The 121,896-nt window shown below is 50.2% G+C and overlaps 1 protein-coding gene and 3 long non-coding RNA genes across 5 annotated transcripts in view; 2 read left to right on the forward strand and 2 right to left on the reverse strand.

Annotated features, from left to right (window-relative positions):
- Positions 1-4,514, forward strand: part of LOC145504837 (uncharacterized) — a 6,303-nt gene extending 1,789 nt beyond the window's left edge. The window contains exon 2 of the long non-coding RNA XR_014052550.1: positions 1-4,514. This exon is cut by the window's left edge and continues 1,048 nt beyond it. This is a non-coding gene — a long non-coding RNA (uncharacterized LOC145504837).
- Positions 4,515-22,845: 18,331 nt separating this feature from the next.
- On the forward strand, positions 22,846-86,256 carry LRRN2 (leucine rich repeat neuronal 2). 2 transcript variants are annotated; one of them, XR_014052554.1, is made up of 2 exons: positions 22,846-23,180; positions 29,793-30,816. XR_014052554.1 is itself a non-coding variant. In XM_081486184.1 (2 exons), exon 2 carries the CDS (start codon positions 83,432-83,434, stop codon positions 85,568-85,570), a length of 2,139 nt encoding a protein of 712 aa, XP_081342310.1. In that variant the 5' UTR covers positions 22,846-23,180; positions 83,196-83,431; the 3' UTR covers positions 85,571-86,256. The 2 variants fall into 2 exon arrangements, 1 of the variants encoding a protein (XP_081342310.1); XM_081486184.1 differs by lacking the exon at positions 29,793-30,816 and adding an exon at positions 83,196-86,256.
- LOC145504862 (uncharacterized) lies at positions 50,144-53,263 on the reverse strand. The gene is made up of 4 exons (XR_014052556.1): positions 52,812-53,263; positions 52,330-52,529; positions 50,789-52,233; positions 50,144-50,385 (listed from the first exon to the last, which is right to left on the reverse strand). It is a non-coding gene; the product is annotated as an uncharacterized LOC145504862 (long non-coding RNA).
- On the reverse strand, positions 82,798-106,885 carry LOC145504860 (uncharacterized). The gene is made up of 3 exons (XR_014052555.1): positions 106,811-106,885; positions 86,009-86,192; positions 82,798-83,238 (listed from the first exon to the last, which is right to left on the reverse strand). It is a non-coding gene; the product is annotated as an uncharacterized LOC145504860 (long non-coding RNA).
- Between the last annotated feature and the right edge of the window lie 15,011 nt (positions 106,886-121,896).

The raw sequence follows: 121,896 nt of genomic DNA on the forward strand, positions 1-121,896 counted from the left end.
GCGAAGCTGACAGAAAGCCCTGTGCAGAGTCGTGTGTGATGAACACGGGAGGAGGACTGGGGCTCTGCTGTAGGTGCTCCCAGACTTGCAGGAACCCCCGGCTAGTCCTCTGTGCTGGAAAACCCCACAGCTGAGGCAGAGAGAGAGGGCGGGTCGGCCTGAATGTCTGATGTGGACGGGTTGGTGGGGAAGACTTTCTCCAGAATTGAAACTAAAGTTCATTAATGAGAAAGGCCCTTTGATTCCCGTTCTGCTAAAACAGTAATACTTCTTAAGTTTAAACCCACTGGTGAGACTACGGCTATTCCTAATGGCCTGTAAACACATTTCCTGAATCTTACAGATCCTTATTTTTAGGGGAGGCAACTACCCACCACAAAGCCCACCCCCAACTCTGGAAGGCTACACTAGATATTGAAGAGCCAAAGGGTGTCTCAGGATGTCAGCCTGCCCCCCACAGAAACTGTTCACCCAAGAGCCGCCCCCTCCCCCTAGATGAATCCAGACTTATAGCACAGTCACCTTTAAGTCTCCAGGGTCCTATAGTATGGCTAAGGGTGGTGAGGAGCAAGGCTGTCATGCAACACGCCTTCACCCCTGATCCACAGCACCACCCTGTGCAGACATTTGGGATCCTGGGTATTGGGGGCAGCACAATTGGTCAAGCATCGATCAACAGCATCTGGGGCGTGTGTGCCTATGTAAAATGACTAGATCACATGCACCACATGGGAAAGAAAAAGATCAGGTTAGCAAGCACAGGAGGTAAGAACGTAGGCTCGGTAAGGTCTCATGGAGCACTCAGCTTCTTTATGGTATGCACCACAGTCTAGACCTACTGATCATAACAGTTGTGACTGCTCTAGAATCTAGACATTCTAGAGCACTCTGACTTTACAGAGCTCTTTCTCATCCGTTATCTAATTTGATTCTCAAAGCAGTTTCATGGGGATCACTTTCCCAAATTCCAAGACAAAAGTTGAATTCAGAGAGGTTTACTGAATTGCCTAAGGTCACACAGCTTATCGGATTTGATAACCTCCCAAATGTTTCCACTGGATTAGAAATGTGTTATTTCTCAAAAAGATAGGGCATGTTATTTGGTAGCTCACTGGTCTAAAACGTGTCAAATCTAACATTGGTCTAATACAGCCCAGGAATTTGCCCCTCAGACCTCCTGGGCTTGGACCAGAGTGAAATTTTTGGGCAACTGCCCTAAAGGACCAGGAATAAGTAAAATCCTAAAATGCCTGGGAAAAAGCAGCCCCTGTAAGACTTGTGAACTGCCCCTCAGTGCTAGTTTCTTTGCTTGTGTGAACGCACACACACACACACATACACACACGTCACCTGGGTGCCCTCTCCCTGGGTCTCCTGCGTGTCCTTTCCTTGCTATTGTCGTCCCGTGGCCAGGCCTGTTTGAGAGCAGAATCCTCCATCTAGGAAAGGGAGCAGCCTTGTTCCTGCGCCTGAGGCTCTCCTCACGTGGGCTGCCTGTACACACAGTGATGCGACACTGGCAAAGAAAACAGAAACAAATGCAGAGGAACAGCCCAGCTGCAGCAGCTCTGCATAGCCTTGCTGGGGGCACATGGCAGGGGCAGAGTGCAGACCCGGGGGTGCTGAGTCCAGGCGGCCGTGTCTGCGGTTCAGGAACTAATTTTAAGGATGAGCTCTAATCAGTACAGAAGTCCGGGGGCCCCTCCACAGACAGTCTGCATTGAGTACGTCTGGGTGGAAGCTTAGACAGCCCCTTGGGCTCTGACCCAGGCCTGAGGCTCCTGTTGGGTCTGGGGCAGGAAGATAAAGCTGCTCTGCCAAGGGGTAGAGAGAAGGCACTTCCCTAGAGGGCTGGGCTCATGACTTCCTGCTGCCAGAGAAACAGTCTGCTGTCTGAGTACAGAAAGCCTGTCCTCAGTCCCATCAAGGGGCAGGAGAGGGTCCCTCCCACTCCAGTAACTGGGCTCGAGAACAGGCTGGGAGAGGGACAAGCTCGTGAAGGAGGACATGTCAGGGGCGCATCAGGGCCCTCTGAACTCCTGGATGCCAGGCCTCCTGCCTTCTTCTTGCAGCTCTTCTTCCCCATGGGCCTCATCTGAGATCTGCTGGAGGCTGATTTAAACCAAGCTTGACCAAAAACTTCCTACTTTGTATCCCTAGGCTCCAGTTTCCTGCTTGTAATTTGGACCTCAAGGAAAAGACATAAACATCTTTATGTCTGAAGGGCCTCTGAGGAGCCACAGCAGCTGGCGGGCCCCTCAGTGATCAGGGGTTGATGGCCCCAGCCCTCCTCCAGAGCCTAGCCTGGGGCTGGGGTGCTGGGAGATGCGGGGTCCTGCCCTGCTTGGGAAGCCAGGAGACAGGGAAGAGAGCTCCTCACATCACGACTGTTCTGCAGTTTACAGCTGGGCACCTAATTTATAAGCTGTTTTTACTGCTGTTGTCAAACAGCCACAAACCAAAGAAATAAGCAGCCAGAGGAACAATGTCTCCCCTGGGCCTGGGCCCTCCCAGCCTGTCTGTTGTCTCAGGGCATCTGTCTGAAGGGCCGGGGAGTTGAGGTGCTCTGTGACAGCCCCTCCAAAGTGACTCCCCCAGGCGTCTGTGAGGAGGGAGAGACATTCAATGGGGCTGGTGGGAAACACTGAAGGCTGGACCCTGTGCTGGATGCCCAAGGAGAAAGCTCCCAGCCCTCCAGACAAATGAGGACATGCCCAAACCTTCCCGCCTCCTGGCTGAGCATCCCTGGTCTGCCCTGCGGCCCTTTCTCCCTGGAGCCGCCAGGAAGGACATGAAGCAGAAGGAAGAGGTTGATTATATCGCCATCTGGGGCGCATCCTGCCTGGGATGGGCCGGCCATGGCTCCACTCACCTGCAGACCGCAGGGCCATGAGCTGTGGTGCTTGATGATGGGCACTGTGCCCTGGGGAACGGTGTCTTCTACAAAATGACACCTCACACTGCTTTGGGGCCCCTTTCTCGTCGCACATGGGCCCACAGAGGGCAGGTGACCAGCACCTACAGGGATTAAATGTGATTCTGAGAGAGCAGGGGTGAGAGTGTGTGAAGGAGGCAGCAGGCAGACAGGAGGGTGCCAAGTGTGAGGGCCCGTCTAGGGGGGGACACGCGCCATCTGGGCATGCCTGCTGGACCTAGGGGGGAGAGCCAGGGTGCCAGCCACGTCTCACAGCCACTCTTCTGTGGGGTCAAACACAGGACATGTTTGGTCAGACATTGAGGCCCTGACCAGTCTTCCCTGCGGAGAGAAGTGTCAAGGCCTGGCTCCTCTCCTTAATCATGCTGGAAGAGCAGAGGGAAAGGGCGGTGTCTCCCGGGGCCTCCAGGAGGGTGTCACCCAGATAGGTATTGAAAACCGAGGTTCCTGGCTAGGGCAGGGGAGACAGCTATTCAAGCCACGGAAAGCTGGGTAGGTGGTGGCTACTCTGTTGCTGACGCCTGTTTGCCGTGGCTCAGCACAGACAGCCAGGCCCAACTGCAGCTCTGAGCTCTGCAACCACCCAGACAGCAAGCTCACCTCCACCATTCAGAAATCCCTGCCTGTCCTTAGAACTGCAAGCCTAAGGAACTCCTCTGCTGCATCCTTTAATCCGGACCCTAGCTAACATCCAATGGGAGCCCCTCCCTCCTGCCCAGGCAGGCTCTCTCTGCTGACTGGGGCCGCCCTTTCCAATCTTTCACTCGACCAGCACCACTCACCTTCCTTCCCACCCACCCACCACAGCGCCAGTTATTCTCATTTCCATTCAGGAGCCTGTGTGGGCCTCCCCTCAAAGAGGAGAATGAAAGATGCTGGGGAAGGAACCCTGAGGGATACCTCGTCCTCGCCCTTGAGGGGCCCACCGCTGCTGCTGCTGCTGCTAAGTCGCTTCAGTCGTGTCCGACTCTGTGCGACCCCATAGACGGCAGCCCACCAGGCTCCCCCGTCCCTGGGATTCTCCAGGCAAGAACACTGGAGTGGGTTGCCATTTCCTTCTCCAAGGCAGGAAAGTGAAAAGTGAAAGTGAAGTCGCCCAGTCGTGTCCGACTCCTAGTGACCCCATGGACTGCAGCCTACCAGGCTCCTCCATCCATGGGATTTTCCAGGCAAGAGTACTGGAGTGGGTTGCCATTGCCTTCTCTGTGAGGGGCCCAGAGTGGAGCAGAAAACTCTGGCATGATGGCAGGATAACTGACAGTCCAAGTCACTTCCAAATAATTCCCATGTGCTTGCTCTCTACCCCAGGAAGGATCATAATGGGTGCTCCTCCCAATAATCATGGATGGCTTCACAGAGGAGGCGGGGACTCCAGAGGGAAGGAAATCTTCAAGAAAAATGGAAAGGTAGGAACAGACATTTCAGAAGGTGGAAATGGAAGGAGCAAAGGCCCAGAGGCAGATTTGTCTCAGTATGGAGAAGGGATATTGAGTCCTGAGTTTACATATTATCTTTTCATTCATTCATTCATCCCTTTACACATTCATTTGTTCAATAAATATTTTTTATTGAAGTATAATTTATTTCCAAAGTTGTGTTAATTTCTTCTCTACAGCAAAGTGATTCAGTACATATATATACATTCTTTTTTATATTCTTTTCATTATGACTTATCACAGGATGTTGAATATAGTTTCCTGTGCTATACAGTGCATGTGAGCTCACTCAGTTGTGTCCAACTCTTTGTGACCCCTCGGACTGTAGCCTGCTAGTCTCACCTGTGCGTGGGATTTTCCAGGCAAGAATAATGGAGTGGGATCAAACCCACATCTCCTGCGTCTCCAGCATTGGCAGGTGGCTTCTTTACCACTGAGCCACCTGGGAAGCCTGTGCTATATACAGTAGGACCTTGTTTATCCATTCTATATATACTAGTTTGCATCTGTTAATCCCAAACTCCCAATCCTTCCCTCCCTCCCTTCTGCCTTCTCCATCGTTAACTACAAGCATGTTTTCTATGTCTGTGAGTCTTTTTCTGTTTCATAGATAAGTTCATTTGTGCCATGTGTTCATGTGTGAGATTTTGCATATAAGTGATACATGTGGTATTTGTCTTTCTCTTTCTGACTTACTATCTCTAGTTCCATCCATGTTGCTGCAAATGGCATTATTTAATTCTTTTATTTTTTTTGGTTGCACTGTGGGGCAAGCAGGATCTTGATTCCCTGACCAGGGATCAAACCAGTGAACAAGCTCCCCCTGCAGTGGCAGCACAGACTCTACCTCTGGACTGCTGGGGCAGTCTCTATTTCATTGTTTTAATGGCTGAGTGATATTCTGTTGAAACTCAACATTAAAAAAACTAAGATCATGGCATCCAGTCCCTTCACTTCATGGCAAAGAGAAGGGGAAAAGTGGAAGTAGTGGCAAATTTTCTTTCCTTGGGCTCCAAAATCACAGTGGACGGTGACTGCAGCCATGAAATTAAAAAGATGTTTGGTCTTTGGAAGCAAAGTTATGACAAACCTAGACAGCATATTAAAAGCAGAAACATCATGTTGCAGACACAGGGCTGTATAGCCAAAACTATAGTTTTTCCAGTAGACATGTCTGGATGTGAGAGTTGGACCATAAAGAAAATTGAGCACCAAAGAATTCATGCTTTCAAATTGTGCTGCTGGAGAAGACTATTGAGAGTCCCTTGAACTGCAAGGAGATCAAACCAGTCAAAGTCCTAAAGGAAATCAACCCTGAATATTCACTGGAAGGACTGATACTTTGCCCAGCTGATGCAAAGAGCCAACTCATTGGAATAGACCCTGATACGGGGAAAGATTGAACGCAAAAGGAGAAAGGAGCTGCAAAGGATGAGATGGTTAGATAGTATCACCAACTCAACGGACATGAATTTGAGCAAATTCTGGGAGATAGTGGAGCCTGGAGTGCTGCAGTTCATGAGGTTGAAAGAGTCAAACATGACTTAGTGACTGAACAACAACAATATACAAACCACATTTTTATCCATTCATCTGTTGATGCACATTTCGGTGGTTTCCATGTCTTGGCTATTGTAAATAGTGCTGTCATGAACATGTATGTTTTGAATTACTGTTTTGTCCAGATATATGCCCAGGGGTGCGATTGCTGGATCATATAGCAACTCTATTTCTAGTTTTTTGAGGAACTTCCATACTGTTTTGCATAGTGACTGCACCACCTTCCATTCCCACTAACAGCACAGAAGTGTTCCTTTTCCTCCACACCATCTCCACCACAACAAATATTTCTTGAGCACCTGCTCTTTGTCAGGCATTGTGCTAAACCTTGGGGATAGAGAAATGAACTATGGATGCTGCTCTCAAATAACTCCGTCTAGTTGGCAAGACCAACAATATATGTGAAGATAGGAAGGTACACACGTTTGCATGCTAGGGGACCCAGAGGAGGGGCCCTCCATCCCTGCTTGTAGACTCAGGCAAGATTTCTTGAGAAAGTAGTTTCTAAGCTGAAACATGGGGACACAAATATAGAATGATTTTAAAAACATTCATAGTCACTATCATCATAATCAGCATTGTCAAAATAACTGACATTTATTGAGCCTTCACTGAGTGCCAGAGACTAGTCTGAGCACTTTACATATCTTCTCTTCCAATACTCATGATATCCCTGTAAGACAGATGCTATTCATTACCCCTACTTAGGGATGGAGAAACACAGGCTAAGAGTGTTCACAAGACTTGTGCAAAGTGACAAGACCAGGAAGGGACAGAGTCAAGATTCAAACTAGGTCAGATGGAGCTTAACCTTTATGTCCCTAACTATGTACCATACTAGAAGTCAGGAAGAAGTATGCTTAAGCCCATGACATGCATGTTTGCATACATGTGCATGTGTGTGCAGGTGTTGGTTCGGGAGAACATTTGTTTAGCCCACTGGAGGATGTTTTCCAGTCTGCCCACAGTATTCCCCAGCATCACTACAACTGCCTACACTCTCAAGCTCAGCACTCCTGGCCCTGGACTGGGCTGATCCTTCAGTGTAAACCTGGTGCTCCAAAGGGCCAGAGCACCAAAAGGCAAAGGAACCTCCAGGAGGACCAGAGGCATCGTCTCCCTTTTCCTAAGCTTTCCCCATCCCTCCAGCTCCTTCTGAAAAACCTGCCCCAGGAAAAGTAGGGGGTGGGGCATAGAACCACACAGCTGACTCTGAGTTATTTGCCAGGGTAGTTCAGGTGAAGTCCCACATCTGTCATCACCAAGTCTCCCAATTAACAAACCAAAACAGTTAGCCAGAAATAAATGTATGAAACTCATTCTCCGAAAGAGGCAGCATGGAGTCCCATGGTGGGCTGTAGACCAGCTCTGCCATTAACTGCTGCAAGGTCTCAGGGTCTTCATCCACAAAATGAGGGGTCTTGTCCATGTGAGCCTAGACACAAGACAAGAAAAGGGGGACATGCACTCCTGGATGATTGCCTACCTTCCTGGGATCCCCATGAGATCAGGATGGAAAAGATGAGGGTGGGCCTAGATGAGCAGTAAGGAGATGGACGTGGTCGAAGCAGGACAGGCCTGGGTCTTTCCCTCCCAGAGACTTAGGGAAGGGAGAGAGAGCAGAGGTCCTGGAGCTGTTCACAATTGGAAGGCGTGAGCGTGGTTAAAGCAAGTCTTAGGATGACTCTTTCAGGCCCCTATCCTGGACTCCCCGAGGGCAAGTTGCTCTCTGTAACCCATGCCAAGAGCAGGGTGGGGCCTCGGATCTCCAGGTACACACCACGGGTTCAGAGAATGCAGACATGGCCCCAAAATAAAGCAGCAACAGAAGCAAGTCTTCTGGTAATTGAATTCAGGATCTTCCTTAAACTTGAAGGTGAAGCTGATTAGACTTAGAATAATCAAATAAACAAAATATGTTTATACTCGTACTTCACAGGGTAGATAATCCACTTAGAAACAATACCCCAAGAGGAGGCACAGGATAGAAATATGCAGAGCTCCCTAATCAGATTATAATGATTCTGGGGGAAATGGATTCATTGTAGGTTAGAAGGAGAACTAAAGTATTTCAGCTACTGTCCTAATATTTAAGAATGCCAGCAGAATCTGGTCCTTCCAAACCTATCCTGAACATCAAGCCAGAGATCAAAGACAACTCAGCGACTGACAAACAGTAGTAACAAAGGGTAGAGAAGTTCTTTAAAAACAAAATAGGTATTGAGTATTGGTACAATATACAGACCTTATTGAGATTTCACCAATTTTACACGTACTCATGTGTGTGGTGTGTATACTTCTACGCAGTTTTATCACACATGTGCCTACATGCTAAGTTGCTTCAGTCGTGTCTGACTCTTTGAGACCCTATGGACTGTAGCCCACCAGGCTCCTCAGTCCATGGGATTCTCCAGGCAAGAATACTGGAGTAGGTTGCCATGTTCTCCTCCAGGGGATCTTCCCAACCCAGGGATCGAACCCGCGTCTCTTATGCCTCCTGAATTGGCAGGAGGGTTCTTTATCACTAGCGCCATCTGGGAAGCCCAGTATCATATGTGTAGATTCATATATATTGTGCCACAGGCAAGATGAAGAATTGCTCCCATCACACCTCATACTACCATTTTATGATCACATCACACCCCTCTTCTCCTCTTAAATCACCCCTCCTCCTCATACCCTAGTAACCTCTAACCAGTTCTCTGTACAATCTGTACAATTTTGTCATTTTGAGGATGTCGTATAAACAAAATCATGCAGAAGTGACTTTTGAAATTGGCTTTTTTCACTCAACACAATGCTCTGAGAGCCATCCAAATTGTTGCAAGTATCACTAGTTCATTCCTTTTTGTTGTTGAATTGTATTCTGTGGTGTGGAGGGACCAGATTGTCTAACCATCTACCCACTAAATGACATTTTGGTTGTTTCCACTCTGGGGCTATTACAAGTAAAATTGGTCATTCATGTAACAGGATTTCATGTGAACATAAGTTCTCATTTCTTCGGGAACATGTCTAGAAAGATGACTGCAGGATCATATGGTAAGTATACGTTTATTTTTTAAGAAACAGCAACTGGGACAAATAAACAGGCACATCTGGGAAGTGCAGGCACCTCTAGCACATGATCAGAGGCGGCCACCAAGTCCAGGCCGGGGCCAACTGGGAAAGCAACTGATACTTATCACGTGACAGAGACTGAGATATCAGCTGACACAGCGGGAAATGGGCCCAAACAACTGGACGGAAGAGTTATCTGAACTGCAGAGCTATTTCAAGTGATCTAGAGAGAACTTCAAAACAAATTTTAAACAGCAAAGTAATACTGGCCTCCAATAAACCCCTAAACATGCTAGAAAGATGGGTTGCCTAGATGATTTTCAAGACTTAACCACATTCTGGTAAATCAGAGCCCTGCTCATAAAGAATGCAATCAGAAGAACTCACTTGTTGACTAAGGAGCTGCCTTATGATCCAGCCCCAACCTGCCCTGGCTCTGCCTCCCTGGACCAGAGGGGCAGCCAAGTGGAAGGCACCAGACTGCTCAGTCACTCCATCAGCAGACATCAGTGGAGGCTCACGTGCACAGCAATGTGCTAGGCGTCTGTTTCAACCAAAAGGAACCAGTAGATGGTCAACATGCAGAGGGAAAACAAGAGAATGTTGAGGGCTGTCCAAGATACCTTAAGAAAGTTAGCATCTTCACCAGACAGAATTTCTTAAGAGAAGGCAGACAACAGGACGTGTGGAGAAGGCAAGGTGGTAGGGGCCTTAGGGACAATGGCTACCTCTTACTGAGTACTTTGTCCCCACCACACACCAGCAGTATGCCAAGCACCTGACAAGACAAATGGCCCCTGACTTAATGATGGTTTAACAATGATTTTTTGACTTTATGATGGTACAAAAGAAACCCTTCAGTAGAAACCCTTCTTCAGATTTAGATTTTGATCTTTTCCCTGGCTGGTGACATGCAGTCTGATACCCTCTCACTTCTTACCATGCAAACATTTTATATTTCACTTTCAGTACAGTTACAATCAACTACATGAGATATTCAACACTTTATTATAAAATAGGCTCTGTGTTATATTTTTTTCCAACAAAGGCAAATGTTAAGTGTTCTGAGCACATTTAAGATAGGCTAGGCTAAGCGATACTATTCAGTAGGTTATGTTAAATGCATTTTTGACTTCAGATATTTTCAACTTATGATGGGTTTATTGGGATGTGATCCCATTGTAAATTGAGGAAGACTTGAAATTTAATAACGTAAGTTTCGTGCATTATATACTTAATGAGTCTCCTCCTATGTGCCTGGATGACTGAAGAAGACACTGATTTCTCAAGATGAGGGGAGCGACTTGGACAAGAGACTGAAGTGTCCTTGGATAGTCCCAACCTGGCATGGCTGGTGCTTTTCTGCTTATCCTGTGCTTGATATTATGGCAGTGATCCAGTGATTCTCCATGGAGAGGGGTGGGGAAATTTGATCTCCAATGTGGGACTTACATAGGGACTGAAAGAGCATATTCAAATGATACTATAATTCTATGTTTGGAAAATTAAAATTATTTTATTTTTATAATAAAAATTACATTAAGTTGGGCTTGATGAAATGTTCTCAGCTAGCGCAGATACACAGAACAACAATCATTCTTAAAGAGGGCAAAGTTCTGGGTGAGATGTTGCAGAGTCTCTGAAGGGGTGTGTACTATTTTTACAGTCATCACAAAGAAAATCTCAATGAGAAGAAAAAAAAACCAAACCATTGTATTATCGGGTTACTATATTCACCCTGATCCTGCCCACTTTCTCAAATAGACTCTTCCAACCAAAGTTAGAAAGCACAAGCTCTGGCCCACCAGTCAGGGGCCCTTCGAGGCCACCTAGTCCATCTTTCTTTCTGACACTGTCCCCTCCTCCAATAAGCCCTTTGTGGATGTCCACTTGTTTCCCTTTTCTCTGAAGGTTCTGCAAAAAAAATGCACCGAGTATTTGGGAAACTAACTGGAGCTGGCCCGGCTGAAAAATTCCTCTTTTGGTGAACTTGTCAGAAGGTCTGTCTGGTACTGAGGGTCCTGCCACATCAAGCAGTCCCTTTGGCAAATCTGGTAGTAGTAGGACAGGAAGGCTGGGCAGTGGGAGACTGTAGGGCCTCCATCCTGTCGCACCCACTAAACGCATCTGGCAGCTCCTAGAATGTTCTAAACCTCAATCAGAGGAAAAGGAGCAAGATCAGCTTCTCTTTGTCCTTAGGAAAAAAAAGATACATTCCAGATAATTTCACTGTGATGAAAGAGGAAGAACCGCTGAAGTAGCAAAGGAAATAAATTAACGCCATCTCAGCTAAAATCACACACAATTAAAACCTGGATCTGAGTGTACTTTGCTTTGTGGAGAGAGCATCTTGAAAATGACATGCATTAGTCATCCCCTCCAGCCACCCTCCTCAGCATGCGGGGAGGTCATCTCTGACACTGTGTGTGTGTGGTGGTGGTGGTGGGGGTTGGTGCAGGGAAGGAGAAGGGCTGGGTGCCGGACCTGAGGCCTCAGCTTCCTGTTCTCCCATCTGGAGTCTGAAAGTCCCACTCCTCTGTGATGAGAGTGTCCTAGTGAGCAAGGGGCAACTTGTTCCAGAGGCTGTTTCACCCATCTTCCTTTCCAGGGTGGGACCCATCTAGCAGAAACAGGGGCCTGGGGTCTGTGAATGGACGTGTACCATTAGCCATTCATGCAGAAGCAGACAGAAGTGACCCAAGATGCCAGGCTCTGTGCCAGGGTCCTGGTCTGCAAGGAGCACAGCACTCGTAGGGGGATCACCCTCTCAGGTCATGCCTTCAGGCAGACCAGCCTCCCTCAGCTTGGGAAGAGATGGACTAATTTACAGCTGCAGCTCTTTTCTTTCTCCTACTTTTCTCCTCCCTCCTCTCAAAATTGTTCTTCTCGCAGGAAAGAAAGGGAAGCCCCCCAACCCTGACCCCCAGCAAAGGAGATGAGTTTACAGTGCCTGAAGAAAAGACAGAAAAGACTTCACAAAGCCAAAGGCTAAGGGGTTCCCACATACAGAAGCTGGTGACCGGTGACAGGCTGTTCTTCATCCCCCCCAAGGTTAAAACAGGAAGAAATGTGGTCTGTGGCAGGAGGAGCAATAAGGATAAAGCATAAGGATGAGTATTCAGACAGTGAAGATTTTAATCCCTTTGACAAGTGGCTCTCAGGGATAGTGGGATGGGGAGGCAGAGGAACTGCAGAGGGGGAGGAAAACAAAGAACGACAAAAAAGACACAGTGGACTTTGACCAGAGGACACGGGGCTGAGTTGGTGGAACCCATAAGGACCAAGGGAGACCACACGCTGACCACTCCCTGCACAGAACCAGGAGCTTAGAGTCAATTTTATCCAAGTTGCTTATCATGCAAGACAATGCCTTGGGACAGGAGAATGGACCAAGCTGACCTCTGCCTGAAGAAGCATTTAATCCAGGAATAGGACAGTGTCCATGCCTTCCTCTGCTGTCTGTCCATTTTAAGCCTTAAGTGTCAAAACTTCGGGCCCAGGATGTTTGCTTTAGGCTCCTCAGCAGCACTGGGAGTAGGGTGAGGAAAGCTGCCCAGAGCCGAAAGTTAAGGAGGTGCCCACTCTCAAGGACCTACAAGTGCAAGGTCAGCATCTAAGAGTGATGGTGGTGGTGGTTTAGTCACTAAGTCGTGTCCAACTCATGCAACCCCCTGGACTGTAGCCCATAGGATTTTCCAGGCAAGAATACTGCAGTGAGTTGCCATTTCCTTCTCCAAAGGATCTTCCCGACCCAGGGATCAAACCCAGGCTTCCTGCACTGAAGGCAGATTCTTTACCGACTGAGCTACCAAGGAAGGCATCTAAGAGTGGGTACTGCCTTAAATTTTGCTCCCGAGGCAGCTAGCTCGCCTCATTCTAGTACTAGCCTTGCTGCTCAGTCCCCTGCCTTTGCTCTTCAACATGTTTGTGGATGGGGAGCACATAATAGCCTTTGATGAAGCTACAGTCCCAGCAGGGTCATCTGGATTCATCAGTTTTTACCGATTCACTTCTCCCTAATGCTATGGAGGTGAGATGGAAAGGACAAAGTCAGATGGAGCTGAAATCACCCAATCAATAATGCGTTTGATCCAGGGAACAACTCAAACATTTACCCCTGCCCTGAGCACTCAGGGAGGAGACTACCACCTAAGTGGATCGGGGGTGCGAGGGGCAGGGAGATATATGGGAGGATTCTGTATTATGAACAGAGAGCATATAAGAAGTCTGCCGTGAGCAAGGTCCTCTGCTGGGCACTCTGGGGAAACAGTAATGAATGATACACTCTCTTGAGGGAGCTAATAATTTAAGTAGGAAGGCAGGATACCCAGGTAAAATAACTTTTCAAATTGCAAATGATTGCAAATAAACATAAAGTGGCAAAAATAAGACTATTCCTGCAGAAGAGAAACAGACAAGTGATCAGAATCAGTGGGACGTTCTGGGAGAATAGCATTTAAACATGTATATTATCATATGTGAAACAGAACACCATTCCATGTTCCATGCATGAGACAAATGCTCAGGGCTGGGGCAATGGGATGACCCAGAGGGATGGGATGGGGAGGGAGGTGGGAGGGGGGTCCAGGAAGGGGAACACATGTAAACCCATGGCTGATTTATGTCAATGTATGGCAAAAACTACTACAATATTGTAAAGTAATTAGCTCCCAACTAAAATAAATAAATTTATATAAAAAAAAAAGAAAAAAAGAAGTGAATCAGAAAGCTTCCTGGAAGGAGGTGAATTTTCTCCATGGTTTATAAATACACAGTGTTTCTCAAAGTGTGGTCCTCAGAATCATTTAAAGAATTGGTAAGAATTGCAGTTCAGGATCCCCACTTCAGATGATGTGGGATCCAGGAAAGTGCATTTTAATCAGTTGCCCAGGTGGTTCTTTTGTATGCACAGTTTCAGAAGCATGAGTTTAGAAAACAAAATTAGACCCAGGTACTGGCTGCTGGGACAGACCTTCGGAGTGATCTCTGGAGAGCTCCATGAGCTCTAAGATCTATGTTGGAATTAATTCAAATATTGGAAGTAAGACCATAATGACCTCCTTCTCTGAGAGAAAATAAGAGAGAAAATATAGGTGTTATGAATAGCCAAAGCAGTCTTGAGAAAGAAGACTGGAGCTGGAGGAATCAACCTTCCTTACTTCAGGTTATACTACAAAGCTACAGTCATCAATACAGTATGGTACTGGCACAAAAACAGAAATATAGACCAATGGGACAAGATAGAAAGCCCAGAAATAAACCCACACACCTATGGGCACCTTATTTTTGACAAAGGAGGCAAGAATATACAATGGGGCAAAGACAGCCTTTTCAATAAATGGTGCGGGGAAAACTGGACAGCTACATGTAAAAGAATGAAATTAGAACACTTCCTAACAACAGACACAAAGATAAACTCAAATTGGATTAAAGACTTAAATGTAAGACCAGAAACTATAAAACTCTTAGAGGAAAACATAGGCAGAATACTCTCTGACATAAATTACGGCAAGATCCTCTATGACCCACCACCCAGAGTAATGGAAATAAAAACAAAAGTAAACATGTGGGACCTGATTCAACTTAAAAGCTTTTGCACAGCAAAGGAAACTAAAAGCAAGGTGAAAAGACAACCCTCAGAAAGGGAGAAAATAATAGCAAATGAAACAACTGACAAAGGATTAATTTCCAAAATATACAAGCAGTTCATACAACTCAATACCAGAAAAACAAACAACCCAATCAAAAAGTGGGAAAAAGACCTAAACAGACATTTCTCCAAAGAAGACAAACTGATGGCTAACAAACACATGAAAAGATGCTAAACATCGCTCATTATTAGAGAAATGCAAATTAAAAATACAATGAGATATCACCTTACACCAGTCAGAATGGCCATCATCAAAAAGTCTACAAACAGTAAATGCTGGAGAGGGTGTGGAGAACAAGGGAACACTCTCGCACTGTTGGTGGGAATGTAAATTGATATAGCCACTATGGAAGATTCCTTAAAAAACTAGGAATAAAACCACCATATGACCCAGCAATCTCACTTCTAAGCATATACCCTGAGGAAACCAAAATTGAAAAAGACACATGTATCCCATTATTCACTGCAGCTCTATTTACAATAGCTAGAACATGGAAGCAATCTAGATGTCCATGAATGGATAAAGAATGAAAGGAGTAGATGAATGGATAAAGAAGTTGTGGTGCATATACACAATGAAATATTACTCAGCCATAAAAAGGAACACATATGAGTCAGTTCTGATGAGGTGGATGAACCTAGAACCTATTATACAGAGTGGAGTAAGTCAGAAAGAGAAAGATAAATATTGTATACTAATGCATATATATGGAATCTAGAAAAATGGTACTGATGAATTTATTTACAGGGCAGCAATGGAGAAACAGACATAGCAAATAGACTTATAGACATGGGGAGAGGGGAGGAGAGGGTGAGAGGTATGGAGAGAGTAACATGGAAACTTCTACTGCCATATGTAAAATAGATAGCCAACGGGAATTTGCTGTATGGCTCGGGAAATTCAAACAGAGCTCTGTATCAACCTAGAGGGGTGGATTTGGGAGGGAGATGGGAGCGAGGTTCAAAGGGAGGGGATATATGTATACTTATGGCTGATTCATGTTGAGGTTTGACAGAAAACAATAAAATTCTGTAAAGCAATTATCCTTCAGTAAAAAAAAAAAAAAAATTAATTAAAAAAAAAAAAAGAAAATATAGGGGTTAGAGACAGTGCCAAGAGAAAAGGACAGGATTAGGATACAGGGAGTCCCGGTTTCTTTGCCCTGCCAACCACTTCTGAAATAAAATGTTCAGAAATGAACAGAGTCTGATTGGAAAAGAAAAAAATCAGAGAAATCATGCCATGGAAAAAAACTGGATTTGAGTAAACACTTTATTTTTAACATGTGAGATTGAATCAACTCCTAGGCAGGTAGATAAGAAGTCCAGGGTCCCCAAGTAAGAGAAAGGGGTCTGGGGCTCTCAAGAAGAAGATAGGGGTCTGGAATTCTCGAGGAGGAGGAACGGACAAACGTCTTATTTCTCCTCTACATTCCTTAGTCTCAGTTACATAAAACTAATTAATTTTTCTTAAGAATTTTTTTATTCATACTTTTATTCCAGTTTCATGAAATCTTATGTGTGTACTATGTCATGGTGTTCAATGTGTATATTACTATGAAAGAAAGTGAAAGTGCAGTCACTTAGTTGTGTCTGACTCTTTGTGACCCCGTGGACTGTAGCCTACCAGGCTCCTCCGTCCATGGGATTCTCCAGGCAAGAATACTGGAGTGGGTTGCCATTTCCTTCTCCAGGGGATCTTCCCAACCCAGGGATGGAACCCAGGTCTCCTGCATTGCAGGCAGACGCTTTAACCTCTGAGCCCCCAGGGAAGCTGGCTATTATTCCAAAGAGTCTGCAAATAAGATACTTAGGAGGATCTTGATAGCTTAAGGTGAAAGGTGTTAAGCCCAGAACTGAAGATTACACAGCAAACAACTCAGTTTAAACTCTGTACTAAGGATTATATAACAACAATATATCCTGCTTGAGGACAGTTTTTCCTTCCTGAAAACCTTCTGACTAATCCTGATATCTTAGAATGTATATTATGGGAATGGGTCTGGTAAAATCTTTCTATTGTTAAGTTCTAATCTTGTTAGAACTTATTTAACTTATATGCTTTTTTAACTTATATGCAGAGTACACCATGAGAAACGCTGGGCTGGATGAAGCACAAGCTGGAATCAAGATTGCCAGGAGAAATATCAATAACATCAGATATGCAGATGACACCACCCTTATGACAGAAAGTGAAGAAGAACTAAAGAGCCTCTTGATGAAGGTGAAAGAGGAGAGTGAAAAGGCTGGCTTAAAACTCAACATTCAAAAAATGAAGATCATGGCATCTGGTCCCATCACTTCATGGCAAATAGATGGGGAAACAGTGGAAACAGTGACAGACTTTATTTTTTAGGGCTCCAAAATCACTGCACATGGTGATTGCAGCCATGAAATTAAAAGACACTTGCTCCTTGGAAGAAAAGTTATGACCAACCTAGACAGCATACTAAAAAGCAGAGACATTACTTTGCCAACAAAGGTCCATCTAGTCAAAGCTATGGTTTTTCCAGTAGTCATGTATGGATGTGAGAGTTGGACCATAAAGAAAGCTGAACACCCGAAGAATTGATGCTTTTGAACTGTGGTGTTGGAGAAGACTCTTGAGAGGCCCTTGGATTGCAAGGAGATCAAATCAGTCAATCTTAAAGGAAATCAGTCCTGAATATTCATTGGAAGGACTGATGATGAAGCTCCAATACTTTGGGCACCTGATGTGAAGAGCTGACTCATTGGAAAAGACCGTGATGCTGGAAAGATTGAAGGCGGGAGGAGAAGGGGACGACAGAGGATGAGATGGTTGGATGGCATCACTGACTCAACAGACATGAGTTCGAGCAAACTCTGGGAGATGGTGAAGGACAGGAAAGCCCGGTAGGCTGCAGTCCATAGGGTCACAAATGGTTGGACACGAGTGAGCGACTGAACAACAATGGAGGGAAGGGGGAGACTCTGCAGCCCCCTCTGTGGCTCCCTCCTTTCTCCCAAAAGAGCATTTCTCCCAGGAATCTTCTGAATACATTAAATTAAACTGAATGGGATTTGGTTATCATATTGCCCAGTTTAGCTGTTTTATATTATGTTATATACTCAAAGTCAATTTAACAAATACCGAGTACAGGTGTATCATTTAGAGTTCATTAAATATGATGTTCATGATGTTTATACTTATTTCTATAAAAAGCTGGGCACCAGGACCTTGGTGAGGATTGTAATTTCCATCATCACATTGTTTCTGGGCAAAAACAGATTGAACCTCCATCATTTTACCTGCAGTACCTTTTCCAGGAATATAACCCAAGATAAATTTGAGGACTCCCTGCAGTTCCACTCAGTGCTGCCATCTGCAGTGTCCTCTTGCCTTTCTGGTTCTCTGTGCTCCAAGGGTATCTGTGGATCCTGGAGCTCCCTGAAGGCAGGGGCTAGGGGAAGATCCAGTTTTTGTGGGGCCCTCTTAAGGAAAAGAACAAACACAAAATTAGGCCCAATGGTTTTATCTCTTTAGAACTAGAAAGATCACAACAATTTATGTGAACCTGGGAAATGAAGATCCCTTTCTTCTGATACCTCTTCATTCAGTTCACCAGAAATGCTTGCATAAAAATGCTTGCTGTTTGTAAACTGACCTCCCCTCCCCTCATCCCCTCAAGTGAACAATCACAAAGCTTAAACGTCATCAGCTTCATCGTGAACATGCCTCTGGCAGGGACCCTGTGTTCTCCTTTCACTGTTCTTCCCCAATAGCCAGAATATAGGGCTCTGTACTTGCCCAGGCAGAGAGAGATCAGAGAGTGATGGACACCCCAGGCTAGTGTCTCAAAGCAGAGTTCACCCAGCCACTTGAATCAGAATCACCTAGAGAGTTTGCCAAACTGTACATTCCAAGAACTAGAGGCTCTAACTCTGGGGTAGGATCCGTGAGTTTGCATTTGTATACATGCTCTAGCTGATGCTTAAGCCTGAGGACCACTGCTCTGGGGCCACACTCTCTACCGAGCTGAGTCACTGGTGGGACAACAGTCCTCAACGACTCCAAAGGCCTCATTCAGGGCTTCCTGAGGTGGGGGCTGAGCAGATGCTGCAGCCAACAGTGGGGGGTCCATGGAAAGAGGTGGCACCCCACCTCCAGCCTCCCTTCTCTAACGTGGCTCACCGACAGGCTCCAGGAGGACCCCTCCTCTCCTCACTGCCCTCCACCACACAAACAGCGTGCAGCTCAGTGTCTGATCCCTACATTAAAGAGCCAAGTGGAGCTGAGCTGAGGGTCATTTGCAGTGGTGTGTAATCCTGGCATCCTTCTTCCAAGACACTCTGGGGTCACAAAGTCCCAGGCTTCTTGGCAGTAGTGATGCATAGCGAAGCCTAGAGAGTAAATTTGGAGGTCAAAAGGTCACTACCCGGGCCATTAAATCTCCTAAGAGCTTCCAAAGGACTGAACTGAGTGCCCATCTTTCCCCAGTTAAGTGTCTGGTTCAGAATGGAAGCCATGGAAGGTGAGTTGAGAGAGAGACGACCATTTACTGAGACGTGCTGTATGCCAGGGAACATGCTCACTGCCCGACACAAGTAGCCCATTACACCTCACAGCAATCCTGAGTCCAAGTGAATGCCCTTATCGCTGCCCTCATCTTAAAGAGGTGGTGCAGGCTAGTGGTTCAGTGTTGGGACTCTATCATCAGATCCCTGAGTTCAGATCTCAGCTCTATTATGTACTAGTTACATAACTTTAAACCTCTTTTGTCTTCCTATCTCCAGAGTCCTAGGGTTGCTGGAATTTTCAATGAGCTGAGGCATAAATATGCCTTACATGTAGTAGGTGTTCAAGAAGTATTAACTGCTATTACTTGAATTCTTTTTATATAGAAAAGAACTGGAACTCAGAGAAGTTATGCCCTTTTCCCAAAGAAAGAGTAAACGATGAGGAGAGTTTCAAACCTCAGGCTCTGAAACCAATGCTCAGTTCCATTGGATTGTAAGAAATCTGGAGTCAGCTCAAGAGGTTTCCCCTATTCTCTGCCCAGAGACAATACAATTCCCTTATCCCTTACCCAGCACACGTCTTACAGGGTCTGCAACTTAGAAACAGCCAATTCGCAGATGTTACTTGCTTTCACTCCACTTATTCTTTAATTATCAGTTATTGAGCATCTACTATAAGGCATTGCTTCCCTGGTAACTCAGAGCTAAAGAATCTGCCTGCTAATGCAGGCAACTCAGGTTCGATCTCTGCGACGAGAAGAGCCCTTAGAGAATGAAATGGCAACCCACTCCAATATTCTTGCCTAGGAAATCCCATGGACAGAGGAGCCTGGTGGGCTATAGTCCATGGGGTCGCAAAAGAGTCGGACTTGACTTAGCGACTAAACAACTACAAGGCGGTAGTCTTGACTCGATGCTGTGTGGGAAGCCTTAGCCCTCCAGAAGCTGCCTATCTGGACTGGGAGCTAAGACACACTATGCAGCATGGATAGGTGCTGGGGGACTGGGTCACAGTAGTGTGGCTGAGCTGATGAAGGGCTGGTGACACTTCCTCCTTTTTAAGATTAGCCTGAAGAAGAGGTGGCAAGAATACACAGAAGAATTGTACAAAAAAGATCTTCATGACCCAGATAACCACGATGGTGTGATCACTCACCTAGAGCCAGACATCCTGGAATGTGAAGTCAAGTGGGTCTCAGGAAGCATCACTACGAACAAAGCTAGTGGAGGTGATGGAATTCCAGTTGAGCTATTTCAAATCCTGAAAGATGATGCTGTGAAAGTGTTGCACTCAATATGCCAGCAAATATGGAAAACTCAGCAGTGGCCACAGGACTGGAAAAGGTCAGTTTTCATTCCAATCCCAAAGAAAGGCAATGCCAAAGAATGCTCAAACTACTGCACAATTGCACTCATCTCACATGCTAGTGAAGTAATGCTTAAAATTCTCCAAGCCAGGCTTCAGCAATACATGAACCGTGAACTTCCAGATGTTCAGGCTGGTTTTAGAAAAGGCAGAGGAACCAGAGATCAAATTGCCAACATCTGCTGGATCATCAAAAAAGCAAGAGAGTACCAGAAAAACATCTATTTCTGCTTTATTGACTATGCCAAAGCCTTTGACTGTGTGGATCACAATAAACTGTGGAAAATTCTGAAAGAGATGGGAATACCAAACCACCTGACCTTCCTCTTGAGAAAGCTGTATGCAAGTCAGGAAGCAACAGTTAGAACTGGATATGGAACAACAGACTGGTTCCAAACAGGAAAAGGAGTACATCAAGGCTGTATATTGTCACACTGCTTATTTAACTTCTATGCAGAGTACATCATGAGAAATGCTGGGCTGGAGGAAGCACAAGCTGGAATCAAGATTGCCGGGAGAAATATCAATAACCAAGTCTTCTTACAGAGGCCTATTGCATTCATTCTCCAGTCTCACCACTCCCCTCCCTTTTGTTCCAGTAACAGCCTTTTCTCTAGCCTCCCATCTTCCAGCTTCTTTTATCCCAAATCACTTGTGTACTGGGCCAAGGCTAACGGTTCAACCTGGAAATTCATGCTCTTTCCTCTGCAGACCCAGTATGGTGTTACAGCAAGGGCACTGTGGTTCCAAGAAGAGGTTCAAATTCTGCCTATAGAACTTAAACTGAGTCTCTATTCTACTGTCTGTTAAAGCAGGGTATAAGAGTCAACTCAGAGGATAAAATGAGAGCAACGTGTGAAAACACCTCACATCCAATAGTAGCTCTATAAACTCCCTCCCTTGCCCCCTACCCTCCAAGCAACCCACTCTGCTCTGCTGGTCTCCACTTGCCTGCATTTGCTGGTCCCTGTTTTCTGACCGTTCGTCCATCTGGGCTCAGCCTGAAGCTCACCTCCTCCATAAAAGTGTTCCTGAATAATCTTAACCTATAACAGCCTTTTATTTCTGTATTTCTATGGCACTTCTTTTGCCTTGAAATGTTTAAAATTGTTTCTTGTAGTTCCAACTTGTCCCTCTAAGCTCCTAGAGGCCATCACGTCCCTCAGCAAGGGTGGAGAGCAAGGCATGGGAGTGGTTTAGGAGGTACAATGGGAACTTAATCTGTGCTCACTGAATAGGAGAAGGTGAGAACCCCCTCTGTGCACACAGGACACACAGACCTTCAAGCTGATTTGATAAAAGCCTCTGCGCATGGAGTCAGCACTGGCTGTGCCCTTGGAGAAGACAGAGCCATCAAGCTCTCTGAAGCTTACAGGAGGCACTGAGCTCCAGCACTGGATAGAGGAAGGAAAACAGGACACCTCTCCTGGCAGGACACCCCATTGCTTGGGCTCCAGCCCACTTGTTCTCTATGGTTGCTTCTGCAGGCTCTGGTCAGAACCCATCAGTTAAGAGTGTGGCCTGTCATGGACCTGAGCTTGTTTGAGTGGTCCAGGCTGAAGGCCCCACTGAGGCATGGGACTCAAGCAGTTGGCCCCAGCAGGAGACACACGCTCCTAAGCTCTGACCAGGGGTGGTGACCCAGCCTTTGTAAGCCACCATGCAGCAGCCGAGCACGACCTTCAGCGCCCTGCTCTCCTTTCCTAGTGTTCACAACGCTCGGCCCGCAGGGGGTAGGGTGGGGGTGGCATCCGCCCAAGTCAAGCCCCTGAGTAGGTTTGCCAGTTCCTAACACCAATGGAGATGGACACCTTTGCTAAACGCCAGGATGGAACCTTCCAGAATGTCAGAGCTACAGCGCTCAGGGGGCCATGCTAGAAGGGTATGAGAACTGGCGGGGATGGGGTGTATATTCCACACCATTTTTTAGGATAAGAGACGCCTGTGCCCGTGGACAAATTCTAACCCACTCTTTACATTCCTTAGTCCGCTGTTAACTTGGGAAAGGGAGGAACAGCACCGTGCAAGGCAAAAAAGCTGTGCCTGTGAGTTGCACCTGTCCTCTAAAAGCTGCTGAATTTCCCCTCTGTCTTCCTTTGCAAGGGAGTAAGAGGCAATATGAGAACGGCCCCTTTTCCCTTTCGGATCTCCCTTCTTCTTTCGGACCAGCCCTGCGTCTGAAGGCGCAAGGGCGCCGCGGCCCCAGAGGCCCCGCCATAGCATCCGGCCCCGCCCCCGCCTCCCGCGGGCTGTGCAGGGAGCGGGCCGCTGGCCACTCAGGAGTTAAAACGGCAGCGGGCCTGGAGGGAGGGGGCGGCGCGGCAGGCAGACGGCTAGGAGGCGCCCGGCGCGGGCTGGGGAGGCCGGGGCGTGGCGCAGCGGCGAGGAGAGGCCGGGCGGAGGGCGCGCGGAGGGGCGCGGGCGAGGCGGGGGCCTACCGGCTGCACCCGCGAACGCGCGGCGGGCGGAGGAAGCGCCGCTTTCGGCCGCCGCCCTCCAGCCGGGCGCGCGGGCCCGGCGCGGGCGGGGAGCGGGTGTTTCTGCCGGCGCCGTTACCCCGCTCTGCCCCGGGACCACTCCCAGGAAAACTCCGCGGCGGGGAGGCGCCCGCGACCCCGCCCCGGCCTGTGCGCGCGGCCTGAGCCCGGCCCGGGCGGGAGCCGAGCGGTACGCGGGCAGCAGACGGCGCCCGGGGTGAGTGTGCGGCTCGCGGGCGGACCCCGGGGGCCCGCTGGTGAGCGGGGGGCTTGGGTGGGGGGCGGCCGCGCGGGGGTAGGGAAGGAGGGCCGAAGACCGGAAAGGTTACCGGCCGCACGGGCTGGACCCGAAAAAGGGGCGTCCGAGCCTCAGTGCAACCAGAGAGGTCCGAGCCGTCCCAAACTGTGGCTGGGCAGAGCGGGGGCCCCGAGACGTCGGGGTCCCGAGATGTCGGGAGGCCGCGAGGTTAGGGGGGGCGTGACTGGGGCGGACTCGCCAGGGAGGGCTCCGGAGCCTGCGGACTTGCCCTGCCCTGGAGCTTGGGCGTCCAAGGTGGCCTTCGTGTCGGTCCGAAATCTCTGGAGCCCGGAGCCCGGCTCCTCCCGGGCGGCGGGAGTCTGTGCGCGGCCTCTGCGCGGGGACCTGCGGCGTGGAGGAGGGGCCGCCTCGGGCTCGCCTGCGGCCCCCGGAGCGCAGGGCCGGCTCGGGCCGCCGCGGGCGCCGGCCGACCGAGGGTGGGCCAGCTACAGGTGGTGCGTACGTCCTGCGGGCGGAGGGCGGCGCGGGCTCCGGCTGCCCCGCCAGCGGGGAGCTGCCGGGTGGGCAAACTGAGCTCCGAGAAGCCCTGGAGGTGCGGAAGACTGGGACCTGGAGGGGGGGCCGGGGGGTGTTGCTGTGCTCTCCTTCTGGCCCTGTCCTTCCTCCCTCACCAAAGGAGCGGGAAGGAAAATGTCAGCTGGGCTTTGTGCTCTGTTCTTCAGCCTGCCGCAGCTCCCATCTGTTGGAGCCAACGCAGCTTCTAATTGGGCAACCGGCAGGGTCGGGAGGGGGTGGGGTGGGCACAGCGCTCGGTTGCTAGAGATGGACCGATTGGGCCCTCTTCTTGAAGACCTCAGAAGGTGGGTGGTAGAGAAAACAGACCCCCCTCCCCCCAGGTCAAGGGGGTAGAGGTGGCTCCCTGCCAGCTTGGGCATCATCGTGGGGAGATCTGGGTCTTTCCATGCGCCCTGGTAGCCGCAGGCTCCCCCTACCCTGACAGCTCCCTGACATAGGCTCTGACCCATGTCGTCTTCCTGAATGAGAAGGCACGGATCTTCTCCCACTGCCCACTGCTCCTTAAAGTTCCCTCCACCAGGAGCACTGGGCATAGGGTGGGCAGGGCCTTGTACAGGGCACTGGGGCCCCCTTGCCTGTTGTTTTTAGAAGAAAGTCACATGTGAGCGGCCTGACCCACTTTCCTGGCTGGCCAGGTGCCCTTGTGGGGGGAAGATGGAAAGAGAGACCAGCGAGGGTTCTGAGCCTTCTGGATACCTTTCCTTCGCCTGGGCTGGCTCACACAGAGTCTCCTTCCCATGGTAGCTGGGGAGGGGCCACCCCCTAGACCTAGGATGAAACCTCATTGTTTGGAAAGGATGGAGCGAAACGGCTCAGGCTTCAGGATTGGGACCTGCCCAGGGTCTGGCAGACACCTGGCATCTAGGGGCACCCCCATATCTATAGCCTCCCCCTGCACAGCCCAACCCAGAGGAGAAGCTGAGTGGCAGGGGGAACTCAGAAGTCTCTCTAAGACGAATTCCACCCAGGCTGAGACAGCAGATTTCCTCTGGAACTCTCCACAGTTCCTACCCACTCCCCATTCTTATTTCCGGTGCCTCTTTCCCTCCGTGCTCCTCCTCTCTGTCTTCTCTTCACTCCCCTCAGGAGTCTCTTCCTCTCCCTCCCCCCTCACAGTGTTCCCCCTCCTCTCTCACCCTCTTCCTCTTCCCAGACTTCTCCCTCCCTCCCTTCGAGGCCTGTCTGTACCTTTTCCCCTTCTCTTCTGTAACCTGCAGCTTCAGCCACAAGCAAGCGGTGGTGGTGCGTGGGCTCCTGGCTCCTGAGCATCCTAATGGTGGGAACACCTGTGCTGGTAGCTTTGTTGCATCCCCTTTGCAGGGCGGAGCCTGGATGGCTGGCCTGGCAGCTGCATTCCCCTGGCATCACTCCTGTACCAGGCAATTTGCCCCTCTTACCTTCTCTCTCTCTCTGTTTTTTTAAATTTGAAATGGGAAAGAAAATCCATTGTTTAAAAAAAAATGCATTCATTCAACAATTTATTGAGCACCTATTGTGCTCAGCACTATCTTAGGAGCTGAGGATACAGCCATTAAACCTTTATATCTCAGGGCCGAATTTGTTTCTGGACCTCCCAGCTGATCAGGTCTCTGCCCACCAGGCTCTTTACCCATTACTTGTGGTGTTGGTGGGGGAGGGGTGTGAACAGTCCTAGTAAATTGTCATCTTTATCATACTGAGTAACCTTTAACATGACAGGCCCATCTCCTTACAATAAACCAGGTACTGCAAAGTCTGCAGACCCGAGGTCATCCTGTCCTTAAGACATTTCTGACCTCCAAGGATGGACCAGTTCATATCTCATCATTTATCTGGGAGGGCTGAGTAGAAGGCCAGTGCCTTAGATGAAGAAGGGAGAAAGAAGCATTTATTATTGAGTACCTACTAAGCATCAATCTGTCAGGAACTTTACAAAAATTATCTGATTCGATCCTCCTAATAACCTTCTAAATTTTGGGTTATCATCTGCTGTATAACTGAGGAAACGGAGGACCGTAAAGGATAAGCCACTTGTCCCAGGTCACAAAGATCTCCATTTTGAAATCACTGCTTCTTTGCAGTTCATTTGACACCTGTGTCTGTGACATCTGGTGACTGATGCAGTTCTCTGAAGGTTACATTCTAACCGAACTTTGCAGAAGCATGCCTTGTCTTCTCAGAATATTAAGATATATAAAGATTTGCTGAATGGTTGCATAAGCTTTCTCAAGGGATCAGAGAAGGCTTCCTGGAGGAGCTGGGACCCTGGGAGAAGAGACAGGGAGGGCAGTGGATCCTCCTGATCCAACACAGGTTTGTGACAAGCTGCAGGCAGATACACACAGACACACACAGCACGTATGCAGAGATCGCTGTTTTCATTCAGGGTCTGTGTGTAGGAGCTTGGTCCATGGCCAGTCTAATGAATCAGTGTCACTGGTGTTCTCAGCTTCCTTGGGGAAGTCTGGATTCTAGAAAAGCTCTAAGGCAGAGAATGAGGGTGGAAGGCTTTCAAGCCTGCAAGTCGCATATGGAAGGACAGGGATGATGGATGGAGGCTGAACAGGATAGCAAAGGGGGAGAGTGACCAAGGAACAAAGGCAGGAGATAAACAGAAACCAGAAGGCAGGAGACATGCAGGAAAAGACTCAGCGGGCAGGACAAACTGCAATATGTGGTGCACTTGCTAAGAGAGAGCGAATACGAAGGATGCCTTTATCTGATTCTTTCCAGAGGGCCTTGAGCTTTCTGTCCTACAGCTCAGAGGCTGGCACATTCGCCACGTTAGCCGTATGCAGGCACATGCTTAGCCCACCTTCTCTAAGCACCTGCTGTGCATTCAGCCCTGTGCTAGTGCGAGGGGTAGAAACGCATCAGGTGTTGCCCCTGCCTTCCAGGAGTTCTAAAGCCACATCGCTGGGGCTTGAATCCAGGCCCCATTACTTCTAGCTGAGTGACATTGGGCAGGTTATGTAACATCTCTGTGCCTCAGTTTCCTCGTGTATGAATGGGATAATAACAGTACCTACTTCATAGGATTGTGATGATTGAATGAGTTAATACACGTCCTGAGTTTAGAACAGTGCCTGGCATAGTAAGTGCCAGATAACTATTATTCTTTGTATTATTAAGTGGAGTAGTTAGTCTTACAGTAATGAAACAAGTGCTATGACACAGGACTTAACTGGTGGTCCAGATGGTAAAAGCGAAAGTCGCTCAAGCAGTGTCCGACTCTTTGTGACTGCATAGACTATACAGTCCATGGAATTCTCCAGGCCAGAATACTGGAGTGGGTAGCCGTTCCCTTTTCCAGGGGATCTTCCCAGCCCAGGGTAAACAACCCACCTAAAATGTAGGAGATCTGGGTTCGAGCCGTGGGTGGGGAAGCCTCAAACAATTGGCCTTTGGGCAGAGGACCTGGTGCACCCCTAGGATTGCTAGGATTGGTCTCATGACCGTGGCATCTTAACTGTTCTAAGCCTTCGTCAAGCAGTCTCTGCTTCAAACCCAGAGCAGCCATGGTCCTTGTTCTCTGGCTTCTTGCTCTTCCTGGGGACCCAGGAGACGCCTTGGCCTGAGGTGCCTGTCTTAGAAGGTGAGTTGAACCAGGCTTGGTTTAGAATTCAGTTTCTCTCTGTACATTTCTTCCACCCACACCTTCCCTGCTGCTCAGCGTTTGATGGACTTGAAGTTCCCAGATGAAGAGCAGGCAGAGGGTTCGTGGGGCAGTAACTGTTATTCAGCCTCCACCTCACACGTTGTAACGGCATTAATTATAGCAGCTGGCATTTATTGAGCACTAACTATATGCCAGGTACTGTGCTGTGTGCTTTACCTACATTTTTCTATTAAGTCCTCAAAAAGTACCCCATTAGGTAGATCCTCTTATTATCCCTAATTTAAACACCAGGAAACTGAGACTCAGGTTCAGTAACTTGCTCAAGACATGTCGCTAGAAAAAAACTGAGGGAGGACTCACCATTCTCTCTGACTGCAGGGCTCCTGCCCCGTACGCCCCCAGAACCCAGTGTTCCTGGGCTTAGAGGTGCTCTGGTGGCATCCTGCCTGTTCTCCCCCCTCCTTCCTACAGTAAGCTGCTTCCCAAGAGAGGGAGATGGGAGGGAGGGCATCTGGGTGTACCTATGGCTGATTCTTATTGATGCATGACAGAAAACCACAGAATTATGCAAAGCAATTATCCTTCAATTAAAAAAATTATTAAAAAAGATGCCCCCAAGTCCTGTCCAAGCCAGGCCCCCCTTTGGGGACCTTCAAAGAGGGTCTCCCTTTTTTTTCCTCCCTCAGGTGACAGCTCCTGGAGAAGCAGCTAAGTGCCTCAGGGGCCACATGGAGCCAGTGACCTCAGAGAAGCTGTACCCTAAGAGTCAGTCCCTGGGGACTGACACTGTAGTGGGGCCAACGCAGAGGCGACTTCTGGGAGAGGTCTGCTCCCAGTGACTGAGGCCCCAGTGACTCCTGGGAACCAGAGTGCAGAGTCCAGACACGGCGGTTGGAGGGGGAAAGCTTGTGATTCGGGTTGCCCATGGGGTGTCTCTATAAGGGAGACTGCTGTGTGTTGGGAAGAACAAGTACAGGCGTTCCTTTTTGCAGACATCTTGCAAGGCAGAGCCTCCAGGAGCAAACATGTGGAAGAAGGGGCAGCAATTGTGAGGCAGCCAGCGTGAGTCCCCCAGGAAAAGCAGGTCCGTCTTCCCTCATCCCTACCAGAGTGGGAAGAAAAGGGGTGAGGAGAAAGGAAAGGTAGGGAAGGCCGTGTTCCTTTACAGAGTGTTCTCAGAATGAGCATCAGAGGCAGGTGACGAAAGTGTTTGGCCTGGGAGGACAGGGTTGGTGATGCCCAGGAGATGGAGCGACCACAGGGGCAGCTGATGGGCAGGCTGGAAGGGTAAAAGCTGTGCGTGCGGAGGGGAGGAACTTGACACTTGACGCTGCCTGGTCCTCACCCTCACCCTTCGCCTTCTCCTTGGACAGCCCTCCCAATGAGATGAAGGTCACTGGGGCTCACACAGCGCCAGGCCTCCAAACAGAAGGTGCTTGCCCAGAGTTGGCCTGGGGTTGTAATTGTGGAACCTTGGGCTTCCCTCATAGCTCACTTGGTAAAGAATCCACCTGCAATGCAGGAGACCCCCGTTCGATTCCTGGGTTGGGAAGATCCGCTGGAGAAGGGATAGGCTACCCACTCCAGTATTCTTGGCCTTCCCTTGTGGCTCAGCTGGTAAAGAATCCCCCTGCAATGTGGGAGACCTGAGTTCGATCCCTGGGTTGGGAAGATCCCCTGGAGAAGGGAAAGGCTACCCACTCCAGTATTCTGGACTGGAGAATCCCATGGACTATATACAGTCCATGGGGTCTGCAAAGAGTTGGACACAACTGGGCGACTTTCAGTTTCATCTAGGGAGAACCTACAGAATTTCCTGTCCATTTTCCTGCTCTAAGCACAGCTCTGCCTTGGCCATCTCAGACCAGGGTGGCGCTGGGGTGTCTTCATTCAGCAAGTATTTATGAAGCACCTATATCAGACACTGGATACAAATAACTGTGAGCAACCAGAGATCATCACCCTTACAGAGTTTATACTTTATTGTCTGAGGATACAGTAAATAAATAGTATAGTTGACCCTGAACCATACAAGTTTTAACTGCATTTTTTTTTTTCAATAGTAAATACTGCAGCACTACATTACCCCTAACATGCATGGCTGAATCTGTGGATACAGAAGAACTGCAAAATAGAGGGTTGACTATAAATTAAATTCAGATTTTCAACTGTGCAGAGAGAGGGTCGGTGCCCCAAACCCCACATCGTTCAGTAGTCAGCTGTGTAGTATTAGGTTGGTGCAAAAGTAATTGCAGTTTTGCATTGTCGAACTTTGCGTATTGATATTAGAATATATTCTTAAATAAATGTGGTTATACATCATTTTAACATGCATTTCTCGCTTTATGTTTTTTTGCTAATGACATTATTTACTGTTTGTTTTATATTTACTTTAGACTAGGGAAATGATGTTAGACAAAAAGCAAATTTGAGCAAATTTCTTGAGTTCAAAATGGGTCATAAAGCAGCGGAGACAACTCACGGTATTAATAGTGCGTTTGGCCCAGGAACTGTGAATGGACCTACAGTGCAGTGGTGGTTCAGAAAGACTTGCAGAGGAGATGGGGGCCGTGAAGAGGGAGGAGCACAGTGGCCGGCCATCGGAAGTCGACAAGAACCAACTGAGAGGGTCATCCAAGCTGATCCTCTTAAAACTGCACGAGACGTTGCCGAAGAATTCAGTGTCGACCACTCTATGGTCATTCGACATCTGAATCAAATTGGAAAGGTGAAAAAACTCGATAAGTGGGTACCTCATGAGCTGACCTCGAATCAAAAAAATCGTCATTTTGAAGTATATGCTCTTATTCTACACAATAACAACAATTTCTCAGTTGGATTGTGACATATGATGAAAAGTGGATTTTATATGACAACCGGCAACAGCCAGCTCAGTGGTTGGAACAAGAAGGAGCTCCAAAGCACTTCCCAAAGCCAGACTCACCCCAGGAGGTCATGGTCATTGGTGGTCAGCTGCCGGTCCAGTGCAGCTTTCTGAATCCTGGTGAGCCATTACATCTGAGAAGTGTGCACCGCTAATCCATGAGATGCACCATATACTGCAATGCCTGCAGTGGGCACTGGTCAACAAAAAGGGCTCAGTTCTTCTCCACAACAACTCCCGACCCCACGTTGCACAATCAGTGCTTCAAAAGTTGAACGAACTGGGCTACAAAGTTTTGCCTCATCTTCCATATTCACTTGACCTTTCCCCAACTCACTTCTTCAAGCACCTCGACAACTTTTTGCAGGGAAAACACTTCCACAACCAGCAGGAGGCAGAAAAAGCTTTCTGAGAGTTGGTTGAATCCCAAAGCATGAATTTTTATGCTATAGGAATAAGCATACTTATTCCTCATTGGCAAAACTGTTGACTGTAATGGTTCCTATTTTGATTAATAAAGATGTGTTTGACCCTGTTGTTGTTGTTCAGTCACTAAGTTGTGTCTGACTCTTTGCAGCCCCATGAACTGCAGCGCACCAGGCTACCCTGTCCTTCACTATCTCCCGGAGTTTGCTCAAACTCACATCCATTGAGTCAGTGGTGCCATCCAGCCATCTCATCCTCTGTCATCCCCTTCTCCTCCTGCCCTCAGTCTTTCCCAGCATCAGTGTCTTTTTCCAGTGAGTTGGCTCTTCCCATCAAGTGTCCAGTGTTGGAGCTTCAGCTTTAGCATCAGTCCTTCCAATGAATATTCAGGTTTAATTTTCTTTAAAATTGACTGGTTTGATCTCCTTGCTGTCCAAGGGACTCTCAAGAGTCTTCTCCAACACCACAATTTGAAAGCATCGATTCTTTGGTGTTCAGCCTTCTTTATGGTCCACCTCTCACATCTGTACATGACTACTGGAAAAACCATAACTTTGACTAGATGGACTTTTGTCAGCAAAGTGATGTTTTGCTTTTTAATACACTATCTAAGTTTGTCATAGCTTTTCTTCCAAGGAGCAAGCATCTTTTAATTCCATGACTGCAGTCACTGGTCACAGTGATTTTGGAGCCCAAGAAAATAAAGTCTGTCACTGTTTCCACTTATTCCTCATCTATTTGTCATGAAGTAATGGGACCGGATGCCATGATTGTAGTTTTTTGAATGTTGAGTTTTAAACCAGCCTTTTTACTCTCTTCTCTCAACCTTCATCAAGAGGCTCTTTAGTTCCTCTACACTTACTGCCATTAGAATGGTATCTGCGTATCTGAGGTGGTTGATATTTCTCCCGACAATCTTTATTGTAGCTTGTGATTCATCTAGCCGAGCATTTCGCATTATGTACTCTGCATATAAGTTAAATAAGCAGAGTAACAATATACAGCCTTGACGTACTCCTTTCCTAATTTGGAACCAGTCTGTTGTTCCATGTCCAGTTCTAACTGTTGCTGCTTAACCTACATACAGGTTTCTCAGGAGGTAGGTAAGGTGGTCTGGTATTCCCATCTCTCAGAATTTTCCACAGTTTGTTGTGATCTACACAGTCCAAGACTTTAGCATAGTCAATGAAGCAGAAGTAGATGTTTTTCTGGAATTCCCTTGCTTTTTCTTTGATCCAGCAACAAGACCTGGAGCTGATTATGGCCAGACCATGAACTCCTTATTGCAAAATTCAGACTTAAATTGAAGAAAGTAGAGAAAACCACTAGACCATTCAGGGATGACCTAAATCATATCCCTTTATGATTATGCAGTGGAGGTGAGGAATATATTCAAGGGATTAGATCTAGTAGGCAGAGTGCATGAAGAACTATGGACAGAGGTTCATAACATTGTACAAGAGGCAGTGGCCGAAACCATCCCCAAGAAAAAGAAATGCAAGGAGGCAAAGTGGTTGTCTGAGAAGGTCTTACAAACAGCTGAGAAAAGAAGAGAAGTGAAAGGCAAATGAGAAAGGGAAAGATACCCAACTGAATCCACAGTACCTGAGAATAGCAAGGAGAGATAAGAAAGCCTGAAGTGAACAATGCAAAGAAATAGAGGAAAACAGTAGAATGGGAAAGACTAGAGATCTCTTCAAGAAGATTGGAGATACCAAGGGAACATTTCATGCAAAGATGGGCATAATAAAGGACAGAAACAGCAAGGACCTAACAGAAGCAGAAGAGATTAAGAAGAGGTGGCAAGAATACACAGCAGAACTATACAAAAAAGGTCTTAATGACCCGGATAACCATGATGGTGTGATCACCACCCAGAGCCAGACATACTGGAATGCGAAGTCAAGTGGGCCTTAGGAAGCATCACTACGAACAAAGCTAGTGGAGGTGATGAAATGCCAGCTGAGCTATTTAAAATCCTAAACAATGACGATTGACTTCCCTGTAGCTCAAATGGTAAAGAATCTGCCTGCAATGCAGGAGACCAGGGTTCAATCCCTGGATCAGGAAGATCCTCTGGGGAAGGAAATGGCAATCCACTGCAATATTCTTGCCTGGAAAATTCCATGGACAGAGAAGCCTGGCAGGCTACATTTTGTGGGGTTGCAAAGACTCGGACGTGACTGAGTGACTAACAAACAGTGATGCTGTTAAAGTGATGTATGCACTCAATATGCCTGCAAATTTGGAAAACTCAGCAGTGGCCACAGGAGTAGAAAAAGTCAGTTTCATTCCAATCCCAAAGAAACTGTTTGAGCCTAGTTATAATGATTTAAAAGTCACAGTCCAAAACTGCAGTTATGTTTGTACCAACCTAATACAAAGTTGGCAAGTGCTAAAAAGAAAATTAAAGCCAGGAGGGGGGATAGGAGAGTCTTAGCAGAGGAGACTGTAGCTTTGTACAGGCTGACCTCGCTGAGAAAGTGACATGAGGAAAGAGGACAGCGCAGGTGCAAGGACTTGGAGTCATGGCTGTGCCTAGCGGGATTGAGGAGGCCAGATCTTGGCAAGCCGTGGAGCTTGGTTGAGGAGTTTGTTTTTTTTCTCAGAGCGGGGGGAGCTTTTGCAGCATTTAGGGCAGGGGGTGATATGGTCTGAGCCTTTGAAACCCCAAGGTTTGGCCCATCCATTTCCGTGTTCTACTAGGTAGGAGGGAAGTTCTCCAGGCCTTGAAGCTGGTTTAGTCAATCTGCACTGTCCCAACAAGTCCTCTCATGAAGGGCACAGCCTCCCAGGCATTAGCGGGTGGAGAGGAGAGAAGATAAAGAAACAGAAGACACGGTCTTTACTGGTAAGGAAACCGCCCAGTCATTGGAAAGGCACAACTTACAGACACAGAAATAAAGAGGGAATAATACCAGACAGTATTTAAAACCAAGTGCTAAACTGTGTGATTTAGACTATAAATGTTATCAGAACTGTGAGCTCTGTGTGGGAGTATATACTTCCCTGAGGAGGTACAGCTGATTTGGGCCTGGAAAACAGGGTGGGGTTTGGATCTGCAGAGAGGAGGATTCTCTGGAGGGGAGCTTGTGGGGTGGGAGGGGGGACGAGTGGCCAGGCCAGGGGCGGGTGTGTGGCTGGGAATAAGGCGGCAGGTATAGAAGCTGCAAGGGCAGGTGTTTGTCTCTGGAGTGGCCCTTCCCCATCACCTGGGTTTCTGGGTCCCCTTTATTCTCTTGGGGAACAGGAGGGCAGCCCTTCAGTGTTCTCAGCCTCTCTCTTGCAGAGCCAGCTGCCCTCTGTCCCTTGAAACCCTCTTGCTCTTCTCAGCCCCAGTCCCAGCTCTCTGGTTGTTTTCTTAGACCTGCTGTCTTGCAGTCTGACGCCATACATGAGCTCCCAGCCTCCTCATGTTCGGGGCTCGGGTCTCTGCAATTCCCTTGAGCTCCATTTTTCTGCCCCGTCTGCAGCCAATTTCTCTTCTTCATTTCTCACTGCCTAGGCTCCTCTTTGGTGGGTTACTCCTAGAACATTACAGTAGTTTCATGTGTAGTGAAATGGGATCTTCCTTGTGGCTTAGACAGTAAAGAATCCACCTGCAGTGCAGGGAACCCGGGTTCAATCCTTGGGTCGGGAAGATCCCCTGGCGAAGAGAGTGGCTACCCACTCCAGTATTCTTGCCTTGAGGATCCCATGGACAGAGGATCGTGGTGGGCTACAGTCCATGGGGTCGCAAAGAATGGGACATGACTGAGTGACTAGAGAGAGTGTGAAATGGAAATGAAATTCTGCCCCAAAGTGCCCCCATCCTTCTCTTTGTCCTGGAGAGAGGCTGCCTGGGTTCTGGGGGTCGGACTTCCTTCTGGATTATGAAGAGAGACAGCCTTGGAGTGGGGTGGGATCATTGGTGCCCAAGACGCCGGCTGACCCAGAGCCAAGTGTCACTTGGGTGAAGCCTTCTGCCCAGTGGTCCACTCTCCATCCTCGGGGCCCCCGGCAGCCTGAGGAAGAAGGGCCTAGCACTGTCACCCCCAGGATGCAGGCCTGAGCCTGGGCTCGTCTGCCGTCCAGAGGAGCTGTAACCAGAGCTGCTTAGCGTCCTTTCCCTGACCGCATGCCCTTGGGCGTTTTACTTCTCTGAGCCTCAGTCTCCTCATCTCTACATCTGGATTAATAGCACCCACTTCATAGGCTTGTTAATGATCAATAATCGCAGCTAAGTTGTTGAGTGCTTGTGATGTGCCAAAAGCTTTGCTGCATTCATCTCACTTAATCCACATAATGCTGTGGAGTAGATGTTATTTTTTCCCATTTTGCTGTTGAGGAAACGAAAGCTGGGAAACATTAAGTAACTTGCCTGAGGCCACACACAGCCAGCAAATGGCAGCCCCGGAATTCAGCTCCTAGTCTTTCTGACTCCAGAGCCCTGGTTCCCAACCAAATGAGCTAATGAGCTAATCTGTGTAGAGTGCCTGCTCCAGAGTTGAAGCTCAATAAATGCTAGTTCCTCTTCTCAATCTCTCCAGGGCCACACCTCCAAAGAACAACTTTCCCCTCCTGTATCACATTTCTTCTCCAGGGTTCCCTAGGGCACATGATAAAAGTAGGAACGGGAATGAGCCATCGGTTTATACCAAGGGGGAAGAAAGGCTGAGAGAGGGTGAATAATTTGCATAAAATCAAAAAACACCAGGGCTGTGATTAATCCCCAGGGTACCTCTCTCATAAGAATTTGATTACTCAGCTCCACTGGGTCCCAGGCAGTTTGGCAGAGACCATCTTGCAGAGGTGAGAACAGAGATTGTGCTGTATGGGAGGGCCACCGTCTCCCCCACCGACAAGCGTTGGTCACTGGGGGCCTAGAGATGTGCTAGCTGGGGGATTCTAAGACCTTTGCTTTCTGAACTTGGGTACTGTTTCTAGGGAATTACAAATCATCTGGGGGCTCCTCTGGATGGATTTAGGAGGGGACAGTGAGGGAAGACAGGGCCCTATCTCTTCTTTTGACTATCAGATCAGGACACCTTCTGCACCAGATGCAGTGTCGAGGGCTGGGAATGGGTAACGGGGCGCAAAGGAAAGCAAGGCCATGGCCTCTGGGACCACCCGATTTGATGGGGGAGGTCATTCACTCGCATGCCTGGATACACTGCACACACAACTCCATCCGACCTGACCTGAAGTAAAAACAATAACAGATGACTGCAGGGTAATGTAAATATGTGGATACAGAGGGATGGGAGAGGAAAGAGTTGAGACTGATGGGTTCCCCCAAACACCCCTCTCCTGGTGGACATGGAGACCAATCTCTCTGCATACCCTGCCCAGACAGCCTAAGCTGCCAGCATTCAATCTCAATGGGCAGTCCCTAGGGTTCCTCTGAATTTCCTTGTAAGGGTCCCCTAGCGAGAAAAGGAGGTGTCCAGGTCGTAGCATTTAAAACTGATGGCAGCTGAGAGTCTTCTGGTCATGTGGCTTTCAAACATTGCTAGAAATTGATGCGTTTCTCAAAACAAAGCTATATGTGTGGTAGGCAGAATAATGGCCTCCCAAAAATGCTCCCTTCCTGATCCCCAGAACTTGTAAATTTGTTATGTTATGGGGCAAAGGGGATGAAGGCTGTGAGTCAGCTGACCTTAAAATGCAAAGATTATCCTGGATTATCCAGGTGGACCCGTGTTATTATCACAAGTCCTTTGAATGTGGAGGAGGGGGCAGAAGTCAGTGTCAGAGTGACGAGACGTGAGGAAGACTGGCCATTGCTGGCTTGGAAGGTGGAAGGGGCCATCAGCCACCGAATTCTGCAGCGTCAAGAAGCTGGAAAAGGTGTGGAAACAGGCTCTCCCCGAGACTCCAGGAAGGAACACATACTTTCTGACATCTTGATTTTCGCCCAGTGAGACCCATTTTGGACTTCCCAGGTGGCACTAGTGGTAAAGAGTTTGCCTGCCAATGCAGGAGAAGTTAGAGACTCAGGTTCGATCCCTGGATTGGGAAGATCCCCTGGAGGAGGGCAGGACAACCCCCTCCAGGATTCTTGCCTGGAGAATCCCATGGAGGCAGGAGCCTGGCGGGCTACAGTCCATGGGGTTGCAGAGTCAGACATGACTGAAGCGACTTAGCACACACGCACGAGACCCATTTTGGACTTCTGGCGTTTCAAATTGTAGACAATTATGTTACTTTAAACCACTAAATGTGTGGTAGTATGTTACCGCAACAACAGGAAATTAACACCGGCTGTTGTAGCTGGAGCAATGCTGAACCACAGCCCCACTGTTCAGCCTTCTCCTGATCCATGATTGGAGGAATCTCTCCAGAACTCAGAGGCTCAGCAGAGCCCTTTAGAGGTACACTGTGTCTGGAACACAGTCTGGTTATTTTCCCAAGGATGAACTCTAGCCCCAGAGAGAAGTGGCTTTGTCGGAGATCCCCCTAGACTGATGTTCTGGTCCAGGGGTGTGTGCGCTAAGCCCTGGGCCAAAGCACACGTGAGTTCCTTGTTCAGGAAGGTGGGAGAGGGTGGCTGAGTGTAGTCCTGCCCTCACCCCTCAGGGGCTTCTTCCTCCAGACTTGGGCCAGCTGCTCAGGTTACTTGGGCATCAGCCTTCCTCCTGGGGGCTGGTCCCCGAATGTGCTTTGCTTCATCACCTCCCCCGGGAGAGGGTGGCTGAGTGTAGTCCTGCCCTCACCCCTCAGGGGCTTCTTCCTCCAGACTTGGGCCAGCTGCTCAGGTTACTTGGGCATCAGCCTTCCTCCTGGGGGCTGGTCCCCGAATGTGCTTCGTCACCTCCCCTGGGCAGAGAGGCAGCTGTCTGAAGTGAGGGGCTGCCTGCTGGGCCGGCTGCTCCTGCCCTCTGGCAGCGTGCAGGGCCTTGGGAGGCCGGGGGGCTTGGCCTGCTGCCCCCCGCAGCCCGCGCCCACTGGTGCCGCCTCTCCCCTCTGCCAGGCGTTGCGGCCTTCCCAGCCCTGCGCACAGCACACCAGGGCCACGGGCCGGTCCCCGGGGCTGCCAACTCTGGGTACCGGTCTCCATGGCAACCCCACATTTGCTGTTCTGGTTCCTAATGACTTATTGGCATGTGTGGTAATTTGCAGAGCTTGGCAGGCAGAACTAGGGGAGTTTGTGGGGGAGTGGAAGGGGGCTTGGCAGTGGGGAGGGGGTTCAGGTTTGGGATGGTAATCGAGGCACACTTTGCTTCCCAGCCCACCCTTCCTGTTCTCTGCTGATTAACACCTGCAGCAAAGGAGGTCCTTCAGGTCCAGGGCTTCCCCTCTCCGAGGAGCATCAGCTCTCTGCAGGCCCCTGAGATGCAGGTGGACAGACAGATGTGCAGCACAGCTGCTCACCTGTCAGGCAGTGGCGGGCAGGTGCGGGGTGACAGCCATGTTCATCCGAGCAGGTCAGACCATGTGTGTTTCCTGACACCTCCGGCATGCTCCCTGGGCCCTGAGAACAAGGGTCCCTCTTGGACAGATAGTCTCTCCACCTTGTGGGGAGGGGACAGGACTGGTTTATCCACAGGACAGGGCTTTGCTGCGTCTTGGCCTCTCACATACTCAGAGAACCAAGCCAGGCAGTGCTAAGTGGGATGCCAGCTCGCATAGGCAGTGGGCGATCCAGCCAAGCAATCAAAGAGGGAGGAACGATCAAGAGCCTGACCCTCTGCACTTCTCTTTAGCAAAGCTTACCCAACCTCAAAACCACTTCCCCAGGCAAGGCAGCGGGGAGCCTCGCCTGTGTGCCGCACAGTCTTCTCCCTTCTCTGCCACCGTCTTTGCTTCTGTCTCTTTAGGTGAGACATAGCTTGGTGTGTTGAAAAGAACACCATCTTTAAAGTTGGATGCATCTGGGTTAGTGTCCCAGAGCCACTCTCTACCACTTCTGTGACTTTGGACATATCTCATAACCTCTCTTTGAGCCTCAGTTTGCTTATCTGTAAAATGGGATTAACAGACCCATTTCACAGGGTTCTAGAAATGAAGTCAGCTCACACTTCAACAATTGGCATATAGTACTGCGCTGTGCTTAGTCGCTCAGTCATTTTCGACTCTTTGCGACCCCATAGACTAGCCCGCCAGGCTTCTCTGTCCATGGGGATTCTCCAGGCAAGAATGCTGGAGTGGGTTGCCATGCCCTCCCTCAGGGGATCTTCCCAACCCAGGGATCAAATCCAGGTCTCCCACATTGCAGGCAGATTCTTTACTGTCTGAGCCACCAGGGAAGCCCAACAATACTGGAGTGGGTAGCCTCTCCCTTCTCTAGGGGGATCTTCCCAACCCAGGAATCGAACCAGGGTCTCCTGCATTGCAGGCAGATTCTTTACCAGCTGAGCTACCAGGGAAGCCCCTGGCACCAAAATATCAAAGAATTTAAGAAGTAATCTTTTATCTATGTCAATGAATAGGAGCAATGTGATCAATAATTTAAACAATTCTGGTGGGCTTGGTAAAGTTTTCTTTTTTAAGTATTCGAAAATAGTCTTCATTTATTCAGTCAATCTTTACTGAGTACCTACTGTGTGCAAAGTCCTGGGCCAGATGCTGGTCTTTGCTAATATTATGATTAGGGTGTAGCTAAGTTGCCTGCGCAGTCCCTAAGCATTAGCATCGGACAGGAGGTGGAGGGGAGGCTGAGGAGGGCTGGTGGCAGAGAGAGGGAAGCCCAAGGTCAGCCACGTTGTGCTCTTCTGTGGTGCTCTTCTGTGGATCTCAGAGAAGTGGCTGGTCCCAGGAGAACGGTCTGCACTGGGAAGGCTGTTTCTGGGTCATGTGCCCTGAGATATTCTGCCTGACTCCTCGGAAATGGGAAGCCTGTTTTTAGAACTGGGAAGTCTATGAAGGAGCCAGGAGGAGGTTGCTCCTCCACTTTCATAAGCTGCTGCGGAGGCTTGAGGGGGCCACCCGCGACCCTTCTGTGGGGGCCACCCGCGACCCTCCAGGCACAGGACGGAAGAGGAGCAGACGCACCTGCTGCTCACCTGGGCAGCTGAGTTCAGCCCATTCAGCTGTAGCTGGGAGGGAGGCGAGGGAAGCAGGAGGGAGCTGGGACTTGGCTTCCGGCTCTGCCAGCAGATGGGCTTCTGCCTGCAGCCGCAGTCTGTCTGTTCTTCCCTCAGCCTCCCCACAGCCCCTTCTGAGACAGAGCTGCTGAGAAGGCTGGACCTGGAGAGTCCGGCCCATGCTTCCCCACCCTCTTGTTCACGGGATAGCTAGCACACAGACGTGATGACGGCGGCTCAGGAACTCTGACTCGGGGTCTGAGGGGATCCGTGTCTGAGCACACCTGTAACCCATCTGGGGCTCCCTAACGTGGATTGGGGAGTGCTAGCTTAGCCAATTCCCCAACCTATTTTCATTGATGTGAAATCTGAGGCTTGGGGAGGGGGAAGGACCTGCCCAAGGTCACATAGCATGTAAGTGTCATCAGGACTAGGTGTCCATTTCTTGACTTCTGACCCTGTGCTGTATCTGTTACCTCTTCTCAAGACTTTCCGCTTTCTTTTCTGACCTTCCACTCTGGAGAATGTACTTAAGGTGCAAGGGAATGTAATTCCCCTAAGAGACTATTCTTCCCCAAATCTCATAAAATTAGGCTTCATCTCCACCTCCCCCTTGTCACCAACCACCCTCTTGTTTATAGAAGCCTTTGGCATCCTCCCTGGAGCAAGTCTGTCCATCATTCTGAGCTCAGCGACTCCATGGGCAGCGAGTTCCACCCCCAGGCGCATCAGCCCCTTTCCGGGCCTCCCCCTCAGCCATCCACTCCCAAGGTCACACAGTGGCTCTTGCCCTTGCCTGGAGGTCACCTGTTGGAGCCCCCCACTCTCTGGCCACCACCTCCTAGCCCCCCAGCTTGTTATCTCAGACTCCCACACAGCCAATTTTAACCTCGTTGAGACCTTTGGTTCATATGGACGTAGGTCTTTTGGGACCTGTGTTCTAGTGTTCGGTCCACTGGCACCTCTACTTTCTTGCCATCCGTGACTTTCCTCTGCCTACTCTTCTTCAAATCCAGAGAGATTCCATGTTCCTTCACTTTAAGAACTCTCCTGCCAGTATCCTAAATTCTCCTGACTTGCTGTCTTTTTATTGTCCCAGTCTGGCAAAGTCTCAGTTCTGGATTAACTACTCTGTCTGCTTTCTGCCTTCATCCAGTCAACAAACCTGCTAGAAAAAGACTCAAAATGAGGCAGATTGGGACCTGTAAAAATTCACCATCACCAACTCAACTTATTCTTCAGAAGTGCCTGGTGTTCCTGCCACATTCCTATGGTTATCTCCCTCTCAACTCTCCAAGATGACTAGTTCACACCTTCCTTCCCAAAACTCTACCTACGCCCCCACTCTCAGCTCAAGACCTCACTTCCTACTTCACAGAGAAACAGAAGCCATCAGGAGAACACCCTCAACTCTTTTATCTAGCCTGTAAGCCCACCTGCCTCTGCCCTAGTCCTGCTCCTCTGGCCTGTCTGAACCAAGGGCGGAGGCGGTGTTGCCACTGTGGCCCAGCTCTTCCTCCTCCTGTGCTGGACAGCCTGCCCTCTGGTCTCCTCAGGAACGTCCTTCCAGCCATGCTCATGCTTCTCCCATCTCCAACCACAACAGAAAGCTTCCTCAAGCCCAGCGTTGTAGGGGCCACGCTGCTTGAGAGGACTGGCTTCACTGGCTCTCCATTTCTGCCCCTCCCACCCCTCCCTCAGCCCCGCTCAGCCTGGCCGCCTCCTCCTCTGTGAAACAGCTTTCCATGGCACTAAGCGCAGGCAACATTTTTTAGTTCTCAGAACCATTTTTCACTCCTTTCTGACACTTCTTTTCCCTTGGCTTCTCTGACCCCCTATTCCTGGCTTTTCCGGTTATTCAAGGTCTTCTTTGCTGACTCATCCTTCCCTTCTCTGTCTGGCTCAAGGTATTCTTTTCTGACTGAGAAGCTGTCCCTAGGCAATTTTATGACAGGCTTCTACTATCAGCCCTGTGCAGGTGGGTGTAGCCTGCATGTTTTCCTCTGAGTTCCATATCCCTGTGTCCACCTGCCTAGTTGACTAAATTGGATGTCTCTAGAAACCTCAGACGTGGCATATCTAAAGACAGAGTCATGGTCCTCCTAAATCTCCACTGCCTTTCAGCTCCCCTGCCTGGTCCCCCTCCAGCGTTGCCTGGTTTTTGAATGGCACCACCTCAAGCCAGTTCTGTCCTGGGAGTTGTCAACTCTTCCCTTTACCCCTTTATGGATGGACATTATTAAGTCCATCCACAGGTCCTGTCCACTCTCTGGAACAGCGCCCATGTCCCCCCACTCCCCATCTTCACACTCCCCTTCTTACTGCCTTCACCTCTCACCTAGGACACTGTAATTCGCTTCTAATTCAAGTGTCTACATCTGCCCTTGCCAACCCAGCCTCCAAATAGCTGCTAGAATGGTCTTTTAAGGACGCAGATCTGATCTGGCCCCAGTCTTTCCATACTCTCAGAACTCCTCAGTGATTCCCAGTGCCCCTACCACCCTCATGCTCTACCCTCTGCACACTGCCTTCTTTCCATTCTTTGCTAAAGTCTTTGCCTCATGGTTTTCACACATGCTGTACCCTGGCCTTTACTCACTCTTCCCTTTCCATACTTCTCCCTCAATTCTAGTTAGCTTTCAGATCTCAACTCAAGTAACCCTTCTTTAAAAAAGCTTCCCCAGGGTCCCTCCAGAATTTTTTCAGGTCCCTGCTGAACTCATAATGCCCTGTATGCTTGGGTGCTGGCTGGACAAATGTCTGTCTCTGCCACTGGACTGGGACCCCATGAGGGCAGAGACACTGGCTGTTAAGCTCACTTTTGTAACACAGATTAGGTATACAAAAATTATTTGGGGAGTGAATTAGTTAGTGAAAGATCTTTAAATACAAAAAGGATCTCATGAGAAAAGGTGGAGGGAAAAGCCAACATCAAGCACAGTTTTGGTAGACCAGATGACCACTGCCTTTCCTGTGTTCTATTGTAAAAGGAAGCAGGGTTGATGTTCCTGTCTCCTTTCCCTTCACTGTCCTACCCCAGCTAAAGACCTTGCCTAGCTTCAAAGAAGATTTACTCTGATTTTCCAGCCAGAGGTGTAGACTCCTCTTCACGAATAGTTCTTTCAGGAACAATAGCAATAATCTGCATCTGAAGAGTTGTTTGCAACCTACAAGGCTCTTTCACATATATCATCATGGTGGTTTTTTTTTTTTTTTCCATCATGGTGTTTTTTAGAGTCCTTTGAGCCACCCCTATGAGGAAGCTGGGATATGTATTATGATCACTTGTTTCACAGCAGAGGAAACTACTGCCCAGAAAGGTTTAGTGGCTTACTTGTAGCCATGGGGCTGGTCAACGAAGAGTTAAGCACAAACCTAGTGCTGTGGCCCCACTTCTGTGCTCTCTGCACTGCTCCACTCCTGCTTGTATTATAAAAAGAGACTGCTGCAAGTTCTGGGTTATCAATAGTAGCGGAAGGAGTGGTACCAAAGAAAAACAAACAGACCTACATGGGTTGGGAAGGAGGAGGTAGGCTGGAATGTGATGTGCAATCTGGTTTGTGTAGCTTTACCTCCTGCCCGGTTCAGGGCAATCCCAGTGGGATCTGCGGAGCCTGCACGGGCCTCTCACCTTTCCCAGGCGCTTAGGGTCCCTCCTTCAGCACAGGACAGCAGGACCGACTGGGCTCTGGGGACCCTAGGAGCAGAGTGCCCGGGGAATCCAGAGGAAAGGACAAGGTGGCTGGGGCGGGGCGCGGGACAGCAGCACCTACACCCCGCTCCGGAGGGAGGGTTCCGGGCTCCCGGGGCATCCGTGGCTTCCTGCTTGGCCCCTGCCTGCTTTGCAGCCTCTCTGCCTACCACTCTCTGCCTCCTAAATGCCTGAGTAAGACCAACCGCCTCTCAGACTTCTCTGCCTCTCCACACCTTAAGCTTTGCTCTGTTTTTCCCCCTGCCTGGGTGCCTTTCGTGCACACTCACCTGGTCGACTCTCGCTGTGCTTCAGCACTCAGCTCTGGTGACATCTTTCCCAGGAAAGCTTCCCCGAGGCCTGGAGACCTCTTCCCTTGTACTGAGCGCACTCAGCATGCCATATTGAAAAATCTCTTTTCCGTGTCTTCCTATCTCATTGGATTGGAAGCTCCTTGATAACAGAGGTCTCTGTGACTTATTGATGGTGCTCCGAGCAGCTGGCAGGAAGTAGTAACAACAGGGAATGAAGACTTGCCATGTTCTAGATGCTATGTGAAGTCCTCTGTATTAATTCATTGAACCTTAAAAATAACCTTATCCTGTAGGTACTATATACCCTATTTTTAGAAAAACATTTTGTCTTGAAATAAGTAGATTCACTGGAAGTGCAAAGAAGTGTACCAGGAATTCCTGAGTATGCTTCATCCAGCCTCCCCCAACATTAACATCTTATGTAGCTATACTTCAATATCAAAACCAGGAGACCAACACTGATGAAATTCACAGAGTTTATCCAGATTTCATTTGTGTATGTAGCTTTGTGTAACCACCACCACAATCAAGATACTTAACTGGACAGTCACAGGGCTCCCTGCTGCTACCTTCATAGCTACACACCCCCATCCCTAACGTCTGGCAACCTCTAATATGTCCCCCATCTCTAAGGTAGTGTTATTTCACAGATATTATATAAATGGGATCATACAGTCTATATCTTTTGCCATTGGCTTCTTTCCCAGCAGCACAGTTCCCTTGAGGTTCAGTCAGGTTGTTCCCTGTATCAGTGGTTGGCTCCTCTTTGTTGCTGAGTGGTGTTCCCTGATAGGGACGTGCTACAGTTTAACTACTCACCCACTGACGTATATTTGCGTTACTCCATTTTCAGGTGAGAAAACTCACTTGCCTAGGGTCACATAACTAGTAGCTGGCATTTAATAAGGGTTTAGTAATAGGCACCTAGTAGCTGTCTCTTGTACTAAGCTCAGCTGAGGGCACTTTGTGCTCTTCTGTTAGTTCCCAGCCTGGTGTCTTACACACAGTAGGTGTACAGTAATGTTTGCTGTGAGGATGTGGATGCAATTGCATCTGTGTTTACATAGGTAGCAATAACGTCTAACTTATCCCCGTGCCTACACATTTGCGAGAGAGACATTTGATAGCTTACATAACTGCACTTTCAGTTTTACTTGGAATATCAGAAAAGGAAAATTGGGGCAGTAAATATGATCACATACAGGGCTGGCATTTTATTGCCTAAAATGCCCAAAGCTGTTGGTTCCAAATTAATATATGCCATATTTGCATGGTATTTTGCATCTAATTTGCAGGTGGCTCATTTTAGCACAATGGAGAGAGGCCTGTCCAGCTCCTGCTTGTCACCCCCGCCCTCTCAGCTGCTCTAGGCAGGCTGTGCTGGTGAAGGCTGCACAGACCATGGTTGGGTCCTGAAAGTACCCACCCTAAGCCAAGAAGGCCACCATAGAAGGGGACCGGAGTTATTGTCCCTCAGCAGGGGCATCTGGAGGTTTAATTAAGGAGGATTTGTGGAGCGGTTGGAATCCTCAACCTCAGGTGTGGCACCAAAGTCCATTAAGTGACTATCAGGGCCCCATAGGTGGACCTGTCTCCATCTGGGTACCGTACCCAAGGGATGGACTCGCTCAAGCCCCTGTGCCATCCCTCTGTTGGGAGAGGAGAGGTGGCAAAAGAGCCAGTCCCAGTCTCCAGGATCAGTCAAGGCCTTACCAAGGGCACGTGTCAGAGAGTTAGATGACAAAGGCCAGCCCTACCCTCAAGGAACTGCTGATGGTGTTGAGCCAGCCTCACAGCAATGACTTAAACACCAAACTAAATGGTACAGGCCCCACACCAGTGACAGCTGGTGGAAAAGAGAGGCTGTTAACTGGAGAAAGTGTCCTAGAAGAGGTGCGGCCCGGTGGGTGCTGCCTCTCGGTGGTAGCTCTTCCTTGACTCAGAGGCTCAGGGAGGAAACACTAGAGAAGAGCAAGTGTGGGTCCGCTGTGAAGTTCACAGAGTCAGACCAAGACTGCAGAGTCATTGGGGACTTTCTGCAGGCCACTTGGGACTATGTCCTCAGACCCCCGGGAAAGCGTGACCACTCTCTTTGGTCAGGGCTTCTTCAAAGGAGCAGTTGGCTTGTCTCCCTCAAGAGCGTGGAGTGATGGGTAGAGAGGCAGAGTGGATGTTGGGAGGATGGCTCGTTAGGAGGCTCGGCTGACACTGGAGTAGAGGGTGTGGTGTGTCTAATTTGGGGCTAGTGTTCTAAGGACTTGGGTTGGAGTTTGGTAGCTTAGGGACTGAGTGGAGAGAAAAGATTACAGTGCTTGGTGGTCACCGGGGTGGTGCTGCCAGCGTGATGGCAGGGGCGGGGGGGGGGGGGGAGACCAGGGAGGGGCCAAGGAGGGCGGGGATGAGCCTGCAGGAGGCCGGTCCTAGACCAGGGGCGGGGCAGCGGGGGGTGGGGGGAGGTGAGAACCCGGAGCATGCAAGGCAGGGAGAGGGTTCCCCAGAGAAAGGGCTCCTCGCTGTGTGGATGATTCCGTCAGGGGCTCCCGGAGGCTGAAAGCAAAGAAAATGCTGCCAGGTTGAGAAGGATGCTGAGACTGGAAAGCAGCTCACGGGGCACTTTCTAAGCCTCTATTTAGGAGGAAGAGCAGACCAAAATGGCATTTTTATTGTTGGTTTTAAAGGTGGAGAGAGGGTTAGTGAAGGACTGAGTTTCCTGGAGGTGGGAAGGGATGAGGTTGGTGTTTAAAGAGAGAAAACCTCTCTCCTTAAGACGAAGAAGGAAGAGAAGATGGGCTGCTGAGCGAGACGGGGACAGAGGCCCAGCGCTGGGGGGCACAGGAGGTCGTGCCCAGCCTGTCAGTCCCACGGGTTGGCAGGGTCTCTTGTCAGGGGACAGGGAGCGGACAGGGAGAAGCAGGTCCGGGAAAGGGCGCTCAGAGTGTGCCAGGGTGGCAGTGAGTGGGCCCAGGGAGGCTGCCAGTGCAGGTCTGTTATGTGGCTGGTCTGTTGGCTGCTCTGCCTTCTTCCTGCAGTGCTTTGGGAGGAGAGAAATGAGGCGGGGTAGGGAAAATTGCTAATCTTTTCACTGAGGCTGGGTAGCATTGACACCAGTATCTTTACCTTACTTCCTGGGGTCTGGGCTCCTAGACTTTTCCAGAGACTTTCCCAGCCTGGCCTCCTTCTGCGAACAGCCCCGCCAGGTGGTCCATCCATCTGGCCTTGCCATCTGAGGAGTCTTCCACCTGTCAAAGGCTGAGGTCATTTCTTCTTGTCCTGACTTATCAGTGGATCTGGTTCTAAAAGAGTCCCATTTGCCCTCACTGGTCTCTGGGCCCTGTTTTCATTTTTCTCCCCTCCTTGGTCTTGCAACAGCAGCTAAGTAGCCTGCGAGAGGGTCAGGCGGGGAAGATGAATGCCGGCCTGTGGGGGCTGCATCCTGCCTCTCCGTTAGGGAGTCATGGAAGGTGGGAAGCAAAGAATGGATAATCCAAGGAAATACCAACAGACACAGCAAGCACCCTGTAGGATAATCCAAACAGCATTTCCACTTGTGCTCGGAGAGTGATGACGTGAGTGCACTGACTTGCTGGTCTGATTAGGTCTGACTTGGAGAGCACTGGTCGCCTTGCCTAGTGGAGAGGCAGCAGTGAGTAGACAAGGATTGCTGGGGAGAAGCCATCCAGTGAATAATCCCCAAGTGCACGCAAAAGCAGGATGGAGGGTCCATGAAGGCCGCCTCCCGGACGGCCATCAGAGCAGTCCAGATCCTACAGGGCACCCCAAGACACAGTACTCCACACATATTGTGTGTTGACCCCCAATGGCCAGGTTAACTAGGGAGAATGCCTACACTTTACTCTCTCCCTCGAGATAGGAACAAAGAAAAAAGGAGAAAAAAAAAAGCAAACAAGTTTTTCCCGAGCTTAACCCTAACCCCCCTCATTGCACTTTCCTCCCTGATCCCGACCCCAGACCTTGGAGATGTCATGTTTGGTCACCATCCTTCAAGCTCTAGTGCTTCTGGAGGCCCAGGACCCAGTGCTGTGCCGCCAGAGGACCCAGGCCTGTTCCCCTGCCCATCACAGCTCCTGGGGACACGCATTTGCTGTGTGCAGATTGCCAGAGTCCAGGCACACTCCAGATGAAATTGGCCAATTTTAGCTACAAATGAAAAGACAAATGAGATGGAAATTACACAGAACAAGCCTACTCCTCATCAATAGGTATCAGTCCTGACACAAGGAATTGTGCAGCCTGTTCAGGCCCTTCCCTTCCGCTTAGGTCCGCAGGGCTCTCCTGTGCTGAGAACACCAGCTCCTTCGCTCCCAGCCCAGCAGAGGGGTGGTCTGAGAGGCTTCAAGAGGAAGCCAGCCAGGGTGTGAGTGTGTGTGAGATGGTGGTGGGGTGAGGGGTACAGGTAGGAGAAACAAAGCAGATACCGAAATAGCACCATGCAGAAAGAAGAGTTCATTATTCCAAAAAGGAAAAAAAAATTTTTTTTTTAGTATCTGTGTGCCCAGCCCCGTGCTAAGTGTTCACACTGTAAAGGTAGAGAGCCCTATGGGGCTCCCAGCCTAGGGGACATAAAGAGAGAAAGCGAGATGATGGGTCAGAGACAGCAAGTGCAAGAGGACATGTCTGGCAAAGGGAGGAGACACTGGAAGGAAGCAGCAGGGATGGACAGGAGAGCGGGGGTCAGCTCACACAGCGGGGGCAGAGCAGTCCGAGCTCCACAGCCAGCCAAGGCTGTTTCAAGACCCGGGATGTCCTGGAGCCTTAGGTACAAAGCAGGGAGGGAGGACTGGGAGGAGGCCTGTCCCTGGACCAGGAAGGGGCAGCCAGGAGGAGAGCTTACCAGTGGCTTTACAGACAGCAGCTAATTGGTTCCAGGTGAAGTGTCAAGGAGTAGGGGTGACAAGGGAGTAAGCACACCAATCTAGTGGATGAGGAAGACTAACAAGCAAAATGTCTGAAGGATAGTTCACTTGCTCTTTGTGAAGAGGAGTCAAAGACCCAGGAGTTCTCAATTCCTGGATTGAGGGACCTTACACATTTTCTGAGCTGAGGGAGTTGCAGAGAGGCGGGGAATGCAAATTTTTTTCTTATGAATGTAAGCTAAATATAGCTTTTGTAATAATAATAACAGTAGCAGACACTTGTAAAGCACTTACCAGGAGCCAGGCTGTTGTAAGCACTTAACCGTATTAGTTCATTCGCATAGTAAGTATGCTGGGGTCTGGGGTTCAAAGCCAAACACATGTAACTTAAAAGCCATCCATTTCCTTTCCTCCTCCCCACTCTGAAAGTTGATTAAGAACTGGTGGCTGCAGAAAGGACTCTGAGCCAACTCTCCCTTGTTTGGGTTAGCACGAAGCAGAAGTGCTGGGGGGCTGGATTTGGGAGCAGTTACAGGAGGCCTTGGATGATCTGATCTTGGTGGGTCAGACAGACTCGCCCTCTGCCTCTGCATTCTCTGAGCTGAAGTGCTTCAAACCAGGCCCCTTGCTAGGGTGGGGCTTGGTGCTCGTGGAGAGAGATCCAGCAGACACCCTGAAGGGTGAGACTGGCTGTTAGGGTGAGTATGGCCAGTTCTCCAGGAACTGCTCTCTGCCTGTTACCAGAGGCAGAATCGATGTGCATCCCACCACTGTGAATATCTTTAAGCCTGATTGTCACCAGGGAACAAGTTTCTATAATGACAGAGCTACACTAGACCCTTGACATTCTCAAGAGAGACATCATAGCCCATCATGAATCAATGGATTAAAAACTACCCTATAATTTTCCCCACAAAACATAGTAACGTATGGCTGAGAAATGTAATGAGGATAGCTAGTGAGGGCAAAGTTACCTAACTCTCAGCTTGCCAGGAGGATTCCCTGAATCAGACTCAACAGCCTGCAAGTCAACACCATGCACTATTTCATGTCAGATGTGGGCTGGTGGTTGCAGTGTAAGCCACTTTATGATAAACTTGAGAATGCCAAGTGTCTACTGCTTTTCAAACAGTAGATAGCATAGAGGGGCTGTGATGGAACAGGGTAGACTGAAGTCATCCATGTTTCTCTCTGCTGCCGCATGTAAACAAGAATAGAGAGGGGTGCAAGCCCACAGGGCAAGGGACAGGAGACCAAAGTGAATCAGTGATATCTGTGCAGCTTTGGAAGTTGAGAAGCTAACTGACTTGGCTTGATGGAGAAAGTAGAACCTAGACATCCCCAACGGAGAGGCCAATGAGAAATGGACAGATTCCTGCCATTGAACCACAGATAGGCTCAGAAATCAGTGACATCTGATGATAGGATAAGGAGTAGGGCCAGAAGCAGAAGAGTGATTCTTCACCCATTTCACCACCTAGTAGCATCCTGGAGAGAACTTTATTCTCCAGGGAGACCGAACCCAAGAAGTGCTGGCTTGACACAGGTACAAGCATGGTTGGAGATGAAGCAATTTATTGAAAAATGGGCATTTGCTGAATGTTTGCAAGCCAAATGGGGAGATCCCCTTGCCCTGTTCTTCCTGTTGGCTCTAGGAGTGCTGGTGACTGGGCAAATAGTGACATTTGGGGGACTCCATTGAAACCTCCCTTGATGAGATCCACACATGCACACAGAGCTTCCAGTCAGCTTCCAGATGCCTCACTCATAAATACGAGCCATTGGCCAAGCACCACTAGATTTTTAAGGAAGGCGTCCAAAATAAAAAAGCATTAGTCAAAATAAACATAAAACAAACTGAAGACAGTAAACATATGCAGGGAGCAAAAGAAAACGTAAACACCACCACCATCACAATTGAAATCCTCAGAGAAATAAGGGAGGATTTTTTATGCCCAAAGAACAAGGATCCTTTAAAAAAAGAATTAAGATATAATTCACTTTAAATTATAAATTGGTCCTTTAAAAATGAACAGTTTCATGGGTTTTAGTGGTATCCACAAGGTCAGATCACCACTATGTAATTATGAAACGTTTTCATCATCCCCAAAGAAACCCCACATCTGTAAGCAATCACTCATTCTTTCTTCCCCAGCCCCTGGCAGCCACTAATCTACTGCCTGTCTCCATCTGTTTACCTGTTCTGGACATTTCATAAGTGGAATCAAGCAATATGCAGCTTTTGTGTCTGGCTTCTTTTGCTTAGCGTAATGTTTTCAAGGTTCATCCATATTGTGGCATCATCAGTCACTTCTTTTTATGGCAGGATAATATTGCATGTGTGGCTATTTCACATTTTATTTATCCATGTATTGGTTGATGGACATTTGGGTGATTTGCAGTCAGTGAAAATGCAAAGAACAAGAATGAACTCTTATAAACTTAAAATATATTCCATATTTCTTAAAGGAAAATGATTACATACTTTCCAGATCACAAATCCATTAGGTGGCCAGCACAATTAGTGACAAAAGGCCCTCACAAAGATACACTTTAAAATTTCAAAATATCGGTGATAAAATGAAGATTCTACAAGTGGAGATTCTACAAGCATTAGGATAACAGCAGACTTCTCAACAGAACCCTGGCTGCCAGTAGATAATGGAAAGATTCTTCTGAACATAGGAGGGACGGTTTTTAAAATCTGAAATTATATTTCAGTCAACCCAGCAATTAATTATGGAGATTAAGACATTTTCAAGCATGCCAATTGTTAAGAAACTCACCTCTTGTTCAAAAAAGTAACTTGACAGTATGCCCCACCAAAACAAGAAAGATGACGTGAAAACCAGGCAGAAGAACAAGCAGTAAGAATATTTACTACCATAGGAAAAACCCTGAAAGGACTGGCACCAAAATATTAGTATCAGTTAGTTGGAATTGGGAGGTGGAAAAGGAGATTATTTAAACCTTCTCCATGTGTTTTTCTCACTTTTCAATAACAATGCTATATCGCACCTACAGGACTGCCTATGTGTCGTCTCATGCTGAGAGCTAAAGGTAGGAGCGAGGTGCAGAGGGCAGAGACGAGTCCCTCTGGTGGCTCTCCCCTCCATTACTCCCACTGCAGTGCCCCTGTGACACGTTGCAGCCTCTGGGGCTGTATTGGACTTGCGTCTGTCTGTCTGTCTGTCTGCTCTGCTAGGCTGAGAACTTCCCCAGAGAAGAGCTGGCTCTTGTCCATCGTGCATACTCCTAGTGCCCCCAGAGAGCAGCACAGAATCAGAGCTTGAATGAATCTATGGAACAAGAAAGGGAGGAGGAAAACAGAAAAATAGGAAAGAACAAGAATTCCTACCAAATGTAGACCATAAAGTGAATGAGACCTGGGAGTAGGGACGCTGTCAGAGTTTTACAGATCTACTGGCCTGGAAATGAGAGAAGTTGACTAGAGGTCAAGGAAGATAGTCAGCCCTGGGCTTCCTCCCCCCGGGGCCAGTGGAGTCAACGCCTGGAGTAATAATTCCCCAAACAGAACTGCACCGTTGAGAGGGACCAGAGGTCAGGTAGCTTTTATCTTACAGATCATATTCAGAAGCCAGGATCCGGCCCGGGGCCCTGCTCTGGGCCTCGGTTTCTTCCCCTGAAAAGCCAGGAAGCAAAATGAGGTGACTGAGGTGAGCTCTGACCAACTGAGGCTCTTAGAACACGCATCCCAGGAGGCTGAGGACCAACTCACCTTACTCAGGTGTGGAGGCTGCCCAGGCAGACGTCTCCATGTGAGGGTAGAGGGTGGGTAAAGGCTCCGCCTCCCAGCCAGCTCCTTCCCTCTGTGGAGGCAACTTCTGAGATAGGTGCGGTGCTGGACCATGTGGGGCCAGGTCTTTCCCCCCCAGGAGGCAGACGCTGGCCTGGGACAGCAGGTGTGGACCCAGCCGCCTGCATCAGAATCACCTGCTTAGAAGTGAGTTCAACCTGCAGGTTTCTGGACTCCACCCCTGGGCTTGCACGATCAGGGGTGCAAGTTACATGTTAACAAGCACTCCAACCGATTCCTGGGTGCACTCTGATTTGAGAAATGGGTTCAGGGGGCTGGGATTAGGGTTGGGAGGTTCAGTGCTCATAATCGAAATAGCTACCATTTATCCCGTACCTACTCCACGTAGGGGCACTCTCTGACATCTCATCTTTACAACCACCAGCCCGCAAAGTAGGTATTACCCTAATTGTGCAGAAGAGAAAACTGAGACCCAGACCGATTAACTTGGCAGACATCACACAGCTAATTAGACAAAGAGCCGGAATTTTGGCTGAGGTCCTTCTTCGCTGTCCTCCAGTGTTTGGAGGAAATCCGCCGCACCGGGCGGGGACTGGGGTCGTGTAAAGGCGGGGCTGCCCTCTCCGCGCGTCCTCTTCTCTCTCTTCTCAGGCTTCCTTCAGGCAGGGGGTGAAGCCATCCGCGACCTCTGTCTTCCCTTCTTCCCAGTCTCTCATTGTCTCGCTAATTAAAGACGCCTCAAAGAATTCCCATGCTGTGAGCCGCTGGGGGAGCGGCGGCGGACCCCTGGTCCCCTGGCGCAAGGAGACCCCTGGGCCTGGCGGGGGCCAGCTGGGAAAAGCGGCAGGCAGAGTAGGGGCGAGGGCAGCCGCCCAGGAGAGGACTGGGCCGGCCCGCCGCCGGAAGGGGGTGTTCCGGAAGGAGCCCGCGCACCCTCCGGGCTGGCCCCGCCTCGGCTAGACTTGCTCCGCCCCCATCCTGAGTGAGTGTCCCCCCGGCGTGCGTCACTCCCCCCGGGGACGCGTTCAGGGGCGACTCACCAGAAAGCCCCACCTCAGAGCCTTCGCCTGCTGGCTCCTCTGCCTTCCAGTGCCCAACCGTTTGGTTTGCTCGGGACTGAGGGCTTTGGGGATTCTGGACTTTAAAGCTGGGAACCGGGGACAAATTGGTCATCGTCCTCTGCTTACCTCTCCTCATTCGGGTCAGGGTCCACTAGTCCTTCCTCAGAGAGAGGTCTTCCCAGACCCCAGCATACAGAACCACCAAGTCACTATCCTGTCACTCTGTTTTCTTCGTGAATTGGTTTTCTATTTCCCCTGGAACAGTTAAGTTCAGTTGCTCAGTCTTGTCCGACTCTTTGCGACCCCATGAATCGCAGCACGCCAGGCCTCCCTGTCCATCACCAGCTCCCGGAGTCTACCCAAACCCATGTCCATTGAGTCGGTGACGCCATCCAACCATCTCATCCTCTGTCGTCCCCTTCTCCTCCTGCCCTCAATCTTTCCCAGCATCAGGGTCTTTTTCAATGAGTCAACTCTTCGTATGAGGTGGCCAAAGTATTGGAGTTTCAGCTTCAACATCAGTCCTTCCAATGAACACCCAGGACTGAGCTCCTTTAGGATGGACTGGTTGGATCTCCTTGCAGTCCAAGGGACTCTCAAGAGTCTTCTCCAACACCACAGTTCAAAAGCATCAATTCTTCGGCGCTCAGCTTTCTTCACCATCCAACTCTCACATCCATACATGACCACTGGAAAAACCATAGCCTTGACTAGATGGAGCTTTGTTGGCAAAGTAACGTCTCTGCTTTTTAATATGCTATCTAGGTTGGTCATAACCTTCCTTCCAAGGAGTAAGCGTCTTTTAATTTCATGGCTGCAGGCACCATCTGCAGTGATTTTGGAGCCCCCAAAAATAAAGTCTGACACTGTTTCCACTGTTTCCCCATCTATTTGCCATGAAGTGATGGGACCAGATGCCATGATCTTAGTTTTCTGAATGTTGAGCTTTAAGCCAACTTTTTCAGTCTCCTCTTTCACTTTCATGAAGAGGCTCTTTAGTTCTTTACTTTCTGCCATAAGGGTGGTGTTATCTGCATATCTGAGGTTATTGATATTTCTCCCGGCAATCTTGATTCCAGCTTGTGCTTCCTCCAGCCCAGCGTTTCTCATGATGTACTCTGCCTATAAGTTAAATAAGCAGGGTGACAATATACAGCTCTTGGAACAAACCACTCCAAATTTAGTGGCTTAAAGCAACATGCATATGTTGCCTCACAGCATGTAGGTCAGCAGTCTATCTGGGTTGGTTCTCCTGGTTTCTCTGCTTCAGGTTTCAAAAGGCCGAAATCAAGCTGTCAGCCAGGCTGGACTCCTCCTCTGGAGGCTCTTGGGAGAACCCACCTTTGAACTTAGGCTGATGGCAAGTGGAGCCCAGTTCCTTGCGGGCGTGGGACTGACATCCCTTCTTTTGTGCTGGCTGTCAGCCTCCAGAGGCTGCTCTTCAGCCCTGGGTGTAGCCCCTGTGCCTCAGAACTAGCAACAGGACCCCAAGTCCCTGCGTGCCTGGACTCCCCTTCTGCTTCAGCTGGACAAAGCTCCTGCATTTAGGGACTCATGTGACTAGGTGAGCCTCACATAGTAATCCAGGTCACTGCCCCTTAGAGTCCACAGCCATAGTTACATCTGCACTGTCCCTTTTGCTGTGTAAAAGGTAACAGATTCAACAGATTTCAAGATTGTCAGAGGGCCATCCTGCTTACCACGTGCCTTCAGAGCCCTTGTCACTAGCAGGTGTCTTATTTGCGTAGGTATTTATTCTCCGTTTATTGTCTGTCCCTCTCTTCCCCATGCAAGTGCCACACAAGCGGGACGGCATCTGTATCGTTTTCTGCAGTGTCCCTGGCCCTTTCTAGTGCTTGACACGCGGTAGGCATAGCACACAGTTTGTTCGATGAGTGTTATGGTGATTACTGGACGCCCGGTGGAAAGGGCAACTTCTGCAAATCGCACGAGGCTTCTCAGAGCCGGCCCCCCACAGAGCAGATGGCAGGAGGTCAGGCAGGGAGACACCCGTGGCTCAAGCGCCCCTCCTGCCAACCAGGCTGGCAGCCCTTGGCACTGACTTCTGACCAGCCCAGCCTCTCTGCCAGTGTCCCCCACCTCCTCCCGGAGCCCCCAGATCCTCAGTCTCTCCCTGCCTGAGGACCCCAAAGGGCAGAATCCTGAGGCTAGCTGGCAGCCCCAGGGGTGGTGAAGACTGCAGGCCGGCCCAGGAGGAGTCAGGGACTGCTGCCTGGCTGGGTTCAAAGCCAATCCACCTGGGACTTCCAACAATTAATTTCCCCCATCTGCACAACGATCAGCTTCTGAGGGAAAACAATTAGCCCACTATAAATTGTAATTGTCATCTCATTCCTGACTTTAATTTGGACTAATGAGGGCTAAGTGATTCTTGCTCCCTTCGCCTTGCTGTCCCAGGCCCTGGGCCCTCACTTGCCAGCGGGCAGTTAACCCTTGGCTGTCCGCCTTGGACCAAAGACTTAGGGCCATTTGGTGGCTGGCCGAGGCCGAGGTTGGGCCGAACAGAGGCTGGCCGGAAGGAGAAAGGAAGAGAGTGCCTCTGGCCCATAGGGAAGCTGCCTGTTTACACGGCTCCTAGACAATCAGAGTTTTATTGAACAGAATTGACTGCTGGCTCGCTCCTCTGACACAGCCAGTTACCTCTGGCGCACGGTCTCTGGGGACCCCGCATCCAGGAGCCCTTCCCTCCCGCAGGCCGGGTGCTCCTGCCCACCGTCTCCGCTCTCCTGAGCTGAAGCTGTGTTTCTCCACAGCCAGAAGAGTCACGGGGTTGGTGTGAGCGACTTTGCATCATTTAGTTCAACCCTGCTCCTACTGCACAAACCAAGGCCCGGAGCAGGCAGGGACTTGCTCAAGGTCACACAATGGTCTGGCCTCAGGAGGAGCACGCACCACCATGCTGCTTACTGCTTACTTGTCTCTCGTCTCCTCGGGCGCTTCCTTGTTCTCTTGCCCCTGGCTTGCCCCCGACACAATGCCTGGCATCCTCACAGATGCAGGAAATGAGGCTCATGCAAAGTCCTGAGTCCACCAAGCCCCTCACCCCGTTTGGCTGGCTTGATTCGTTCATTCACACTCATTCATCTGTCAGTGTCATTGTGTGCTGGGAACCACTTAGATGCTTGAGCACAAAGACAAACAAGACCCTTCCCTGCCCTCAAGGACCTCACAGCCTCGTGGTTCTCGTGTGTGGAGCCGTTCGGCCCCAGATCCCCAGCCTCTGATGGATCAGTCTTCAGTGAGAACCAACTGCATCCCTGACCGTCAGCAGGCGAGGGAGCAGACTCTGGTTCCAGGCCTCCACCTCTGCTGCGGAGCCACCCTGAGCTCACTTGTCACTGCTGCCTGAGGAGTTAGGTGTGGAATCAGGAATTTGGATCCCTCATCCTGGCTTTGCCACTGGCTCTCTCTGTGGCCTTCCGCAAATCCTCTCCTCCCTCCTGAAGCCAAGGCGCTGGGCTCTGGTGCCTCCACGGCGGCCTTTGGAGACTTGGCAGGGCTGCCGCCCACCACTGGGAGCCAATGAGGCTGGTGGGAGGCCCTGGGCTCCTCAGGAGCAGCCTGGCTCCAGGCTGCCACCACCCTTGGTAGCCTGAGCCCACAAGCCCCCATTCCTGGCAGATAAAATGGGGTGGGCAGTACGAGGCCTGCAGGTGAAGGTCTGCGCTACAGCGGGCAGGCGTGGAGCCCCTTAAGTGACTGCTGGCACCACAGGAGAGGAAGCAGGCACTGCTGGTGTGCCCTGCTGGGAGCCCCACATCTGAGTGCCATCCTTCAGTTTGATGGGGGCACTGACTCCTGGGGAGGTGGAAACCCCGCGGACCTGGGAGCCGGGAGAGAGGGATCTCTCAGAGCCTCCGCTTCCAGGGTTCCATGGTGCTAGGCACGTTGTCAGCTGAGCTTTATCCCCCGTAATATCCCCTGAGGGCAGCCTTGAGGGAGGCCACGGCTTCATCTGGGCCCTGCCCTGGCCCCTCCATCACCTCCTCCTGAGGGAGACACAGGCGACTACCCCTCTGCTGCATTCTCTTTGCGTGCTGCTCATGGTCTGCCCACACCTGGGCCAGCCAGCCCCAGCCCTGGGTCGTTTCTGCTCCTGCCCCTCTGGGCTTGGCTGGGCCACTGGCCTGGGGCCTCCTCTCCCTCCCCGGGCCTGTGAGGGAAAGGCATGGGAAGGTCAGGACCCCTTCTGCTCTGAGGGTGCTTGTCCCTGAGGACGAGAAACCAGATGCCCCAGCATGGCTGGTTCCTCACCCAAGACATTCCCCTGCTGCTACGGCATGGCCCATTCCCCAGGTGCCTGGGAACTGTCTCTGACATGCAGCTGCACTGCTGCGAGAAGAGGGTGCAGCCACCCCAGCCTTCCCTTCCCCTTGCGATGCATACCTGGTCCTTCACTTATGCTTGAACCTCCCCTGCTCGCCTGCTGATGGGGCCGATGCAGCCTGCTCCAGGCTGAGGCTAGGGAGGGTGCTCCCCAACCCGGAAGTCTTAGGCTGACCCTGACTGGGATCTCCATCAGTGCTTATCAAAGACCACCTCCAGAGTGTGTTCAGCACGCAGGTTCCTGGGTCTCACCTCCAGAGAGTGTGATTCCAGAAGTCTGGTTGTGTATAGGAATCCGCAGGATTAATAAGTACCCTGAACCTGATTCTGGTTTAAGAGGCCCGTGGACCACCCCCTGTGAAAGGTTCTTGATCTAGATATGTAAGAAGAGCTCTCTCCTGTTCTTTAAGACCTTGGAGCTCAGGGTCAGAGAGAGAAACCATCGGCCCCCAGCCAGACTTGGTCAGGGCTCTGGAGTATTGGCTCACCCGAGGTCTTCAGATTGCTGTCAGCACCCTCTTCCTGCCTTGGTGCCCCTGGGGAGGTGGGCGCCTCAGCAGAGCAGAGGGGCTGGCTGTGGGCAGCATCTTGGAGCTGGCCCAGCTCTGTAAGAAGGGTATTTACTTCCCAAGGGACTAGGTGATGCTCTGATGCTCCCTCACCTTCTTTAGATGCACTTTGAATTCCCCACTTGGGCTCACGAGGCGATCACAGCCCAGGCTTCACATGCCGGTGATGTGGGGGCTTCAGCACGGTGCCCCCAGTCCGGATCCCAGCCCAGAGTGGTGGTGTCTGCCACAAAGCGCAAGCACATCAAGCCACCCTAGGAAGTCAGGAGCATCACCACGGCACCTCCCTCCCACTACTGTTGCTTGCCCCTCTCAAAGACAGGGAGGAAACAGGTGCCCCGAAGTTAGGTAATTCATATTATGGGTCACAGAGCTTTGGGGCACACTCAGAAGTCATCTGCCCTCCCTTCATTTTACACTGAGAAAACCAAGGTGCCAAGGGGTAACATTTTCCCAGATTCTCACAGAGGGCCAATGGAAAAGTTAAGCCTACAGCTAGTTAGTGATGAGGTTAGGAGAGTGTTCAGTCCTGGCTCCTAGGAATAGGAAGGGGAAGCCTTGAGGAAGTGGTAGAGGTAGGATTTGGACCTATATTTTTCTAAACTGCAGTCTGTGCTATTGCTACTCAATAGAAATCTAATATAAATCACACTTTATATATGGAGTAGCCACATGAAGGGCTTCCCAGGTGACTTGGTGGTAAAGAACCTGCCTGCCAATGCAGGAGACACAGGTTTGATCCCTGGGTCAGGAAGATCCTCTGGAGAAGCAAATGGCAACCCACTCCAGTATTCTTGCCTGGGAAATCCCATGGACAGAGAAGCCTGGAGGGCTACAGTCCATGGGGTTGCAAAAGAGTTGGACACAACTTAACAACTGAACAGCAACAGCCACATTAAAAATGCAAAAAGAAACAGGTGACGCTAATAGCATATTATTTAACCCAGTGTATCGCCCCAGATTATCATTTCAACATGTAATGAGCATAACAAATTTACTAGTACTTTCATTCTTTTTGCACATTAAACCTATGTAAGCTGGCGTAAACGGAAGTGTACTGCACTTCTCAGTCTGGACTGGCCACGTTTCACATGTTCAGTGGCCACGGGGGCTGCCATGTTGGGCAGTGCAGGCCTAGGTTTTTGCAGCTGCTCCTTTCTGCTGCATCGCCCAGTGACTCAGCATAGAAGTCAGAGCCATCTCCTGGCCTCTGCTGCCCTGACTTCCTGCTGTTCCCAGGGGCCCTTCTCTTCCTTTGGGCTCTTACAGGATTGTGTTCTTCCTTCCCTCTCACCTGCCCATCTTCCCGTCCACCTCTCTCATCCCCCTCTCTCTCCTTAGCTCTCTCCTGGAGGACTTGTTGTCAGACAAGAAACCTTTAAATAGGTGAGACAAAGGTGACAAATGTCCCTCATTTACATTCAGGTTCTATCTGGCTTTTTTGGCCCTGTTGAATGACACTTCTATCAAAACATCTCATTTGGAAATGTCAGTGTGGTTTTTGATAAGTCATCAGTCACCGTGATGGCGACCGACAGACGGGAAACAGTGTGCTGGTATCTAATACACTGCGGAACCGCTCTTTTGCAATTGCATAGTATTTTATTTATTCAACGTGGCATGAAATCTCTCTTGAAGGAAAGAAGCGATTAACCCTGCCACACCAGGCCCCTCAAGGTCTTCTTTTCTCCTTAACTTGCCAGCCTCGCTTTTGCCTCCTTGCGCCTTTTCCACCTGGAGTCAGGATCTTGCGGTCACCACAGGCTCCATGACACCTCCCCTCAAGCGGGAGGCAAGCCAGCCGCCTTCCTGGCACCTGAACAGGAGCTGTGAAAACTGCCCAGCTGCTGCAGGGCCCTGGCTCTGAATCCAGGTGCTAGGGCTGCCCATGAAGTTCATTCACCTGGACCTGAAACTGTTCCCGTGTGCAAGGAAAGCTGGCATTCTCTGCAGTCACTGTTCACTCCGGTGTGGTTGCTGGTCCTCCTCCATCTCCCCCACCTCTACGTCCCACCCTTCCTCAACTCCTGCAGAGTCCTCGCGGGACTGTGCCCCCAGCCAGGCACTAACCAGGTGCTTACAGTCCTGGTTTCCTGTCAATTTCAACAGAAACAAGTAGAATTTTGAAAAGGAGCATTAAACAGTTAAGAAAAATGATAGTGCACATGCAAAAAAAACCCACAGGAGTCTCAAGATTTTCCAAATCACGTGTTTCTGATAGAAAATAAGGGTACTGAAATCTGAGATGGGCTGGTTCCGTCCAAGCAGCTGGCCCCCGGCTCCTTCCCTTCATTTCACCCTTGTGTGAAGTCCGCCTCTCCTGTCACCCTGAAGGGCTTCCTCCCCCTCCCCACACTTCCTCCCCAGCCTTTTGGGACTGAGACTTTGGCCAAGTAGTACAAGTAGCCAAACATGGGATAGAAAGAGTGTGGGCTGAAGCCCCTGGGTTGTTCATCGCTGTGCTGAGAGAGCCATTCCCCACCGGTACTTGGAGATGGGGACAGCTGCTCAGAGGCTCTCCTTGTGACCCTGAATCCAGTGTGAAATCCCCTGACCCACATCCAGACATGTGGGAGGAAAGGTTGTCCAGACCTTCCTCCATCCATTCTCTCTTCATTGGTGATGAAGGGGAAATATCACACAGGCACACAAGTGCATGCACACAGTCTTTCTTTGTGAGCCTTTCCCCATTCCTCTTCCCTCTGGGTGCTGTGTTATGATTTCTGCAGAAGACAGCATCTTGGAAAGAGAAGAGCTCTTGCTCTAGAGTGGGATCATCTTGGCTCTGGTTTCAGCTCTGTGCAGCTTCTTGCCTCGCTCTGGGCCAGTGAGTCACCTCTGAGCCTCAGTGTCCTCACCTGTGAAGTGAGTGGAGGATGCCAGCCTCTCAGGGCTTGCCCTAACACTGCCAGTGTTCCTGATGGTTAGTTCTCTGCTTCCTCCTGATGTAGGTGCAAGGTAGAGAAGGGTCTGTAGTGATTGGCAGGAACCCTGTGCCCTGGCCCTGTGGCTTGAAATAGGCACGTGCAGATCTGCCTTCTAATTGTCACCTGCTACTCATCTAGTCTAGACACAGGGTTAGACCTATCCCATCAGGGCCCCAGCTAGCCACCTTTTCCTGTTAAGGGCAACCTCACTGCCAGGCATGGGCAGTCACACCACTTGTTCTTTTACCCCCAGCCCACATTTATTGAGCATCAATCATGTGCCAACCCCTGTGTGAGGTGAAGGGGAAGCCTGGGCAGAGCAGGCCCAGCCCCTGCTCTGGAGAAACTCCCCCGGGAGGCAGCCACCCCATGGCTGCTGCTGCTCAGCTGGGGTTGGTGCTGGGGGAGCAAGAGGAGGAAGGGCGAGAGGAGGAAGGGCAGGGATTCTCACAAAGGAGGTGACAATTGAGCTGACCCCAGAAAATAATTAAGAGTTTCCCAAGCAGCGAATGGAAGGGCATTCCAGAACAAGTTAAAAGGCCTGCAGGCACAGAAGGGAACATCCAGTTCCTATTCAGCTCAGGAAATGAGAAGAGGAGAGGAGGCCCTGCAGAGGGGTTGGGGATGGGGGGTGCTGGGGCTGCTGCTCCAGCAGCCAGGGGTCTGCCATTTGGTCAAGGAGAGCCGGTGGCATCACAAGGAGAGAGGTGAGGCAGAGGGACTGAATGACCCAGATGGAGCACCCAGAGGAGAGGAGGACCCCAGGGACGCATGAAGGATTGGGAGATTTGGCAATGTGGGCAGAAGTAGCTCCTGGCCCATTCACATGTTACCAAAAAGCCATTCTCCCCTGGGGCTCCTTTTCTCTGATACTGCACTAGTGAAGCAGGAGGCTGTAGGTGTGCATGTGATACCCATGTCTGCTGGGATAAAGAACTCATTTGTTGAACTCCTGCTGTGCGCCAGCACTGTGCCACACTTTTTGTCAGTATTACTTCATTCCATTCAGTTCAATTGCTCAGTCAAGTCTGACTCTTTACGACCCCATGGACTGCAGGCTTCCCTGTCCATCACCAACTCCCGGAGCTTGCTCAAACTCATGTCCATCGAGTCGGTGATGCCATCCAACCATCTCATCCTCTGTCATCCTCTTCTCCTTCCTTCAATCTTTCCCAGCATCAGGGCCTTTTCCAACGGGTCAGCTCTTCGCATCAGGTGGCCAAATTATTGGAGCTTCAGCTTCAGCATCAGTCCTTCCAATGGATATACAGGACTGATTTCCTTTAGGATGGACTGGTTTGATCTCCTTGCAGTCCAAGGGACTCTCAAGAGTTCCCAAACATCACAGTTCAAAAGCATCAATTCTTTGGCACTCAGCCTTGTTATGGTCCAACTCACATCTATACATGCCTACTGGAGAAACCATAGCTTTGACTAGATGGTTGGATGGCAACACTGACTCAATGGACATGAGTTTAGGCAAGTTCTGGGAGATGGTGAAGGACAGGAAAGCCTGGCGTGCTGCAGTCCATGAGGTCGCAAAGTGTCAGACATGACTAAGCGACTGAACAACAACAACAACCTCATTGAATCCTCAATAACCCTATGAGACATTATTCCCATTTTACAGATATAGGAATTGACACTCAGAGAAGTTAAGTAATTTGTTCAAGGTCACACAGCTAGGAAGAAGCAGAAGTAGGATTTGAACTCAAGTCTTTCCTATTCTGAAGGCTGTGTTCTCTCCACACTGCTGCATAAAGCATTTGGTCCCCCGCTTCCTGAGCCTGTTCTTCATCTAGCCCCTGGGGTTCTGGAGGGATTCATATGACTTTGATGCTGCCTTTTGTCATTAGAAGGCTGTCACTGGGGTGACAGAGAACAGCAGATACGGAGCTGTACAGCAGGAAAAAGGTGACAAGGAAGGCACTTCATCCCTGCCGCTCAATTGGAGGCGGCCACAGCGCTGCCTGGGGAAAGCCTCTGTGTCATGGTTGTGTTCATGCTGTGTCCCCAGAGTTGTCCTAGCCTGTTCTTTGAGCTGGTGGAATCCAGGCCTCAAAATCCACTGCTGGTTTCTGAAAGATGAAGAGAATTTTATGGAAAGGGGCCAGTCCATCCTCTTCAGAACTGACCAAGGAATAGAGCAGTGGTCCTTAACATTTGGGGCCATAGACCCCACTCAGGGATTTCTGGACCTTCTCTCCAGAGAAACATGCTCATATGCTCACATTCGGGCACGCGCACACGTACACACACACACACACACACACACACACACACACACACACACACACACGATTTCGGGTATTTTCCAGGCTCTTCAGTCAGTCCACACACACACACACACACACACACACACACACACACACACACACACACACACACACGATTTCGGGTATTTTCCAGGCTCTTCAGTCAGTACACACACACACACACACACACACACACACACACACACACACACACACACACACACACACACACACACACACACACACACACACACACACACACACACACACACACGATTTCGGGTATTTTCCAGGCTCTTCAGTCCAGTGGTGGACTAGAGATTAAGCAGGCTTTCTCTCTGGAGATGTGGGGGACATGTTTATGATAAACACAGTTGCTGACTGTGTTTACCCTTCTGACCCTTTCCTCACCCTATGACTCCTGGAGGAAGCAAAGGAAATGTAACTCAAATCCAGTCATTGCTTTTCAAGAGTGTCTTTGGGGCGGTGAAGCCACAGGCCGCTTGAGAGTTCTGGCTTCTCTCTATTTAAATTGCCAAGGCCCTTCATGTCTGTGAGGGCGTGGGTGGGCTGCCTGGGCAGTTGGGAGTGGGCTCTGTGTCTAAAAGTCTGTCAGGATTGCCGCCCTCGGAACCTCGGGGACTCCCCTTGCCCTGAATTCACTGAAGACTGCTCTGGAGGAGACGGCCGTTGCTGCAAGGCTCCAAGGACCTCCTCCTGCCTCTCGGCCACCTCTGAAAGTTCCTCTCCCTCCCTGGCAGGAAGCACGTGCACTTGTAATAGAGCTGCCTAATCACTTGTTTAAACTAGACATTTGATGTGTAATGACTCCTGGCTGGGACCAGAAAAAGCCATCAGCCTTTCTCTGCAGGGACCAGACCTGCCAATGTGGCTCCATTGGCTGGAGGAGCGGGGGCCGCCCTCCTTAAGGCAGCAGCCCCTGTGTTAGGAGCCAGAGAGGGGGTCACCTTTCAAGGTTGGGCAAAGACAGCTGACACCCCACTCCCTTCCTCACCTGCTCTCCTCCTCCTGGGCACAGGGTGAGCCCAGAATGGGAAGGGGTGAGAATGCGGGTGGCGGAACGCCAGGGGTCATTTCCCAGCTCTGTCAGTGACCCTGAGAGGGCAGCTTCTGGAACAGTCAGCCTCCTGTGCACCTGACCTGCCGCCCAGCTGGAGGAGACAGGAAATCTGGCAGGACCTAAGGCTTCCCAGGCTCAGGGGTATGACTGGAAAGCCAACAGATTTGCTATTTGCCCAGAGTTTTGAGATCTGGGGAGAGAGATGCTAGAGAAATATAAGCCACAGCTGTGTTAATTATTATTATTTTTATCATTATTACAGAGGAGAATGTTCCCCTGTTAATTCCCTGGGAAAATGAGCTGGCACCACTCAGGCCTTGAGCCCAGGAGAGCAAGCAGTGGTAAAAACAAAAACAAAAACGTAGCCTCTGTATCTGCTCCCCTCCGAGCTGGTTCACCTGGCCAGCTCTCCGCCTCTCCCCCACACATATACGCACACACACAGACACACACGCGCCCTCACATGTGTGCAGCCCAAACTGCTCCAGCAGAAGGGAGGGTGCATAGCCCCTGGAGCGCTTGTTCTTATGTCAGTGGGAGAAAGCTGGCCAGGCCAGAGCAGAACCATGTGAGAGTTGGGGAGAAGCCCCTGCTTCTGTTATTCTGGAGGTTTTGGTCGAGGAGCACTGAACACTTGCGGCCTGGCACGTGGTGTGGTGAGGAGTCAGGGCTCAGCATCACACGGGCTGGATGTTTGTCGGGGCTTCTGCATAGGCCAGCCATGGGGCCTGGGCAGCTGCTTCCCTTCTCTGAGCCCTCATTTCCGCTTCAGCGCGTATACCTGCCACTCTTGGAGGGCGGTTCACGTGGCTTAGATAAGAGAGAAACTTTGGCAAAGGCCCAGGAGAGAGTAAGTGTTCAGTAAATTGTACCTGCTAAAATTCAGAGCAGATGTTCTTATGCCATTTAAAAGTGAGAAGCATCTGGGGTTCAGGGAAGAGGTCCCCTAGTTGTTACATGGTGGAGCTGCTGTTTCTTCTGGAGATTTCTGTGGGGGCAGTGTGGACCTGGGCCTCCATCCAGTGGGCCCGTTGGCCTCCCACTGCAGCCAGCTCTGTCATCCCTGGACTGTGCTCATACATGGCCACCCCTCTGGGGACTTCTTCAAGGGCTGACCTGGACAGCAGCTGCAGCCTCGTCTCTGCCAGGTGGGGCGAGGGTGTGGAGACAGAGGAGACCCCCAGCCAGACGGCAGCATCAGGGGCTGGTGGGGCAGGGAGAGGAGTGATGGATGATCTGCAAGGTGGGAGAGGGGCAAGGAGAGAGGGCAGCGGTGAGGAAAGAGGCAGAGGCTGGGAGAAGGTGAGCCGCACTGGCTCCTGAGGAGCCCATGGCCGGGCTGTGGCTCCATTTGCTCAGACAGCTGGATGCCCCTTCCAAGAGGAGCTTCCTGTTGGTAATAATAAAACACCCTTAAGCTTGGTGGCAAATCTGGCCACTAAATTTACCTCTCAAATATGTGATTGTGAATTTGTGGCACATGAATTATATCTGAAAACCATTATTTATATATAATTATGTAATAATTATATATACTGCATATACATATATACACACATGCATATGCATATACTTGCATATAGGTGTGTCGGTAATCACTCAGTCATGTCCGACTCTTGCAACCCTTTGGACTGTAGCCCTCCAGGCTCCTTTGTACATGGAATTCTCCAGGCAAGAATACTGGAGTGGGCTGCCATGCCCTTTTCCAGGGGATCTTCCCAATCCAGGAATCGAACCCACGTCTCCCGTGTCTCCTGCATTGCAGGTGGATTCTTTACCCACCAAGCCATTGGGGAAGCCCTACATGCATATATATATAAGTTTATGAATATATAAAATGGGGTTGTTAAGACCACTGGTTCTTGCCCCTTCCTAGTTGTATGATCTTGGACAAGAAGCTTAACTTCTTTTAGCCTCAGTTCTCTCATCTGCACAATGGGGATAATATAATGGTTGTTCTGAGGATTTAAAGAGGTAATGAGAGACAAGTCCCTGGCAGAGAAAAAGTCCTTAGTGAAATTGTTTTCCATCTGTTTTAGTTGGACAAGGTGTAGACCATTGCCCCTTGTTTAGGATTGAGGAAAGTGAGCCCAAGAGGACTGTCTACGGGCCTGGAGGGCAGGCGCCGGTGGAGCGCTGATTGTTTGCAGAGTGAAAGGTGTTTTGCCCCTTCCTGGGAAGGGCATAGCTCTGGGAGGCTGAGGAGGGCGGCCCTGTGGCCCCAGAGCCAACTGGATCTACAGTGGACTGAGGGCCCCCCAGAGCTGCCAGGGCAGGCTTCTCACACCGGAGGGACCCTCACAAGTGAGGAGCTGAGCGAGCTGCTGGGGGTGGGTGGCCACAAGGTGGGGTCCTTGGTGGGCATGCAAGCCCCAGACACCCTCCTCCAGCTGGGGGCAGGGGCCTAGGTGGGCTCCCACTTGGGGCAGATAAGCTGAGATGCAGTTTCTTAGCAAGTCATGCCTTTTTAACCCCAATCGCTCTCTCATCAAGAAGTTCTTCCCCACATCCAGCCTTGGCATCCTGTGGCCTTTCACCTGCTTTCCTGACCTTTTTTGGTTCTTAACAGAGATGGGCTTGGCTTCAGGTGCCACCAGCCAGCTTCCCGCAGGCAGCCAGGAAGGCGGGTTGAACCCCCTGAATGTGTCAACCTGCATGTGACCTTTCGTGAGGCACATTCACATATTCCTGGCATGGTGGGTCAGAAGGCCAGGGTCCTGGAGAATCCCCATTCCCACCCTGGCTTCACCCTGGAATTATTTTCCTAGCTGGGCACCTGGAGTGGAACCCGTTCTGAAGTCTGAAACCAGAAAACACCACCAGCCTCAGGAGCTAACAGGGAGAAGGAAATGGCAACCCCCTGCAGTATTCCTGTCTGGAGAACTCCATGGACAGAGGGGCCTGGTGGGCTACCGTCAGTCCGTAGGGTCGCAAAGAGTTGGACATGACTGAGCAGCTAACACTGTAGTACTGTTAGGAGTGTTGTGGACCCTGGCCTCTGCGGGCAGCCTGTCTGGGCTTGCTTCTCCGCTGCAGACTACTTATAAGATCCTTGGCAAGCTTTGTAACATTTTTAAGCCCCGGTTTCCTTATCTATAGCGGGGGGATGCCAGCAGTTCCTACTCCGAGGGCTTGGGGCGATTCCATGAGATCCCGTGTGGGAAGCCGTGTGCTGGGTGCCATGTAGGCGCCACGGCTGAGGTTGGAGGCCTGGCCCTGCGGTCCCGCCCTCTGAATGGCGATGCGCACGGTCAGTGCTGGCCCCACCGCGCAGACTGCGGCCGGCAGGCTCTGTGCCGGGGCCTGGCGCTTGGGCCCAGGGGGACAGGCAGTCACAGTCGGAGTCCCCTACGCTCAGTGAATGCATTCATGAAGCAGAGGGGGGGGCAGAAAAAAGCAAAGAAGAGAAAAGAAACGCCAGCAGATTCTCTGTCCTCCCCCAGCTCTGCAGCTCCTGGGGGAACTGAGCTGCATAATACAATGGGATTTAATAAAATGCCTTTAACTCACAAAGTTTGTCTGCCGCCAGCTCCTTAATTAAATTGCCTAACGCTGCTTTGCGATGGCAGCACAGACTCCTGTGTTTAAAGAGGGTGGTGTTGCCATGGCGTTCTCCCGGCAGGGCAGGCCGGCCTTGAGGAGCATACAGATGAGGTGCGGGCCTGGGCCTGGCCCTGCCCGCAGCCCCCACCGCACCACGCACACACAGCAGACACACACCAGACACAGACACACACACACCAGACAGACACACACACACACCAGACACACACACACCAGACACACACACACCGGACACACACACACAGCGGACACACACACACCAGACACACACACACATCAGACACAACAGACACACACACACACACACCAGACACACACACACACACACACCAGACACACACACACACACACACCAGACACACACACACATCAGACACGCACACACCAGACACACACACACACACACACCGGACACACACACACCAGACACACACACACACCAGACACACACACACACACTGGACACACACACGCACCGGACACACACACACACACACAACCAGACACACACACACCAGACACATACAACCTATACACACACCAGACACACACCAGACACACACACACACTGGACACACACACGCACCGGACACACACACACACACAACCAGACACACACACACCAGACACATACAACCTATACACACACCAGACACACACCAGACACACACACACACCAGACACATACACATACTACAAGCCTGGCCCCTGCCCACAGTGTCCGCCCCACCACACACACACTACAGTATACCCTGGTTTTCCTGGGAAAGGATTTAATCCCTGCTGAGAACGCTAGCCGAGGCTTTAGAAAGGGGAGACCTGGGAACACTGAGCAGAACAGAGCTGGCCTGCTGCTGTGTGTGTCTCGGGGCAGCCCCTCGAGGCCTGAGCAGCCAGTAGCTCCCCAGCCACCCGCTCCTACAGGCAGCCGGCTCCATTGCCCCTGGCGCCCCACCCAAATACTCTTGCTGTGTGTGCCGAGACCCAAGGAGGGTCGGGGAACGCTGGTCGAGGGTCGTTAGTTTGATGAGAAAAGGGGTAAGGATGTTTTCTCACACATGGGGGGTAGAGGAAAGAGAAGCTCACTTGCTTATGGAGTTTTCCTTTAGATGCAGTGTTTCTCAGTAAAACCAGTTGGGTATTTTTCCCCTATACTTTATTATGAAAAATTTTAAATATTGTATCACAGCAAGGTTGACGGAATTTAACAGTGAGCAGTCATGTACCCGCTACCTGGATTCTACCGTTAACCTTGGATGAGACTTGCTTTATCACATCTCCTCCCATCCATCAATCCATCTTATTTTTCCTACATTTTAAAGTAAATTGCAGATATTAGTACATTTTCCCTAAATGCTTCAACAACCATGGAGTTCAACTTTATTTTAGAGATTTGTTTTTTATGTAAAGTTTACATGCAAATAAATTCTGGGGAGTTTTCATTCCATGCCTGCATTGTACCCCCAGAGATTGGTTTAACTGGTCTGGAGTGATATGCAGACATGAGTATATTTTAAAAGATCCTCATATGACTCTCTGGTGCAGCCGGAGCTGAAAAACATAGATAACAGGAGGCAAAGAGTTATCATTTTTATTTCCCCCAAGGAGAATGCGAAGCTCTGGTTGCCTGTCCCACTTACACTTCCAGCCCCACTTCCCTTCCCCTGGTACCCTGTGTTTGCATCACATGTCCATATTCATGCTTCTTTTAGGATGTACATGTGAATCCACTCATGCTCATGTTGGCCTTATAGGGTCTCTTCATCTATATTTCCCAGTGGCAAAATCCATATCTGTTTCAGATAGTGTACAAGTCACAGAGATGAACCTGAAGAAATCTTAGGATGATCAGGGTACTTATGATGACCAGGATTGAGGCAGCGGATGCAGGGATGATGATGCTAGTGAAAGGTGTTCACAGTGATGTGTGATGATGACAATGAGTGAGGGGGTCCTGTAATCACAGCTGAGGACAAGGACAACAACAGGGTGGTGATACTGATGGAGACAGTGTGCTGCAGGTGGGGTGACCACCAGCATGGTGTAAATCTCAGATGACTGCCTTGTGGTGGTGATTATCATGTGGTGCTGCTAATGTTTCCCTTCCTGTGAGGGCATGCAAACAGATGCTCACTCACCACACTGATATCCATCTGGGAAGAATATTGGTCGTCATATGGCAGGAAGGTTGGTCCCGCTGTTTGAGAATCCCACTGCTGCAAAGTGCAGCTCCTTCCAAAATGCTGAGAGGTCACCTGAGAGCCGTGTCCCCCTGGAGCCCCGGAAGAGGCCTGACAGGGCAGCAGCAGCCCCGCGTTTGGCCCCCCTGTTTCATTGCACTTTAACAAGACACAGCTCTAGCGTTAAGTACGAGTGGATCATTAGGAACATTTATTTAAGTTGACCAGCTCTGTGCCAGCTGGACTTGGGATGCCAGCCATCTCATGATCGATGGAGATTTTATTTGCTGCCTGCGTGGTTTCCTGTTCCTTTCGTGCCCTGTAAGCTTGAGTGAGGACAGAGGAAAAGGGCTCGGGTTCCTCCCTGAGGCAATAGGGGGCAAATTGGTGCAAAGCCCAGCACTCCTGTCTCTCACCACAGTACTTAGCTGGCCCCCCCCCGCATTATCCTGAGCTGCTGGGATGAGAATGAAGCACCTCTTAGGATGCTAAGGTGTACTACTTTAAATATATACATATATATCAAGTATATATCAACATATATGTGTGTAAAAATTGATTTAGAGAAATATCTTAATGTTGTCCAACCCTTTCATCTTACAGATAAGAAAACTAGGGCCAAGTGGGCAACAAATAAAATCCCTGTTTAGGACAACAATAAAAATCCCTTTCATGTATATAATATTTCTAATGCAGCAAAGACACCTCACACCTGTGATCTGATTGGATTTTTAAACCAGCCCTGTGAGCTGGCAAGGACCTTCCTGCCTGTTTGACAGATGGCTCCTGAGTCATTCCCAGATTTCTTCCACTAGCAGTTAAGCCTAGGTGGTATATCACAGCTCATAGCATATTTCACACTCATGTTTTCATTAGATCTAAGCCAGATCTCTGGACAAAAGACAGAAGGCACTAGTCTTATCCCCATTTTTCGGAAGTGAAAGCAGACGCTCATGGAAATTAAGCATTTTGCCAAGCTTGTACAGTTAGTAAGTGGTAGAGTGACAACCAGAATCTAGGATCCCAGCATCAGTTTGCTGGGGCTGTCATATCAAAGTACTACAAAGTAGACTGGATGGCTTAAACAAGAGTAACTTAATCGCCTCAGGTTCTGGAGGCTAGAAATCTGAAATCAGCATGTTGGCAGGGCGGCAGGGGCGCAGTCTTCCTGCAGCCTGGAGGGGAGGCTCTTTCCCAGCCCCTGGTGCTGTCTTCGGCGGCTCACAGCTGCAGTGCTTCAATTGCGTTCTTCATCATCTCATTGAATTCTCCCTGTGTCTCCCTATCTGTGTCCAAGTTTACCTCTTCTTACGAGGACACCAGTATTGGATTAGGGCCCACCCTTACCTGATATAACCTCATCTTTACTTGATTACATCTGCAAAGACCCTGTTTCTAAATTAAGGTCACATTCACAGGATCTAGGAGTAGGTCTTTGTTGTATCTTTTGTGGGGGATCCAGTTCAATCCATAAGGGTCCAGTGGTCTTCTGCAATGCTGTTTGCATTCTGTGCTCCATCCCACCCATTTTCTCCTCCGTGTCTTCTCCTACCAAGGACGAGGTGCTCCCCTCTCCTGCAATGAAGAAAGTGCGGCTGGCTCAGAGCGCTTCACCTTCTGCTCTTCCCAAATGATTATAAGCTACTAAGGTGGAATCATGAAATAGAGGCAGGCTTTTTGTCTTTTTTATTCCCAGACAGTAAAAATCATTAAGGCTTGCTCTTAATTAGTTTCATTTCGAAGCTTCTAAATATTGATTTAACCTACACTCCTTTGTACTTGCTGCAGTCACTGAATTATGCCTGATATTGATCGTGGGATGGAAGCGTTTCCCTCCACAAGGCCCTGGGCCCTAGAAGGCCGTGGTCCCCCAGTGGGTTTGTGGGGCTCCGAAGACATTGAAAGAAGCCCCTGCCCGGTTAGATAGGGCCTTCCTGTCCAAGAAGGGATATTCAGCTTAGGCCAGGGGCCAGTTTTTTTATCTTGGGTTGGCCCATGCTCGGGGGGAATTTGATCAGCTGGAAATCTCACATTCCTTTCTGGGCCGGCCTGAAGAGAGCTGGGCAGGGAGAGCTGGAGGAGGGTGCTGGGGATCAGGGGTTAGAGTGTGGGCATTGGCAGCCTCTAGACCTTGTCTGACTCCTAGCTTTACCAGCTGGATGTTCTTGGGCGAGGGACCTATCCTCTCACATCTATGAAATGGGGCTAGTAATCCTCATATCTTGCTGTGGTTTTCAGCATTGAGTATGACCACTCATGTCAGAGCCCAGCCCAAGGCCTGGCTCATAGAGTCCTCAGTCAATGGCTACCATTATTAACACTGCTGTCCCTCTTGGGTAATAAATCTGGATTTGGAAGCACACAGTGTCTTTTCACTGTGGCTGCATTACTTGTTTGCTATATGATCTTGAGCAAGTCATTTAATATCCTTTGCATTAAAATGGAAGTAATGACATCTATGACCTTGCCAGCCTTTTGTGAGAATCACACAGGATCGTGGAGATGGAAGAATTTAAACTGCAAGGTGCATACAGTCATAAGGGATATTATTATTGATAGCTACAGTAGTCACTGCCTTCGATGCCCTCTTAGCTGTCCTCTGTCTGCAATACCGTGTCCCTTCTGGCTCCAGCCTGCTGTTTCAGTCTCTTCACACCACTTGCATTCTTGGAAACAGGGAAACTACTCAGTTCTTGAAGTTCGCTTCATCATTTTTATCCCAGGACCTTTGCTCCTGGTGTCCTCAGTATATAAAGAATATCTTACATCATCTGTGCATCTGTTGACCTGTTGATTTAGACAACACTTCCCTGGGAGGTTTGTTTTTTAAAGAAACAAAAACAACTTTATTAAAGTATATTTCATACCTTCAGATCTACCCATTTTTTGTGCAAAAATGAATGACTTTTGGAAATTTCCTCTGAATTTTTGCCCAGTGTCCCTCATGAGGCAGAATTATGTTTTCTTCTCTAGACCGTGTCCCTGTTGCCCTTGGTAGGTACTTCTGTGACAACTCTTATCATGCTTTAGTAGAGTGCGTTTTTTTTTAAATCTGTGGTCACACCTGCCCTCCCTATGACCTTGTACCCCTAGCCGCCCATAGTGCCAGCATATAGTCGCGACTCTATTAATGCTCATTGGGTAAAGAGTTTCCCTGTGGCCAGGACAGAGCTGCGAGGGGTCTGGAATACTCAACTCTTACCTATCAGCATAATGATAAGAAGCTCATCATACACAGAGTTTTAATTAAGCATTCCTAGCTGGCACTGTTCTTGTTTATAGAATTCTAGGCTCAGCTGGGGGGGCCTTAGAGATAATCCAGCCCAGCAATTCTCCAACATGGCACCTGGAGGGTTTGCTCAAACACAGGTAACTAGGCCCCACCCTCCGATCCTGGAGGTCTAGGGTGGGCTTGAGAATCTGCACGGCTAACAAGTTCCCAGGTGAGGCTGATGGGGGTCAAGGGACCCCAGCTTTAGAACTGCTCTGTAGCCGAAACCCCTCAGTTCACAGGTGAGGGGCCTGAGGTCTGCAGAAGTAAGAGGACACATCCCAAGGTCAGTCCAGGCCAGGCCGGGAACCCAGTCCTGTCCCACCCCGTATCCTCTACCACTGGTTCCCGTGCTCTGACCTCTGCTCCCCGCCCTGACTGCAGAGAAGCTGGATGCGGGCACAGGCCAGACAGGGCCTCTGACAAAGGCTCTCCGTGGGCCTGACTCCAGTCGGGGGAGCGACGTGAGGGTGCTGACTGAGGAGGGAAGCAGGGGACGGGGACGGGGACGGGGACAGGGAGGGCACCGGGAGGTGGGCAGGCCCAGGCATGGGCAGGGCGGGCCTGGAGGAGGCCATGAGGACAGGCTGTTCTCACTGAAGTTGGTGGCGGGGGACCCAACGCGGGGCCTCAGCTGCAGCCATTTGTCTCGCAGGCCTGCCCGAGACAGCTGACAGGGAGAGAAGGCAGTGAGCCCCACCGGGACCAGGCTCCTTCCGACGCGTGATTTATCTCTGAGCTTCATCTGGCAAACCTGCTGATGAAATGAGTCTCCTTTTCTCTCCGCCTCATCAATTTTCATTCTGATTTCATTTTCTTTTTCCGTTAGAAGGGCTTTGGCCTTTCTCCTTGTTTAACTGGTCTGTTCCCCATTTGCTCTGCGTCCTTCTCCTCAGCTGCCCGGGCCCCGAGCCCTCCCCCCAGGCATCTCTCCCACTGCACCCCCACTGTGCACACCTTGGTGCTTCTCACCCCTTAGTTCTGGACACAGGTGTCACAGAGTTGCCCTCAAGGGGCTCACAGTCTGACAGAGGAGCTGAGCACCGTATTGGATGTGGGTTCTTCGATGGGAAAAAGGAGGGGATTAATTAGCTGGGGGTGGGTGGTGGTAATGGAAGACTTCAGAGAAGGCCAGTGTGAACTGAGACCTCAGAGAATTCCCAGGGTACACGAGCGGTGACAGGGACTTCTGGGCAAGGCCCCTGCATGTGCAGAAGCGGGGGTACAGGAAAGAGCATTGCTTGCCTCTCTCTGAAGCCTCCCCCTCCTTCCACCTGCACCTAGCTCCCAGGGACCCACTGTGTCTTAAGGGCTGCAGGAGGGAGCCTTTCAAGAGTGCTGAAATGCTGCCCAGCACCCCCGGCAGATTCTAGGAAGGGCAGGGGGAATTACAGGGAGGGAGCGGGAGAGGCTGAAGGTCAGCGCTTGGTCTTGGCTGCCCCTTTGGCTGGTGGCTGTGGCCAGTGTGGAATATCTGCGGGCTGCAGTCACACTGGGGCATTTACAGCACTGCTAGGAAGGGCCCTCTCGACCCTTCCAAGGAGCACCTGGGCAAATGGAGGAGCTGCTCACCTAAGCCAAGGAGAGTGAGCTGTTTGTTGGGTGAGAGTGTCCGACATTGGTGAACTGAATTCTAGAGCCTTCTAGAGTCCTGAAGACTAGAAACAGAATCCTGACTGGAAGCCCCAGGGAGTGCTTAGAGTTGACCCAGAAGAGGGCAGCTCCATCAGGAAGGAGTGTCAGCCTGAGATGGGAGAATTCCTGGGAAGGGCTGCCTGCGCTAGGGAACACACAGCCATGGGCAAGCCGTTTGGTGCAGGCCTGGTGCGTGAGTGGCCTGGAAGCTGGAGACTGTGCCCCAGACAAACCCAGGTAGATGAAAGTGGAAGAGGGCTCCACTGAATGCCCTCTCTTAGCAGGCATCACCTCTTTCAGATTTCCCCCATGAGGGAGGTCTCTCCCCAGTTACAGAGGTCACCAGGATTCAGGTGCAGACCGACTCCAAAGCCCTATTTTGAATGGCTGACTTGACCTAAGGCCCCTGAGAGTCCAAGGCCAGTCCAGAGACCTGGATATGCAGATATTTCTTTCTGGAAATAAATCCCTTCCCTCCCAAGTCAGGAAAAGGTTTTTACTGGAACAGTGACTCCTTTCACTGCAAAGTGGAAGAGAGGGCAAAGGTGGACAGGAGAACCTCATCCTTTCCCCCAAGAGATGCCCCCCATTTTTATCCCTGCTCTCCTCCAGTCTCCCCAGCATCTTCCACTGTTGGAAGTCAGATTCTGGCACCAGAATCGTGGAAGCAGAAAGGGCTGGTGTGTGAGACACAGCCAGGTTCCCACTCAAGCTGGTCCACATCAAACTGGGACCTGGGTCTGATCCCTGGGCTCCACTGAGCTGAGGTTTCTCTTCTAAAAAGTACCCACTTACAGGGATGTTGGAAGGATGGGATGAAGTATCTAAAGGGCCAGCAAATAGAAATCCGGCATATACAAAGCACTCAGGGATCTTGTATCTTCCCTCTGACACTGATTTATATCATCCTTCCTGCGGCGTCAATGAGAGTTGAAGGGACTCATCTCAGTCAGAGAGGGTCTGCAGACTCGTCATTTCCAAGCTTTTATAGCTGCAACTCAAGGGCAAAAATGCATGATTTTGCATCATATCTGACTGTGTGCAAGTGTGTGTGTGTGTGTGTATATAAAACAGAAAGAAAAACATTTCTCAAAACATTGCTTAGTCTAGCTACATACCATACACTCTATTGTCTATTTCATTTTTTAATGCACATTGTTATCCACTTTAAACTGTTTTCGTGACCCACTAATGGGTGGCAGTTCATAGTTCATGGTTATTACCACCTCCCACCCTCTACACTGCCCTAGGTTCTGAGAAGACAAAAATCAGTACCAAACCATCCTTTCCTCCAGGAGCTTGCATCCTGGTTGAGAAAACACGCTCACTGAATGACAGTAAGACAGATGCTGTTATGGTGGAGGTTTGTTCCGGGTCCCAGGGGCTGCAATGGGCATGACCACCTTTCTTGGAGGGATTCTGGGAACATGTCACAAGGAGGTGGCATTTGGGATGGGTTTTTATGACTGGAGAGGAGTTTGACAGTTGAAGTTGGGGAAAGGTTTTGCCGGTTGAGTGGGAGGCCCAAGGAAGGAAAGTAAATAGCAGGTCTAGTTTGGGGGGAGCGTGAGGTGTTTGGGAACAAGAGGTCACTCAGGGCAGAGAAGGAGACACCAAAAGAGGCTATTGTAAGAGTCAAGACAAGCGATGAGAAGGGATTGTAAGCGTGAACACTGTGGTGGCCATGTGTGAGGCGGGAGAGGGGTGGGTCAAGGTGGCAGAGATTTCCAGCCTTGGAGACTGGTGAGTGCTGGTGCCGCCTGAGCGGGTTTGGTGGGACATGTTGGGCTTGGGGCACGTTGAGTTCGAGGAACCTCTGAAATCGGCAGGTGGAGGGGTCTGGGGCAGTTAGAGGGAGTCTGGTCTGGGTCTCTCCTTCCTGGCCACTCCCCCATTTGTCTCTTTCCTGGTGCCTCAAACTCTGTCATCAGAACATCTATAGGTCTGGCAGCAGAAAGGAGCCAGCAGTGCTGCCCAGGAGGTGGCCAAGACCCAGCAGGGCTTTGGAGAAGGGCTGCCAGGGGTGCTTGGGGCCAGGAGGTCATCCTGCCTTTGCCTGGAGGCAGCATAGTACTCACGGGCTCAGGTCATAGTGTTCCAACCAGAGAGGGGACCCTAAGATGTAGAACTGTAGATCAAGAAAGAGAAATAGAGGAATCAGTCTCCCTTCTTGGAGATCAGATTAAGAATGAGACCCTGAGAAGCTATAGTCACTGTGAAGCAGGAAGATGAATTAAGCGAATTTCAAGTCTGAGGTTCTGGAGTTCCCTAGAGCCAGAGTCAATGAGCCCTGGTTTCAAGTTGTGATGGGGAAGGAAGGGGAATTCTGTGCTTAAAAGATGAAACTGCTGGGCATACACACTGAGGAAACCAGAATTGAAAGAGACACGTGTACCCCAGTGTTCATCGAAGCACTATTTATAATAGCCAGGACATGGAAGCAGCCTAGATGCCCATCAGCAGACGAATGGATAAGGAAGCTGTGGTACATATACACACTGGAATATTACTCAGCCATTAAAAAGAATACATTCAAATCAGTTCTAATGAGGTGGATGGAACTGGAGCCTATTATACAGAGTGAAGTAAGCCAGAAAGAAAAACACCAATACAGTATACTAACACATATATATGGAATTTAGTAAATCAGTGAAGATAACCTTGTATGCGAGACAGCAAAAGAGACACAGATATATAGAACAGTATTATGGACTGTATGGGAGAGGGCGAGGGTGGGATGATATGGGAGAATGGCATTGAAGCATGTAAATTATCATATATGAAACAAATCGCCAGTCCAGGTTTGATGCATGATACAGAGTGCTCGGGGCTGGTGCACCAGGATGACCCAGAGGGATGGGATGGGGAGGGAGATGGGAGGGGGGTTCTGGATGGGGAACGCATGTACACCCATGACGGATTCATGTCAATGTATGGCAAAACCAATACAATCTTGTAAAGTTAAAAAATAGATAAATAAACTAATTTTTTAAAATAAATAAATAAATAAAAAGATGAAACTGACTGATGGTGACAGAAGTCAGTCAAGACAATGGCTACTCCAGGTAGGAGCTGGACATGGACTGGGAAGGGTCACACAGGAGCCTCAGGAGGGCTGGAAGTAAAGTATTTGTTTCTTGTTCAGGGGGTGGTTATATTGGTATCTACTAATGTAGAAATTCATCAAGCTGCACACTTATGTACTCTCCTATACATAAATTATTCCTCAATAAGAGAAAGAAAAAGTTTACTGCAAAAGGTGAGAGTTGAGAAGTAGGAGCTAGGATGGGAGGAGAGGCAACGGGGGAGGGGGCCACGAGGGCCACAAGCAGGCACGTCCTCGACCTTGATCTGGGCTCCTCATGGCAGCTCTGTGAGAGGGTCTTGTCCTCACTTCCCTGCCTGGGTCACTGACTTTGCCCAAGGTCTCACGGTGAGCAGCAGAGCCAAACTCAAAACTGATCGCAGAGGCCAGCTTCCTTCTGCTTCACCACTCCTCCTTTGCATAACTTATTTATGGAATTCAGACTCCGGAAGACTAGATAAACGCTGAGGTTTCCTGCAGCCCTGAGGTCCTGGTTGTCTGTGATTAAATGAGAGGCGGGAGTGAGGGGCCGTGCTCCCCTCCCAGGAGGAGCTCTCAGGGGCCAGGTGTACAGATGGAGCGCTGCCTCCCCCCTCACGTCCCCCAACCCAGCGCTTATCTGCCAGTGAGGAGGCTGGAGTTTATCAACGCTACACTCAATTATGCTGCCCATCTGTCTCCGCAGCTCAGGGGGCCCTGGCACTGAAGCTGCAGTGAAGGCCAGGCCATCGATCACTGCCTGCTGCTCCTCCCTCTTGAGGGCTCCCAGCCCAGGGGGTGCTGGGCTGCTAGGAGGGGAGGAGGGGACAGAGCCGCTCTGCACCCACGGCCATCTGGAGGAACAGCACTATCTGCTGCCAGGAGCCCCCGGCTGTGCTGGGCCAGAGAAACGGGAGAAGGGTGGCTCTGCCCTTGACGCCAGCTTCTCCAGAATTCTTCATTTGGTGCTTTGCCAAGGATCGGGGTTCAGTGGGAAGTGTGTGGAGTCCATTCCATACTTTCTGCTAGGTACAGAGCAGCTGCCCAGAAGAGGGGGAGTCTGTCAGGGCTCGCAGAGCCAGCTTTTCCAAGAGAAGCTTTGCTCCTCTCTTCTCTTGGGCTAGACCCCCCACGTCCCCCTCACTGAAGGCCAAGGCTGCAGCGGTCTGCACATGGCAGCCCCCAGCCCAGAGGCAGACTGAGGTCTGTGCCACCACACAGAGGAGCAGGGTCTTCTCTGTGTGTCCTCACCAGAGTCCCTGTAGCCGGGAATCAAGGCCTGGTGCCCGAGGGCCCCCTCAGGTCACCGTCGGGGAGGAGGGGCAGAGGGTCAGGTCGTCCCTGAGGGGGCTGGCCGCTGAGGCAGGCTTGCTGGGCCACCAGCCCTGCATTCTGCTCCTGTCAGGCCAGCATCCATCTGCCAGGCAGTGAACTGTGGCTGGGCCGGGGAGGCAGGCTATGGAGTCAGAGACCTGGGTTTGAATTCTGACCCCACCACGTCAGAAGCCATGTAACCTCCGACATGTCACTTAACCTCTTGGTGCCTCAGTTGCTTCTACTGCAAAGTGAGACTAAATAATCTCTTCCTTCTCTGCCTGCACACAGGATCGATAGGAGAATTACATACTTCACTCTTTGTATCCACTCACCAGTACCCTCTGCACACTCAGTCCTACACTTGGCACCATGGGGCCACAAAAACATGCAAGACGTGGCCCCTGCCGCCGAGAGCTTGAAATCCAGTTGGGGAAGCATACACGTGGTAATATGAACTCTTGCTCACCCGGGGAGATTGTAGATAAAATACAATTAGCTTTTTCTGCAGCTCCCGGCAGAAAGTGCTAATCAAGCCTGCATGAGTGGGCCATGTGCAAGACAGCCTTAAGCGGTGATGGCAGGTGAGTGGGCAGCTCTGAGTTCTACCCTGGAAGGGGCTGCGAGCTCAGCAGTGACGGGGAGGACTTGTCTAGGCCCTTGCCAAGCGTCGGGGCCAGAGGTGCACGTGAACGTGAGTCATCCAGCCGCTGCCCCTCTCTAGATGCTGAGCCTCAGCCCTGGGTTCCCAGGTGAGCGGCTAGAGCCTTGGCTCACCTCCCAGCCCAGCCACAGGGGCAAGGAGGCGGGTGAGCCTGGGATAGAGGGAAAGGTACGTCTCTGAACATTTTAAATGAGCTTTTAAATGGCTTCTCGATCCCCTTCACACAGTTGTACATCCGCAGAACAGAGGCACTGGAGAAGGAGCCTGGGTCTCGGGACCCTCTCCACCCACTGCAGCCTTCTCTTCCCTTACGAGCTGTCTTGGGCTCTCCTAATCATTTTGCATTTTTGGTCCTGCCAGAGTGGCACTCTTAAAGGTGTGGCATTTAGTTCTACCCACAGCTCCCCACCCCACCTGGGGATGACACAGTGGGCAAGCTTCATAGGGGCTGGTTAAGTCCTAGGATCCAACTTCTATCCCCTCTAAGAAGTCCTGGAGCTGGGGTGCCTCCCCATTCTGGGGGATGCAGAGAACTAAGACTTCCTGAGCTCTGTGTGCACCGCACCCAGCTCCCTTAATCCTAATGATGAGCTCACTCTACACTAAGGAGCAGATGCTCAGAAACGTCAATAGCTTTTCCCAAAGTACTCTGGTAGGAAGTGGTAAGTAACAGTAAGATCTGTTTGCTGGTAGGTAGTGCTCTCTCAAGTCAGGCCTGGGCAAGAAGCAGAGGCCTCTGGTGTGCACATGAGGCAGGACCACAGTCCCAGCCCCACGACAGGGACAGCCCTGCTTCCTCTGCATCCACACAGCACACTGCAGGGCCCTCAGCCATCCTCCTGACCTCCACTCAGCGGCCTGGGTGGCTGAGTTCCCCCGCTCCCCTCTCACACGGATGTAGGTGTGCATGCTTTTGTACACGTGTGTTTGTTTGCCCTGAGTTTTATGTGTCAGTGTACACACACACCCCACGCAAAACCTCTGTGCATTTTCAGTCATGTTGTTTTTGCCACCTTCAGAAATAGCTGCAGAGGAAGGCGGGAAGTAGTCAAATGTAAACAGGCATGCCACTCCCCTGCTCAGCCTCCAGCTGCTCCCCTCCCAGCCCCAGCATCCCGGAACGGGGAGGAGGCAGGCAAAGATCCCCTCTGGCCAACCGAGAGGCATCTGCCTGGAAGGTGATGGGAGACACAGCTCCCAGCTTCCCGTAGACCCCTGGAAAGTAGTCATCTCCTCGGGGGACACAAATGGGCACCCAGCCTGCTGCTGCAGCAGCCAGGGCAGCTCAGGGTGCCCAGGATTGGGTCGGGCCAGATGTGGGGCAGAGAAGGACAGTGTAAAGGCACACCCTCTGGATTCCTGGCTCTTGCCACTTGCCAGCTGTGTGGCTTGAGCCAAACTCTTCAACCATCTCTGAACCTCAGTTTCTTCATCAGGAAACTGGAAGTATTAATGCATATCTTATAGACTCTTTATGATGGTTAAATGAAATAAGACATGCAAAGTCTTGGATCCTGGCAAATTGCAGCTGTTTAGTAACCGTGTGCTCCCCTGATGCCTGCAGCTGGAAAACTACCAAGTCAGACCTTCACTCGGGAGTCACATGAGGCTTGGAGGCACCCTCTAGTTCCCCATCTTGGTTTTAGGCCAAGGCTGGACTTGCATCAAGAGTGATGCAGCCTGGCCCTGGGTTCCAGAGAATCTAGACTGGATTGTCCATGCCTGGGAAGGAGGAACAGCAGTGGCTTGGATTCTAGATGGGGGTAGGGGTAAGGACCCAGCCTCCTGGGGAAAGGAGCCTTGGGACCACAGAGATTGATTTATATGATAAACCCTCCCTGGGCACCTGCCTTGGGCTGTAAGCATGATGATGAGTGAGACAGGTCCCCAGCTGGAGAGACATTTCCACATGATGTGATCAGGGCTGTGACAGAAGAAAGCAGAGGGTACCGCGAGAGCAGGAGCTGGGTCCCTAGCCTTCCAGAGGTGGAGAGGGTTAGAAGCAGCTTTCTGTAGGAGGTGGCTGGCCTTAAGTTGAGTTTTGGAGAACAAGTGGAAGTTGTCTGGGAGACCGTGAAGAGGAGACAGGGGTGAATGTCGAGGGTAACTTTGGCCCAGAATATTGGCTGCAGTGAGTCAGTGCGGTGGCCAAAGCTAGGAGAATGGGCAGAGGCCAGATCACCTAAGGTCTTAACTGCAGGACTGAAGAGCTCAGACCCAGGCTTAAACCCACCTCCTCCTCCTAGCAGCTTGGCCAGGCTGCTGGAGAAGGGAAAGCCCCTACCTCCAGGTAGGGAAGTTGGCAAAAATCAAAGCCAACCTCCATCCCAGGAGAGCCTAAGCAGACCCCAGACGACCACACCACTGCCCCAGCCAGTCTGGGTGTAAGGTCGGGGCCCACTGCCTTTCAACTTTCAAAGTCTTAGGAACTCACCCTGGAATTGAGAAGCCACATTTTGTTCTGCCACCCTCTACCCACACTGTTCAGAGAGATGTCTGAAAACTATCACTTTATTTCCCATTTACTCAGTGAACCGAGGAGGGACTGAAGAGAGAAGTGAGGCAGGCTGGAGAATCTGCTTCATATCTCTCTGGGTTCAGAGGACTCTGAAGATGACAGCAATTCCTGCCACCCCCTCTCCTCCACACACACCTTCCCCGAGTTATGCTGGAAGCTTCCAAGGCTCAATCTCTTGCTCCTCCCCTGAAGATTCCCAGTCACTCCCCACAGCAGATGGGAGAAAAGACAACAAAGCTGAAGGGCTGTAGGATGGAACTCAGGAGCCCTGGCTCATCTTGTCCTTTGGCCTCTTGAGTCTAATGAGGGAGACATGGGAAGAGGGGGTAGATTCGGATATTTTGAACCCTCCTTAACTCTGCATCCTCTCCTTCCAGGCTGCCCTGACGGGGCAAGGTGATGAGTGAGCAGACCCGGCACCTGTAGAACAGGATGGAGCGCTGTTCCTAGGAGGGCAGGACATGGTGCCCTCCTGTCCCCGCATAGAATGACTGCCCTGGGGGGGTGGTTCCCTGGGTCCTGGCTGGGCTGCTGACCCTCAGCCTGCAAACCGCCAAGAGCACCGGGACTCCAGACTCTTCTTGTGGATGGTCCCCTGCCCTGCAGCTCCACCATGAGGCTCTTCGTGGCCCCCCTTTTGCTAGCGTGGGTGGCTGGTGCCACTGCCACTGTGCCCGTGGTACCTTGGCACGTGCCCTGCCCCCCTGGGTGTGCCTGCCAGATCCGGCCCTGGTATACCCCCCGATCGTCCTACCGCGAGGCCACCACCGTGGACTGCAATGACCTGTCCCTAACGGCTGTGCCCCCAGTGCTGCCCTCAGGCACGCAGACCCTGCTTCTGCAGAGCAACAGCATCGTCCGCGTGGACCAGAGTGAACTGGGCTACCTGGCCAACCTCACGGAGCTGGACCTGTCCCAGAACAGCTTTTCAGACCCCCGAGACTGTGATCTCCGTGCCCTGCCCCAGCTGCTGAGCCTGCACCTGGAGGAGAACCAGCTGACCCGGCTGGAGGATCACAGCTTCGCAGGGCTGGCCAGCCTGCAGGAACTCTATCTCAACCACAACCAGCTCTACCGCATCGCCCCCAGGGCCTTCGCGGGTCTCAGCAACCTCCTACGGCTACACCTCAACTCCAACCTGCTGAGGGCCGTTGACAACCGCTGGTTCGAGATGCTGCCCAGCCTGGAGATCCTCATGATCGGTGGCAACAAGGTGGATGCCATCTTGGACATGAACTTCCGGCCCCTGGCCAACCTGCGCAGCCTGGTGCTCGCGGGCATGAGCCTGCGGGAGATCTCCGACTATGCCCTGGAGGGGCTGCAAAGCCTCGAGAGCCTCTCCTTCTATGACAACCGGCTGGCCCGTGTGCCCCGGCGGGCGCTGGAGCAGGTGCCAGGGCTCAAGTTCCTAGACCTGAACAAGAACCCACTCCAGCGGGTGGGGCCCGGGGACTTTGCCAACATGTTGCACCTCAAGGAGCTGGGGCTGAACAATATGGAGGAGCTGGTCTCCATCGACAAATTTGCCCTGGTCAACCTCCCTGAGCTGACCAAGCTGGACATCACCAACAACCCTCGGCTCTCGTTCATCCACCCCCAAGCCTTCCACCACCTGCCCCAGATGGAGACCCTCATGCTCAACAACAATGCTCTCAGTGCCTTGCACCAGCAGACCGTGGAGTCCCTGCCCAACCTGCAGGAGGTGGGTCTCCATGGCAACCCCATCCGCTGCGACTGCGTCATCCGCTGGGCTAACGCCACCAGCACCCGCATCCGCTTCATCGAGCCCCAGTCCACCCTGTGTGCCGAGCCCCCAGATCTTCAGCGCCTCCCAGTGCGGGAGGTAGCCTTCCGGGAGATGACTGACCACTGCCTGCCCCTCATCTCCCCCCGCAGCTTCCCCCACCGCCTCCAGGTGGCCAGCGGAGACAGCCTGGTGTTGCACTGCCGGGCACTGGCAGAGCCCGAGCCCGAGATCTACTGGGTGACTCCCGCTGGGGTCAGGCTGAGGGCCGCCTGGGCGGGCCGCAAGTACCGGGTATACCCCGAGGGGACGCTGGAGCTGCGAAGCGTGACAGCACGAGAAGCAGGGCTGTACACCTGTGTGGCCCAGAACTTAGTTGGGGCTGACACGAAGACAGTTAGTGTGGCTGTCGGCCAGGCCCCCCTGCAACACGGCAGAGACAAGCGCTGGGGGCTGGAGCTCCGGGTTCAGGAGACCCACCCCTACCACATCCTGCTGTCTTGGGTCTCCCCACCCAACACAGTCGCTACCAACCTCACCTGGGCCAGCGCCTCCACCCTCCAGGGCCACAGGGCCACCACGCTGGCCCGCCTGCCACGGGGCACCCACAGCTACAATATCACCCGCCTCCTTCAGGCCACGGAGTACTGGGCCTGCCTGCAAGTGGCCTTCGCTGATGCCCACACCCAGTTGGCCTGTGTGTGGGCCAGGACTACAGAGGCCGCTTCTTGCCGTAGAGGCTTAGGGGACCGGCCCGGGCTCATAGCCACCCTGGCTCTCGCTGTCCTCCTGCTGGCAGCCGGGCTGGCAGCCCGCCTTGGTGCCAGCCAGCCCAGGCAGGGTGTGGGGGGGCGGCCTCTGCTCCCAGTCTGGGCTTTCTGGGGCTGGAGCACTCCTTCCACCCGGGTGGTGTCGGCACCCCTTGTCCTGCACTGGAATCCAGGGAGGAAGTGGCCCAGGTCCTCTGAAGGGGAGACTTGGTCCCCACCGTTGTCCCAGAATTCCTGAAGCTCAGCCTGTTCTCAGCAGTAGAGAAATAACTCGGACTACTTTTTACCAAAAGAGAAGCAATCTGGGCCAGATGCCCTGCCAGAAATTGACCTGGACCCATGTGCTTGAGGCCTGGCAGCTGGACCAAGACAACCAGCTTCGAGCCCCAGGGGATGCCCCTGCAGCCTCCAGGAAACGCCCTCACCTTCTAGGGGCGCCTCTGCTGCCATTCTGAGGAGCAGCTCCAAGGGGCAGGAAGGACTCTGGCTAGAGCCGCCTACCTCCCCAGTTGTCTTTGTGCCCGGAGATTCCTGGGCTTCTGCCTGGATGTCCCCCGCCTGCGTCCCCAGGCCCCTGGCCCACAGGAGGCACCCCTTTCTCTTCTCTGTCTCTGTACAGTCTCAGTTGCTTGCTCTTTCCTGCCCTGGGCAAGGGCTGAAGGCCTGTCCTCCCTACCTGGGGGGGAGCTGCTCCCCACGTGGGCCCCCCAGCCCTCGCTGGATTGGAAGTACGCGTGCAAGAGGGACGCCCAGGAACGGCTCTGCCCAGCAGCCGGCTCTCACTCTGACGGTGACTTTCTATAGGCAGTTTTGTACCTTCGTGGAGAAATGTGTCACTTCCCCTCAACTCAGTTTTGCTCCTGTTTTGTAAGAAATAAAAATAAATAAGAATAACAATAATAAGGGGAGGGGAAGGAAACAAAAGAGAAGTGATCTTTCAAATACTGAGTGTAACTACAGAGCTCTCAGTTCTGAATCCCTTTGGAGCCTGAGGGTGACAGGGGGCTGGGGGAGATGAGGGAATGGGGGGAGCTTGGAGCTAGAGGCATGGTTTGCCCTGCAGGTTTGCAGTCTAACCTGCAGGCACCTCTGGACCGCTCCCCAGAGAGCTCTGTGACTGAGCAGGAGATCTGGGGACGGGGGACGGTGCGCAGGAGAGGCTGACGGGAGAGGCAAGGAGAGGAGACATGGAGCGAGAGGGAGAGAAAAATGGAGGACAGTCTGGAGGTGGAGACAGTGGAAATTTCCATCACCACACACTGTCACCCCTTCTCTTTCTATGATAAGCAATTAACATGCCAGTACATAGGAAGCACTTCCCAGCCTATTTCTAATTAAACAAACCCAAGAGGCAGAGTCACGCAGAGAATTTCAAATCGTCAAGACAGCAAGGACTTTGGCTCATGGGGGCAGGAGGGGTTTGTGTGGGTGATGGAGGGTCTGAGTGGGGAGGGCTGTGGGAGACCGCAGCATCTATCTTTCCAGTCCATTTCAGTATAATTTGCAATGAGCCGGGTTTGCTTTTGCAGTATTTTTTTTTTAATGGATCGACTTCTTAGGACCAAATGTGAAGAGAAACATCTGTTGGAAAAGCAGAAGAGACAAGGGGAGGGTGCTGCTGTGGCCAGCCAGGGGGGGTTCCAGAGCAAGAGGCCACCGGACAACAGCTCTTGTTTCTGAGACGGGTCTCTTGAGACAGAAAAGAAGCCACATGTGAAGCTGAGGACTGCAATGTTACAGACACAGTTCGCAGACATGAAGGAATTGGGCTTTAAGTCACCCTCAAGGTTGCAAATGTAGATGCACGTGGAAGCCAGACCAGTAGCCAGAGCTTCCGATCCCACAGACCCAGAAAGAGAACCCTCACCCAAGTCAGAGGGTGATGCCCCTTTCTCGATAAACACAAACACAGTAGGGTTCTCTGAAGACCTTCAGCAAAAAGCCAGTTTAGAAGACTTCTTCCTCTTGGACAGAAGGGTTCTCACACAGCAGCCTGCATCAGAATCACCTGAGGGCTGGGTCAACATGGAGGTTGGTCCCACCCACAGAGTTTCTGATCTAGGTCTGGGTGGGACCTGAGAGTTTGCATGTTTAACAAATTTTCAGGTGATACTGATACTGCTGGTCTGGGGACCACACCTGGAGAACCACGGAGCTCCAACGTGGGGTGGCTGGACTGTTTTGCTTCCTCTACGTCCCGGTTTGTTTTTTTCTTTTCTAGACAGTTGTTATGGCCCTATGAGAGGGTTCCCGGAGGGGCTGGAGGCTGGTCCATTGGCTCCTCTCCCCTCTACTACAGGGCTACTCAGCCCTGTTTCAAAAGGACAGCCCATTGCCCTGAGTCAGCAAGCTCCATCCACGTGTGCTCTTTCCCATGCACAACTTACATGTTCTTAGGGGAACGTGAAAATGAAGTCACTCAGTCGTGTCTGACTCTTTGCAACCCCATGGACTATACAATCCATGGAATTCTCCAGGCCAGAATACTGGAGTGGGTTGCCTTTCTCTTCTCCAGGGGATCTTCCCAATCCAGGGATGGAAACCAGATCTCCTGCATTGCAGGCGGATTCTTTACCAGCTGAGCCACAGGGGAAGCCCCCTTTAGGGGAGGGAGCTGGGAAAGCTGTAGGACCATCATAGCCAAGTTCGGGGCAGCCTATTCACCACTGGTGAGGGTTAATCCTCCATGATGCAGAAGCTCTGTGGGGGAGAGGCAGGGCAGGACCTGCACTGATCTTGGAAAACTGAAGTCAGAAGTCAACACCTCCTCTGTCTAGGATGAAGGGCAGGTGCTACCTTCCTGACAGGCCCATATGGCAAGGAGAATCCTGGTGCTGGTCCTTTATATAAGCACCCAGAGCCCTGTGAGCCCTGCAACCCTCTCCCAGCAACACCTCCCTTGCCACCTCAGAACCCCCACCCAGAACGCCTCTAAGAGCTCAGGCTCAGTCACAGCAACCTCAAAAAGGACCCCAGCACACCTTAGATCCTGCAAGTGCAAATGCTTGTAAAGGTGCCTGGAGTTGGAGGGTGGAAAGGCTGGAAGATGAAAGACATCTTTGATACATTCCTTTCCCAAAGACTTCTGAGTTACAGGCAGGGAGCCCTGAGGGAAAGGGGTGCAGCTCTGGCTCCATGTCCTCGGAAGTTCCCTGCATTGAGTCCTTGAAAATGAATCCCTTCTTCTGGGGGGAAAGGCAGTTATGGTGATTAACCCGAGTCCGAATTGAATTCCCTGGTCCTGAGTATGTGGCTGCCCCTGGAGAAGTTAGGTGAGCTGGGGAAGGATGGCGGTGAGTGGCCTCTTTTTTCCTGGAAAGAGAGGTGATGCTGCCAGGCTGAAGCCAGCTGGGAAGGGGAGGGATAGGCACTTTGGGGTTGCTGTGTCCCGGAATAGCTAGAAGCTGAGCAAATGAGAGCCTCCACCCTGGTACAGAGCTGGGCACACGGCTCAGGTATGTTGCGACCAAGTGGGAGGACAGTGGGACTCATGCCCTAAATATCTATTAATGTAACCTAAGTGCCATTCAAAGTCTTAGCTTTCGAACTAGACTGGGTGTGTGGGCAAATAAACATGCTGGGGTTAAGACAAACAAAGCGGCTATTTAGCCTGGTCTCTCCTGGATATTTAAGATTGCTTTTTAAAAATGCTAAATAGAAAGCAGTATTTGTCACTGTTTGAATTTCAGGTTGTTACATTGGGCCTATCATTTCCATCTATTGAGATGATTTCCAAACCCAGTTCAGACTTGCTGACAGTGTGAGCTGTCCCTGGCTAGAACACGCCTCTGTGGGATCCGACCCTGTTTCTCTGTCCTCATCCGCGGCCCAGATGGCACAGAAGATGCAGGCCAGGATATGGTTCTGTGGCTCACCACAGCGGCCTTCCCACCAGGCTGACATGCACCCATCCATCAACACGTCTGAGATGCTCAGCCAGCTACAAACCACGTCAACACACCCTCTTGCAGCCCACATCCCTGCATTCTCCCGAGACAGACTTCATGGGAGGCTTTGCCAACACAAGGAGAGAGTGAGTGTAAGGCGGTGCTGAGAGCTCTCAGACTAGTCCCCATATTGCAGGAGTCAGTGAGTTTGGCTGATCTAGCGTAGCATGACCAACTGGGTCTTTCCTGGCCTCAGCACTGAAAGTCCCTTGTTTCAGAAACTCTCTGTCCAGGGAAAACTGGGATGGTTGATCACGCTGGTCTAGTGACCTCTTTCTCAGCGTACCAGCCACCTTCCTGCCTCCTGTTCTTCTTTCTGCCTTCCAATCAACAAACATTTAATGAACATGACTATGCAGTTGGCATAGTTCGAGGGACTGGGGGTGCAGATAAAACTCTCGGAGCCCATAAACCTTGCATTTTAGTGAGTGAAGGAAGTTGATGAACCGGACAGATAAGTAAGAATATGTAGCCTTTTGGGTGGTAGTGAATACCATGGAGAAAAGCATAAGTCAGGGAAGAGGATGAGTTGGGGTGGGGAGGTTACATTGGAGGGCTTAGGAAAGGCCTTGCTGAGAAGTTGACATTTGAGCAATGCCTGGGGGGAAGGAACCAACTGGTCATCTTGGAGGAAGAGTGGTCCCAACAGAGCAGGCAGGCGGAAAGCCCAGAGCAAGGAGGAGGGCGGCCGGGAGAGGAACCATGAGGCCTGAGGGAAGAGAATGGCCTGGCGATGGTGCTGGGCCTCGTAAGCTCCTGGGAGGACAAAAACTTTTCCTTCCAGTGAAAGGGGAGACAGTGGAGGGTCCTGAGCAGACGTGGCCTGATTTGACTCAAGCGGATCCCTCAGATCATGGGCGTGTGGGGAGGCTGAGGGCAGAAGCGGAGAGGCCACTTAGGAGACCACAGCAGTGATGGCCTCAGCTTAACCATCACTTTTAGAACTTTGGCAGAGACACACACTAATGTGCCCCTGTTTCCTAAATCTATCCTTTCCCCTATTTTTGAAAATCAAAGCCTCATTTACTCTTTTGCAGGCTCCTGACCCCCTCATTCTCCCTATGACTCTTCAAGGCAGCTCACATAGATCAAGACTCCACCATCAAGTCTGCTAGTTCTGCCAGTGCCTGCCTCATAACAGAGACTAGAATGTATACAAAGTAGTGAGGGATGATCTTCACTGGCCTCTAATTCCATCTTAATTGTGTTTGTCATTCAAGCACGTTAGTCATTCCAAGGGAGAAACAGCAGAGGCAGGAGTCCTTATCCTGCCTGTTCCCTGACACCGCGTTGCCGTGGAGTGTTGCAAAAACACTGCAGAAACAATGCAATGACAACCCACTGCCTGTTCCAAGCCTGAAGTCTACCTTCCTTCTTGATGGTTTTACCAAAAGAACCCTTGTGTGTTCCTCATAGGTTTTACACACGTCCTTAGCCTCCTAGTACAATTGTTACCCATTTGGGCTATCCTTTTACAGATGCCCTTTGATTGAAAGTGTTTTGTATTTCTTTATAGAATGGTAATAATGGCTAACGTTGAGCATTTACCATATGCTAGCCACTCTAGTAGGGATTTGCACAGACCACTCCTTTCAGTCACAGCTGCCTTATAAAGTGGGTACAGGACTTCCCTGGTAGTCCAGTGGTTAGGAATCCACCTGTCAATGCAGGGGACACGGGCTCAATCCCTGGTCCAAGAATATTCCACATGCTTCAGGGAAACTAAGCCCTGTACCACAGCTACTGAAGTCCAGGCTATAGAGCCTGTGAGCCACAACACGTGAGCCTGCACACCCTAGAGCCCGTGCCCCACAACGAAAGACATCGCCGCAGTGAGAAACCTGTGCTCCACAACTAGAGAGAGCCCTTGTCCAGCAGCGAAGACCTAGCGCAGCCAAAAATAAATAGATAAACATTTAAATAAATAAAGTGGGTGCAATTATCCCCATTTTACAAATTCAGATATCAGAGCTCAGAAAAACTAAAGGACTTATCCAAGGTCACACAGCTAGTAGGTGGCAAAGTCAGGATTCAAATGCTGTCTAATTCCAAAACTCTATCTTAACTACTGCTCCACTATATTCAAATGTGTGTACTTTAAAAGTATGTTGATAGATTTCCAGAACACGAGAACTTCTAAAATCTATGTGCAGATTTTAGAGAACTCTCTGTGCAGCCACATCTATTTTTAGATGCTGCCCTCTTTTTTTTTTTTTTGACTCAGGATAATTTGTGGCCTTATTGTCAGGCCTTCAGTTTTAAAACCTCTTGAACTATATTCTCTTGAGAGTCAACCACAGCTTCTAGTTCTTTTCTCTGAATTTTTGGAACATGCCTTTTAGAAGCCCAGGTGTCTGATTTTGCCCCCTCACCCTCTGTGTCCTTAGATACTGTGAACTCTAAAATTCTACAGTGGCTTCCCCTGGAGGTTCTGAAGTCTGTCCTCATCAGTCAGTTCTCTGTTGATCAGAATCACATCCAGGGCAGCCTTTGCCCACGAGCTTCCTCTTCTTCTGAGCTCAGACATCACCTGGCCAAGTCAGGAACTCATCAGAGGCTCCACTTTGAGCCAAGCAATGCACCAAGCAAATACCTAGCTGGCAAGAGTCCTGTTACTGCTTCCTCTGGCCTCTGTGCCCGTTTTATAGCATCAGTTAGAAAACATGGTCCCCATGGCCCCCTCCTGGCCCAGTGACCCACATCATTCTCATACTGCAGTGTCCTCTTGAGCCATTCTCCTTTCACCTTCATCCAAAAGTTGTTCTGCTCCTTGTGACCTTGCATTGCCCTGCTACAGCCATCAGTCAGTATCCCTGCCATCCATCTCCACCACACACTCCAAACCTCTGCGCCCCTCCAGGTTTCCTTTCCTACAGTCCACAGCCAGGGAACCCGGAGTCCCCCTCTGCCATAGTCCCCACTACTGCACACAGAAAGAGACCTGCTTGTCTGTTTGTGAATGTCTTAGAGCAGAAGAGCCAGTGTTGGAAATGGCAGCTCCCTTGGCAACAAGAAAACACAAGTCGGTTGAGGAAATGCTAAGGAGCTATCCCTCATTCCTTCATTGCTACCCTCAGGAATCAAAAAGCATCAGCTATCAGCCTGTGAGGGAAGAAAGAACCCAGGCTCACCTACATGACAAGAACAAGGTGCAGTATGTTGTGGCCTATTACTAAGCTCATTGATATGTACTTTCTCTCTTGCTCTTAGTCATAATGAGTTGTGCTGTACAGATATGATTATTATTCCCATTTCACAGGTAAGGAAACCGAGGCTTGGAAAATTTAAATAAACTTACCCAAGGTCACATAACCAATAAAGGTAGAATGGGAATTTGAACCCAGGTCTTCTAATTCTGAATTCCCATGCTCCGTTCACCTACGCACACCATATTCTACATCCCAAAGACGGAGTGAGTGACATGTGCTCCTCTCAGGATGGGGGCTGGGGGTGAAGCTAGATGGACACAACCAGGTCCTGACTGCAGAGGATAGAGAGGAGTCACTTGTACTAACTGGGTCACAGGAGCTGGTGAGCTGTGGGCAGGAGCAACAGCCCACAGATGGGCTCCAGGACCACGGGGTGGGCTGGCCCAGGCAGCAGAGCCATGGCTGAGAAGGCCAAGTAGGGGCAGTGCCCAGCCACGGGGCTTGGAGGCCAGGGCACGGCAAAGTCTACCTCCTTCTGCTGAAGCCAGCCTCCCAGAGTCCCCTGGTCTAGCCCCTGCCTTCTAATGGCCTCAGTATCATTGTCGCTGTGGATTTCACAGTGAGAGGAGGAAGGGGACTGGATCTCTCCACTCAGGGCTGGACTAAGTCATTGGGAGACGGATGGGCACTCTCCTCAGAGCCCTCCATTAGAGTCAGTCATTCAAAGATGGACTTGGAGAGTCCATGGGCCACTGTGGAAGGCTGGCAAATTTTTCTGTGCATGTGCATATGTGACATTTTCTGGAGAAAGGACACCTTGGATTTAGTAAGGCTGAAATGGGCCCCAAATATAGAAAGACCAAGGATTACTGCATTAGAGGGTCCAAGAGTCCCACTCACAGCTGTAGGACTATTGTTGGAAGTTACCACAGGAAACAGAGCCACCCACAATTTGTGGGTCTGTCCGGGAGGATTAGATTGATGAACATCCCCCATTCTTCCGTGTGCGGGCTGCTCTCTAGTTGTAGCAAACAAGCTCAATTGCTGTGTGGCACGTGGGATCTGAGTTCCTTGACTGGAGATTGAACCTGCATCCCCTGCACTGGAAGGTGGATTCTTAACCTAAATGGATTCAGATTTCCTTATATAGACATTTCCTTTAAAATGAGGAAGATGAAGTGAATTCTCAGCATTTTCATTTGCAAACATCGTCTGCCCCTAACCAATCAAAGAGTCAAGCTTTCAACCCATCAAAACCTATAAGCTCCCTGGAACTCCACAGCAACCCCCACTTCAGCTCCATGGGTCCCCTCAGCCCTGAGAGCCCCAGGAGAGCTCACTCAGCTGCTGAGCAACACCCATCTGACAAGCATGTGCCCAGGGAAGGCACAGAATTCACCCAAGTGCCCTGGGAAACCCAGGCTCAAGCCCTTCTCTTTAATCCTGAGTAGACTAGAATCATCCATCCTGTTCTATTTCTCCTTTACTCCCCTTCTCCAATTCCTCAACTTCTCTGACCCCCTATGCACACACACACAAGCTGTGTGCACACGTGCATGTCCATGTGTTTTCACAAACACACACAAGTTTGTAAATGTCATTTGCAGCTCTGTTCCAGTCCCCATTCTACACGCCATCTGCCAGAAGCTATTTTAAGCACCTAATAAAACTGTTTTAGAATGAATCCTGGGATGTTCTGCCCTTTGCTTCCCCAGGACAAGAGCAGTTGGGCTCCAGATGGAGCTATGTGTTGGCACCAAGCAAAGAGGAGAAAGAATCATCAACCCAGGGCCAGCAAGAGAACCCAGTCACCTCCCCACAGCAGTGTGGTGTCTACACAGACATACACCTGGATTTAAATCTCTGCTGTGAGGACTTCCCTGGTGGTCCAGTGGTTAAAAATCCACCTTCCAGGTCAGGGGATGCAGGTTGTATCTCTAGTCAAGGAACTCAGATCCCATGTGCCACAGATCTCTGTTGCCATGTGGCAACTGGGCTTGTTTGCTACAACTAGAGAGAAGCTTGCACATCGAAGGAACAGCCCACGTGCGTCATCTAAGATCCGATGCAGCCAAATAAATTAAAATAAACCCTTGTGGTGGTCTTTACTATCCCCAAGACCTTGGCTAGTGACTACACCTGTCTGCTCATCTGTGAATGAGGGCTGCTAGCACCTCCACGGTTCTCAGACTGGAGCACACATCAGAGTCACCTGGAGGGCAGTTGAGACTGCGGGGCACACCCTCAAATCTGGAGGGAAGCTTGAAAATCTGCATTTCTAACACTAGCTCTCAAGAGGGTGCCGCTGGTCCAGGACCACTCTCTGAGAAGCAGTGACCTAACTTGCGAGTTCTTGTGAGGATTAAATGAGAAAATAGATGTAAATCCCCCGGCACTTAGTATGGTAGTGGCTTTCCACCTTGACTGTGCATTAGAACCACCTAGGGAGCTTTGAAAAGTGGTACCCAGCACCACAGACCAATTAAATCAGAGTCTCTAGAGGTGAGATACAGACATTACGTCTTTTTCAAAAAAGTTCCCAGGTGACTTAAACATACAGTCAAGGTTGAGAGCCACTGTAGTAGGAGCTCAGCACATTTAAAGCACCCTGCACAGGCTGCCCAGCTGCCACTGTTTCATGACCTCTATTCTTTCCTCAGGGCCCCACCACCCACTCTGGTTACCCTGGGAAGGACTGTGGACAAACCTAACCTTGAATTGACTGCTGGAAGGGCCAGGTGACGAGGACCACTTGGAAGATGAGAACTGGTTCATTCATTCAATGCACCCAGTCAGACAGTCATTCATTTACTAACCATCAACCAAGTTGCGAGGCTTCCCTCATAGCTCCTGGTAAAGAATCCGCCTGTGATGCCTGAGACCGCGGTTTGGTCCCTGGGTCAGGAGATCCCCTGGAAAATGAAATGGCAACACACTCCAATGTTCTTGCCTGGAGAATCCCATGGACAGAGGAGCCTGGCAGGCTCCAGTCCATGGGGGTCACAAAGGGTCAGACACGACTGAGCACAGCACAGCACAACCAAGTTGCTATGACTATTTATGAGGTGCTCTGGAGGGGGAGATACAAGAATGAATAGAATCCAATCCTGTCCACAGGAGTTTGTGCCACAGCACAGAGGAGGTGGAATAATCGCCTCTCAGCTTTGGAAGTTCTCAGCCTCACCTCCTATCTGCCTTAGGAGCTCTCTCCAGAACCACCCCATCATTTCATCCTAGCTTCAATACTAAGAGAGCGCCCTAGCTCACAAGGCGGCCCATGGGGTTTAACAATTCTACCTTTTATAAGGTTTTCCCTCAGACTGAACAGGAGCAGAGCCCTTTGACTCCCACTCAGTAGCTCTCAGCTCGCCCCAGGCCTCCCGCCCACATGTGTCAGCTGTGCAGAGCGGCCTTCCTGGGAGGAGGGGTGTTGGCAATTACAGCTACATGTTGAGAGTGCTTTCTGATTACCATTGAAGTGTTGGAAGGGCAATGCAGAGGTTCTTGGTAACTGAGTAGTAACTCACCAGCTTTCACAGGTTTTGCCAGGACACAAAAGTCAACATAAAACAAAAACACTTACTAATGAACTGACCACACTCTAACCTTAACCCTCACACAATTTTGTTCTGTAGTCTCAGGCTGACCTCATCCCTGTGGCAAAGGTCTTTGTCCAGGCTCTGCAAACTGTGGGAGGTTAGCAGGAAACAAATAAGATACAAGCCCATTGCAAAGTAAAATTGCATATCTTGCCCCCAAAATGCAAATTTTAATGTTGTTGACAAAATCAGTATTAGAGAAGTATTTAAATCACCCACAAAGCCATTGAAAAATTAACGCTGGGATGGGGACGCCAGTTAACAACGAAGAAGAGAAAATCAACGAGGATCATACACAATAGTCACCTCAAAAGTAAATGATTTGGCTACTCAAAATTGAGAGGCCCATGGGAAATGGAGAAAGCACTGTAATAGTTGTACAAAATGAAGACCCTCTTTAAGATCTTGTTCCTTCCCTAGTGGCTCAGATGATAAAGCGTCTGCCTGTAATGTGGGAGACCAGAATTCGATCCCTGGGTTGGGAAGATCCCCTGGAGAAGGAAATGGCAACCCACTCCAGTATTCTTACTTGGAAAATCCCATGGATGGAGGAGCCTGGTGGGCTACAGTCCATGGGGCCCCCAAAAGTTGGACATGACTGAGCGACTTCACTTTCACTTTAAGATCCTGTTGCAAAAGTAAAGAAATAAAGACTGTCTCTCTCTAAGAATCTATCATTTGGTTAAGGAGTTCAGTTTTAGCCAATAAAAGAATTTCTATATTATGCCAGTAACACACAGCAGTGACGATCAAGAGTTGTATTAAGGGGAACATGGATTCTGAGTTTAGGAGAGGAGAACTGTTGAAGTCTGGAGAGGCCAGTGAAGGTTTTGCCAGGAAAAGCCTTGTTTTTCAAGAAAAATGTACACACACCACCAGTCTTCCTTCCTGACTCCTCTGTGGATACTCACCACATCCTAGTCAAGAGGCCCCCAAATTTAGGAAAGCCAAGTGCACCTGGCCTATCCAGCACACCCTGGTGTTTCTGGTCAAGATCCCAGGAACTTAAACATGCGATGGACCACACCAAATGGCAGAGGAAGGCCAAGGGCTGGAGAACGCCTGAGGTGGCAGAGGAAACACTCAAGGCCCTGGTTACATCGGTCCAGCCCATCTGGGGGACCCGCCAACAGCACAATCCTGGGACGCCAGTGGGTCTGGCTGCCTCAGCCTGAGGAGGGATGAGGAAGGCAAAGGAGAGTCAACGGCCGCCTTCCCCACCATGTGAGTGAAAAGAGCTTCCCACCCACCAAGCCACCCAACCCTGGCCTTCAGCGGAACCTCAGCTCAGTTTTCCGGAGAAACAGAAATTGCTTCTCGGCCTTGTGGCTAAGATCGAGTGGAGAGACAGAGCAGGGAGGAGAAACAGGGAGCCAGAGACCCCTCTAGACGAGTGTGGAAGCAAGGCAACTTCATGCATCTGCCTCTCAGCCTCTCCACTGTATTTACAGAGAAGAAACAAACTAGGACTAGTATCGAGGGGGAGGTCCATTGAAAGTATGTGCTCAGAGCAGATACAGTGTGTGTGTGTGTGTGTGTGTGTGTGTGTGTGTGTGTGTGTGTGTGGAGGAGGTGCAATGAGGGAAGCAGCAGCTGTGACCTTGGCCATTTGGGTACCAGCTCAACACTCAAGTACTTCTTTTCCTGCTGCCCCGACAGCCGCCTCTTGTCCTCACCGATCCCATGACGGCAAGGGGACCCCTGGGAATCAAACGTCCTTACCTAGGGCTGCTCATGGGAGGAGAGTCAGAATACAGGCCGACCTCTCCCTTCCTACACCCTCAGAAACAGGGAGCTGTTTATACCCCCACCCCCTGGCCCCTGCTTTTTTTTTTTAATTTAAATCATCTGATTTTTAAAATTTTCATTTTAAATTGTGGTTTAAAACACACAACATAAAATGTAGCATTGTGGTGAAGCCTCCTAACTACAGGAGACCTGGGTTTGATCCCTGGGTTGGGAAGACCCCCTGGAGAAGGGCATGGCAACCCACTCCAGTATTCTTGCCTGGAGAATCCCATGGACAGAGGAGCCTGGCGGGCTAAAATCCATGAGGTCAGAAAGAGTCATACACCACTGAAGCGACTTAGCACACATGCAAAACCAGTTCTAAATATACAGCTCAGAAGTGTTCAAGATATTCACACTGTTGTACAACCACCTCCACAACTTTCTCATCTTGCAAAACAGAATCTCAGTTCCCTTTAAGCAATGACTCCTTGGTCTTTCCCGGTGGTCCAGTGGTTAAAAATCGAACGCAAGGGACACTGGTTGAATCCCTGGTCCAAGAAGATCCCAAGCGCTGCAGAGCAACTAAGTCCAGGTGCCACAACTACTGAGACAGCTCTCTGGAGCCCGTGAGCCATGGCTACTGAGCCCACATGCCTAGAGCCCGTGTTCTACCACAAGAGAAGCCACGAGAAATCTGCACATTGCAATGAAGAGGAGCCCCACTCCCCGCAACTAGAGAAAGCCTGCGTGCAGTGACAAAGACCCACCACAGCCAGAAATAAAACAAAAAAATAAATAAATCTTCAAAGAAGACAAGCAATGACTCCTCATTTCCCCCTCCCCACAAGCCCTGGGAACCATCATTTCTACTTTCTGTTTCTGTGAATTTGACTGTTCTAAGTACCGCAATAGCACAGTCTTTCGGGACTGGCTCCTTTCATTTACATAATATCTTCAAAGATCATCCATGTGTTGCATGTGTGAGAATGCCTTTCCTTCTGAAGGCTGAATGACACTCCATTGTGTGTATGCACCGCATTTTGTTCATCCATTCATCCGTTGGTGGACGCTTGTGTTGCTTCCACCTTTTGGTTATTGTGAATAATGCTGCTGTGAACATGGGTGTGCAAATATCTCTGAAATTCTGCTTTCAGTTCTTTTCTGTATATACCCAGAAGTGAGGTTCCTGGATCATATGGCAATTCTATTTTTGATGTTTCTGAGGCATTGCTGTGCTGTTTTCCGCAGAGGCTGCACCGTTTCACATTCCCACCAATGGTGAACTAGGGTTCTGATTGCTCCATCTTGCTTTGCTCTTAAGGAGTCGCCGAGAAGGAGGGCCTCCCAGCATCTCTGGGCTTGATGAGGAGCTGGGACCTCAGAATGCTTGCTGTCCTGTCCTTTCTGGCCTTGTCCTCAAAGGTCTCACATAATCCCTCAGCCCGTGAGGAGTCTGCTCTCCAGCAGGCCGGGGGGAACAAAGACAACAAAGTCTTCCCAGGTAGCCCACAAAACAAATTCCCAAGAGCAATGGTGCTCAAGTAATAGGAGCGCCCAGCAACGGGCCACTGCCCCCACCTTGAGCTGCCTGCGCAGCAAGGGGTGAAGGGGGAGAGGCTGGGTGGGGAGCCCCTCCTTCTCAATGAGTGTGGAAGTCCACACTGCTGTCAGCTCCCCCCTGAGCCCCCCAACAGCCGTCAACCTGGCCCTCTGCCTCCCTCATTTTGAGCAGGGTCAGCAGCAGGCAGAGGGCGCCTTTGACAATTCAAACCCAGTCCTCTCATTTTCCTACTGAAACTGGTTCACTGCTCCTTCTGCCCTCAGACTAAACTCCTTGACACACAGTCACAGCGCTTCACGTCCCAGCCCTGCCTAGCTGTTGGTGAGTCTGCTGTGTCCCTCCTCCCACTCCAGTAGCTAGAACATGCCACACTCAGTCTCTGTGGGGCTTCTGTACGTAATGTTCCCTCAGCTTGGATCAGTCTCCCCCACAACACCCTCTCTCCTCTCATCTGACTAGTGCTTGGCATCCTTTGGGTCTCAGCTTAGATGTCACTTCCTCCAGGAAGCCTCCCATGGCCTCCAGGATTCTAAGTATTACCATGGGGGTCATCTCGGGACTCTGCCACAGGTGTGTTCCCTGATGACTCGTGTTCCTAGGACACAGGTCCTGTGAGTAGAGTCTTGTCCATGTTTATCCCAGCTCCTAGAACACTGCCTGGATCAGGGTAGGTGCTCATTACAAGTTTTTGATGAGTGAATGAATGTGTGAATAAAAGCATGGAGGCTTCAATCAGGAGGCTGATGAGACCTATGAGGTACCCGAGACTGGCTTCCTTCCATCCTCTTTTAACCTCATCCTTGTCTTTTGGCTTTTAGTGTCCTCCAAAGTTTTGGGGAAATGAGGATATGACAAAAAGGGGATAGGGACTATGCAAATGAAGCATAAACCCTGGAGTTCCTTGGGGAGCTGTTCCAAAGCTCTGGATTATCAGGATATTTGAATTTATCTGGCTGTCCCCAACCTTGTGACCCTGAGTAATGAAGAGTTCATGCCTTCTTCCACCTCTGGCTTCCCAGATTGTGCACAGTGATCACATTCTGTCCCCTCTGGCCCTACCCCCACTGCTAGGAGAAAGCTGTGACCTATGGCCATTTGCCTAGGGGGCCACTCCGGCCAAGAGGCCCAAGGCCCCAGGTACAAAAGTGATGCACCTCTCAGAGCTGGGCTCTAATGGGCCATTCTCCATGGCGTGTAGAGATTTGGCAAGACAAAAGTCTCCCCTACAGCATCAATCTTTCCCCCATAGTGGAGAAACAGCAAGCCCTGGCCCTAGGAACATTCAGCAGGGAAGGGCAGCAATTCGGGGAGAGGAGGGCAGACAGGGGTCCGTCCCCGTGCCTGGGCTCTCCCCAGGGCCCCAGGGCTGTGTCCTGGGACACAAGTATTCAGGAAGCTTGTGTGCATCACAGCACTGCCGTGTCACAGAGCCCGGGCCGTTTCTGCTCCCCAGCGCTCCCCAGCCTCTCCTGTGGCAGGCGGGTGAAACGTGCTCCTCTGTTTGTCACGTGGCTAACTGAGGGCACTGTGGTGACGGCTCGCAGAGCCCACCCCACCCTTCCTCGGCCCCGGGCACCGTGGCTCCCAGCCCGTTACCCACTTCAGGACTTGGGAGGGTCGGACAGCACGTCCAAGGCCTCGCGCCTCCTTCTCTTCTGGGCATCAGGAGCCACGCTGCAGTTTTTTTTGGCTGCACTGGGTCTTTGTCGCTGCACTTGGGCTTTCTCTGGTCGCGGCAAGCAGGGGCTACTTCCCCTGGTGTGAGGGCTTGTCACTGCAGTGACTTCTCTCGTTGCGGAGCCAGGCTCTAGGCGTGCGGGCTCAGTGGCTGTGTACACAGGCGTAGTTGCCCCACGGCATGTGGAATCCTCCCCAGCCAGGGAATTCCCTGCATTGGCAGGTGGATCCTTAACCTTTGGACCGCCAGAGAAGTCCACATAACCTCTTAATTAGGAGGAAATCTGAGGCGATTAGTATGGGGTCTCCTGAGAGTGACAACCACCTCCACACACACAGGGGCCTCAGCACTCCGCCTGGGCTCATGTGAAGCTATTGTCAGCCCATCCCTGCGGTCATGGCCCAGGTTACCAGAACCGGGCTTTGGGGGCCTCCTGGGTTCCACACAAATACAGCCTGCTTGGTTATCTCTTTGCACTGGGGACTGGATGGGATGGAGCGGGCGGTCCAGAGGTCATCTCACATGTAGAGCTCAGCTCAGCCTGCAAGGAGGTTTTTCCAGTAAAATGAGATTCAGTTACAGCCAAGGTAAGAAAGGAAAGGTCCAGACAGGTGAGGTTAAGACAGGCATTCGACAGCTGTTCTAGAAGATTACTCTGCCACATCACACACAAACACATGCGTGTACACACACACCCCCCACAGCTCCACCCCAGAAGAGACAGTTGCTAAGCATCACCAGACAAACTAGGAATAGGCAGCTCAAAGGCAAGCTCTCCCGCCTCCTCTCTGCCCAGCACTTAGACCCAGAGACCAGACTCACAGATGACTCAGGCCAGACCCAGGGGGCTTGCAGTTCTTACCCTCTCATAAGAGTTCCTGCTTTGAGCTAAGCACCACAGTAATTCACCCACACAGGCCAGAGCAGTGGAAGAATTTCTCTTGCCAAAAAAGCTAATGGGAGGTAAAATGGCATTAATAACAGTGTAGTGTCTAGACAGGAGGCAATGGTCCGGAAACTCTCTGCCCTGGTTAGGCCTCTCCTTGCTCAGCCTAAGAGCCACAGGCAGAGGCCACTGGTAAACCTGGGCTCCCTTCAGCAAGGGCTCCAGAAAGCGGGGTGGGGGTCTAGAGAGAATCCTTTCCCTCTTGCAGCCTATGAGAGCCATCTTCAGATGGCTGAAGGTAGAGGAGAATGGTTCTCAGCAGGGTCAAGATGGATACTCAGAACAGGGCCTGTGAGTTACAGGGGGGTAGGTTTCCACTCAAAGGAAGAAAACCTTCTAACAGTCAAAGCTGCTAATGATAGCACTGTCATCTTGTGAGGTGCTGAGACCTCTGTCACGGCATGTATTTAAACAGTTCAGCGTGGTGTTTAGGAGCTTAAGCTATAGACTCAGATATATCTGGCTTCAATTCCTTACTTCCACTTACTAATTGTGTGGCTCAGAGGAAGTTAATTGAAATTGTTTGCTCATTGGTACATAAATAATTACCTCCTCAAATTTTAAGGCATAGATGAGATTAGTACATGTAGAGTATCTCATAACCCTGAATACTCATTGGAATGACTGATGCTGAAGCTGACGCTTCAATACTTTGGCCACCTGATGCAAACAACCGACTCTTTGGAAAAGACCCTGATGCTGATGCTGAGCAAGACTGAAAGCAGAAGGAGAAAAAGGCAACAGAGGATGAGATGGTTGGATGGCATCTCCAATTCAATGGACATGAACTTGGCCAAACTCCGGGAGATGGTGATGGACAGGGAGGCCTGGTGTGCTGCAGTCCATGAGGTTGCAAAGAGTCAGACACGACTTGGTGGCTGAATAACAACAGCTACCACCTCACAATAATAAGCACTTGATAAGTTTTAGCTACAACTGTTCTTACATATAATAAGAAGCAGAAACTATGTGGCTACCAGTTGGGGGATGCTAACAAAGAGAGTCTCAGAATGATTAGAGATAGGAATAGATAATCTGAGATCCTTTCCAGCTCAAAGGATATACAGAGCCACTTATTCATTTTTTTTCTCTTTTTTCTCATTCAACAAATGAAACCACTCGGTGACAGAAACTATGCTAGACTCTGAATAGACAAAGGATCAGAGGCTGCCTCACACTCCTCCTTCCCTCTGAGAGCTATTTAATCATTTCTTGCCTTAAAGCCCTCCCCAGCTCATGAGAAGGATGAGATGTTGGCATGCAACACACATACACACACACACACACACACCATCACCACCACAGCTCTTTGCCCTCCTCACCAACATGACAAACGCTGAGCCCTGCACAAAGCATAAATGCTTCTACACTTGGCTGTTTGTTCCTATAGCCAGCTCTGGCACATACACTGCATCACAGGCTGTCTCTGGACTCTGTTGATGACCCAGCCCTAGCAGTAAGATCTCTCTGCCACGACCTAGTTCACCAGATACCTATTCGTTGGGTAAACAAACTAAGGGCTGCAGATTCCACCATTACAAAAATGACCCTAGTTAGCAGGGACCCTCTTTCCTCCAGGAACAAGTGTCTGTTCCAGGAGAACAAACCATAGCCCCTCCATGGATCAGGAGCCACATTACATCTCAATTAGAAGGAAATTTGAGGCAATTATCTGAATTAACCAACCTAGCCTGAAGCAGCTGACATGTCCCTCTAGATTATGGTGCCAATCAGGAGCTCAGGGTTGGTTCCTGCTTTTGGAATGCTGGGTGTTTAACAACGGCAGTAACTGGCTTAGGTTTGGTGAGATGATGTGACTGAGCTATGCCAGGCTCTCAACCTGGTCACCGTAGCCACTCTGTTCACAAGTCCACTGAGCAAACACTGGGAAATGCTAAGGGACAATCCGAACTTGTACAAAGTGGACCATCTTGTCTACCTGACTACCAGTAGGAAAGAGCTTGGTAAAATTCACATGGAACACAAATATTTTCACATTCTGTGCAAATTCTAAGAGGCCCATTCACACATCTTTTTTTAAACTTCCTTCCTTGTCACCAGTTCTTGAATCTTATCCCTTCCAAGCGCATGAGCAAACCACACAAATTAGTGGTTTAACTAATTGGGCCTTAACTCAGGCCGTCTCTCCTTCCAAGTAAAGTTGTCCAGCTCCAAGCACTTGCCCTGGGCAGCATCTGTCCCCACTTGAGGGCCACTCCAGAATGAGCTGCAGTGTGAGGGGAGTCCCTTCAGGTGGGGGTCAGCGTATCGGGAAGAGTTCCTCAGCACAGTCTGGGCTGTTCTCCTCCTCAGTCACCTCACCCTGAGGCCACAGGGGTCAGCTGAGGAAGAAGCGTCAGAGAAGCAGGAGTGGACACCCTCAGAGCCTGAGTGACTCGCCACGAGAACGTAGGTGAGCCACGGGTATCGCTCAGCCCAGTCCCGCTGGTACCGCCTGCACCTGGTTATGGAGTGCTGCTGGGCAGGCCTGAATTCATGGCTTGTCGGTCGTGATGAGTAACTGTGGTTGCAAGGTCATGTGTTATCCTGTGGTCAGAGATGTAGTCCATCAGGGCCAGCAACAAGCCAAAACTATTTCTCAAAAGAATAGTGAGCTGACAAAGCGTATGTTTGTTCCCAAAGCCTCAGGACAGACTGTGTTTGCCACGGGACCCACAGAGCACCCCAAGGTGGGTCTCCAAAATCCAGAGACCAGCTTGGAGTCAGGATGGAGCAGCAAGGACAGCATTTACCCTCCCACCTAAAACATCCAAATGCCAGACAAAGTACAGGAGACAACTATTTATAAAATATAGCACACCAGGCAATGAAGGACAACAGTCCCTGTGAAGTGGGAAATAAACAAGGTCATCCCTGTGATTGCCCCAGCTTGCTACCGTAAGAGAATCTCCAGGCAGCATAGGGGGAGGGAAACCATATGGAGCCTGATGGGCTGGCTGAGTCAAGGAAGCGATGCTGAGAGTGCAGCAGGTTGAATTCACAGGACAGAAAACAAAGGAAAGAACTGCACAGAGGAAGAACTCTGGAGATCTAAAGCACGTCCCTGTCAGAAACTCAGCTGAGTATTGATCAGCACATACACATGAGGAATCTCTGTGAAGCTGGGGAAGAGTAAATCGAGAGGACTAAAGGCAACAGTGCTCAGCACTCGCACAAGCTGGGCACGGCGCTGGTTCTGACAGGCCAGACCAGAAAACCCCATGACTTGGGAGCACTAGAGAGAGGTAAAGGGACTTGCCTTAGGACCTGGAGTATGATTTCTCAGCTTTCTCAGCTGACATTTGGGGCTGGATAATGCTTTATTGTACAATAATTCTAAACATTATATGCCTTGTAACAGAGCTTCAAAATATACAAGCAAAAACTAATAGAACTGTAAGGAGAAATGGGCAAATCCAGTTAGCGATTTCCATACCCCCTCTTAATGACTGATAGAACAAGTAGTCAGAAAATGAGCAAGGATATAGGAGATTTGAACAACCCTATCAACCAACTTGATCTAATCCACAATTACAGAACATTCCACCTAACCATAACCAAATATGCATAATTTCAAATAAACTGTTATTCAACAAGATTGTCTTCTGGGCCATGAATAAAACTCAATACATTTAAAAGGTCATACCAAGTATGTTCTCTGACTGCAACAGAAATAAACTAGAAATTAATACAGGAAGATATCGAGAAAATCCCTAAATATTTGGAAAGTAATAACACACCTGTAAATAATCTATGTGCCAACGATAAAAAACTAGAAAGTATTTTGAATTGAATGAAAATAAAACCACAACATATCAAAATCATGGGTTTGAGTATGCTGCTGCTGCTGCTGCTAAGTCGCTTCAGTCATGTCCGACTCTTAGCAACCATAGACGGCAGCCCACCAGGCTCCCCCGTCCCCGAGATTCTCCAGGCACGAACACTGGAGTGGGTGGCCATTTCCTTCTCCAATGCATGAAAGTGAAAAGTGAAAGTGAAGCTGCTCAGTTGTGTCTGACTCTTAGCGACTCCAAGGACTGTAGCCTACCAGGCTCCTCCGTCCGTGGGATTTTCCAGGCAAGAGTACTGGAGTGGGGTGCCATTGCCTTCTCTGGGGTTTGGGTATAGTGGGACTTATATGATTTTTATTATTAATCACAACAACTAAAATTTGTTGAGCAGTTACTGTTATGTGCCAGGCATATGTAAAACCTCTACATATATTATCTCATTTAATCTCTATAAAAATTCCATATTAATAGAGTGCTATTATTATTATTCCCATTTTATACATAAAGAAAGGGCTTCCCTGATAGCTCAGTTGGTAAAGAATCCATCTGCAATGCAGGAGACCTAGGTTCGATTCCTGGGTTGAGAAGATCCACTGGAGAAGAGATAGGCCACCCACTCCAGTATTCTTGGGCTTCTGTTGTGGCTCAGTTGGTAAAGACTCCGCCTGCACTATGGGAGACCTGGGTTTGATCCCTGGGTTGGGAAGATCCCCTGGAGAAGGGAAAGGCTACCCTCTCCAGTATTCTTGCCTGGAGAATTCCATGGACTGTATAGTCCATGGGATTGCAAAGAGTTGGACACGACTGAGCAATTTTCACTTTCACTTTTTTCCATACATAAAAGAAACAGGCTTAGAGAAACTAAAAATAATCATTAGGATGCTGCTAAAACAGTACTATGGGGAATTTAAAGTATTAAACACATAGCTTAGAAAAGAAGAATGGTTTTAAATCCATGCTCCAAGGTTACTTCTCTCACCATCCTGCTTCTATCCCATGACCTGCCTGTATCCGCCCCACAAGAGAAAGTGCTCTGAGGGCTGCATCTGTATCGTGTGCATCCTTAGTATACTGACCCTAACACAGAGCCTGGTCCACCACAGGCCTCCAGAAACATGACTCGACCAAAGTTCCATGCTCACTGTTGTCCCTGTCACAGGGGCCAGGAGAACGCCGTGGACCTGGGCCTTCTGTTCATTCCATCTGGAATAAACAGAATTCTGGTCCTATATCATGGCCCAGGGCGCATCTGAGGACCGGCGATGGGCCCACTCCCCAGCCCAGTCTGAGAGGGACCACAGAGCAAGCCACCCTGCCCCTCGAGGCTCCGTGGAGACCCTTCCCACCACAGGCTTTTGTACCTGCGCCCCTCTCCCCACGTCTCTTCTCAGGTCTGGCTCTTTCTTTACTGCTGTGGTTTCAGTTCGTTTCCTCAGACGGGCCTTCTATGCCCCTTACCTATAATCCTTCCTTCTAAAGCATCACTGGGATTTGGTTTTGGATAACCACCCCACCCCGCCCAGTAGATCCAGTCCTGGTGAAGCTGTCAGCTAAGGTGCTCTGGTCTCCTGTCAGCTAAGGCGCTCTGGTCTCCCCTGAGAGTTGTGGCCCTTCTGTTCCCGGGCTGTGACTGCTGAGCTGAGTGTCACAACGGATACTGTCCGGGGAACTTTCTCCCCACGTTTACCCCCTGAAGAGACAATCTATTTGTGTCACAAAATAACCCTGGTTCCTAGTCCTTCCTTTATTCTCTCTCCCTTTTATTCTGTCCTTTGATCCTGTGACCTCCTCTTATCTGTCCAGAATCTTCCTTTTGGCTGGGTCAGCTTCTTTGGCTTGCAATAAAAAACCATGACACTAGTGTCCCACCTTCGGTCATTATCTGTTTGTTCCTCTTACAACATTTTTCAAAATCCAAAATGACTTTTTTTTAAATGTGCCGACATGTTTGTTGTCTGTCTCCACCGTGTCGGGAGCAGCCTTTTCCGTCTTGCTCCCTGCTGTCCCAAGACCTAGTCCAAGGCTGAGGCTGGCGCAGACAGGCCTGCGGAGGAAGGCAGGGCCATGCTGGGCCGTGTCTCACCACCAGGCCATCTGGCTTGAGCACCGCCCAGGCTGTGTGAGAGGGGGCGGGAGGGGGCCGTGGGGACCGAGGAGTGAGCCTCCACCTTTGCTTCAGATTCCAAGCAACAGATTCCAAGACCAGATCTCTCTTCCCCTTTCCCTGTGATCTCTACCGATCCTTGGTAAGTCTCAAGCAGTGTCTTCTAAATCTTTAATTACAAAAAATTGCAACCCAACCAGTGAACACACGAACACTGTTGATAAATATTTAAAATTGCTACAGCAGCAGATCTGAAGGGATTAAGAAAAGATATATTGGACTGACAGTTATTAAACACTAAATCCCAGTAAATGTTACCGAGCAGATAAATAATGCAAACTCCTGACAGCCTCTCTGCTGCTGACAAGACAGGAGAGACATCTGCTCAGGGACACGGCATCGGGGGAGGAGAGACCCTCCCTGCTGTGGCAGGGGTGCCAGGGGAGGGGGCAGCATGGACACAGCTCCCACCCCCCCAGGCGCGCCCTGCCTCGCACTCCCTCAGCACCACTGCCCACGGAGGTGTAGGGCATGGCAGAAAGGGCAGAGAGAGAAGCCAGCAGGATGGTTGCCCTTCAAGCTGCCCCAGCTGGAGGCTCTGGGGCTGGACCATTTGGGCTGCCACCACCACACAACTCTGAGGAAGAAAGGAAACCTGCATCCTTTCATTCAGTCAAATCTCCCCAACCTCAGACTGACCATTCACCTATCGCCCCAGTATTTCCCTAATAGAGTCATTCACTGGTGTATGCATTCTTTCACACATTCATTCAGTTATGCATGTGCTAATTTACTTATTAGTTACTCACTCATTGGTCAAACGTTTGCTGAGAGTTTGTTATAGCCAGGGGGGACATGGAGCTTAGCAAGACCCAGGGCTCGCCCTCAAGCTTTGAAAGCCTAAGTGTGGGGTGGGGTGGAAAGCAGAAAGATGAAAATATAGCCACCCAGTAGACTCGGCATTTGCAGATTCCATACTTGAAGTCTGACTAGTCAATAAACAGCCACAAAGGTCTGTGACCGCCAGAGATGTGCCCTGTAGTTGAGACAAATTTGAATGATGTGTGTGCTGAGACTGGTGTGTGGGAATGAGGAAGGGACCTCAAATGGTCTGGAGAAGCAAGCAGGAAAGCAAGATGGTGTTAGACACCGCCTATATGCCAGGCAATTTGCTGTATGACTGGATGGCTCTTTTACTTATCATAACAATTTCCCAGCCCATTTTAAAGATTAGGAAATCAGAGATCAGCTTGTCCAAAGTCACAAAGATAGCAACAGCCTATATAGAACTAGAACTAGAGACTGACTGACTCCAAAGTCAATGCACTTTCTACGATAATACCCAGCTCCAGCAAAGAAGAGTGGGAACACTTTCTCCTGGTAAGAACAGCAAGGCAAGGTCATTTTGTTTATTATTTGAGATATAATTTATGTTCAGTAAAGTGCACAGATCTTAAGTGTACAGTTCAATAAGTTTAAACAAATGTATACAAACATGTAACCAATATCTAAATCAAGATACAAAATATTCCCAACACCCCAGAAAGTTCCTACCACAAGCAACCACTATTCTAATTTCTATCACCATAATTTGGTTTTGCCAGTTCTTGAACTTCGTATAAATGACTTCAATGTATAAGTGGCTTCTTTCCCTTAACATAATAAGATAAAGTTTTAAAAAGGAATTTTTTAATAAGTTACTTTAACTTCAGAATCCCTCTGAAATACCCAACCCAAGGAAGTGACATATTACCAAGTTCTGACTGAACTGTAAAAAAGGTGGCTAGATGGGTTGGCACTGCCCAGGCCACTCGAGATCCCTAGTTCCATCTGCTTGCCCAGTCATCTGGGGAGTGGGTCCAGGGAACCCCACAGAAGCTCAGAGGGCAGCCCCTGTGCTCTGGGTCTGGGGATCCTCTGGCCCTGCAGGGCCTGTCTTGCCTCTCCTCAAGGTGCCAGCAGTGGGGACACTTGGCTTGAGCGGCCATCTGCTCGCCTTCCACCCTGGGCCTCAGAGCCACCCCAGCCTCCTGGGTGAGGAGGGCTCGTTCCCCTCTGGCCTCCAGACTGGCCCCTGCATTTTAGACTGTTCTCCACCTGCCTGGCCACACCTTCCTCAAGTCTCCAGGAAGCAGGAATCCAGGTTGTTTCCGGGATTCCCACCGTTTCCTGGAGGTTCTGGCCACCATCTTGGCTCTGGCTTTCTAGGTGCCCAGCAGCCTCCACACTGGACACCATCTTCTCAGGAGGCTTCTTGCTTTGCATCAGATTCTCTGTGGGTCGGAACCTGCTCTGTGCCTCTTGTCTCTGTCAAGCTTCGTTCTCTTTCTGGAGGCCCCCCAAGTCCCTGTTTGCCATGTGAACAGTGCCTCTCCTAAAGAGTGGCGACCACAGAAATGGCTTGGCTCCTGGAAAGAACAAGTTAGCTCAGGGAATCCCTGCTGTGGATTGCAGGGATGACATCCATGTGTTCCCCAGGGAGGAGCAGAGCATTCCTGAACACTTCTCCATTAAATTTTCAGCACCTGGGGGATTACTTTCATACATGACAACTGGATAGCAAGCTTTTCTGACACAAGGTGACAGGAGAAGGTAGGGGAGGATGTGTGGGGAAGGATTCCCCAAGTGTCTGCAACTGCAGAGACCCAGGTGTGGTCAGGAGGACTGGGTCAGGTGAGGAACAGAGCAATGACCTTGGGGCCTCTTGGACGCTCCACTGTCTTTCCCTTAAAAGAGCTGTGGCTGAGCCAGATGCCTGATGGAATCTTTTTAACTGATATCCTAGACATCGCAGCAGTAATTATCTCCAGCTTAGGCTGTCTCTACCCGAGGCAGCTCAGTCCTAATGCGCCCTGTGGCAGCCTTCCAACAGCCCCTCACAGAGAACTCAGGCTTTGCCCTGCCAATTATCTGCAGGTGCTGCTCATCCCAGAAGGAAGCAGGGGCTGGGACAGAGTAACATCTCTCTCCCGGAGTCTGTTCATCAGTCAGTCAACAACCATTGAGGTGCCCTTTCAAGGCAAATGCCTGTTTCATTCACTCTGATCTTTAACCATCTGGTCTCCCACACTATTTCCTAGTTGTCTCCTTCTCTTTCCCTCTGACATACTCATTCATTCAGCAAAGAAGTGAAGAACTTGAGAGGCAATCCAGGATGATAAAGGACACTGATTTTGAAGCCAGATATTCTGGGTTTGACTCCAACTATTCCCCTCACTAGTTGTGTGATTGCAGACAAACTGTACCTCAGAATCAATAACTGACAGTTATTGCAGACAGCAGAAGAGTTAAATACGTTACTTGCTTTGGAGGGTTTCTGGCACATAGTACTATAGGTGCATTTGCTATTAAAATAATAATCATTACTGTGTTCAAAACATGCCGCTAGCTCTGGAGATAAACAGTGACCAAGTAGAGAAATTCCACCTGCCTTCATGGACTTTAGCAGGAAGCTAGCTGCCTCATGACTGTGACAGGTACAAGGAAGTAGAGCACAGGGGCTGAGAGATGTAACGGGGGTCACCCGAGCTGAGCTCCCCCCACTCCCGAGGAAGCTGCTCTGAGAGATGTAATGGGGGTCACCTCAGCTGAGCTCCCCCCCACTGAGGAAGCCACACTGAGAGATGTAATGGGGGTCACCTCAGCTGAGCTCCCCCCAGCCGAAGAAGCCACACTGAGAGATGTAATGGGGGTCACCTCAGCTGAGCTCCCCCCCGACGAGGAAGCCGCACTGAGAGATGTAATGGGAGTCACCCAAGCTGAGCTCCCCCCCGAGGAAGCTGCTCTGAGAGATGTAATGGGGGTCACCTCAGCTGAGCTCCCCCCACCGAGGAAGCCGCACTGAGAGATGTAATGGGGGTCACCTCAGCTGAGCTCCCCCCCTGCCGAGGAAGCTGCTCTGAGAGATCTAATGGGGGTCACCTCAGCTGAGCTCCCCCCACCCCTGAGGAAGCCGTTCTGAGAGATGTAATGGGGGTCACCCGAGCTGAGCTCCCCCCTGAGGAAGCCGCTCTGAGCTGACTCTGCTGGATGGTAGGAGTTGGCTGGATGAACAGCTGAGGGAGGAAGGAGACTCAGGCGAGGCTGAGGTGGGAGGCGCATCTGAGGAAGCGAAAGGCCTGCGTTGTAAAGTTTTCAAAGGGAGGGGCAGGGAGCAGGTGAAGAACCCGGGGGATCAGGAGTCAGGAGTCAGGAGACCTTGGTGTGCGCCGGGTAAAATTAGAGACAACGTGAAAAGCATGAGTCATGAAAGAATTGAGAAGCTGGACTTGATGAAAAATATAAACTTCTGCCCTGTGCAAGACATATCCCGAGAATGAGAAGTCAAGCTAAAAACTGGAAGAAATTATTTGCAAAAGATACATCTGATAATGGACTGTTATCCAAAATATGCAAAAAAAACACCTCTTAAAACTCAACAATAAAAAAAATAGTCCAATTAAAAGATGGGCAAAATATCTAAACAGACAGCAAAGATGATATACAGATGGCAAATAAGTACAATAAAAGATACTGTAGGGAATTCCCTGGTGGCCCAGTGGTTAAGACTCAGGGCGTCCAGTGCAGGGCACATGGGTTCAATCCCTGGTCAGGGAACTAAGATCCTGTATGCTATGGCACATGGCCAAATAAATACATCTTTTAAAAAAGATACCCGATGTCATATGTCATCAGGAAAATGTTAATTAAAACATGGAAATACCGCTACACACTACACATTAGAATGGAAAAAATCCAAAACACTGACAACACCAAATGCTGGCAAGGATGCAAAGTAAGAATTTCTGTAAGAATGCAAAAATAGACAATTTGGCAGTTTCTTACAAAACTGAATTCTTACCATGTGATCCAGCAACTGCATTACTTTGTACCCAAAGGAGTTAAAAAGTTACAGTTACACAGAGATTTGCAGACGGATGTTTATAGCAGCTTTATCCATAATTGCCCGAACTTGGGAGCTAACAAGATGCCCTTCAATAGGTGAATGGATAAATTGGGGTATATCCAGACATTGGACTGGTGGGGTATACAGCAGGCACTTAAGTTTGTAGCTCTGAAAACAACAAGGTCCTACTGTATAGCACAGAGAACTATATTCAGTATCCTATGATATACCATAATGGAAAAGAATATTTTTTAAAAGGATGTGTATACTAACATATGTGTAACTGAATCATTTTGCAGTATGGCAGAAATCAACACAACTTTGTAAATAACTATACGTCAATTAAAAACTTTAAAAAATTAAAAATTGATGGCTCTGAAGTTCAGAGATGAGGGAGGCATCCACATAGAAAAGATGGTTCAAGCCAGGAGAGTGGAGAGATTGCCCAGGACAATGTGAAAAGACAGAGACGGGAGGCCTGATTTCTGCAAAGTTTACACACAGCCCTTCTTGTGGACCCCAGCCATACCCTGAGTTCCGAAGCTGTGCCTTCTTACCATTGACGTTCAGGCAGGAGTCCACACCCTGAGTCCCCAAGCTGGGCCTTCTCACCACCGATGGTCAGGCAGGAGCCCACACCCTGAGCCCCGAAGCTGTGCCTTCTTACCATCGACGTTCAGGCAGGAGCCCACACCCTGAGTCCCCAAGCTGTGCCTTCTTACCACCGACGTTCAGGCAGGAGCCCACACCCTGAGCCTCGAAGCTGTGCCTTCTTACCATCGATGTTCAGGCAGCAGCTGGGGCTCTGCCTTCTTGAGAAAAAAAACGTGGTCAGACTTCAGGGCCCAAAGTTTAGGTAGAGAGGGTTTGGCGGACAGAGAGAGGGCGTGGAGGAGACAGATGCTTGAGGGACAAGGGAACTGTGGCCCCAGCTGGGAGGGGCAGGAGGAGAACAAGCAGGAAGGGCAAGAGGTGGGCGAGAGGAAGGAGAGACAGGCCACAGCAGCCCAGCGTAAATAGCTCTGAAGAAAACAAGATCTGGAAGCTAGCATTTACCTACAGTGGGAAAGGGAACTTCCTAACAAATACATGAATGCAGGTATGAGTGTAGGTGTAGGCATGAATATGGATGGTGGCTGACATAGAAACAGACGTGGATGCCGACATCAACGGAGAGGGAGGCACGTGGCTGCAGTGCACATCCCGACAAGGAGAGAAACACAGGGGGAGGGCTGCAAAGAAGCAAACTGCCTGTCTACCACCCTCACAAATCTGGTTTCTTTTCCTTGTGTGCTTTCCTTGGCTGTATGCACGTGTGCGTGAGATCTTACCTCCCTGCCCTCTTAACGAAGATGGGATTCTCTCTTCTGCTCCCTCGACACGTACACACATCCGAGAAGCAAGCCTCTCTGTAGTCCTCTGCCTGGACCAAATGCGCTAGACTCTAACTCATTAGAGTCACTTACCAGCTGAGGGAAGCCAAGCCTTGGATCCCAGAAGGCGAACTCCTCACTGGTCACCTCCCTCCCCTACCACGCTCATAGCACCCCACCTGACACAGCCTGGACTGGCTCTGTGTTTGTTCTGGTCTCCGCTTGGAGTTTCCCTCCTTCCTGCTCAGAGTGTCTCACTGTGCCTCCCAGGCTCCAGCCACTGACCTCTCCTCAGCATGGCAGTGCCTCCTCCAGCCCTAGGTTCCTCATCTGAGTTCACCGGCAGATTTCCCACAGCTGACCGGCCCTGGGCAATCCCTGCTCTTCCCTCCTGCTCTGAGCGGCTGGGAAAGCAAAGGCCCAGTGATTCTGCAACATCTCACATGAACACTTTTCTGTGTCACGTGCAATCTGTGGGGTCTCACTTTTACCCACTGCAGGTCCTCTACCCAACCATTGCCTTAGGCTGAAAATACAGGGAATTACTTTAAAAAAAAAAAAGGTACGCTATGCTAAGTCGCTTCAGTCATGTCCGACTCTGTGCAACCCCATGACAGCAGCCCACCAGACTCCTCCGTCCACAGGATTCTCCAGGCAAGAATACTGGAGTGAGATGCCATTTCCTTCTCCAAAAAAAAAGGTGGGGGAGGGTTATTCCCTTGAAAGTGTTCCCTAGGAGCCTGAAAAATGAGAAAGGGTGCCCTTCTTCTGATCCTTGGGCAGTTAAGTCCTTGAACTATCTGCTCTGCTGAGACCTAGAGATAGTGGGGTTGACCTGTGTCATGCCTTACCTGACCTCTTTCCTCGCAGCTCCAGGGGAAGTGTTGGGGAGGGCCCCAATCCCAGGGACACTTGGGTCCCTACTGCTGGATGTGCCGCATTGCTTTGTCGAATGCCTCAGGAGCCTCCCTCCTCTAGTCACCACGAGGACTCAAGGGGCCGGTCATGTTCTCACCTCTCTGCCCAGCCCTCAGCTCAGTGCCCGATGCATCATGACATGAGTGCACAGAGCAAACACCAGATGAACACTTGCTCTCTGCCAGACACAGATGCCTTGCACATATTAGTGCAAGCCACTAGCATGCCCATTTTACAGATGCTGAGGCTGAAGCCCAGAAGTTAATTAACATGCCCACAGACACATGGGTAAGAGAGACTCAACTCACTTGCAGGCTCCTGAGTTTCTAGTGAAACTTATCTGAAATAATCATATAGCAGGAGAAATCTGGAGCTAGCTCCAGGTCTGGGAGGGAGGGTTCAAAGGAAACACTGCCCCCGGCTTCGCCTCTATTGAGGCGAGAGGTGACTTATCCAAGGTCACAGCGTGATGAGGGCAGGAATGGCGTCTGTGAGCTGGAAGGGCTTTCAGAAGAGGATGGAGCTCATCTTTACCTGGGGGGAAAGCCTCCCTTCTGCCATTTGCCGGTGGCTCGAGGCGCCTCTGTGCTCAGGGCCTGGGTCTCATGCCCAGTGCTGCCCATGCACCAGCCTGTTCCTTCTTGGAGGCAGAGGCTGGATGGCTAGCCCTCAGGATGGTGCCCGTATGGTAAAGGCTTCCTGTCCCTCAGTGGCTACACACTGCAAAGCCGGCTTTATGAAGGAGGACCAGCAGGAGTCGCAAACGCCAGACTCTAAAGTGGGCTCACTGGGTTGGACCTGTCTGAGTAACTCTGAGAGTCAGTCATGGAGAAACTGGCCCCTCCACCCAGAATGTGGCTCAACCCAGAGCCCGGATGGCACAGCAACATTGCCACCAGGCCTGTAAGTTCAGGCTGAGCTGCAAGGGGGCACCAATGGAGACAGGTAGGCCCAGCTCTCAGGAGTGTGTGCAGTTGAGGTATTTGTACAGCTGTGCATGTGTGCACCTGGGAAACACCCGCCAGCTGTAGGGGACTCCTGGAGGGCCGACTGCCCAGCAGCTCCTTTTCCAGAAACTGGCTACAGCAAGACTCCCAGGTGTCAGTGCCTCTCCCCCCAGCCCTGACTCCCAGCCCACGATTAGACCAGCAGTGCAAGTCCATCTTAGCTGGGCCACTCAGAGCTTTTCCCTGAGAACTTGGATTTAGAACCCAGAGATCCCAGCAAGGTCTGGCTTTCTCATAAACAAGTGTTAGTCACTCAGTCGTGTCCAGTTCTTTGTGATCCCATGGACTGCAGCCTGCCAGGCTCCTCTGTCCATGGAATTCTCCAGGCAAGGATACTTGAGTGGGTAGCCATTCCCTTCTTCAGGGGATCTTCTTGACCCCAGGATCAAATCCAGGTCTCCTGCATTGCAGGTGAATTTTTTACTGTCTGAGCAAGAGGGTTTGTAAATTTCAGAAATGTTGATTGCTGGCCATTTTCCTCCATGTAGGCAAGGATACAGAGGAAGCCAGTTGGCAGCAAGAGAAAAGAAGGAGTCAGACCTAAAAAGAGAAGGTCCAGTAGCATCTATACCTTTGGGTTCGGCAATACTCTAAGATTCTTCTAACAAAGTTGCCATTTTTGCATAGGGTTGGTTTCTGTTACTTGCAACCAATACAGAATTAATATAATACCACTCAATCATTCTCAACGGGGGGTGATTTGTTTCTCAGGAGACACTGGGACTATCTGGAGACATTTTTGGCTATCATAACTGCAGCAACACATCCTACAATACACAGGACAGCTCCCTCAACCAAGAGTTTTCCAGCAAAAATGTCGATAGTACCAAGGTGGAGAAAACTTGCTGTGACTGAATGTACCACGTATGCCTAAGGCAAGAGCATCATTATATAAAAGTAAGTTCTCTGTTTCAGTTCCTCTTGAGTAAAGATTATTTTATATTAAATAATAATTTTCTGGTGGTGAGAATTCTCAAGCCTTGAGAATGAGAGGAGTGTGGGTTAGTGCAACCTCACTGAAGAATCATTTAACAATATGTATATCAAGGTCCTTAAAATATTCACTCTTAGATCCGGTAATTGACTTTGTAGAACTTACTCATCATAGAAAATCTTAATACAGATATACACAAAGATTTATGTGGGAAGGATGTTCATTGCAGCTTCTGCTTAATTGACTGTGCCAAAGCCTTTGACTGTGTGGATCACAATAAACTGTGGAAAATTCTGAAAGAGATGGGAATACCAGACCACCTGACCTGCCTCTTGAGAAACTTGTATGCAGGTCAAGAAGCAACAGTTAGAACTGGACATGGAACAACAGACTGGTTCCAAATAGGAAAAGGATGTACATCAAGGCTGTATATTGTCACCCTGCTTATTTAACTTATAGGCAGAGTACATCATGAGAAACGCTGGGCTGGAGGAAGCACAAGCTGGAATCAAGATTGCTGGGAGAAATATCAATAACCTCAGATATGCATATGACACCACCCTTATGGCAGAAAGTGAAGAAGAACTAAAGAGCCTCCTGATGAAAGTGAAAGAGGAGAGTGAAAAAGTTGGCTTAAAGCTCAACATTCATAAAACTAAGATCATGGCATCTGGTCCCATCACTTCATGGCAAATAGATGGGGAAACAGTGGGAACAGTGGCTGACTTTATTTTTGGGGGGCTCCAAAATCACTGCTGATGGTGATTGCAGCCATGAAATTAAAAGACGCTTACTCCTTGGAAGGAAAGTTATGACCAACCTAGACAACATATTAAAAAGCAGAGACATCACTTTGTCAACAAAGGTCTGTCTAGTCAAGGCTATGGTTTTTCCAGTAGTCATGTATGGATGTGAGAGTTGGACTATAAAGAAAGCTGAGCACCGAAGAATGGATGCTTTTGAACGGTGGTGTTGGAGAAGACTCTTGAGAGTCCCTTGGACTGCAAGGAGATCCAACCAGTCCATCGTAAAGGAGATCAGTCCTGGGTGTTCATTGGAACTGAAACTCCAATACTTTGGCCACCTGATGCGAAGAACAGACTCATTGGAAAAGACCCTGATGCTGGGAAAGATTGAGAACAGGAGGAGAAGGGGATGACAGAGGATGAGATGGTTGGATGGCATCATCAATTCAATGGACATGGGTTTGGGTAGACTCCTGCAGTTGGTGATGGACAGGGAGGCCTGGCGTGCTACGGTTCATGGGGTCACAAAGAGTCAGACACGACTGAGCGACTGAAATGAACTGGACTGAACTGAACTGAATGGTGAAAGATGGATACAACTTAAATATCCAACTATTGCATATTAGTTACATAAATTATGATACATTCATATCACAGAATAATACATGTAGCACTGAAAATTATGTTTGTAAAGATTATTTAATAACATCATAATGTTCATTACGTTAACTAAAAAAAAGAATTCAAAAATTTTGAAACATAAAAGTACAGAAAAAAAGCCTCCAGGAAAATATGTGAAAACACTAATCATGGCTATATCTAGAGAGTAGGATCACAGTTAGGTTTTGCTTTCTTAGTTTTAAGAAACACCAATTTTTCTACAGTGAAGCATGTATTACTTCTTTAAAAAATATTTATGTATCTATTTGACTGTACTGAGTCTTCGCTGCTTTGTGCGGGCTTTCTCCACGTGCAGTGCAAGCGTTTCTTGTTGCGGCAGCTTCGTTTGTTTCGGAGCGCTGGTGCTGTGGCGTGAGAGCTTCGGTGTCTGCTGCATACAAGCTCTACAGCTCAGGCTCAATAGTTGTGGCTCTTGGGTTTAGTTGCTCCACATCATGTGGATTCTTCCCAGATCAGGGACTGAACCCGAGTCCCCTGCATTGGCAGGCAGATTCTTGAACACTGGATCCCCAAGGAAGTCCCTAGAAACATATATTACTTTTATAATTAGGAAAAATTAATGCTAAAAATGAATCATAAAATTAGAATTGAGGACAGTGTAGATTTATTCATTTATACAAAATTAAATATATACATTAAGAACCTTCCATGTACCAGACATCGTGAACAGAAGACAAGGCCCCTGCCTCACTGGGTTTCTAGTCAAGAAGGGGAAACATTGGTTTCCAACCACTTTCAAATTCAGTTTCATCGAAATTCTTTGAAAAGACTTCATTATTAATAGCTAAATATCCACCATTTATTGAGAGTTTGTTGTAGAAGTACTAGATGGCTCACAATTCGGATATCATGATCTCTGCACAGCACCCCAGAGAGATACAATCAAGTCTTGACTCAGGTCACAAGGCTGTTGGCAGTGGCCGGGATTCAAATAGGATCCATGTATGCTGTGAATCAATTACCTGTCTACTCTGCTCCCTGGGTCAGTGACTGAGCATTTGTGAGCCTGAACCATGAGACGTGGCAAACAGGGGTCACCAAGAAAGATGTTAGGAAGGGCCGCGAGGGGGTTCGGGTTGGCCTGGGTATCGGGCTAAAGCGTCAGGCGCTTGCAGTGTCCGGGGAGGTGGCAGGGCGGGGCGGGGCACCGTCAGCGGGGCTCAGAGCATCCCACGGGCAGGAAGGGTGGGAGCTGCAGCAAGTCTCCTGCTCCCAGGCTGACGAAAGAGCGCAGGAGAGCTGCGTGCAGGGACGCTGTTGGCTTGGGATCAGCGGATTGACTCTGCGAACTGAACTAAGAAACAAGAGTGGACGCCTGGAGTGGAGCAACTCAGGCAGTTTGTGCCCGGGACAGAACACATGGCGTCTGCACTTCTAACAGCTGGCTGACCGGGTCAAACATGCCCCTTGAAGCCCCGGTCACTGCAGTCGGTGAGAACGTCCCCTTCAGTGTCAGAGGCAGAAGCTCGTTGGTGGAGAAATACAGGCAGATTGACCTGATGTCCACTCACAATCTGGTTCTCTGCTTTGGTTCAGATATTTCGTCCTGAGAGGCAAAGAAACTTCCAGGAAGGCTAGGAACCCAGAGGCCTGAGTTCAACTCCCAAGTGGACCCCTTGTCCCAGGACTAGATCATCCACGTCACCCAGAGCTCCCGTGTCCTCAACAGCAGACAGACTCAGAGCGCTCCCAGACCCACCTGGAGAGGTCAGTTCTCTAGGGTTCAGTGTCCCTGTCCAGACAGGGGAGGTGATAACGGCAATGACACACCCCTCTGAGAAGACGCCTGGCACAGGTGGAGTTGCTGCTGCTGCTGTTTTAGGCTACTTTGAGATAGTGGATGAGGAAGTAGTTTGAGAAACACAAAGCACTCCACGTTCAGATAAAGGTGTTATTTCCATCCTTCCTTCTTTCCACCTAGATCCCCCAAACGCCCCTCTCCACACCAGACAGCTGCCATAATGACATGTACAATTGCCCTGAAACCTGCCTCCAGCTCCCCCTCCCCGCCCCATGGTCTGACCGCCCCTTCACCTGCTTGACTGAATCCTGCTCCACCTGGCTGCCTCCAAACCCCCTCACCTGGCTGCCTCTGAACCCCCTCACCTGGCTGTCTCTGACCCCTGTCACTTGGCTGACTTGCTTTTATCTGGTGCACAAAAGCCGACTCTGCTTCCTCTGCCCTGGACGCCTTCCCTGACCCCCTAGACTGGGCCAGGGGCTCCTCCTCTGGGGCCTTGCCAGCATCTGTGCTGACTCCTAGCCGCACAGGTTGAAGTTGTCTGTTTCCAGCTTTTGTTTTGTCTTTGTTTTGTCTCTTGCCCTCCCCAGGTCCCCTGCCCTCCACTCCCCACTCCCTATCCCTGCCATCATGAGCTCCTCGTGCACAGACATGCATCCAGTGTCTTTGTGTCCCTGGGCTCTGCGGAAATCTAACCATATGATTGTAGGCCCAGCAAATGTGTATCAATTTGAATGAATGGGTAAATAAGGTAATGTATGTGAAATCACTTTTGACAGTCTTAAGAATGATCCTTTTTAATAGTTCATTCCACAGATACTCATTGATCACCTGCTACTCTTTACAAGACCTCTACTAGGTGCCTTAGGCAATGCATATGAGTCCTTGCCTTCAAGGAGTTTGCAGGGGAATGTAGGAGAAACCCCACTGTAACTTTATTCCCTATGAACTACAATAGCATAAACATATTAGCACCAAGATGTGCTAAGAAAGGCCCAGGCAACGTGGGAGTACAGTGAGGAGCAGCTCTGCCGGGTTTGGGGAGGCTTTCTAAAGGAGGGGGTGGTTTGAGCACTGCCTGTCAAGAAAGAAGAAAGTGTTAGTCGCTCAGGCGTGTCCAACTCTTTGTGATCCGATGGACTGTAGCCTACCAGGCTCCTCTGTCCACAGAATTCTCCAAGCAAGAGTACTGGACTGGGTAGCCGTTCCCTTCTCCAAGGGATCTTCCCAACCCAAGAATTGAACCTGGGTCTCCTGCATTGCAGGCAGATTCTTTACCATCTGAGTCACCAGCGAAGCCCAAGGAGTCTCTGCAAAGCCTGTGGCAGGATCCAGCCCTCTCCTAGCCCTGCCCTTCCTCTCTGAGGGCGGAAGTCATCCCAGGACCAAAGGGAGCCCTTGGCAGAGGTCTCTGCAGCACCCCCTCTGGCCAGGGCATCAAGGCCGGCAGAGGCAGAAAGTGACAGAATAGGGCTTTGGAGATGCCAAATTGTGGCCCTGCCACTCACCACTGTGTAGCCTGACATCTTGACTGTATCCAAGGATCAGTTTCCTTGTGCATAAAGTGAAGACAATAATTGTAATTGGTGAAGTGGTGACACAAATGAAATAATACAAATGGAGAACCTAGAACATTAAAAAAAAAACCTCAATAAGTGTAACTTCTTTTTACTTCTGGGACCCATCAAAATGCAGTGCTTCTCAGCCAAGGGTGGGCCCTGGGCCTAATGGTGTGTCACTCAAGACATCTCACAGGCCCCACCCCTCCCTCTG

The sequence above is a fragment of the Giraffa tippelskirchi genome, chromosome 5 (genome assembly GCF_054371585.1).
Source record: "Giraffa tippelskirchi isolate mGirTip1 chromosome 5, T2T-mGirTip1v1.2.pri, whole genome shotgun sequence".
Taxonomy (NCBI): domain Eukaryota; kingdom Metazoa; phylum Chordata; class Mammalia; order Artiodactyla; family Giraffidae; genus Giraffa; species Giraffa tippelskirchi.

Coding starts and splice junctions, on each gene's coding strand:
- LRRN2 (XM_081486184.1), top strand. CDS start 83,432: ATGAGGCTCTTCGTGGCCCCCCTTTTGCTAGCGTGGGTGGCTGGTGCC.